We start from the raw sequence: 129,044 nt of genomic DNA, 5'->3' as shown, positions 1-129,044 counted from the left end.
CAGTTGCAGGGAGACCCGGCCGGCCGGCCGTCGGGCGTTCTCTTTCTACGGGCCTGGTGGGCGCACCGCGGAGGCCGTAGGGATGGGGCGGGTTTCTGGGCGGGGCTGGGGGGGGGGTGTCTGCTCTGCGTGCCAGGAACACCGTGTCACCGCTCACCCACTGTTGGTGCGCCGCCAGGAGCAGATATCAGGCGACTGCGTTCACATCAGCTCAGCGATCGGCCAGCCTGGCGGCATCGGTGCCCTTAGCGTTGGCTCGGGGTAGAGGGAGGGGCCCTGCCTGGGCGCCCAGATGACCGCTGCGGCGGCCAACAGGTCCCACAGAGCAGGCTGAGGTTGTAAGGCCACGTCTCCTTCCCGTGCTTCTGTCCTGGGTGGCCAGGGTGCTGTGTCTCCTGCAATTTCCGGAACGCACACGTATGCCTGGCAAGGGCATGGAGAACAATCTTAGAGGTCCCTTGGGTGTTTCAGATGCTGAGGCAACCTGCCACCGACACGGTCTCCTGGCACCCACCCCCCCAAACTGGCCTGTTTTCCCTCAAAATACGAAAGCTTCGCTCTTAGGATGAATGGGGAGCTCTGGCTCCAAGGGAGGTGGGGTTCCCTGTGTGGGCGCGGTGGCCCATTCCCGGGTGGCCCTAGCATTTCAGCCGCCTTACACCTGTCAGTACCCGGGAGAGAATCCTGGTCCCCAGTCTTGTTCCCAGTCTGAGGGGCCACCACTTCGTGTCAGCATCCAGAGAGCCCAGCTGGCGTCTCCCTGTGTCCACAGGCTGGAGGACTCACCTCCCCCTGGGCAGACGGCACCAGGACAGAAGGAGAGGACACAGCCGGGTGGGAAAGGGTCCCCTGCATCCAGGGGTGGGGCAGGGAGCCGGCGCTCCGGGGCAAGAGCATCCCCATCTTACAGATGGAAAACAGCCTCCCAGAGGTAGGGGTCGCCCAGCCAGGAAGTGACAGGGAGGGAGACTGGTCCCGGCCGCTGTGTCCCACACCTGCTGCCCGGAGGCTGCCACGTGCTGGGGGGGGGGGGGGGGAGGTGCGGGGGGGGGCTGCCCCGTCGTCTTCTTCCAGCTCCCAGGGGTGGTGGTTCCAGACCCAGTGCCAGGTCCTCATCGAGACACGGAGGCTGTTACCCACTTTCACCTTCTTCCCGGTCTCATCCTGGGGAAGCGTCGCAAGAAAAGAAAAGGCTCTTCCTCGGATAGGAAAGGGGAAGCGGGGTGGGGGCTGGTGAGAGGTCTGCCGGGGGGGGGGGAGGGGGCTGAAAGACATACTCAATCCTGTAACGTCCTATTTGGAAAGCTAACAAAACCTTTTTGTTTCCAGAAAGTGAAACCCCAGAGAATCTTCTGGGTTGGTGGAGATACTGAGAAAAGAGATGTTCTCTAAAATCAGTGATTCCCACGTAGGTGGGGACTGGCAGGGCTCCCCTCAGGTTCCTCCCCAGAGCATGGCCAGAGCAGGGGCACTCTGGTTTCACATGCCAAGTGCCCCGAGTTCCCGCGGTGACCCAGGTGACCCGGCGATGAGTCTGCGCCCTGGTCCCTGCTGGGTAACAGCTGGGAGCCCTCCTGGGCATTTGCTGGGACTAAGCCAGACAGCACATGACACCAGGTGACATAATCAAGGCTGGGTTGGCACCCCTTCCCGAGGAGGCCCGAGTGAGCCCGCAGCCAAGGGGAGGGGACGTCACTGGGCGCCAGGTGCTGGTGCAGGGGGAGAGGGAGCAGGCAGCCCCGGGGACCTGCGGGGTCCCACAGGCAGAGCCACAGAGGCCAGGCCGCCCACAGCCTCCTTCCTCCGGGGCAGGGTGGGGCCCTGTGGTCTGCGTGTCTCTCTTGGGTTGGGTGGCATGCCTGGAGGGAAGGGCCAAGGCTCTCCGCTTCTGGAAGCCAAGATAAAGTGAGCACTGTGTGACCCCTCCTCGCCACTTGGCAGCTGGGACGGGGTGGGGCACCTAACCGTCGAAGTCCCAAGATTTGGCCTCACACCCAAGTTACCCAGGGCGCCAGAACCTCAATTTCCTAGTCTGCAAAATGGAGACACTAACCCCACTTAGCACGGCTGGGATGAAATGAGCGCGTGGCCCAGGCTGGCCCAGCTGACTTTGCCGCTTGTGTCTGGAGAGACCTGCCCCGGGGGGAAGTAAGAGCAGGGGGTGGGGGGGCCAGGACGAAAGCCCAGGAGGGGGTGTCTCAGAGATCACGCAGGATCAGGGAAGGCGGGCTGGGGAGCAGCTGGTTGCATAGGGGGGCAGGGGCAGGAGGTGGGCGGCGGAGCCCCCCGTGAGCCCCCTGTCGCCTCTGGGGGGCACCTCCTGGGGAGAAGGCCCAAGGGAGCCGGGCCTCTGGCGGGATGGGAAGAAGGGAAGTAGCCTGGGGAGCCTGGCCCGCATGGGGGGGGGGGGGGGGGGAGGCGGTCCCAGGGGGCCTGGCTGGCGTCGGGGAGGGGGGTCAGGGGCCTGCACAAGCCAGGCCGGGCTGCCCGGGGTGCTCAGGCTGAGCTCGCCTAGGCCGACATGTTTTCAGGCCTCTCGCGCACACCATACCATCCCGCCACCTGTAAATAAAGCAGCCTGTGAATCTTTCATGGGCTTGTACTTAAAAATAGATGAGATGAGGCCTCTGGGCCCAATTCCCAGGTCTCTGCAGTGGGCAGGGCCAGGGCCGTGGGGAGGCGGGGAGGGAGGGCGAGGGCTGCCGGCCAGGGCACGTGAGCCTGGGACATGCGGCCCCGGGACTCAGGCACCAATGGGCAAAATCACCATCTGCATGTGGTTTCTGGAGCTCCTGGGTCACAGGCTGGGAGGAGGGTCTGGGAGCCGCGGAGCGGCAGCCAGCAAGACCCTTCTCCTCCCCAGAGGGATTTCTGGCTGGGACGTGAAGGGACAAAAGGGGACAGAGGGAAAGGTGGAGGGGTAGGGGGACACCGCTGGACAGCGCAGGGGAGAGGAGGCCCCACGAGGAGCCAGGGTTGGAGGTCTGGTGTACGGAAGGGCTGGGCCCCCCACGGGGCAGCCCCCACAGCCGTGACACGCGCGTCTGACCCCTGGGCTTGGGTCAGCAGCCCACGTGAAGCTCCACCAGCCTCCAGAGCCTGGGGTCTCAGATGAGTCCTCGCAGGTGGCCTCGCCCAGCCCCCTCCCCGGACACACAGGCACACAGGGACCCAAGAGGGCATCCCCGGGACCCCGGCCAGCAACACGGAGCCCAGAGCCAGGCCCAGGTGGCCCCCGTGGCCCCCAGGTGACTTGGGACCAGCCCTTCCTTCCTCGGTTTCCTGATCTGTGCATCGTGGCCCAGGAGGGGCGCCCGGGGGCCCATGAGGCCGCGTGTGAGACACCAGGCCTGTGGGCATCTCCTCCTCGGACAGGCTGCCTTCTGGTCAGCTCACCCTTGGCCCAGCTGGCATCCAGATTCCATCAGCTGCCCCAGCACACCCCAGGCCGGCCCACACGCTGCCCTCTGCCCTGCCCCGCCCGCTCCTGGCTTTGGCTGCTGGCTGCGGGGCTGCGTCTCGGGGCCAAGGAGCCTTGGAGGAGCACTGGCCCGCTCTGTTGCCCTCTCACTGCTGGGGAGAGAGGAGGCAACGAGCGGTAGAGAAGGGGCGGGGGGCTGGGGGGGGGGCCCTCCATTCTGAAGGCCGGCATCCTGCCTCTGGCACGGGCTGGGGCTCAGTGAGGCAGGTTGCAAGGAGGCCCGAGGGAAGGCCTGGGGGACTGGGAGCGAGAGAGAGGAAAGCTGTGCCCTGCCCACCAGGCCCCGTGCACCCTTTCGGGAAGTATGCTGAATTCCCGCAGCCCTGAAGTCAGGGGTCTGCTCCCCTCCACCAGACTGTGGCCAGGCGGGTGTCTGTCCCCCGAGCCACGCCGGGGGCACCTCGCGCACCCAATCCGGAGACTTAGACTCACCAGTTTGGAGGCGGGGGCCCAGCTCTGCAGAGACCTGGGCCTGAGTTCCACCCAGCGTCACTGGCTGGCGGCTCTTCCCCCTGTGGGCCACCGACGGTCCGGGCCCAGCGGGGCCTGGGAGATGGGGCCTCACCTTCCGTGGGTCCCCCTGCCGGTGCCTCGGTCCCAGAGCCATGTGCCCGAGGTGGCCAGGGCCCCCCGACCTCTGCGCCACACCAGGCCCCCAGCGCCTCAGCCTCTCTGTGCAGCTGTCCCTTCCATCCCCGGGGCTTGAGAGCGGCAGGACCCCGCCCCCCGGCCCCCTACCTCCCCGGTTTTTGGTGAACAAATGAATGAATGAGGCAGTGAGGGGATGACGGGATAGAGGAATCCTCCCTCAGGAGGCCCAGAGGGAGAGCGCGTGTGCTGAGTGGAGCCCGTCAGCTCACGGAATACCAGACGGGGGACAATCGGGGACACTGTCCATAGAAAGACACCAAGGAGCTCTGGAGGTCAGGGCGGCTGGCAGGAGCGGTCGATGTGTGTCTGTGCAGGCAGAGCGGCCAGCACAGCGATGGCCCCGCGGGTATCCAGACCCGAGAACGCAACGGTCGCGGACATGGACCGAGCACCGCTGACCTGCACGCGGGCCTCAGGTACCGCCGTCTGTCCCTCGGCTCTCCAGTTTCTCCGTGGAGACCCCGCCCCACGAGGCTGGGGGGTCGGACCGCTGTCTCTGCCCGCGCAGGCGCACTTGCTCAGATAAGGGGGCGGGGTTCTAGCCCTCGAGGGCTGGAAAGTGAGTCAGAGCCCCTAGCTCCGTCCATGAACCCAGTTAAAGTCCAGGTGGATTCATGGTGTAAATATAACCAAGGAAACTCCTGCGGGAGCACAGGGGCCGTGGTGGAGGCGGAAGCCTGGCCGGTGGAGAGGAATCTGGGTGAAGAGAGAAGCAGACCCCGCTCAGGACCACGCGGCACAGTACGCAGGCCCGGAGAGTGTCAGAACGCTGATTACAGCTGCAGCTGACCTTTCCAGAACAACCGGATCTGGCCTTTGACCGCCAGCCACCGCACACTTTACCACCTGGAGGCCTGGACCAATGAGTCCTGAATCCTGCCGCCTCGAGTGAGAGGCCAGAGAGAGGCAAGGTCCCCCAGTTCAGCCCCACCTCACCCTGCCTGTGCCTGGATGCCAGCCAGGACGACTGCCAACATCCACCTGAGTCACCGCTCAGGGCAGGTGTGGCCTCCCGGTGGCCCATCCGGACACCAGTCACTGAGCTGATGAGCTTGGAACCAGAGCGGCAGCCCCGCCCTGGCTCCCTCTGCTTGCGGGCTGCTGTCGCTGCGGTCCCCGGAGGTAGGGTCGCCAGGTCTAGCAAACAGAAGCACGGGACGCTGTAGGAGTTGGATTTCAGATAAACGGGGACTACTTTCTCAGCCCGAGTATGTCCCGTGTCATATTTGGAACATATCTCTACTAAAAAACGTTGTCTTTCTGAAATTCAGGTCGAACCGTTATCTGGCGACCCCTCCCCCAGACTAGAGCCGCCTCCCCTGCGCCCGCCCCTGGGTTCTCGGGCGTCCTCGGCCTCCGCCCGCCAGCCAGCCGGGCCCCTGCCAAGCGCCGGGCAGCGCTGCCCTCTAGCGGACGGACCCCGGGAGGGCGGAAGCCGGGCGGGAGGCGGGGCCAGGGCCAGGGCCAGGGGAGGAGCCCCGAGAGGCCACGCCCCCGCGGGAAGCAAACGCCCGGGGATCAACCCGAGCCGCCCGCCCGCGCCCCGCCCGCCGCGCCGCCCAGGCTGCAAGCAGGGTGGGTTCTGGCTGGTGCCCGCCCTGGTGGGTGGGTTCCAGCCCCGCGTTGGGCTCTGGGCTGACAGTGCGGGGCCTCCTTGGGATCCTCTCCTTCTCCCTCCCTCTGCCCCCGTCCCCCTCCTTCTCACGTGTGCCCTCTCGGTCTCTCCAAATAAATAACAGATGAGCGAAAAATAAAGAAAAAGTAAAACAAAGAAACCAAAAAGGCAGCGGGTCACCCCCCGGCCGCAGGGGCCCTTCCTTCCCCACTCCCATCCCAACACGACCAGCTCAAAGTCTGCCTGTGTGTTTGGCTTGGGACATGGTTTTGGAAGGCCTGGAATCCTGCCGGTGGGGGGGGGGGGGCGGGGGCTGCAGGGGAGGAAATGTAAGTGAATGCGGAGGTACACTCTCCTTTACAAGGACCGCCGCACCTTGTGTCTGCCCCGAACAGGTCGTAACATCGACACCATTTCCTCGTGGAATAGTGACTCAGAGAACATCTGCCCCCCGCAGCGGCCAAAGGTTGCTGTCCCCCAGGAGGCAGCCCAGGACAGCCTCGGGATCAGAACTGGCTGGGAGGCCAGAGGTCAGTGGCTGGGGGCCAGAGGTTGGGAAATGAGACAGAGGCACAGAGACAGAGAGAGACGGGGCGTCCTGGCCCGGTCTCCTGACTGACTGGTGCCTCGCCTCCTAGATTCCCTTAGATGTCCTCTAGGCCTGCAGTCTGGAGCCCCCTCCTCCAGGGGGCCCTCTGGGACTTCCCCACCAGGTGCACCTCTCCTGCGCACCCGTCTGTCTTAGCCACCGGGCAGGTAGTCCACGGCTGTGTCTTAGCCACCGTGGCAAGTAGTCCACGGCAAGTGCAGGGCCTGGTGGAATTCACACGTGCGTCCTGAGCACCTGCTCATGCCTTCTCGGTGACGGCCGGCACTGAGTTCCAAGAGCAACAGATTACCAAGTAGGTGATGCCGGGGAGTTGTAGCACGAGGTGAGGCGGGAGCACAAGTGAGTTGAATTCATGTTCTCTTGACCTTCCTCGGTGGGAATCCTGTCCCTCTACATCAGGGATGCTGGGAGAGACTGCAGCTGTGCGGGCGGGAGCCAGGGCCCCTGCCCTCGGGGCGGGGGGCGTCTGCCTGCTCGCCAAGCACCTGCCCCGACAGAGCCCAGTTTGTTCCTCAGAGGCGGGGAAGCTCCTGGGAGTCCCGTGAGCTCAGCGGCAGGGGCTCCTGCGTCCAGCAGTGGAGGACGGCGGCCGCCCAAAAAGACGTGTCCACAGCCTCACCCCGGTGCCTGGGAACGGGACCTTATTTGGAAAAAGGGGTCTCTGCCGATGTCTTGAATTACGGATCCTGACATGAGCGGTCACCCTGGATTATCTGGAGGGGGGTCCCTAAAGCCAGTGACCACCATCCTCATAGGAGAGGCACAGAGGACAGATAGGCAGACACAGGGTGAGGCCACGGGACTCGAGCAAGGGGGCCACAGCCCAGGAGAGCCCGGAGACAGCAGGAGCCGAAGGAGGCAGGAAGCACCCTCCCCGAGAGCACCCGAGGGTGAGCACGGCCCTGCCCACACCTGCATTCTGGACGTCCAGCCTCAGAACACTGAGAATAAAGTTCTGCTAAGTTTTTAAAACATTTTTTTTTAATGTTTATTTATTTTTGAGAGAGGGAGAGAGAATGCGGGAGAAGGGGAAGGGCAGAGAGAGGGGGAGACACAGAATCCGAAGCAGGCTCCAGGCTCCGAGCCATCAGCACAGAGCCCGACGCGGGGCTCAAACCCACAGACCGCGAGATCACGACCTGAGCCAAAATCAAGAGTTGGTCGCTCAACGCTCAACGGACAGAGCCCCCCAGGTGCCCCTGAGCAATTCTCCTTAAACTGGAGCTTTGTGCAGGGGCAGCATTGTAGCCAAGGAGGTTTATCCGGGGCACGATTATTGCTAATTGAAGACTTTCCCCGGGGCACCAGGCTGGCTCGGGTCAGTGGAACATCTGACGCTTGACCTCAGGGGCATGAGTTGGAGCCCCTCCGTTGGGCATGGAGCCGACTTTGGAAAACAACGCCTTTTGGATTCTTTGTAACTTGTTTTTCTCTCAAAATATTCTCCCCACGGAAGATGCATCCAATTCCAAAAGTGTCCTGTGTCCTCCACCCCCCAGGAACCCTCTACTCAGGGTCCTCTCGCACCCCAAGATACAGCAGGCTAAGACAGAGAACGGACCCACGGTCAGAGATTCAGGAGAAGCCCGGTGATGCGATTACGGCTGAGGGTCCCTGTGACCTTGTGCCAAAACGTCAGCCAGGCTCAGGGTCCTTCGAAGACTTGACTGGGGCTGGGGGATTCACAGGCCGCCAGCTGCTGCTGGCCGCGGGCAGGACGCCTGGGCTCCGGGCCACACTGACCGCCTGCCTGGCCAGGCTGCTTCAGTGTCCTTACTGCCTGGGTGGCGGCTTCCCCAGGGCGAGGGGTCTGAGACGGCAAGGTATATGCCAACACCCCCACTGTGCCAGGAGGTGGGGTCTCTGGGGGCCCCCTGGGGGCCTGGCCACCACGGCCACATGGGAATAAAACCACGGTGGGAGACACTGAGGTCAGACCCAGGGCAGAACTTTCTTACTGTAGCACCAAACCCTGGAAACTTCCGGGTCTCCGGGTCCCTGCCGCACGCCACAGTCCCTTCACGACTCTCACCGGGGGCTCTACGTGGGGGACGATTCCTTGGCGCCTAATGGATGGCCGACCTGGGTCTCCGAGGGGGTGATCAACCCCTCAGAGCCACTCGCTGTAGGCCCGGAACCTTCTTTCTGATTCCACATCTCAGCCTTCAGCCACCCTCTGATGCCACTGCCCACAGCGTCTTGGGTGCCATGTGTGGTGGTCACAGCCACCAGCCTGCCCCCTGGCTAACTCTGTCCCTCCCTCCGCTCCCCCACCCCACCCCTGCCCACATCCTGACCCCCTGCTGGTCTTGTAGGAGCTTCTCCAGGGATGCAGAGGTCGCCAGGTCCCAGGCAGAGGCAGACTTGGCCCTGGGTGCAGGGAGTGGGGGGTCCAGGGGAGAGCCCGACGTGGATCGGGTGTGGGGGCCAGGGTCTGACGGGGAGTCCCAGCATTCAGGGGGCCCGGTGACCTGTCAGACAGGGAGGGGGGCCTCTGTGAGGTGGGACCCACCCAAAAGGGGTTGCCTGGGCAGGGGAGTGCTGCATGGGAGTCCTGGCAGGGGACAGCGTTCACAAAGCGCGAGGCAGGCATGAACAGGTGCCTTCTGGGACTGCAGGAATGGTGGGCTGAGGGGCGGCTCACAGAATAAGGTCAGTCCTTGGCCCCAGAGGACCGTGCCACCCGGAAGGAGAAGCAGCGGGCTAACCCCCCCCCCCCACCAGGATGGCACCCTCGGAGTTTTCATAGTTAGGGGCCCATGGCGGTGGCCAGGGGGGGCCCTGCCGAGCATTTATCATGGAAAACAGCTGAAGCCTTTGACCTGCAGGTACCGGGCCGAAAGTTAATCATTAAGGAATGGGGCACAGATTCAGCCAGAGGTCCACTCACCCAGCCTTGACGAGGAAGGAGAAGGAGAAAGGTCAGACAACCCTAAACACCCACCAGGAGGCAACGGGTTACGTAAATCAGGGTCCCTTCAGGCAACAGAACATTGCGTCACCCTGGAAATGGTGCGGGGGCCCTGGGCTCTCAGACCCGAGCTTGGTCCGTTCTAACGGAGAAGCGCGTGCCCCAGGGTCCCGGAGGAGGTCTGCCCCAGGACACAGGGGCCGCGGAGGTGCCCCTCGGGAAGTCCAAGGCGCTGGGGAAAACCAGTCTTTCTGGGGCCCAAGGGAAGCCTGTCTTTACCACGACGGTTAGACCATGTCTGTGATGTAGCATCAGAACGAACACACAGCGTTTCGGACTTCACTGCCAACTGCGGGTCCCCGAGAATGGGACTGAGGACTCTGGTTCTACTGAGAGAAGCCGGCCAGGGAGCAGTGGGGGGGGGGGGGGGGGTACGTGCAGGTGAACACAACAGCGGGCGGGGGGGCTGAATCGCACTCCATCCACACGCGCGCGTGCAAACAGCACTCGCGGCTGACACGACAGGCGCTCGCTTCTCCGGGTTCCGGAGGCAGGACGCTGGAGGTCAGGGTCGGCTCCTGGTGAGAACTCCCCGGGCTTGCAGATGGCCGCCTTCTCTGGGTGCGCGCGCACCTGTGGGGAGAGGTGGGGAGACAGAGGGGGGAGGAGAACCGGGGGCACTAACCCCATCACCCCCAGTCCCCTCCCAGCATCACCTGGGGGGTTAGAGCGCAAGCTGTGGAGCTGGGGACAGGACTCGGGCCACAGTAAGGCTTCCCCCCTTTTACGAAAAGCGGTCACGGGTACAGTCGGCTGAAGATGAGCTAACTACACACGGGAGGTTTACACACACACACATACACACGCGCCCCTTAAAAAAGTCCCAGAAAATCACAGGGAAGTTTGCCAAAGTATCCCCCTGTGGCACCCCCAAAATCATCACCGTGGGGACAGCCACAGCCGTGCTTATTCTGGGTCGGTCTGTCGCGCCCACGTGGTTCTCTGCGGGTTCCCGGTGGCCCTCTCTGCCAGAGTCAGGCCGGGAGGCCGGTGCCCCTGCGGGACAGAGCTGGACCCAGGCCCCCGCCCTGGGCTTCTAGCTGCGCCCTGGGCTGGGAGAGAGTCATCCGAGCCAGGGGCCGGGACTTCCTACCTCCCTCGCGCCCCCTTCCTAAGGAATAAAGGCAACTTTCGGTCACTTAAAAATGCGAAATACATACGCGTCATTACAAAGCAGACAGGGGCCGCCTCCTCCTCCCGAGCCCATCCCCCAAGGGGAGGGCGGTTAACCAGCCCGCTTCCGGACACAAACACGCACACGTTAGGCCGGTGCGGCCGCACGCACACCACGGGCTCGCCGCCCACGCGCACGGAGGCACGCACGTCTGTTCGTCGCAAACACGGTATCATTGTACACGGAGCGCTTTGCGATTTGCTTTTGTCGTTGTAGCGGGTTGAGCGGTGCCCCCACGCGGCAGTTATGTCCACCTGGAACCCGAGTGTGACCTTTGTGATCTTGGCAGAGGTGCTCGAGGATCTGGAGGGAGATCGCCCCGGGTCACCTGGACGGGCCCTGCTCCCAGCCGCTGCCCTTGCAAGAGGAGAGGACACCGCGGGGATCGGGCTGGGGCCCGGATAACTCCTGCCCCTGGCCCCCAGCCCCTGCAGACAGAGATGGCCCGCGCCTGGGGAGGTGGCCCTGAGCTCCTGCGGTATCCAAACCATCCTGCCCCGCCCCCCCCAACCTGGAGGGGTCGCCCTGGGGCCCCGAGAACTCCCAAGCTTCCTCCCCTCTCCAGAAGCCCCCCGACACTGAGAAAGTGACCCTCCTCCCTGCGTGCCCGGAGCCCCCACCCCTGCTGGGGAGGTGGCCCCCCAGACGAGCCCCTTCCCCCTCCCTCCCCCCCTTCCCCCCCCCCCTTATCCCAGCGGGAGTGTGCCCTTGGGCCACGCACTGACCGGCCGTTGGTCTGTGCCCCGTCCACGGTGATCCTGGGCCCCCTGGGCTGAAGTTCCACATCCAGAGCCCTCGTCAAGGGCCCTCAGGACCCCATGCCAGCTGAGACCTCCAACCTCACACCTGCTGTGGTGCCTGCGGTTTCATACCTGTCCGTGGCCTCTGGGCCTCTGCATACTCTGTTCCTCTGCTGGAACCGCACTCCTGCCCGGCCGCCCGCGTCCCTCATCCTGGAGGTCCCAGACATCACCCTCCCCGGGCCTGGCCTGGGTCCCCACCACGTGCTGGGCTCCTCATGCTCACCCCTCCCAGAACACCCACCTGAAGGGGACGACGTGGCCCCTGACCTCGGTCCAAAGGTCAGCAGGGCCCAGGGCAGTGGGATGGGTTATCCCTGGAAGGGCAGTCTTCCCCGGAGCCATTTTCCCTGTGACATATTTGCGCTCAAGACTACGGGGTAGCAGCACCCGGGAGTTTTAGTCGGATGTGTGACTATCCAGAGGAAGACGACCTTTCCCAGCCATCTTTGCAGCAAATAAGGTCATGTGACTAAGCTTACAGGCACTTGAACAGAAGTGATAGATTATTTCCAGGTCCTTAAAGGGAGAGGCATGCTTTTCACTTCTTTGCTCTTCCTCCGTGCTGGAGTGTGAAGGTGATGGCTGGAGCTGCGGCAGCCATTTTTGACACACAAGACCGAAACCATGTCTTGAGGACTGCAGCACAGAAGGCAGGAGTTTAAGTTCCTGACAACAGGGGTTCTCAGCCCTTGGATGCTTACCCTCTGAGCACAATATGAGAGGTAAATAAACTTTTCTCCCGATTAAGCCACTTTTATTTCAGGGTCCCTTGGTGAAACCTGTTACGCTTCATGAATTCTTGGGCCTGTGATGTAGACGATGTAACTACTCGGTCTGTGTAGTGAGTTGGATAGTGTCCCCCCAGACTCATATCCACTTGGAACCTCAGAATGTGGCCTATTTGGAAATAGAGTCTTTGAAGGCCAGGTGTGAAGACGCAAAGACAGAGAGGGGACACACAGGGGGACGGCCGCCATGTGACAATGCAGGGGAGAGACGGCAGCGATGCAGCCACAGGCCAAGAAGCACCAAGGATGCGGGAGAAGCAGGAAGGACCCTCCCCCAGAGCCTCCACAGGGATGCCCCCCCCCCCCCCCCCCCCCCCCCCCCCCCCCCCCCCCGGCCTCCGTTTCAGACTTCCGGTCTCCACAGCCGTGGCCGAATGGATTCCTTTGTCTTCAGCGGGCCGTCTGTGATACTTTGTTACAGTAGGCAGTTATGCCCTAGGAAACCAATGTGGTTTGCAGGGTGTTCTGGTGTTTTTTTGCTCTTTTGCAAAATTACAGATTAATGACGCCCCTTCTGGGTGCTGTGGACCGTAGGAATAAATGACAGCTGCTGACCGTGCGGGGCCTCTTGTGCTCGCGCACGGCGGGCGCCTGCTCTCTCGCCCCACCCACCAAAACTCATCTGCCGAAGCAGCTGGCGCTTCCCAGTCGGGCACGGGCCGCCGTTGCCACGGGGATCCATCACGGCGACACCCCGTGTCACCGATGGGATGCAACACACGGGACTTTGCACTGACGCAGACCTGGTCACCGCACACCAGACCCGACTCCTGCCCAGGGCTGGCTCACCGATGGGGGGGTTAGGCGGACACCGCCTGGGCGGGCGACCCTAGCTCCTGGCAAATGACTCCATCAGACTTGGACCCTCCCTCGGGCTATGCATCTCGCCTCCGACCTCACCCCTGGGCTGCTTCTCCAAGCCAAGGAGCTGAGGGGCCGTGGGTTTCGCCTGCAAATCTGCAAGGTGCTTCACACACGGGTGCTTCACAAAGGACGCCCCGTGGCGGGCCGGGGCTCGCGGTGGCTGGGCCCTCCACGCGTCCTGCCGCCCCAGCACGTGGTGTTGCTGACCCTTCCCCAGGGTTCACTTATGAGGATTTCTGACTCCACCTCTGTGCCCTCTTCCGGCCTGAGCACCAGGGCTGCCCCCAGACAGGCACACGTCCGCTTGATCCCCTCCTGGGTAATGACCAGGACGAAAGGGTGGGGGTGGGGCTGCACAGGTCTTCTTCGGATATTCAGTATTCTACCCTGACCCTCCTGAGCAGGATGCTTTGTCTTTCTGCAGAAATTGCTGACCATCTGCTCGCTGCGATTTTCTGGAGCACCAGCCTCCCGGGTGCCGGGGACAGCCGCGCGCTGACTGTGTCTCGCTGGGAGCACTCCACTGCAAAACCACACGGGAGTTCATCTTTTCAACAAATGTGTTCGAACAACTAGATAGCCATGTGCAAAAAAGCCCAACAAAGAAAAATCCCAAAACACAGAACCAAAAACCACACTACTCCCTTGATCTATCTCCTGCACCACGTACAAAAGTTAGCTCTAATGCAATCACTGACGTACATGTAAAACTTAATACAGTAACTCCCCACCCCCCCCCCCCATCCACAGGGGATACATCCCAAGACCCCCCAGTGGATGCGGGTGGTATTGAACCCTACATGCACAGAGCTATGTGAAAGTTTCATTCGTGAATCAGTCGCTGAAACAGAGTAACAGTAACTAAAAGTTGAATGGCTGTAGCAATATGCCATGATAAAGTAACAGGGCCGCGCGCTCTCTGTCACGACATCTCACTGCCCTGAGACTGCCCCTCTCCTGAGGCTCTGGGAGGATGAAGTGCCCACGTGATGGGATGAAGGCAGAGAGGAGATCGGCCAGAAAGAGGGTCACGTGGTTCTGGACCCCGGCAACGGGGGGGGGGGGGGGGCAAGGGGGGGGAAGCAGCAGACACAGCTGTTGCAAAACCTCTAGAAGAAAACCCAGATGTTTGCACTGCTCAGTTAGGCAAAGATTTCTTAGATGTGACAGACGTGAAATGCACAAACCACAGGAGGAAACAATGGGTCACTTGGACTCCATCGACCTCAGGAGCTTGCGCTCTTTTATATTACCTAATTTCCTTTTTTTGGGATCTTGCGCTCTTTGAAAGACACTCAAGGGAAACAGAAGACAAGCCACAGACGGGGAGAAAATCTTTGCAGAGCACCTGTTTGATAATGTCGCGGTAACGATGATACAAAGGACTCTCAAAGCTCAATGACAAGGAAACAACACAGTAAAAAGAAAATGGGGAAAAATACATTTAAAAACATACACGTTTTAGCAGAGAAGCCATACGGGTGGTTAAGAAGCTCGAGAAAAAAAATGTTCGACATCGTCAGTCGACAGGGAAATGCAGGTCCAGCCACAAAGAGACACCGCGGCGCGCTCGCCAGCGCGGCCAGAGCTCCCGCTCCCGCCAGCAGGTGCCGCGAGGACCAGGACCCGGGGCGACGCCCCGCTGACCCCAGCCCGGCGGAGTCCGGGCTCACATCTCTGCCAGCCTCCTCCACGCGGGAAGGGAAAACGCACCCTCTCACAAAACCCAAGGCGACGTTGAAGGCAGCCGGGCCCCCGCCCCTGCCCCCCGCCCCCCACGTCCGCGGGAGCGCCGACCGAGCCCGGCACCGGTGCGGGCGCGCGGCTCCGCGGGCACACGGGCGCTCAGTGAATTTCTGGCTTCTGCCGGCGACAGGCCAGACCCCAAGGCTGTCCCTGCTCTCTTCCGTTTATGGGCCGCGGGGGCGCCGATCAGGGCCGGGGCTGCGGGGGCTCGAAGGGAGGGGGCCCGCTGGTGGGGGCGCTGCGGGGCTGCACGCAGACACCCCGGCGGAGCCGCGCACAGAGAAGGGCGCACTCACCGCGTTCCCTGAAAAATGGAAGAAGCGGGCCAAGGCTCACACTGCGTCCGTCCTCCACCCCTCCTCCAGGCCCGCCGGGTGGCTGGCGCCGGACGCCCCCTCCGCGCCCCCACGCGCCCGACCCCTCCCCAGGGCGCCCTGCCGGCGGCCGGCTCGTCCCTCCGCCCGGCGGGTCCGCCGCAGCTCGCGGTGACGGCTCGCGGTGACAGCCCCGCCGCCAAAGCCCGGGGGTGCGGGGCCGGGGCGGGGCCGCGGGTGCCCCCTCCGCCATCCGCCCCTCCCCCGCTAGCCCCCGCCGCTCCTCCCGCGCCCCCTCCCCTCCCCGCCGCTCCCCGCCGCTCCTCCCCTCCTCCCCCCCGCCCGCGTCTCTCTCCCGGCGCCCCTCCCCTCCTCCTCCCGCGCCCCCGCCCCTGCCCCGCGCCCGCGCCCGCGCCCGCGCCCGCGCCCGCGCTCGCGGCCCCGCCCGGGCCGACCGGCGGAGTGCGCCCTCGCGTGGACGTGGACGCGGGCGCGGGCGCGGGCGCGGGCGCGCGGGGAGGCGGCGGCGGAGGGCGGCCGTTGCGGGCCGGCCCGCGGGGCTGAGGCCGAGCCGAGCCGGGCCCGCGCCCGCGGGGGGCCCACCATGCGGCGGCTGCGGCGCCTGGCGCACCTGGCGCTCTTCTGCCCCTTCTCCAAGGGCCTGCAGGTAGGCGCCCCCCACCCCACCCCACCCCCACCCCGGCCTCCGTGCCGCCCGCGGGCCGGGAGGGCCTGGGGTCGGGACGTCGCGGGCCGGCGGGGGCTGCGGGGTGGCCGCCCCGGCCCGCGGGGCCGCAGAAGCCCCTCCCCCACGGGCGGGACCCCTCCCCCACCCCCCTTCCCAGAGGCCCGGAAACCGCGCCGAGTCCGCGCCGGCCCCTCACTTGGAAGAGGTGAGGTTGGTTTTCCTGTTGTGGAAAACTTGGGACCCGCAGAAACGCCGTCAGAAGGACATAACCTCCCCGTGGGTCGTCTCCCAGCCGGCCCGACCTCAGGGGTGTGCCCTGACCCCACCGTGACCTTGGACGAGTCTCCGTCCCCGCCAGGGGGCCGCTGTCTGCGGGGGAAGCGCAGGCTGCCTTGGGAACCACCGTGGGAAGCCTGTCACCGCTGCTTTGGGTGGTCGGGGCCAGGCCCACCCCCGAGACCGAAATGCACCTGTCCTCCGCAGCCCTGTTCCGAGCAGCCCACACCTCCCTGGCCTCTGCAGGCCGTCCTGGGGCAAGAGGGTCCCTGCCGTGGTGCGCCCTTGGCCTCGGCCTGGCTGTCCTCCCGTCCCCTCCGGGAAGAAGCCTGGGAGTCAGGAAACATTGGGGTTTTGTGTCCGTGGGGGACGCCCTCCCTGCCCACCTGGGCCTCAGGGTGCATCCTGGTCTCCACCCAGCCCTGGGCAAGATGGGAGCTGAGGGGTCTGAGGGCGCACCCCCGGGCCTGGGAAGTGGGGTGTGCCCTCCCCGACCCCCCCCCCACCCCATCCTGAGGGAAGGGCCTTGACCAGGTTGCTGCAGAGGAGGCCCAGAGCTTGACCTAGGTACTGGGACGGTCTGGTTCCCAGGGGTTGGAGCCAGCCCCGCCCACCTGCTATTAAGGGGCCACATTCAGAGCCTCAGTCTCCCTGTCCGTGAAACATCCTTCTGGGCTAGAGGTAAGGGTTGGTGCCATGGTGCGCGTGGGGTACTGGTGCATGGGTGACGTGGCTGTTACTGACCCCTGAGTGATTCTCCTTACTCCCCAAGTGGCTTGATTAGGAACTGAGGCCAGGTGGGATCGGGGAGCTGCATGGGACTCGCCCGAGAGTAAGCCTGTCCTGCCCCAGGGGCTCACTCACTGGTGGGAGACAGGAGGCTTGGAGGGCAGGCACGGCTCCTAGAGGAAGGACCCATCTAACCCATCCAGGACCCAGAGCGTGGGGACCGCATACTGGGAGAGCGTGGAGGGAGTCTGGCAGGGCCGAGGTGCTATCTGTGCTGGGCCCTGCAGGCAGGCTCCTGGGCCCGTGGTCACTCCGTGTGCCTGGGTCCGCCCCAGGTCCCCCCTGAGGCCCAGCGCTGCTCCGGCCTACTCATCAACCTCTGACCCCTGCCGCCAGCCTTCAGGGCCCTCTGGGAGCTGAATGCCCACCCAAGGCCCTGCTCCCGCCACCTCGCGGCATTGTGCGCCGCCGGCCGGAAGTCCTCTGACCTTGTCCTGCCACAGCGACACCCCCCCCAGCTCCCGGCCCCCCATCCACTGTTTCTCTGCTTTCCTGTTTTTCATTTTGAACAAATGTGACGGAAGCAGATGTGGTGGCAGGGACAAGGAGGGCTGAGGCCCAAGCCTTCCTGTTCTTCCCTGGTCCTTGCTGCCCCTCAGCGGCCCCTGGAGCTCCCCGGGGCCCTCCTGCCGCAGCCCCTCCCAGGGCGGGAGCCAGGGAATCGGGAGGTGAGGCCCCCACCCTGTCCTCACTGGAGAGCCGGTGGCCCTGTCTCTCAGCGCCAGCCCCAGGCTTCAGCTAGCCGGGACCCCGGGCTACGAGGACTGGAGCCGCCGCCCTGGGGCACGTAGTGTGGCTGGAGGGAGGTGGGGGGGCACGGGGACCTGAAGCTCTGGGCCCTCCTGCTCTCCTGGCCCCCTGGGTCCCGGCCCTTTCCTCTGGGGTTCACCCCCCCCCCCCGACTGAGACATTGGTAACCCCATCCCCTCAGTTGGCTGCTCTAGGACGGCGGTCTGGGAGGCCTGTGATCTGCCAGGGCGGGGGGTGGGGCTGGGAGGTGGTGTCCCTGGAACCCAGGGGTTTGGGAGCTGGGTGGGACACCGAACCCTCAGCCCACCTGCTTGCGCAAGGGTCTGGGGCCCTCATGTCCTGTGATTCTGCTCATCAGCTGGGGAAACCTGGCAGAGGGGGCTGAACCCCCACAGAAGCTGTCCCCGCCCACCCCAGACATCTGGGACAGGGCCTCTGGCAGTGGGGGCAGGGGCTATTTATCTTACTTATTGTTTACTGTGGGAAAATACACACCATGTGAAGTTTAGCATCTTAACCATTTTTGAGGGCACAGTTCAGGGGCGTCAGGCACATTCACGCGGTCGTGCAGCCGTCCCCCCGTCTGTCCCCAGAACGTGTTCATCCTCCCAGACTGGACTCTGCCCCGTTATACACAGACCCTCCCCTCCCCGCCACGCCTGTGGATCCGACTTCTCCAGGGCCTCCTGTGAGTGGATCCTACAAGACTTGTCCTTCTGTGTGACAGGCTCATCTGAGGACAGTGATCTCAAGGTTCATCCGCGTTGTAGCCTGTGTTGGGATTCCCTGCCTTTTAAAGAGCGGATGACGTTCCACGGTGTGGACGGACCCTGTTTTGTTTCCCCCCTCACCGGTCGGTCGACCCTTGGGTTGTGTCTCTCTTTGGCCCTCGGGACAATGCGGCTGTTCTCGTGGGTGTGCGAGGCCGTGTCCCTTCCAGGCTCCCTGGGTGGGGGCTGCTGAGACCCTGCCCCCTGTGCCAGTGCCCCCCGGCCCCGTCCCCCGTGCTGGCCCTGGCCCAGTTGGAACTGCCCACCGGTCAGAGGACAGGGTGCACGGGTGGTGATTTTCCACCTCGACCTTGTGCAGAGGTTACAACGTTGTCATGAAATGAGGGCAAGATGGGAGAGAATTTGTGAAAAAAGGTCTTCATTCGTCAACGTAGCCTTGCCTACTCTGAAATTTATTTTTGCCTGCCTGCGTGATTTAAAAGTCTGGGAGCTCCGGGCAGCGGCCCCCAGCCCGGAGTGGGTGCACCGAGGGCGGAGGGAGACTGGGAGGAGAGATGTAGGGAGTGCTCCCCGGATGGTGGGCAGCTTTGGAAGCCGGAGCCGGGCAGGGTGCTGGCCCTGGGGGTGGGGGGTGGGGCAGGCCGGGAAGGCCGGGGTCGGCGGAGGGGGAGGTAAACGCACCCCGGATGTGGCGCTTCCTCTCTCCCCCCAGGGCCGGCTCCCGGGCCTCCGGGTCAAGTACGTCTTCCTGCTGTGGCTGGGCATCTTTGTGGGCAGCTGGCTGGTGTACGTGCACTACTCGACCTACGCGGAGCTCTGCCGTGGGCACGTCTGCCAGGTGGTTATCGTAAGTGTCGCCTGGTGGGCTGGTGCGGGGCCGGGGGCAGGGGCGGCATGCCCTGGACCCTCAAGACGCCAGCAGGGTGGACTTTCAGGTGGGCCCGGGAGCGCCGTGCAGAGGCGTCTCTGGCTGGCTGCGGAAGAGACGGGGTGGCGGGGAGGGGGGTACCGCGGGGACGCCACTGCAGGTGTGCAGGACGGCATGGGCTGGCGGCTGGGCGCGTTCACAGAGGTCTGGGGGGAGGACTTTCAGCAGGGAGACTGGAATGGACAGATGTGGGTGGCCTCGAGGGCCCCTCGCTAGGGGAGGCTGTGAGGCATGGTCCTCAGAGCCTCCCGGGGTGGGGAGGGGGGTGGTCACTGCCTGTGGCCTCCGGGAATGTGACGTGTGTGAGCCACTCGTGAGCGTGTACGTTTGTGGGTGTGCGTGGGAGGGGAGGGGCATGACGAGCTTGCGTGTGCTCATACACGTGAAGGCACGCGGACTCGTGTGTGCACACCCAGCTCACGCCCTGCTTCCGTGGACGCTCGGTGACTCGGGCGGGAGGTAGGGGCCGTGCCAGCCCACGGGGCACCGACAAGCCCCAGGCTCTTCTGACCCCCCTCGGCACCCTGCCTGGCCTTCTCCCGGGCAGTCTGGAGCCCCTGGCGAGCGGGTGGCCAGGGTACTGCCGCCCCCTCGATGGGCCTGCAGGACCCACCCTGGAGCATCAGGAACTCGGGGCTCTGCACCTGCCCCACCGCAGCCGGGCGGCCTGGAAGACGAAGGGGGCCTTGTCTCCGGGGGTGGGGGGTGCTGTGTGGGGGCTGAAGCTGGCCACGGGAGGGCTCAGACAGGCCAGCTCTGGCCCAGAGCCCCCAGGGGCCCCAACTGGGAAGGTCCAGACGTGGCAGTGGGGAGGGAGTGGGGGGTCCGGAGGTGGGAGAACCCATGTGATGGGGTTTTCAAGAGTGTTGGTTAAGCACCTCCTCAGGACAGGCCAGCACCGGGCCCCGAGGACACGGTGTCCACACTGGGGGAACGGCTTTCCCATTTCCTGCCTGTTCTCGTTTGCCTCCAGGAACCAGGCCTGAGCTGGGCGCCAGACACAGGGCTCTGCCCTCATGGTCCAGGGGGTCCGGGGACACACGAGGGCAGATGGGGGGGGGGGGGGAGAGGCCCTGCTGTGTGGACAGCTCGGTGGGGCGGGGGAGGGCCAGGATGGGCCCGGGGAACCAGGTGCAGGGCAGGCGACCTGGGGCCCTGGGAGGCCTGTGGTGAGGGTTGTGGAGGGCTGTGGGGGGATGCAGGGTGGCTGGGGTGAGGGTGGTGGGTGGGGCAGGGAGATCGGGCAGGAGCTGAGGGCTGGGGATCTGGCTTAGGGGTGCAGGGAGCAGCCAACTAGAGGGTCAGCTGGTGTTTCTGAGCCTGAGGGTCCGCTGGGGGCCCAGCAGGGGACTGCCCCTCTCCCAACAAGGGGGACTGTAGCTCCTCCCTCCCCCCACCTTCCCCCAGGGTCTCTCGGCTGCTGAGCGCCTGGCCCTCAGTCCATGAGGACGTGTCTGCCTCGTGGGGGTATCTTCTGTCTCGCACAGGCCCCACAGCGTGTGCACGACCACGCGGCAGGGCCACGGGCAGGAGTTCGGGTCGGGTTCTCCGTGGCCTCTGGCTGTCTGGTGGGTACTAGCCTTGAGCCCCTGCCGCGGCCCGTGTGCAGGTGGGAAGCAGGCTGGGAGGCGAGGCGACACGCTGCCCCCTCAGCCTCTGTGGGAGCCCCTCCCCGGGTCCAGAGGGCAGTGCGCCCCCGCCCACCCACCTCCAAGGCCCTGCAGTTCTGTGGGGTTCTGGGGGGGGGGGTCACACCCCTCGTGGCGGAGGGCGTCCCTACGAGGCGGGCGAATGGGATTTTCTTTTCTTTTGCCATCTTGATGACGGCATCGTTTGCGTGGCGCTGCGGCACGGACCCTCCTTCCCGGCTCCCTGAGCTCAGCCACGGCCTCTGGGTTTTGTCCCCGGGCCTGCCCGCCCTCCCCCCCATCCCCCCGCACTTTGGGCGCCTCGCTCTCCTTCCTCCAAGCCTCCAAGCCGGGCTCGGCAAGGGCCTGGGCTCCATGGCAACGGTGATGCACTTCCAGGAATGCACCCCACAAGCTCCGGTGCTCCAGATGGCCGCACCTCCCGCCTCGGGGGGAAGGGCCGCACTCCGTCACCGCTAAGCTTTCCCACCCTCCTCAGGGTCAGCCCAGACCCCCGGGCTTCAGGGGGCCGCAAAGGAGGGGGCCCGACCTGGTTATCGCTGCAAGAGGCTGGCTGGCTGTGGGTCTGGCTGAGCCCCGGGTGACGGACACGGGGAGGAGCCGCGCCAGTGCCCCCAGCTGGCCCCCAGGCTCCCTGTACGCCACCCTCGGGGCAGAGGCGGGGCCCACACCAGGGAGCGGCAGACTCCCAGACCTGGCAGGTGGGGGGGCTGGGTGGCGGGGGGCAGCTCTCAGGCCGCGGTGAGCAGAGGCCCTTGCCAGCTGCTCTGGGCAGTGCCTTGGCCCTCCGCTGAGCCTCAGGTGTGGCCGGAGGCTGCAGGTTGCCGGCTGCAGTGGTGGCGGTGCCCTCCCAGAGGGGGTGTGGCTTGAGAACCAGGGGGCAACCTGGCAGGTGTGGTGGGGCAAGCAGCCCCCCCGGGGTGTCCCACGTGAGTGATGGGGTGAGGACTCGGCCTGGGGAGGGGCCCACCTCCTCAGGCCGCTCCCTGGTGTCCCCACCCACAGTGTGACCAGTACCGCAAGGGCATCATCTCCGGCTCCATCTGCCAGGACTTGTGCAACTTGCACAAGGTGGAGTGGAGGGCCTGCCTCTCCTCCGTTCCCGGCCGGCAGGTAAGCCCAGCGGGGTCGCAGGGTCGGGTGTGGGGCAGGCCCTCGGCTCTCTGTCATCCCCCCCCCCCCCACGGACGTCTGCACAGAGGGCTCCTCTGGCCCCACCCAGGTATACAGCGGGCTGTGGCAGGGCAAGGAAGTGACCATCAAGTGTGGCATCGAGGAGGGCCTCAACTCCAAGGCCGGGTCGGATGCGGCCCCCCGGCAGGAGCTGGTACTGTTTGACAAGCCCACACGGGGCACCTCGATTAAGGAGTTCCGAGAGATGACCCTCAGCTTTCTCAAGGTCAGTTGGCTCCTGTGAGTTGGGTGTGGAGTTGACCCCAGGAATGTGTGCACAGGGCAGGAGGCAGGCTGGGTCGGGGCCGTACCCACCGGACAGGGCTCTGGCTAGACCTCGGCTGCAAGCAGACGCTTGCTCAGGGGGCCACCCCCTGGGTGCAGAGGACCCGTTCCCTGGCCCGGGGCATCTGTGGGGGGAGCAGGGAGCTGTGTGTGCATGGGAGGTGGGGGTGGGGGTGGGTGGGAGCGAGCAGATGAGAAGTCGCCGGCCCAGCACACCTCTCACCTCTGTGCTGAGGTGCCCACTCCCAAGCTCCCTGAGCACCAGTGGAGACCAGAAAGCCCCAGGAACGGCTCCTGGGAAACGAAGGTGTGCCAGTGGCCAGGGAGGGCTCCCAGGAGGTGGCGAGAGGTCTTCCCACATCCCTGGGTCGTCCCCTCCTGCTTGTGTGCGCTTGGACGGGCTCTCCCAAGCTGGCTGATGCACGGGGTCCCGGGGTCTGAACCAAGTAGGTCAAGGCTGGCATCCTGCCAGCTTAGAAACCCACCATGAGGTCAAGCCCGCGGGCCCTGAAATGACTCGGTTTCCCTCTCCCTCGGTCTCCGATGTCAGGCGAACCTGGGGGACCTGCCGTCCCTGCCGGCGCTGGTCGGGCGGGTCCTGCTCATGGCGGACTTCAACAAGGACAGCAGGGTGTCCCTGGCGGAGGCCAAGTCGGTATGGGCCCTGCTGCAGCGGAACGAGTTTCTGCTGCTGCTGTCCCTGCAGGAGGACCACGCCTCCAGGCTGCTGGGCTCCTGTGGGGACCTCTACGTCACCGAGGGCGTCCCACACGGCTCCTGGCGTGGGGCCGCTCTCCCACCCCTCCTGCGCCCGCTGCTGCCCTCCGCCCTGCACACGGCCCTCCAGCAGTGGCTGGGGCCCGCGTGGCCCTGGAGGGCCAAGATCGCCATCGGGCTCCTGGAGTTCGTGGAGGAGCTTTTCCACGGGGCCTACGGGACCTTCTACATGTGCGAGACCACGCTGGCCAACGTGGGCTACACGGCCAAGTACGACTTCAAGATGGCGGACCTGCAGCAGGTGGCGCCCGAGGCCGCCGTGCGCCGCTTCCTGCGGGGCCGCCACTGCGAGCACAGCGCGGACTGCACGTACGGCCGGGACTGCAGGGCCCCCTGCGACAAGCTCATGCGCCAGTGCAAGGGCGACCTCATCCAGCCCAACCTGGCCAAGGTGTGCGAGCTGCTGCGGGACTACCTGCTGCCCGGCGCCCCCGCCGACCTGCGCGAGGAGCTGGGCAAGCAGCTGCGCACCTGCACCACGCTGAGCGGGCTGGCCAGCCAGGTGGAGGCGCACCACTCCCTGGTGCTGAGCCACCTCAAGACCCTGCTCTGGAAGAAGATCTCCAACACCAAGTACTCCTGAGGGGCGACCCCCTCCCGCCCACCAGGGGGCGCCCGGGGCCCTAGCGAGCCACTCCTCCCTCTTCGCCCTGCCGGGCCAGCTCTGCCAAGGAGGCCAGCGCCAGGGCCAGGACCGAGGCGGGGTGGGGGCCTGGCCAGGCGGCCGGTCTGCACAGAAGCCCGGGAAGTGGTGTGGAGCCCTTCCCCCACCCCCCGCCTTCCCAGCTCTCCAGACCCCACGACCAGACAAGAGGGGCTGTCTAGCAGGAGCAGGAGGCTGGGGTGGGGGCGGGGGAGCAGGACGGGAGTACGCGGAGCCTGACCACCAGGGGCTGAAGGACCCTCCCAAGGTTTTGTTACCTTTAAGGACTCGTGATGTAAATAAACAGCTTTTCTGGGAGTGCCCCGGAGTCCCTTACCCTGGACCCTAGACCGGCCGTCAGCCACCTGGGGGCTCAGAGGTAGGGGCTGCGGACGGAAGATGCGTGGCCCCCAGGGTCTAGCTGTGGGAAAAGGCCTCAGCGGGCATTGGGCTGGGGTCTCCTAGAGCCCAGCCACATCCGGGGGTGGGGGGGGGGCAGGAGGAGTGGGGATGGGACCGAGACCGCTGAGGTTATGGCCTGATGGCAACGGTGCTCTGGGAGGAAGCGTGGAGCCCAGCTCTGCACGGTTACTGGCAAGCAGCCCATTTTCTGTTTCCAGACCACCCCTCCTGCGGTGCCGGGCTCACAGAACACACTGGAGGAATTTGGTGGATTTCAGTGAACCCCGACGTGGAAAACCCACTATCTGGGAGAGTCCAGCATTTTCCCTGCCCCTCCCCAAAGAGAAGCTGCAGGAGCCTGGCACCACTCCCCGCCCCCCGGGGTCCCCACTGTTGAGGAGCCCAGGCCTGTGCAAGGAGCTGAGAATCTGCAGGCTGCCACCTGCCCCACAGAAGGAGCAGGAGCCAGCCCCAGGGTGCGAGCAGGTGGCTCCCTCTCTCGTCCTGGGGTCATGGCTTCGAGACCTCTACATGATAATCGGGGACTGACTCTGCGAGCTGGGGTCAGCGCACCTCCCTGTCCCAGGTCACTGGGGACAACTCCCGAGGCCGTGGGCTTTTGCAGGCCGAACTCCAAGGGGTTATTTAAAACCCGGCCTGGGAAGTGACTCAGGAACTTGGGGCGGACACCCCAGCCCACGCCCTTCTCTAAATGTCACCCGGTCAAACCACCAGGTGGCAGCTCAGCAGAGCAAAGCCGCCCCACCCCCATACCCACTGGTGCGTGCGCCCGCCCACCCCGTCGTCACCTCACGGGGCCTCCGCTAATCAAACTGAGGAGAAGCCAAGTCAAGGTGGCTATTCAAGACCGATTTAGTCTCGAGCTTTGCCAACAGAGAAACAGTTTTATTGAAAAATAAAAGCACCGAATCCTTCAGCTTACTTCACCACCGTTTGCCTAAACCTGTTCCCAACTCCAGCCGTCCTCCCGTGTCTTCAGCCTTAGTTCTCAACACCCGTTCCACCTTACGTTGAAATCCCCTCTCCCCGTCCGCACTTTCCTCCCTTGTGTGCAGGGGAAACAGTCCACACGCGGCACAAGCAGCAGTTTAGAATCAAGGACTCCGGGCAGTTCGAAACCTCTGCTCCCCGCGGGACGCAGCGGCCGGGGAGGAAAAATGAGGACCCCAGACACCCGCGCGGGGCGGCCTCCGAGCAGGGGCTCCTCTGAAAGCAGAGGCGAGGCTGCTCTGCCAACAATCACTGCATCAAAAGTGGAGGCCCTGGCCCCCCGGCATATCTTGATCCCTTGTCTGTGCTCTCAATCGCGTCTACTTTTCTTGGATTTTTTGGAATTGGAGGGGGCCCAATGAACAGTTCAACACTCCCCGCCTCGCCCCGCAGACCCACAACACAGGACTGCTTTCCAACACGCCAACACTCTGCACAAGTGTTTCACAAAGCAACGCAAAATACCTTGCTACTTCTCGGCTTTGTATCAGGGAGCCTCACCCTGAGCGGACGGCCTGGATCTCGCCTGGCTGGGCCGGCTGGGCTCTCCGCCTGAAAACAAGGCAGGACAGCTCTCGTCACAACCGCTACCCGAGTGCGGTTTACCCAGACCGCCCCCCTCCACTCGCCAGCGCGCTGGTCTGGAGGATCACGTATAGGGTTCTAGGTGGCACTGCGGCGTCTCCTTGGCAGGACAAAGCCAGGTGTGGCCCTCTGGTGTTCCCCCACCCGCCCTCCGGGCCCACCTCCTGCTCTGCTGTCTCAAGGGTCCTTAGAGCAGGGTGTGGGGGCGCAGGGCTTAGAAGCCCCAGCCACTCGTAGCAGCCGGAGTGCAAAACACACTCGCCCAAAGACCTCCAGAAAGCCCTCCCCAGACAGACCTACAGAACGATCGCTTCCAAGAGGGAGACCCTCTCCTGGTCAGTCCCAGCGGGCCAAAGGCCGGCCACACGCTCGCCTCCATGCGCCCCCCATGACGAGGGTCATCTTATACACGAGAACCCGAAGAGCAAAGCGGCTGGTGCCCTGCTCGGCGTTCCCGGCTAGAAGCCCGGAGACAGGTCTACCTGCGGCGCGTAAACACCGCCCGCGGCAGCTGGCAGGCGTGTTCGGCTACAAACCATTCTTAGTGCCCACGGTTCTGAGCACTGAGCGTAGAAATAGCCGCTTCCTCTTTGCCCCAATGTCACAGGTGCAGCAGAGCAGCTGTGTCTGTGGTGCCGGGAGGCCCGGCATCTGAGGGGCACAGCCACCCTCCCGACCCCCAGCGAGGAGGCGGGGGGGGGGGGGTAACACCTCACCTGCTGGGGCCAGCATCTCCTCTCCACCTCTGTCTGGACGGTGACGGTGTTATTCTGGCCCACGTTCACAGGCTGGCAGTCCCCTTCCTTCCTGGATTAAGGAACAAATACCCTGACCCCCAAAAATCACCGTGTAAAGTTGGCCGCCATTATTACCGTCACCAAATCAGACACCGGCCTCTACCTCTGCGGGACTGTAACAGCCGTCTGGCGAGGCGCGTGGCAGGGAGGCGCTTTTGAGCGGTCTCTCGTCCTGCCTGTCACTCGTGTTTACAACCCCGGCTGCTACGGACGAGGTGATCCTTTTTAACTTTTCTGCGGTCACCTTTAGGAGCCCCAACGGGCAGCCCGCACTGGCGCCTTATGCCAGTGCCCGATGTAGCCGGGGGACCACAGTGCAGCTGGGAGGGCCTTCCTTCCTGAGGGGTTGCTGCCCGCGCCCCTCAAGAGCTACTAACCAATGGACCAGAAAGCCACAAACCAGGGGACGGGCCAGGAAACAGTGCCCTGCAATTCTTAAAACCAGAGAAAGCCAGGATGGCCGGCCTGTGCCACGGTCTCCGCATTGTCAAAACCCTGCAACTTGACCACTCGAGTTTCTGGCCGCGCAGCGCATCCAACTTGCTTCAGGAGGCAGAGCACGCTAACGCTCTGACCCAGAGTCATTTGAAGGTTAGATGGTTAGGGGCCGGTGCTCGGTCTCCCCCAAAGCAAATTTCAGGTGCCTTCATTCTTTTCATCCCCTGGGACGGGGAACCCTCAGCCCTTCAGCAGGTCAGCCTACCTGAAACCCACTCACCTCTTCTGCTCATCCCTGCTGGTCAGCGACCCACGCCCACCTCCTGCTGTCAAAGGCCGGACCGCCTCACCGTCCGAGGCCACCCAAGAGCTGCGACACAACGGAAGGGCTTTCATGTGAGGCTCCAGGGTGCCAGGAAGCACATCTTGGACCCAGCTCCCTGTCCGCTGTCAGGCTATTAATCATCCAGACGTCTGCAGCCAGAACGCTGGGCGTAGACAAGCCTCCCTTCTCTCTGCCGCCGAATGACACAAATGTGACACAAAAGCAGCCACACCTGCAACGCCTCTGGGGGCAGTGAGCTCTGCGCTGGGAACACCAGCAACTCAAGGGTTATTCCCCTGACCGCATGGATGGTGGACTGGCCCCGGTTCAGAAAACCACGCCACACGTCGGGGCGGACTTGTTCCAGCGCCTCCGTGTCGACTCACCTGAGACCCCAGAACGCCCTCCCAGGTGCTCGGTCTCTAGCAAACTCCCTAGAGAAAAAGGAAAGCAGCCTTTGTAAACCTCCGGCAAACCCACAAGGAGCCACTTCTCCTGGGCTGTTCTGCTTGCATTCGGCGTCCAGAGACCCTGCCACCAGGCCTACGCGTGGCCAGGAACCCCCAAAACCCATTTACCGTCCGCCTCCCCGGTCCCCGCCTAACTCGAGTGTGGAAAACTAAGGTCACTGGCTGGCCGCGTATGGAGCCCGGGGACCAGGTCTAGGAATGCCTGTCCCCACCGGGTCCCCGGCTAAGCAGCGGCATTCACACCACCGCGCTTCGGAAGCCGCCTTTCGGCCACACCCGACCAGGGAATGAGGGGCGGCCGACCCGCTTTTTAAAGCAAAAACAACGCGTGGCCAGAGGCGGGAGGCCACTTCCTCCGGGTCTCAACCCGCGAGGGAGGGCGGCGGGCGCTCAGCAAGGTCCGGACCCGCCCGCCGCCTGGCCCGGGGCCCGCCGTCCCGGCACCGGGCGCCCGGGGATCCGGGAACCAGGCCACGCGCACCACGCGGAGAGGACGCCACCGCCCGGAAAGGACGCGCGCACGCGCGGTGCGCCTTTTATAGCACGTACGGCGGCCCGCGAGGGCCAAACCGCGCCGTCCCCAGCACGCCGCCGCAGCGCCCCCTAGCGGAGTCTTCCGGCCTCTGCTGCCGCCTGTCGCTCCCCGGGAGCCGTCCCCAGAGACAGCCAGGCCCCACCGGCTGGAGCTCCCACTCTCTGCCGGCGCCCCCGGCTCGGTCCGCTGCGGGCGGCAGCCCCGGGTCCTCCTCCTGGAGAGTGCGAGCCAGCGAAACGGAGATCCGGTGACCCACGTCCCGTGGGGGGCAGGACTGCAGGAATCGATCTGTGCAAAGCACCTGTCCCGCACCCCGAGAGCGGCCCCGAACCTGGGGCCTCCTCTCTGCGAGGCTAGGCTGAGCCGCTGCCGGGCGGCGGGGGGGGGGCCTCTCAGGAGGATCCCCTGCGGGGAGCTCCGCCTTCACCCCCTCGGCGGGGGTCTCCTGGGCGAGGCCTCTCGCCGAGCGGGGCGGGGTCGCTAGGGCACCAGGCAGCGCCCCTCTGCTTCCTCCTGCACCTGGAAGCTTCTGGGGTCGGGTCGGGAAGGACCCTCCAGGGATTCATTAGCCTCCTGGTGCTTCTCCCCAGCTAACAAGTTGCCGCTAACTGGGGCCGATGGGGCGTGGCCTGTGGAGCCGGGGTCAAGTCAGGGTAAGTTACTGCTGAGGACTGAGCACGGATCCACGAAGAATGCTACCGTGCCCTGGGGGCAGAGTGGGGAGTCCCAGGGTGCCCCCAGACCTGGCCCGCCCCAGGCATGTCCATTTTTGCTGTAAGCTCGGTTTGGCTGTGAGCACTCTGGGCAGCTCTGGGCTGCTTTGGGGACGAAAGTACACCCTCCCCGCTCCCCATTTACCTAACAGCCTTCGGGAGGCTCCGTCCCAGCGGGAGGGACCAGCCAACTCTAGCTGGAGGCCTAACTCTGAGGAAAAGAGGAGTTTCTCATGCTCTGGCCACTCGGACCCAGTGCTCCAGCACCCCGGCCCTGTGCCCAGCCGTCACACTCTGGTCTTCGAAGCAGCAGGCCACGCTGTTGACCTGGGTGACCGTGGCACTGACAGTGGGAGCCAGCTGCCCGTTTCCCTTTTTGTCCCACTGGGACCGGATGGAGCCCAGGTGGTGGCAGGGTGCCACCTTCTCAAACAGCATCTGGGGATCAGGGGGAGTGCCAGCAGGCGTCGCCACATCCCAGAGCTTGGCACCCATGGTCCCCCCAGTTCCAGGGAGGGTCCCTGCTCAGAGCTTGAGCTCAGGAAGCTGAAGACATACCTCAAGAGTAGGGGAAGCCCTGGGTTTGTTCCTGCCCACCGAGAACACCCCACACAGGATGACCGGGACCCCACACTGGCCGAAAGGGAAGCGGCATGTCACTTCCTCCAAGCACCAGAAGGCAGCTCCTACCGCCCGCCTGGAGGGGGCAGGGCCATCCTTGCACCCCCCTCCCCACCAGTCCCCTGCTCAGCGGCACACTTCCTGTGGCAGCTGCACTTGAGGGCTGCGTTTCTGTCTCCCATGTAGTCAGGTTCACATCAACTGCCTGATCGGTGCTGTGGCCTGAGAGCCTCTTGGGCAGATGCGAGGAAGGCGAGCCGTGGAGCCCCCTCTGTCCCCAAACGGGCCAGATCCCATCCAGCTTTATATCTGTTTTGCCTTCTGGAATGGTCACAGCCCATCCGAGCGGATGCATGGGGAGTGTCCTGTCCACAGTCGGAGGATAACCGAGGCCCCAGGGTTAACAACCTTGCCCAGGCCGCATGGTTCGCAACGGTGGAGCCGGGACTGGGACCACGGAATGGCGGGTCTGGGCCGCCGATGCCAGAAGGGGGACTCCCCTGCGTCCCCTTATCCAGCTCAGGTGCTCGCTGCGTCCGGCAGCCTGGCTGGGAGGGGACCCCCGGCGGTGAGGCTTCTCTTCACTCACTCCGGTCTCTGCAGCCCCAGGAAAAGGCTGGAGGGCCTTTGCTGGTGGAGCTGGCTTTGGGCTGGCAGGTCACATCCTGGACACAGACAGTGGGACTTACAGGAGATGACCCCTAGGTCTCCCACTCCGCACGTAGAGACCTCACACCCACTCTACTGTTCAACTGATTTCTCTCCCCAACGTGGACCAGAACCAAGGGTCCCATCACTGTTCCCAGTCCCTTATGTCCACCACTGCTATGATGAACACCCCCAAAACAACACCTTTGAAAAACTGCGCCAGGGTTTCTCTGCTGATCCTGGGACCAGCCCTGCTGGGGGAGGGTCTGACCTGCGGCGTGGATGGGGGCTGCGCTCTGTTGACCCAGAGAGGGGAGCCCATCACACTTCTCGCTGGGGATCGGCTGGGGCCTCTGCTTCCTCACGTTGTCACCTGGGCTGCCGGGCCCCAGACCAGAAACCTGACCCTGTGAAGTAGACCACCCCTGCCTCCCTCGGGTCTCACTTGCCCGATTTCCTCCCTGGGATGCCCCGCATCTCTGAGGCCTGCTCCCATGGGGGCTGCCTCCCCTTGGACTGGGACGGGTCTGGCCTCCATCCCAGGGAGCACACTGGCTTTGGCGCATTATTTGGCCCAGAGGCCTGTGAACCGTTCTGGCCCTGGGTCGTGAGGGATGCGCTCCCCACTGTGGTGTGACCGTCCAGCCTTCTGCATCTCCCCGTTTCTGTTTGGGCCACGGGAGGACCAGCCCTGTCCTCTCTGGCGTCAGGCTGTGGTGTCACGGCACAAACAGGGGTCTCCACCCCGAGACCATTGTCACCGAAGGGGCCTCCATTTTCCCCCCTAATCTTTAATCCATTGTGATTTCAATATCAAATGAGAAAAAGTCTATTTCAAACCACCACAAAGTACAAAAATGAATCTGTCCCATCTGAAAAGTCGGTGCGGACCCAAAGGTATCTCTTGCGAGATTCCACTTGAAGGAAACCTCCAGAGTAGGTAACGGAACACGGAGAGAAAGCAGACTGGGGGTTCCCAGGGGCTGGCGGGGGCACGAATGGGGAGTGAGGGCTCGGGGTACACGGTGACCCTTGGGGACCGAGATATTCTGCAGCAAAATTCTGTGGCGAGGTTCACAGCGTCGTGAGCGTGCCCAGTGCTCAGGAATTGCACAACGTAAAACAAATAAAATTTTTATTGAAGATTAATGTGGATTATAAAGAAACAATGAACAAATAAAGTAACAGCTAAAAAGAAGAGGAGAGAAAGGATAAGGGAGAAGAGGAAGAGACATTCTGGGGGGGGGTCATGGTCAGGGAATGGAACAACAATTAGAAATAGAAGAAACACCCCACGAGAGCCTTCAGGCCCTTCATTTGTGGCTGGCATCCATGTGGGGGCAACGGCAGTGGCAGGGCGGGGCAGCAGTGGGGAGAAGGGCATTGGGAGGGGAGGGAGAAGGGCAGTGGCAGGAACAGAGCTGGGAGCAGAAGCAGGACCCAGCTGACTCTGTTCAGGTGCCCGCTGTCCCCGCACAGGTCCCAGGTCACCTGCTGGCTCTCCGGCCCCTGCAGGAGTCGCCCCAGACTCCACCCCTGCCTGCAGAGCCCCCGAGGCCCCCGATGCCGTTGGGCCGGGCTCTGGAGCCACTCCGGCTTCTGCTCCTGCTCCGGACTCTTGAGAAGGAAACAGAGTGATGGTTGCAGCGGCTCCGAGGCCTCAGGGTGAGAGGAGGGAAGGTTCCCCCCCCCACCCAGCGCCAGCCTCTCCAGGGGGCTTTGAAGACACACAACTCACCCCAGACCCTCCCTGAGAAGCCACAGCCAGGAACCCACACCAGGACCTCTGCCCCCTGCAGGCCACAGCCTGGGGCTCTCTGTCTCTGCTCCTGGCCCCACACCAGCCCCCCGGGGGCTCCTCCCTGGGTGGCCCAGCACCACCTGGGCCCCGAGCATCCCATCCCCCACCCCAGCCTTCTCACCCTCGGGCTCTGGCTCCGGGGGCTCCGGGTCCTGATCCCAGGACCCGTGAACCAGGACCCTGTGGGGGGGCCGGGGTGGTGAAGGAGGCCTTCCCAGGTCATCTCCAGGCTCTGCTTCCCAAGACCTCCCTGCAGCCACTCTCTCCCTCGGTCCAGGGTGGCCCTCTTGGCCAATGGGGCACACGCACAACTCTGTAGGGTAGGTGTATCGGGATTCGGCCAGACGTTTCCCGATTTCATCGGTTGATTTCTGTAAAGACAGTGACCCGCGGCCGTCCCGGAGACATCACAGCCCACCCGGCCATCCTCAGTGTCCTTCCTCCCTCTCCACCTGTGGCTCCCAGATTGGACACAGACCTGAGTGTGCATAGACCTGCGCCTGGGACACAGTGACATCCACCTACAGGGCTCGGGATGAACATCGGGGACAAGAGGGCCACCCCAGCACACCCTGTCCCTCCCAACCAGCCTTGACCGAGTGTGAGCCTGACCTGCCCACCAGGCATCTGACCCCTTCAATAGCCTGCACCTGCTCAGGTGGGCCTTCCACACACGACTCCTCCTTCCACACACACAAACACACAACACACACACACACACACACACACACACACACACACACACGGGGGGACGTGGGGCCTCACAGGTCAGATCAGAGCGGTGTCGGGCTTGACTGGATGTCTCTGGGTCTCCCTGTGTTACCTTTGGGTCCCTGCGAGCTAGAGACCTGAGGCGTCCTGTGCACGACCTGACCCACTGTCTGCAGGGTCGGGAAGCGTCGCGGCCACGGGCTCCCCTGAGCCGGCAGCCGCGGGACACGGGCACACAACAGGAGAACATGTTCGTCAGGCGAAGGTGTCCCAACGAATGAGTCCAGTAGGGCGCTGTCTCCAGAACGTGGGTGCCTGGTGACCCGGGTTCTCAGTTCAATTGGGCTCTGTGACCAGGGAGGTGAGGTCACTTCCTGGGGTCCCCTTACCCGGCTTCCTGCTCCTACAAGAGCCCCTCCCAGGCTGCAAAGGGCTCCCCTCCACCCCATGCCCTGTCCCTACAGTGACACCAACACAGCCCACACACGTCCCCGTGAGGCCTGGTGCGGCTGGTGCCGTGGCTCTGGGGCCACAGAGCTGGGTTCAGACTTGGGTTTTCCTCCCGACCAGTGCTGGCACGGAACACAGGAGAGGGCCGAGTGGAGTCTCCTTGAGGTCATGGCCTCCTGCTCAGCCCAGACCCTGGTGTGTGCCGACCCCTAGGGCACCTGGACCCCAGCTTCCGGCCGGGCTCAGGGACGGACACCAGAATGTGTCCCTGTGTCCTGTAGCTCTACACAACTCACCCTGTCCCTCCCAGTCACCCTTGACCTGGGGTGTGGACATGACCCTCCCATCAGCCTGCTCCTGCTCTGGGTGGCTTCCCCCGCACGTCCCATCCTTACAAACACACACAGCCTCACACACACTCACAGACACAGGGAGGCTCGTGCGACTCACCAGTCGGATCAGGGCCGTGTCAGGCTAGAGCGGCCAGTCCTGGGCCTCCCGGTGTCACCTTTGCGTCCCTCCGGGCACGTGACCAGAGGCTTCGGGGGTGAGACCGGACCCACCGTCTGCAAGTGGGAAAAGGCTCTCCCTGTGGGCTTTCCTGAGACCACAGCCTCGAGATATCAGGACACAGCATGAGAACACGTTGCGCATTCGAAGGTCTCCAACCACGGGAGCTGAGTGGGGTGCTTCTCTAGAATGGGGGTGCCTGTGATACACACGGGGGCATCTTGGGGATCCCCTGGCCATCGGCCTGGCGTGGCTCCCCTCATGGGCATGTTCCCTGGAGACAATGTCCCCGCCCCACACCACTTTTCTCCCCCACCGCCTGTCACCTCCAGGGTCCACTCATCCTTTGACCCCCACGCGGGTGGTTAGTTACTGGCGGGCGGGGGACTGTGTTTCCATGCAATTGCGTGGACCTGTGCCCACTCGGGGATGCCCAGAGGAAAGGACCCCACACGGGATGGGTTCCGTGGTCCTCCAGGATCATAGAGGCTCTCATTCCCTCGAAAACCCCCTGGGAAAGTGAAGCCCTGGCCTAGGAGCCCGAAACCTCCCCCAGCCCCTCTAGGCTCTGCTCACCTGGCGGGTCCTCGGCCAGTCCCTGCCTCTCCTGGCCTCAGTTTCCCGACTGTTCCATGAGCGCTTGGAGGAGGAGCTTTGCGAGTCCGGCCAGAGTGGCCCCTGGCTCCCACCTTTGGGCAGGATGTGGCGCGGGAGCCTTGGGGGCGGGGAGGTGCTCCCCCCAAAGGTCGAGGCAGGTGGAGCCTGCGCAGGTGCACCGGGACCATGGGACTGCGCGCACGGGACCACCTCGCGGCAGGAGCCCACGACACCTGGGGTCGCACGTGTCCGATCTCCACCGCCCGCTCAGTGACCCCCATATCCTCTTAGGCCTGGGCCCACGGCCACTCCACCCAGGCAGGGCGGCTGGACGCAGCGGGTATGGAGACCCGGGGGCAAGAGGGAAACGAGACAGACCCCCACCCTGCTGACCTGGCCCCCACACCCCTCTCCACTGTTCATCCGGGCGCCTGGCTGAGCAGGGGGAGGGGGAGGGGGACACCAGTCTGGGCAGGGAGAGGTCAGGCCGCCTTTCCCTCCTCCCCATCCCCTCCCCGTGCCTTCCCGAGAGCCCCCTCCCCCCACAAGCTCCCCCACTTCGGACACCTTCACCTCCCTGCTTTCATCCCCCACACACCCACCGGCGGTGGGAGCCGCCGACCCCATCTGCAAAAAGAGCACCGAGGTCCCAGAAGCTGGCATAGAGCTTGCGTGTCACAGGACTCTGACGTGGCCCCGCTGTGGGTGTGAGCCCGGGTCGCTCTGACCCGAAGCCTGGGCTTTCGCAGGACCCCGAGGAGGTGACCTCTGAAGCCAGCCTTAGAGATGAGGGTGCTCTGGATGGGAGCCATGGAGCGGGGCGGTGGTAGCAGGGGGCTCGAGGGGCAGGGATGGTGGGCTCCCTGGGGGAGGAAAACACTAGGGAGGGGGGAGGGGAACACCCTGGGGAGGGCATCTGGCCCGGTTCACTCGGGGCTCGGACGTCAGGTAAGGAGTCGGGGGTCACCGCAGCTTGCCAGGCGCAGGGGACGTGACCAGGCAGTGTCGTCAGAGCCAAGGCATCCTAGATGTGGAGGGAGCTCGCGGGCTTGGTATTTGCCCCCAGGCAAGCATGGATTCCCAGGCACCGGCCTGGGAGGATGATGTTGCCTCAGTCTCCTCCTCTGTAGAGCAGAGCAGTTCGTCACCTCCCCCCGGGGCTGGATTCCCCGGCAGGTCCAGAGATGGTCTCCTGTCAGAGGAGTTGTTCAAGTGAGGTCTGTACCCGGAGAGATCTCGTTGAGGGGACCAAGGACGCGCCCCCTGCCAGCTCGGCGGATGCTCTCGTCCAAGCTGCTGATCCTCACGTCCAGGCCGGCACCGGTGATGTGGTGTCGCCTGCCGGCTGGGGGGACAGGGGCAGCGAGGAGCTGTGCTTGTGGACCCTGAGACACAGAGCTCGTGAGGGCCCAAGGCTGCCCCGGGGCATGTGGCGGCTGAGGCTGAGCTGACACCTGATGTCTCTGGGAAGGACCGGGAGGACAGCCTGGGCCCTGGGGTCCCACCTTGTTCCTGCCATGGGAGGGGTCAGTCTGCATCACCCATTGCACAGAGCAGGAGAGTGAGGCCCAGAGAAGGGAAGCAGGTGTTTCTGGGCACAGGGCTGGTCAGCAGAGCGCTGGAAAACCACCTCCGGAGCCCCCGCCAGCCCAGCAGGGACCCCTGAGCCGAGGGCGAGCCTTCCCCTTCTGCCTGGCCACTCATTCTCCCCAGACCTTGACGGTGGCCTGTTCCTTTTGGCCACAGACATTGCTGGCCGAGCAGGAGGGAGTCCAGCTGGTGGACAGGTCTAGCTACAGGACACAGGGACACCTGTGAGCTACCAGGAGCCACATTGTGGTCTCTGTCCCCGAGCCTGCCCGGCAGCTGGGGTCCAGGTGCCCTAGGGGTCGGCACACACCCGGGTCTGGGCTGAGCAGGAGGCCATGACCTCCAGGAGCCTCCACTCGGCCCTCTCCTGGCTCCTGCCCGGTCTCACCTGTCCTCCCGGAGGGGCTCCAGGGCCCGGATCCAGGCCCCCGATGGCTGCTCGGGCTCCAGCCGGGAAAGATGTACGGCCTGTGGAGCAGCTGGACCTCTTGGGGCTGGAGGGAGGGCCGGCCACCGACGGGGCCTCGGCTGGGGAGGGTGCGGGCCTCTTGGGGTGAGGGATGGGCCGATACCCGGTCCCGGGGTCACGGCTCATGTATACAAAGGGCTGAAATCACTGAGTGCCCGGGGGATGGCCAGTTACAGCGGCCCCCTGACGCTTGGTCATCCTGGAGGTGGCCCCAGCCTCCCCGGGCAGCTTGCCACCCTCTGACTGCTCACGGGGCTGCAGCCAGGCACAGGCCGGACCTCTGTCCAACGTCCTGCCAGGAAGACAAGGCGGAAGGAGGAAAGGAGAAGGGGATGGGGCGGACCGACTTCTCGCTGCCCTGCGTCGGCCTCCACTGCTGCCTCCAGGAGCCCTGGCCCGGCCATGCCCCAGGGTCCATGCGCCTGGACCCTGGGTGGAGTCTGCAGTCCAGGCCAGCTGGGTGGGATGGGTGTAGTCACTGGCCATCGTGTCCCCAGATGTCCAACCCACCTGGCCTCGCACCCTGAGGCCTGCCTGGCAGGGGCGGGCATGCTTTTGGGGCTGAGGAGAGGTTCGGTTCCCAGAGCAGTTGGCAGAGGTGGGGACATGGGGGACCAGCCAGGTGGGGAGCGATCGGATTCGTGCACATCACCGGACCGTCTGGATCATCTACAGGTGCTGAGTGCGGGTCCCTGGCCACACCTGGCCTCCGCACGACCCATCCGGCCCTGTGGAGGGAGGCCTGTGTACCCGGGGCACCTCCCCTACACCTACCCCTGGGGGTGAGTCTGGTCCGTGGCGACACTGATGCACTTCCCCGTCTGACCCCCAGGGACAGAGGGACCCTGAGGAGAGGCAAGGACTGGCCCAGGACAAGTGAGGTGTGCAGGGTCCAAGGAACAGGGTGGTCTCCAGTCCTAGGCCAGCCTCTACCCCCCCATGGGGCTCCGCCTGGGAATGAGAGCCCCTGAGATGCTCAGGGGTCCCTATCCACCCCGTCCCTGTGAGGCTGTGACCTCTGGGCATCTCCAGAAAGGCACGTGCACACACACACACACACACACACACACACACACACACACACATTCTGACTGTCCCACTGGAGATCAGAGGGGAGTCCACACTGGGAGGGGGTGGGTAATATGGGGGAAAGAAGAGAAAGGCTGGAAGCAGTGGGGCCATGGGGCAGGGACATCAGGATTCCTGGCAATAGCCCGGGACCCACAGCATAGGGAGGGAGACGTGCCGGCTGAGGGTCAGGGGTCCCCAAGGTGTCCAGGAGGAATGGCAAGAACTAGGGAAGACGGGGTCTGGGGTCCTGTGTCTACCACGCTGGGACCCTGGAGCTAGGAAGTGTGGACGGGGCTACAGCACAGAAGGCCTCAGCTTCCTCCTCCTAAACTGGGCTGCGTAGACAGTGTCCCAAGGGTCCCACAGGCTCATAGATGAGTGTGTGCCCTGAGATCTTCATCCTTGGCCCTCTGTTCTCCCCTCCTGGGAAAATGCTTCCTACCCCTCAAGGTCCTTCAGAGCGGAGGGCAGCCTGGGGGCCTGTAGGACCGAGGACCTGGGTTTGCAGCACGTGGCCAAGCAGTGGACCCTGGTGTGGACACCGAGGTCAAGAGCCTCCTTGTTGGAGCCTCGGGTCCTCATTAGGAAGTGGTTCCCCAGGCAGTGCCCTGGCTGGGGCGAGGAGGCCTCATGAGGGAGCTGAGCGCCGGGCCTGGGGAGGGACACGGGCCACAAGGGAGGCTTCTGAGGGTTGTCACCTGGCCTGGAGCCCACAGGCCCTGCTCCCGGGAGACACACAGAGACAGACAGAGTCCGAGGCAGAGACAGAGAATGGACCCAGGAGAGAGGAAACCAGAAATTCCATGAATCGGCCCAGAAATGACACCCAGTCATCATATTCTAGCCCTTAGAACCCGGTCACACGGGCCGTCCACCCGGGAGGGGACGGGTGACAGAAGCACGTGGGACCAGGAATCGGGAAGGCGGGGAGCCACAGTGGGGACCGCCCAGCATGTAGGCCCAGACCAGGCTCTGGGACCCGAGACCAAATGTAATGGGGCCCGTGGAGTGCATGTCCGGAGGGCACAGGGTCTGAACGAGTTCACCTCCACCTTCCCCCGGGCCTGGAGGGGTGGCTGTACCTGGACCCGGAGCAGACCCAGGCCCGCGTGAGTGTGTTCCGTGCCAGGCCCACCCTTTCCTCATCCTTCCACGATCACGTGTGCCCACGAGCCTCACGGGATAGCAGGCACGGGACGTGTCTACAGGTGGCTCCCTGATGGCGCCCCTACAAGTAGATGCCACAAGGACCCCACTATGCAGACGGGTGACCGGGTACCCCGGGAGACACAATGCAGGGTCCCAGCACTGGTCAGGGGGAAAACCCAGGTCTGAACCCAGCTCTGTGGCCCAAAGCTGCGGCACCGGCTGCACCAGGCCTGGCGGGGACATGTCTGGACTGTGTTGGTGTCACTGTAGGGACAGGGCATGGGGTGGAGGGGAGCCCTTTGCAGCCTGGGAGGGGCTCTTGTGGGAAGAGGAAGCCTGGTAAGGGGACCCCAGGAAGTGACCTCACCTCCCTGGTCACAGAGCCCAATTGAACTGAGAACCCGGGTCACCAGGCACCCACGTTCTGGAGACAGCGCCCGACTGGGCTCATTCGTTGGGACACCTTCGCCTGACGAACATGTTCTCCTGTTGTGTGCCCGTGTCCCATGGCTGCCGGCTCGGGGGAGCCCGCGGCCGCGACGCTTCCCGACCCTGGAGACAGTGGGTCAGGTCGTGCACAGGACGCCTCAGGTCTCTAGCTTGCAGGGACCCAAAGGTAACACAGGGAGACCCAGAGACAGCCAGTCCAGCCCGACACCGCTCTGATCTGACCTGTGCGGCCCCAGGTCCCCTCCCGTGTGTGTGTGTGTGTGTGTGTGTGTGTGCGTGTGGAAGGAGGGGTCGTGTGTGGAGGGCCCACCTGAGCAGGTGCAGGCTGATGAAGGGGTCAGATGCCTGGTGGGTGGGTCATGCTCACACTCAAGGTCAAGGCTGGCTAGGAGGGACAGGGTGTGCTGGGGTGGCCCTCTTGTCCTCAACGTTCATCCCGAGCCCTGTAGGTGGATGTCACTGTGCTCCGGGGGCAGGTCTGTGCACACTCAGGTCTGCGTTCGATCTGAGAGCTGCAGGGGGAGAGGGCGGAAGGACACTGAGGTGGCTGGGCGGGGCTGTGATGTCTGCGGGCCGTCCGCGGGTCACTGTCTTTACAGAAATCAACCGATGAAATCGGGAAACGATTGGCGGAATCCCGATTCACCTGCCCTACAAAGTTGCGCGTGTGCCCCGTCGCCCAGGAGGGCCACGCTGGACCCGTGGAGAGAGTGGCTGCAGTGAGGTTTTGGGAAGCAGGGCCTGGAGTTGGCCTGGGAAGGCCTCCTCCAGCGCCCCGGCCCCGCCGTAAGGTCTTCGTTCACCGGTCCTGGGACCAGTACTTGGAGTCCCCGGAGTCAGAGCCCGAGGGTGAGAAGGTTGGGGGTGGGCGATGGGGGTGCACGGGGCCCGGGTGGTGCGGGGCCACCCTGGGAGGAGCCCCCGGGGGCTGGTGTGGGGCCAGGAGCGGACTGAGAGCCCCGGGCTGCGGACTGCAGGGCGCAGAGGTCCTCGTGTGGGCTCCTGGCCGCGGCTTCTCGGGGAGGCTCCGGGGTGAGTTGTGTCTCTGCAAAGGCCCCTGGAGAGGCCGGCGCGGGGCGGGGGTGGGGGACCTTCCCTCCTCTCACCCTGAGGCCTTGGAGCCGCTGCAACCATCACTCTGTTTTCTTCTCAAGAGTCCGGTGCAGGAGCAGAAGCCGGGTCGGCTCCAGAGCCCGGCCCAAAGGCATCGGGGGCCTCGGCGTCTCTGCAGGCAGGCGTGGTATCTGGAGCGACTCCTGCAGGGGCCGGAGAGCCAGCAGGTGACCTGGGACCTGTGCGGGGACAGCGGGCACCTGAGCAGAGTCAGCTGGGTCCTGCTTCTGCTGGTTCCACTGTTCCCGCTTTTGCTCCCAACACTGCTCCTGCCATCGCCCTTCTCCCCGCCCCTGCCGCTGCCCTTGATCCCACATGGATGTCGGCCAAAAATCAAGGGGTTGAAGACCTATACAGGGTGCTTTTTTTATCTTATTTTACTTTTTGTTTATTATATTTTATTTCAAATTTATTCTCCAATCCCTGACCCCGACCCCCCACCAAAATGTCTCTTCCTCTTCTCCCTTATCCTTTTTCTCTTCTATTTTTTAGCTGTTATGTTATTTGTTCATTAGTTATAATCTATATTAATCTTCAATAAAATGTTTTATTTATTTTACATTGTGCAATTCCTGAGCACTGGGTACGCTCAGAACGCTGTGAACCTCGCCACAGAGTTTTGCTGCAGAATATCTCGATCCCCAGGGTCACCGTGTCCCCAGAGCCCTCACTCCCCTTTCGTGCCCCCTCCAGCCCCTGGGAACCCCCAGTCTGTTTTCTCTCCGTGTTCCATTACCTAGTCTGGAGGTTTCCTTCAAGTGGAATCTCTCAAGAGATACCTTTGGGTCCGCACCGACTTTTCAGACGGGACAGATTCATTTCTGTACTTTGTGGTCGTTGGAAATAGACTTTTTCTCCTTTGATATTGAAATCACAATGGATTAAAGATTAGGGGGGAAAAAGGAGGCCCCTTCGGTGACAATGGTCTCGGGGTGGAGACCCCTGTTTGTGTCGTGACACCACAGCCTGACGCCAGAGAGGACAGGGCTGGTCCTCCCGTGGCCCAAACAGAAACGGGGAGATGCAGACGGCCGGACGGTCACACCACAGAGGGGAGAGCATCCCTCACAACCCAGGGCCAAAAAGGTTCACAGGCCTCTGGGCCAAATAATGCGCCAAAGGCAGTGCGTTCCCCGGGATGGAGGCCAGACCCGTCCCAGTCCAAGGGGAGGCGACCCCCACGGGAGCAGGCGTCAGAGATGCGCGTCGTCCCGGGGAGGGACTCGGGCAAGTGAGACCCGAGGGAGGCAGCGGTGGTTGCCTTCAGAGGGGCAGGTTTCTGGTCTGGGGACTGGCAGCCCAGGTGACAACGTGAGGAAGCAGAGGCCCCAGCCGATCCCCAGCGAGAAGTCCTCGTCCTGCAGGGGACCGGCTGGCCCAATACTGGGAGAGCCCCCAGAGCCCCGGTCGGCCCTTCCCCAGCCCCATGTGGGTCCCCAGGCAGGTTGGTCAGCTCTGCTCCCCTGATTCAGTGGGTAGGGGCCCTCGGCGGGTGGTGGGATCCCCCAGGAGGAGGCACCCCGAGCCCCAGGACGCCAAGATGCACGCCTGCGGGTAGGACAATCCAAAGTCAAGGAGATGGGCTTCCTGACCCAGCTCGTCTTACTAGTGACTCAGGCTGTGCTATTAGCCTCGGTGTCCCCATCCGTGACATGGGGACGTAACGGGCCTTCTAGATGGGTTGGCGCATTCCCTGAGACATGAGGTGGAATCGTGCCCTGGTGTCTGGAGGACATAAAGGGCCACCTGGAAGGCTGTCCCAGAGTCCCCCGGGGCACAGGATTCCGGAAGCCCCTCCTTGGCCCCTGCCCGCTCTCCCCCTTCTGGGAACACTCAGCGTTGTTTGCGGAGGGGGTGAAGATGATCCAGGAGGTCAGCAGGTCCCACGTGGAGGAAGGTCAACGCTGGAGGGACAGAAGGACGTGTCCCGTGCCCCCTTCCAGGGCCCGAGCTGTGACGCCCTCTGACCAGACCTGGTGTGGACCCCGCTTCTGTGGGGCTGGCGGGGGACGAATGGGGAATGAGGGCTCCGGGTACACGGTGACCCTTGGGGACCGAGATATTCTGCAACAATATTCTGTGCCATGGTTCACAGCGTCATGAGCGTGCCCAGTGCTCAGGAATTGCACAACGTAAAATAAATAAATTTTTATTGAAGATTAATGTGGATTTTAAACAAACCATGAACAAATAAGGTACCACCTAAAAGGTAGAGGAGAGAAAGGATCAGGGAGAAGAGGAACAGTCATTCTGGTGGAGGGGTCGGGGACTGGGACTGGAGCAACAATTAGAAATACAAGAAACACCCCTCGAAGGCCTTTGAGCCCTTGATTTGTGGCCGGAATCCACAGGGGAACAAGGGCGGTGGCAGGAACAGTGTCGGGAGCAGAAGCAGGAACCAGCTGACTCTGTTCAGGTGCTTGCTGTCCCAGCACAGGTCCCAGGTCACCTGCTGGCTCTCCAGCCCCTGCAGGAGTCGCCCCAGACTCCACCCCTGCCTGCAGAGACGCCGAGGACCCCGATGCCCTTGGGTCGGGCTCTGGCGCCGCACCGGCTTCTGCTCCTGTCCCGGACTCTTGAGAAGGAAACAGAGTGATGGTTGCAGCGGCTCCGAGGCCTCAGGGTGAGAGGAGGGAAGGTCCCCCCCGCCCCAACCCAGCGCCGGCCTCCCCAGGGGCCTTTGCAGACACACAATTCACGCCAGAGCCTCCCCGAGAAGCCACGGCCAGGAACCCACACCAGGACCTCTGCCCCCTGCAGTCCGCAGCCCTGGGCTCTCAGTCTCTGCTCCTGGCCCCTCACCAGCCCCCGGGCGCTCCTCCCTGGGTGTCCCAGCACCGCCCGGCCCCGAGCATCCCATCCCCCACCCCAGCCTTCTCACCCTCGGGCTCTGGCTCCGGGGGCTCCGGGTCCTGATCCCAGGACCCGTGAACCAAGACCCTGTGGGGGGGCCGGGGCGGTGAAGGAGGCCTTCCCAGGTCATCTCCAGGCTCTGCTTCCCAAGACCTCCCTGCAGCCACTCTCTCCCTCGGTCCAGGATGGCCCTCTTGGCCAACGGGGCACACGCACAACTCTGTAGGTCAGGTGTATCGGGATTCGGCCAGACGTTTCCCGATTTCATCGGTTGATTTCTGTAAAGACAGTGACCCGCGGCCGTCCCGGAGACATCACAGCCCACCCGGCCATCCTCAGTGTCCTTCCGCCCTCTCCACCTGTGGCTCCCAGATTGGACACAGACCTGAGTGTGCATAGACCTGCGCCTGGGACACAGTGACATCCACCTACAGGGCTCGGGATGAACATCGGGGACAAGAGGGCCACCCCAGCACACCCTGTCCCTCCCAACCAGCCTTGATGGGGGTGTGAGCCTGACCTGCCCACCAGGCACTGACCGCTTCATCAGCCTGCACCTGCTCCAGTGGGCCTTCCACACACGACCCCTCCTTCCACACACACAAACACACAACACACACACACACACACACACACACACACACACACACACGGGGGGACGTGGGGCCTCACAGGTCAGATCAGAGTGGTGTCGGGCTGGACTGGCTGTCTCTGGGTCTCCCTGTGTTACCTTTGGGTCCCTGCAAGCTAGAGACCTGAGGCGTCCTGTGCATGACCTGACCCACTGTCTCCAGGGTCGGGAAGCGTCGCCGCCGCGGGCTCCCCTGAGCCGGCAGCCGCGGGACGCGGGCACACAACAGGAGAACATGTTCGTCAGGCAAAGATGTCCTAACGAATGAGCCCAGTCGGGCGCTGTCTCCAGAACGTGGGTGCCTGGTGACCCGGGTTGTGAGTTCAATTGGCTCTGTGACCAGGGAGGTGAGGTCACTTCCTGGGGTCCCCTTACCCGGCTTCCTGCTCCTACAAGAGCCCCTCCCAGGCTGCAAAGGGCTCCCCTCCACCCCATGCCCTGTCCCTACAGTGACACCAACACAGCCCACACACGTCCCCGTGAGGCCTGGTGCGGCTGGTGCCGTGGCTCTGGGGCCACAGAGCTGGGTTCAGACTTGGGTTTTCCTCCCGACCAGTGCTGGCACGGAACACAGGAGAGGGCCGAGTGGAGTCTCCTTGAGGTCATGGCCTCCTGCTCAGCCCAGACCCCGGTGTGTGCCGACCCCTAGGGCACCTGGACCCCAGCTTCCGGCCGGGCTCGGGGACGGACACCAGAATGTGTCCCTGTGTCCTGTAGCTCTACACAACTCACCCTGTCCCTCCCAGTCACCCTTGACCTGGGGTGTGGACATGACCCTCCCATCAGCCTGCTCCTGCTCTGGGTGGCTTCCCCCGCACGTCCCATCCTTACAAACACACACAGCCTCACACACACTCACAGACACAGGGAGGCTCGTGCGACTCACCAGTCGGATCAGGGCCGTGTCAGGCTAGAGCGGCCAGTCCTGGGCCTCCGGGTGTCACCTTTGCGTCCCTCCGGGCACGTGACCAGAGGCTTCGGGGGTGAGACCGGACCCACCGTCTGCAAGTGGGAAAAGGCTCTCCCTGTGGGCTTTCCTGAGACCACAGCCTCGAGATATCAGGACACAGCATGAGAACACATTGCGCATTCGAAGGTCTCCAACCACGGGAGCTGAGTGGGGTGCTTCTCTAGAACGGGGGTGCCTGTGATACACACGCATGGTTCTGGGGCTCAGGAAGGTTGGGGTTCTAGAGTAGTTGGCGGAGGTGGGAACACGGGGGACCAGCCAGGTGGGGAGCGATTGGATTCATGCATGTCAGCGTCACCTCTGGATCATGCACAGGTGTTGAGTGCCGGTCCCTGGGCGTACCTGGCCATGACACAGACCCGGCTGACCCTGGAGAGGGAGGCCTGTGGACCCAGGGCACCTCCCATCCACCTACCCCCGGGGGCGAGCCGTGGCCACGGCCACGCTGATGCACTTCCCCGTCTGACCCTCAGGGACAGGGGGGACACGGAGGTCAGGAGACGCCAGGACTGGCCTAGGACAAGTGAGGTGGGCAGGGTCCAAGGAGCAGGGCTGGTCTCCAATCCTAGGCCAGCCTCTTCCCCCACATGGGTTCTCCCTGGGAATGAGAGCCCCTGAGATGCTCGGGGGTGCCTATCCACCCCATCCGTGTGAGGCTGTGACCTCTGGACATCTCCAGAAAGGCGCACACGCACAGATACACACACACACGCTGACACTGACTGCCCAGCTGGGGATCAGAGGGGAGTCCACACTGGGAGGGGGTGGGTAATACGGGGGAAAGGAGAGAAAGGTTGGAGGCAGTGGGGCCATGGGGCAGGGACATCGGGATTCTTGGCAATAGCCCGGGACCCACAGCATGGGGAGGAGGACATGCCGGCTGAGGGTCAGGGGGTCCCCAAGGTGTCTGGGGGGATTGCCAGGAACTAGGGGAGGACGGGGTCTGGGGTCCTGTGTCCACGACGCTGGGCCCCTGGAGCTAGGAAGTGTGGACGGGGCTAGAGCACAGAAGGACTCAGCTTCCTCCTCCTAAACTGAGCTGCGTCGACAGTGTCCCAAGAGTCCCACAGGCTCATAGATGAGTGTGTGCCCTGAGATCTTCATCCTTGGCCCTCTGTTCTCCCCTCCTGGGAAAATGCTTCCTACTCCCTCAAGGTCCTTCGGAGCGGAGGGCAGCCTGGAGGCCTGTAGGACCGAGGACCTGGGTGTGCAGCACGTGGCCGAGCAGTGGACCCTGGTGTGGGGACCGAGGTCAAGAGCCTCCTTGTTGGAGCCTCGGGTCCTCATTAGGAAGTGGTTCCCCAGGCAGTGCCCTGGCTGAGGCGAGGAGATCTCGTGAGGGACTTGAGCACCGGGCCAGGGGAGGGACACGGGCCACAAGGGAGGGTTCTGAGGGTTGTCACCTGGACCCTGGAGCCCACAGGACCTGCGTCTATGAGACACAAAGAGAGAGACAGAGTCCGAGGCAGAGACAGAGAATGGACCCAGGAGAGAGGAAACCAGAAATTCCACGAATCGGCCCAGAAATCACACCCGGTCATCATATTCTAGCCCTTAGAACCCGGTCACACGGGCCGTCCACCTGGGAGGGGAGGGGGTGACAGAAGCACGTGGGACCAGGAATCGGGAAGGCGGGGAGCCACAGTGGGGACCGCCCAGCACGTAGGCCCAGACCAGGCTCTGGGACCCGAGCCCAAATGTAATGGGGCCCGTGGAGTGCATGTCCGGAGGGCATAGGGTCTGAACGAGTTCACCTCCACCTTCCCTGGGCCTGGGACCCAGGCAGGAGGGGTGGCTGTGCCTGGACCCAGAGAGGACCCAGGCCCGCGTGAGTGTGTTCCGTGCCAGGCCCACCCCTTCTTCGTCCTTCCACGGCCACGTGTGCCCACGAGCCTCATGGGATAGCAGGCACGGGACGTGTCTACAGGTGGCTCCCTGATGGCACCCCTACAAGTAGATGCCACAAGGACCCCACTGTGCAGACGGGTGACCGGGGGCCCCGGGAGGCACAATGCAGGGTCCCAGCACTGTTCAGGGGGAAAACCCAGGTCTGAACCCAGCTCTGTGGCCCAAAGCCGCGGCACCGACCGCACCAGGCCTCGCGGGGACGTGTCTGGGCTGTGTTGGTGTCACTGTAGGGACAGAGCATGGGGTGGAGGGGAGCCCTTTGCAGCTGGGAGGGGCTCTTGTGGGAGGAGGAAGCCGGGTAAGGGGACCCCAGGAAGTGACCTCACCTCCCTGGTAACAGAGCCCAACAGAACTCTGAACCCAGGTCACCAGGCAGCCACATTCTGGAGACAGCGCCCGACTGGGCTCATTCGTTGGGACACCTTCGCCTGACGAACATGTTCTCCTGTTGTGTGCCCGTGTCCCGCGGCTGCCGGCTCAGGGGAGCCCGTGGCCGCGACGCTTCCCGACCCTGCAGACAGTGGGTCAGGTCGTGCACAGGACGCCTCAGGTCTCTAGCTCGCAGGGACCCAAAGGTAACACAGGAGACCCCGAGACAGCCAGTCCAGCCCGACACCGCTCTGATCTGACCTGTGCGGCCCCAGGTCCCCTCCCGTGCGTGTGTATGTGTGTGTGTGCGTGGAAGAGGTGTCGTGTGTGGAGGGCCCACCTGAGCAGGTGCAGGCTGATGAAGGCGTCAGATGCCTGGTGGGTGGGTCAGGCTCACACCCCCGTCATGGCTGGAGGGCAGGGACAGGTTGTGCTGAGGTGGCCCTCTCATCCCCAAGGTTCACCCCGAGCCCTGCTGGTGGATGTCACTGTGTCCTAGGCGCGGGGCTGTGCACACTCAGGTCTGTGTCCGATCTGGGAGCAGCGGGGAGAGAGGGCGGAAGGACAATGAGGATGGCTGGGCGGGGCTGTGACGTCTCCGGGCCGTCCGCGGGTCACTGTCTTTACAGAAATCAACGGATGAAATTGGGAGGCGTCTGTCGGAATCCCGATTCACCTGTCCTACAGAGTTGTTCGTGTGCCCCCTCGCCCGGGAGGGCCACCCTGGACCCAGGGAGAGAGTGGCCACACGGAGGTCTCCGGAAGCAGGGCTGGGAGTTGGCCTGGGAAGGCCTCCTTCACCGCCCTGGCCCCTCCACAGGGTCCTGGTTCACCGGTCCTGGGATCAGGACCCGGAGCCCCCGGAGCCAGAGCCCGAGGGTGAGAAGGCTGGGGTGGGAGATGTGTGTTCACGGGGCCCGGGCGGTGCTGGGCCACCCAGGGAGGAGCCCCCGGGGGCTGGGGTGGGGCCGGGAGCAGAGGCGGAGAGCCCCGGGCTGTGGACTGCAAGGGGGCAGAGGTCCTGGTGTGGGTTCCTGGCCGTGGCTTCTCAGGGAGGCTCTGGGGTGAGTTGTGTGTCACAAAGGCCCCTGGAGAGGCCGTCGCTGGGTGGGGTGGGGGACCTTCCCTCCTCTCACCCTGACGCCTTGGAGCCACTGCAACCATCACTCTGTTTCTTTCTCAAGTGTCCGGGACAGAAGCAGAAGCTGGTGCAGCCCCAGAGCCTGGCCCAACGGCATCGGGGGCCTCGGGGGCTCTGCAGGCAGGGGTGGTGCCTGAAGTGACTCCTGCAGGGGCCGGAGAGCCAGCAGGTGACCTGGGACCTGTGCGGGGACAGCGGGCACCTGAACAGAGTCAGCTGGGTCCTGCTTCTGATCCCAACACTGTTCCTGCCACTGCCCTTCTCCCCGCCCCTGCCCCCGCCCTTGCTCCCACACGGATGCCAGTCACAAATCAAGGGCCTGAAGGCCTACACGGGGTGTTTACTTTATTTTTGTTATATTTTATTTCAAATTTATTCTCCAATCCCTGACCCCGACCTCCCACCAGAATATCTCTTCCTCTTCTCACTTATCCTTTTTCCCTCTACTTTGTAGCTGTTAGTTTATTGGTTCATTAGTTATAATCTATATTAATCTTCAATAAAAATTTTTATTTATTTTACATTGTGCAATTCCTGAGCACTGGGCACGCTCACAACGCTGTGAACCTCGCCAGAGAATTTTGCGGCAGAATATCTCGGTCCCCAAGGGTCACCTTGTACCCGGAGCCCTCACTCCCCATTCGTGCCCCCTCCAGCCCCTGGGAACCCCCAGTCTGCTTTCTCTCCGTGTTCCGTTACCTACTCTGGAGGTTTCCTTCAAGTGGAATCTCGCAAGAGATACCTTTGGGTCCGCACCGACTTTTCAGATGGGACAGATTCATTTCTGTACTTTGTGGTCGTTGGAAATAGACTTTTTCTCCTTTGATATTGAAATCACAATGGATTAAAGATTAGGGGGGAAAAAGGAGGCCCCTTCGGTGACAATGGTCTCGGGGTGGAGACCCCTGTTTGTGCCGTGACACCACAGCCTGACGCCAGAGAGGACAGGGCTGGTCCTCCCGTGGCCCAAACAGAAACGGGGAGATGCAGAAGGCCGGACGGTCACACCACAGAGGGGAGCGCATCCCTCACGACCCAGGGCCAGAACGGTTCACGGGCCTCTGGGCCAAATAATGCTCCAAATCAGTGCGTTCCCCGGGATGGAGGCCAGACCCGTCCCAGTCCAAGGGGAGGCAGCCCCCATGGGAGCAGGCGTCACAGATGCGGGACGTCCGGGGTGGGACTCGGGCAAGTGAGACCCGAGGGATGCAGCGCTGGTCACCTTCAGACGGGCAGGTTTCTGGTCTGGGGACCGGCAGCCCAGGTGACAACGTGAGGAAGCAGAGGCCCCAGCTGATCCCCAGCGAGAAGTCCTCCTCCTGCAGGGGACGGGCTGGCCCAGTACTGGGAGAGCCCACAGAGCCCGGAGTCGGCCTATCCCCAGCCCGATGTGGGGCCCCACGCAGGTTGGTCAGCTCTGCTCCCCTGAGTTCGGGGGGGGGGCCATCGGCCGGTGGTGGGGTTTCCCAGGAAGAGGGACCCTAAGCCCCAGGACGGCAAGATGCAGGCCCGCGGGTAGGACAATCCAAAGTCAAGGAGATGGGCTTCCTGACCCAGCTCGTCTTACTAGTGACTCAGGCTGTGCTATTAGCCTCGGTGTCCCCATCCGTGACATGGGGACGTAACGGGCCTTCTAGATGGGTTGTCGCATTCCCTGAGACATGAGGTGGAATCGTGGCCTGGTGCCTGGAGGACATAAAGGGCCACCTGGAAGGCTGTCCCAGAGTCCCCCGGGGCACAGGATTCCGGAAGTCCCTCCTGGCCCCTGCCCGCTGTCGCCCTTCTGGGAACACTCAGCGTTGTTTGCAGAGGAGGTGGAGACGATCCAGGAGGTCAGCAGGTCCCACGTGGAGGAATGTCAGCGCTGGAGGGACAGAAGGACGTGTCCCGTGCCCCCTGCCAGGGCCCGAGTTGTGACGCCCTCTGACCGGACCTCTGACCTGACCTGGTGTGGACCCCGCTTCTATGGTTTCCCTCCCTCCCTCCTTCCCTTCCTCCTTCCCTAATTCAGCTGGGGAACTCAGGTCCCTGCTGTGTGCTGAGCACCATGACCTCTTCAGGGAGCACGACCCTCCGGGGTCCCCCACGTGGCATCTTCCTTTGCAGGGTCTGAGTCTTCCTGCCCTGTGTCCCCTCTGGCGAGTCTGGGAGGGAGGCCTCTGCCCACGTTCCCGACAAGGAAGCACGAGTCCAGAAGGTCCAGACCACCTGCCCCAGGTCCCAGCCTGTGGAGCCTGAACGGCAAGGCGGCCCCAACCCCCACAGTGGATGAGGGAGGCTGGACCTTCGTCCCTCCCCCCCTTCTCCAAAGTGCAAGGCCTTCTCTCCAGCCCAGGGTGAGCCCGCTGGGCACACAGGGCCCTCCCAACATGCCCTCGTTCACATGTGGGTCTGGGCCCCCTGCCCCCCCCTCAGCTCCTCTGCCGGATGCAGGGGGAGCCCTCTCCTCTCCTGGGTCTGCTCCTGGGGTCCCGGCCTGCTGGTCTCAGAAGAGCTTGCAGATTTGCTCCCCATGACCGCGTGGGTTCAGGGACTGGATGGGGGCTGTGGGTCGAGGCCTGGACTTAGCGAGTGCGGGACGATGGGCTTTGGTAAAAGAATGACCCGCAGGTTCAGCTGGACTCCTGTAGACTGAGCCACCAGACTGCATACCCACTGGTCCCCCCTGAGCGCACAGGACAACAAGGAACAGAGGAGCAGAGACCCGGAGGGACAGGCTTGGCCCAGCGCTCACCTGCCCTTACGGTTTTAAACCTCACCTATATGGGGGCGGGCATATGTTGTCCCGACGGCACCTAAGGCAGAAGCCCTGTGTGGCAAACACAGGACAGAGCTGCTCAGGGCGACACCGGGATGAGGCGTGGGCTCCCCGAACGTCCACGGCCCCCTAGAGGCCCGACCCCCAAGCCCAGAAGCACAGCTTGACGAGCCCATGAGGAACCCATCGCTCCTTTTTATAGCAGGGAACACTGAGGTTTTGTCCAAGGTCACCCAGAACGTCGAGGGCAGAGACCGTGGCAGGTGGCCTGAGACCTGGCATCTGTCCACAGAGACACGTCTCCTGTTGTCGCCCGGTCCCGGTACCGAGGCCCCGCGGGGCGTGACATGGATGTCTGGGTCTACCCTGAGCTTTCCAGAGCCGTCTGCTGGGCTCCCGGGAAAACGCTGGCCCTTGCTCCAGACAGAAGGTTCTGCCCTCCGGTAAGAAAAGGGAGGTGCATGCACTCACTGGGCTAGAGGCCCTGCCTCCACCTGCCCTTGGAGATTAAGGTCCGGGGAGCCCTGTCTTCCTGCTCCTTCCAGGGTTCTAAGACATGCTCGACCACAGAGCCCCTCCCTTGTAGGAGCCATTCCCGGGCCTCCTCCGGGATCTCAGGCGGAGGTCACAGCAAGGGATCCAGCGGGAGGATCTGGGTGGTAGGGAGGTTGAGGACGGAGTTTGGAGGCCAGGGCTCCCAGTCCAGCTTGGCCGCTAACCAGAGAAGGATCCCCAGCCATTCCCCCGGGGGTGCCGCCCCATCCCCTTGGTGATGTCAACCCCTCTCCTGGAGTTACCAGTGGGGAGACCGACCACCAGGAAGTTCTTCCTCATCTGCCCGGAAGAGTCGAGACCAAGTTCACGGACAAATCGAGGGGCTTGTTTCCCTACACACCCAGTTGACAGATGGGAAATCTAAGGACAGGCCAAGGGAACGGAGCTTGCTTCTCCGGGGTAGCTCGGGCATAGCCCCTCCACCGCGGGCCTCACTTGGCTTGGTCCTAAGCTGCTGGACGAGCCCGCTGATCCCAGCGAGACCCCATGGCTGTCACCAGAAGTCCTCAGTGAACCCCTCCCTGCTCCAGTCAGCTCCATGCGAGCAGGAACTAGGTTGGCTCATTGCTCTCAGTCCAAGTCCCCAGAACCTTCCCGCAACGTAGTGGACGTTTACCTTCTCTCGAATAAGCAGATGAATTGATATGCGTAAGGTACTGTCATTGACAGAAACCGCTCCTGTCCTTGTTCCTTTGTGGATGCGTCCATGCCTGCCCTCAGCACCCTGTCTGCTCCCCGCTGTGTGCACGCACCTGGCTCCCAAAAGCGAGCCCCGGACCCCACCCAGGAGGTGGCACGGCCTCTCAGCCACAGCCAGCAAGGGGGAGCGCCGTCCCCATGGCCCTCCTCACCCTAAGAAGACACGTAAGCCATATTCACCAAGGTTTTTAACCTCGGCACACACACACACACACACACACACACACAGAGCGAAGGGTGGGGGCCCTGGAGGACCCGCACACGTATGTCTCCTGCACCTCCCGCCGCCCCTGTGCTTTTGTGGGTTTGCCCTGGTTCTCACGGATCCTCCTCCCGGCTCCCTTGAAGGCGTCAGGTCTCCGCCCGAGTCCCTGGGTCACCCACCCTCCTCTCCTCTTAGGAAGACGTGCAAATGCACACCCTGCCTTTCCTCCCATCTTCCTCTCGCCTCCCAGACTTCGGTCGTCAGATTTGGGAGTCGAGAACACCCCTTGTGTCTTCCCTCACCTGTCCTTCCACCCAGCTCTTCCCAGGCCGGCCCCGAGGCGGTCCTCGGGCTGGATTCGTCTCCTGGGAGGTGGGGGCCTGGGACAGAGGGCAGACGGTGCCGGTGGGGGCAGGAGAGGGCCGTGGTCCACAGGCCGAGTGCCGGCTTGTCTGCCAGGGCCCCCGGGCTGGGTGAGCCCCGCCGGTTCTCCTCTTTCTTCCCGGGAGGCATCCCTGTCCTGAACGGGCCCCAGGGAACCTGAGCGAAGAGACCACTTTGCTTTGAACCGAGGGGCGGAGTGGCAAGGGCCGCAGAGGACGTTGGCCTTGGATGGGGAAAGCGAGGCCGGCCACGCACCGCTGTCCCGTTCAGGTCCCTCTGCCACCTGAGTGCACCTGCAGCCGGAGGGGCTGGTTCCCGGCAGGCTGGCCGCATCCCCCTGGAGCCCCCGGTCCCTCCTGTCTGCCTGAGGACTCTCTCCTGGACACGGGAGCCCGTCACAGCTGTCTCTGGGGACCTCTGTTTCCTCACCTTGTCACCCGGGCGGCCGGTCCCCAGACCAGAAACCTGCCTGTCTGAAGGCGACCACCGCTGCCTCCGTCGGGTTTCACTTGCCCGACTCCCTCCCTGGGACGCCCCACATCTCTGACACCTGGTCCCATGGGGGTCGCCTCCCCTTGGACTGGGACGGGTCTGGCCTCCATCCCGGGGAACGCACTGCCTTTGGCGCATTATTTGGCCCAGAGGCCCGTGAACCGTCTGGCCCTGGGTCGTGAGGGATGCTCTCCCCTCTGTGGTGTGACCGTCCGGCCTTCTGCATCTCCCCGTTTCTGTTTGGGCCACGGGAGAACCAGCCGTGTCCTGTTTGGCTTCAGACTGTGGTGTCACAGCACGCACAGGGGTCTCCACCCCGAGACCATGCCCATTGTCACCGAAGGGGCCTCCATTTTCCCACCTAATCTTTAATCCATTGTGATTTCAATATCAAAGGAGAAAAAGTCTATTTCCAACGACCACAAAGTACAGAAATGAATCTGTCCCGTCTGAAAAGTCGGTGCGGACCCAAAGGTATCTCTTGCGAGATTCCACTTGAAGGAAACCTCCAGAGTAGGTAACGGAACACGGAGAGAAAGCAGAGTAGGGGTTCCCAGGGGCTGGAGGGGGCACGAATGGGGAGTGAGGGCTCCGGGTACACGGTGACCCTTGGGGACCGAGATATTCTACCACAAAATTCTGTGGCGTGGTTCACAGCGTCGTGAGCGTGCCCAGTGCTCAGGAATTGCACAACGTAAACCAAATAAAATTTTTATTGAAGATTAATGTGGATTTTAAACAAACCATGCAAGGCCCAGACTAGAGCCGGCCCCGCATTCGCTCTCGCACCCCCTCCTGACGCGGAGCCGGCGCCCTCGACACGGCGAGACCCCCGGCAGCACCAGCTCCAGAGCCAGACCCGGCTCCCGCCTGCCTCGGCACCGCCTACGAGACATGGCCAGTGCCAGCTCCAGACCGCAGTCTTCCCGTCCTCACCCGGGAAGGCATTCTTTCTCTTTTCCTGGTTTGCTTCTTTGCACGAGTACGTGTATTTATGTCTCAAATGTAATATAAAATCGACTTTCTCGCTTTAATTTTTTGAACGTCTGTTTTTGAGACCGAGAGAGACGCAGAGTGCGAGCGGGGGAGGGGCAGAGAGGGAGGGAGACACAGAATCTGAAACAGGCTCCAGGCTCCACGCTGTCAGCACAGAGCCCGACGCGGGGCTCGAACTCACGAACCGTGAGATCGTGATCCGAGCCGAGGTCGGACGTTTCACCGACTGGGCCACCCAGGTGCCCCTCGACTTTCTCCTTTTAAACATTTAACATGGTAGCCCCTGACCTTAACTACGCCTCCTCTGCCGGGCGCCATCACCACTATCAGGTTCCAGAACATCCGCATCACCCCGAGCAGAAAACCAGTCCCTGCCGAGGGGTCAGGCGCTGGCTCTTGCCGACCCCCCGTGCTCCCCGGCAACCAGCGACGTGGCTCCCGTCACTATTTCTTTACTTACCATTATGAGTTTTTCACACGGGTGGGATCCTACGGCGAGTGGTATTTTGTGTCTGGTTTCTGCCACTTAGTACAACGTCTTCTAGTTCACCTACGTCGGGGGCGCCTGGGAGGCTCAGTTGCTTACACATCAGACTCTCGACTGCAGCTCAGGTCATGATCTCAGGGTCACGAGGTGGAACGCAGAGACGGGCTCTGTGCTGGGCGTGGACCCCGCTTCAGATTCTCTCTCCCTCTCCCTCTGCCCCTCACACTGTGTGTACGTTCTCTCTCTCTGAAGAAACAAACACCGAGTTCATCGCACCGTAGCCCGTATCCACACTTCAGTCCTTTGTGCCCGAGCGAATAAAGGGTTGTTGTGAATGGTGCTGCTGAGAATATTTACGTACAGGCTTTCGTTGGAGCACCTGAACTCGAGTCTTCTGGTCATACGATAGAGAACTTGGGTGAAATGATACCCGTACGCCTAACTCTTCGAGAACGTGCCAACCGTTCTGCTACAGAGGCTCCACCATTTTACGTCTCCCTCAGCTACGTAAGCGGGTTCCGAGTTCTCGAAATCCTCCCCAACAGGTGTGATGTCGGTGTATTCGGTAGAGCCCCTCCTTGTGGGTGTGGGCAGGCGTGTTACTGTGGTGGTACGGTGTCGGGTCGCATTTCCTTTTCTTTGTATATTCCAGAGGCAATACCCTTATCAGATTTATGGTGCGCGAATTTTCCTACCAGTCTTTGGGTTTTCTTTACATTCGTTTGAGACTGTCAGTCATTCACAAAACGTTTTGGCAATGATGAAGTCCCGTGTGTCTCTTTTCTCCTTGGTTGCCTTGCCTCCGGTGCTACATTAGAGACACGACTGCCAAATCCAAGGGAATGAAGATCACCCTCTACGAGCTCCTTATTGATTTCTGGGGCCTTAAGATTTTTGCCTTTGAGATAACGTTTTCCTTATATTTGAGAGAGAGAGCATGAGTGGGCAAGTGGCGGTGGGGGGAGGACAGAGGATCCGAAGCGGGGTCCACGATGATGGCAACGAGCCAGCTACAAGGCTCAAACTCCTGAACTGTGAGGTGTGACCTGGGCTGACGTTGGATGACCCACTCACTGACTGAACCACCCAGGTGCCCCTGGAGATCATTGTTTTCCGTGGTGTCAGGTAATGTTCTGACTTCACGCTTTTCTGTGTGGAATCTGGTTTCCCAACACCGTTTGCGAATACTCCGTTTTTACCGCACGGAACGGTCTTGGCACCCATGTTCATAAACAAGTGACCGTACCCGTACGGATTTATTCATTGATTCCCAGTTGGATTCCATTGATCCATACGTGTTGGACTTCTGCGCCCATAGCTTGGTGAAAGTATCATCATCTCACACAGAATGTTTCTATTCCATGATATTTTGCCCGTGAGGTCATGGCATATATACACATATTTTCCTTCTTCGTGTCCGTTCGAGAACTTTTAAATTATCCATCTTGTGTAGTAGCTCTGACCAAACTTCCTTTACGCTGTTGAAATGGGGTGTTGGAAGAGGGCGTCCTTCCCTTATTCACCATCGTAAGGGGAAAACGGTCAGTGTTTAACCACTGAGAATGACACACATGTGAGTTTTTTCCTAAATACCCTTTGTCATAATGCAATCTCCTATTTCTATTTCATTGGCAGCACTTGTCATGAAAGGTTGTAGATTTTGTCAAAGCTCATCCTGCAACAATGGCTCCTTCTTGAACCGTGTGGGATGAATCACCAGTGAGAGCGTCAGGCTCTGGGGTTGGCTTTGTTGGAAAGCTCTTGGTAGCGCTTCAGTCTCCGCCCTTCTTCCAGGTCTGCTCGCGGTTTCCATTTCTTCTGGAGTCAGTTCTGGTAGTTTGTGTGTGTCTCAGAATTGATACGTTTCCTCTCAGCCAATTTCTTGGTACAAAATTGTTCAGTTTTTGTCTATTCTGTCAATTTTGTAAATCTCTAGAAGAAAGAATGTTGTTTTCACCGATTTTCCTGAGGGCTCCTCTGTTTCCTTTATCGTTATAATTTCTTTCGATCTAATATTTTTAGGTTGCCTTTGATCTCTTTTTCTAGTTACCCAGAGGAACCTTCTACCTGTTGTGGACACCAGCCATCCACAGGGCCACTGTCCAGGTCTGGGTTGTTGGGTAGATAAGCAACCACAGACAGGAGTGGATGAGGCTTCCAGGCAATTTCTACCTCAGCTGGCATCCCAGGCCACCCCCACACTGCAGCTGTGTCCAGGACCCCTCCTTTTGCCAGGCCGGATGCCCAGCATCACGCTGACCTGGCTTCCCTGGACCACTCACAGCCTTAGGTCCCTTCTGCGCTCAGGGAACAAGAAGAGCCATGAAGTGAGGCAGTGTTAGCAGGGGGCTCTGAGGGGCCAGGGATGGTGGGCTCCCTGGGGGAGGAAAACACTAGGGAGGGGGAGGGGAACACCCTGGGGAGGGCATCTGGACCAGTTCTCATGGGGCTCCGGACGTCAGGTAAGGAGTCGGGGTCACCGCAGCTGGCCAGGTGCAGGTGCATGCTGATGCACTTCCCCATCTGATCCTCAGGGACGGGGGGACACGGAGGTCAAGAGAGGCAAGGACTGGCCCAGGACATGCGAGGCGTGCAGGGTCCAAGGAGCAGGGCTGGTCTCCAGTCCTAGGCCAGCCTCTACCCCCACATGGGTTCTCCCTGGGAATGAGAGCCCCTGAGATGCTCGGGGGTGCCTATCCACCCCATCCGTGTGAGGCTGTGACCTCTGGACATCTCCAGAAAGGCGCACACGCACAGATACACACACACACGCTGACACTGACTGCCCAGCTGGGGATCAGAGGGGAGTCCACACTGGGAGGGGGTGGGTAATACGGGGGAAAGGAGAGAAAGGTTGGAGGCAGTGGGGCCATGGGGCAGGGACATCGGGATTCTTGGCAATAGCCCGGGACCCACAGCATGGGGAGGAGGACATGCCGGCTGAGGGTCAGGGGGTCCCCAAGGTGTCCGGGGGGATTGCCAGGAACTAGGGGAGGACGGGGTCTGGGGTCCTGTGTCCACGATGCTGAGCCCATGGAACTAGGAAGTGTGGATTGGGCTACGGCACAGAAGGACTCAGCTTCCTCCTCCTAAACTGGGCTGCGTAGACAGTGTCCCAAGGGTCCCACAGGCTCATAGATGAGTGTGTGCCCTGGGATCTTCATCCCTGGTCCTCTGTTCTCCCCTCCTGAGAAAATGCTTCCTACTCCCTCAAGGTCCTTCTGAGCAGAGGGCAGCCTGGGGGCTTGGAGGACTGAGGACTTGGGTATGCAGCACGTGGCCGAGCAGTGGACCCTGGTGTCGGGACCGAGGTCAAGAGCCTCCTTGTTGGAGCCTTGGGTCCTCATTTGGAAGTGGTTCCCCAGGCAGTGCCCTGGCTGGGGCAAGGAGGCCTCATGAGGGAGCTGAGCACCGGGCCGGGGTAGGGACACGGGCCACAAGGGAGGCTTCTGAAGTCCTCACATCGCCCCTGGAGCCCGCAGGTCCTGCCCCTGTGCCCCCCTAGGGCCAGGGAGGGCTGCTGCCTTGACTACACCCAAACAAGGTGTGTGTTTTGTTGTCTGGTTTCCCTGCCTGGGGCTGTCATGCCAGTGCTGACCACCAGGGGGCAGGCTGTGTCCACTGTGTTCAGTGAAGCCTCTGGAGCGGGAAGGGACGCTCAGGGGTCAAGCTGGGCGTCCCCTGCCCCCAACCCAACATGTACCTCTTACTATTAGTCTGCATGTCCACAGCGTGAGCTGCTCAGAGGGAGGTAGGGACTCTGAGATCCTCTCTGGACGCATTCAGCTCCTGTGCCTCTCACCCTGAGCAGGGGCTGTGTTGGGCCCGGGGGCCGGAGTCAAAGGTCCCGCGAGGTCCCAGCCCTCCAGGAGCTCACAGCCCAGAGGGGGAGGTGGGTCAAGGCACAAGAGCGAATCCGTGTGAAAGGAAAGACCAACACTGTCGGGAAATGAAGTAGGGTGAAGGAGGGTGGCAGGGACCCCTGAGTGGGTCTCACAGGCCTCCAGGGTGGCCCTAATGCTGGGACCCAGAAGGACAAGAGGAGCCAGTCCCGCACACGTTTGCAAGCAGTGTGCTGCGGGGGCGAGCAAAGCTGCAGAGACTCGGAGGCACCGAGGGTTTGTCTGGAGAGGAGCTGAGGAGGAGCCAGTGTGGCCGGAGAGACCTCGGGAGGGAGGAGGGCGGGCCCGGCCCCCAGCCTGGAGGATGGACTGTTGTCTGTGCTGGGGGACACATTCACCTTACTTGGACCACCTCGCACTTTCCGAGTCTCCCGGCTCGGCTCGGCTGGGAGCCTCAGCCCCACGGTCACCCAGGAGGCCAGGGCTGCAGCCTCAGCTTAGGCTCGACTGGGGCAGGGTCCGCCTCCGAGACCGCGACCGGGCACGTGCTCTTGGCAGGATTCGGCTGGCACTGGGGGGTCTCAGGCCTTCTGTGTCTCAGCCCGGACCCTCTGCGGGCTCTTGGCACTGGGCCTCCTGGGGCAGCTCATATTATCTGCTCTTGGTTCGTCAGAGAGAGACACACACACAGACACACACACTGACACAGAGACAGAGGATGGACCCGGGAGAAAAGGAACCCGGAGACACCACAGGCTTTCATGAACCAGCTTGGAAGCGACACCCATCGTTATATTCTCTTCCTCAGAACCGGTCACATGGGCCTTCCACCGGGGAGGGGAGGGGATGTCACGAGGATACAAGAGGCTGTGTCAGTAAAACAGGGCACATGTCAGAGACAGAGACCCTTGTTTGTGCTGTGACACCACAGCCTGACGCCAGCAGGGACACGGCCGGTCCTCCCGTGGCCCAAACAGAAACCGGGAGATGCAGAAGGCCAGACGGTCACACCACAGAGGGGAGAGCATCCCTCACGACCCAGGGCCAGACGGTTCACGGGCCTCTGGGCCAAATAATGCGCCAAAGGCAGTGCGTTCCCCGGGATGGAGGCCAGACCCGTCCCAGTCCAAGGGGAGGCGACCCCCATGGGACCAGGTGTCAGAGATGTGGGGCGTCCCAGGGAGGGAGTCGGGCAAGTGAAACCCGACGGAGGCAGCGGTGGTCGCCTTCAGACAGGCAGGTTTCTGGTCTGGGGACCGGCCGCCCGGGTGACAAGGTGAGGAAACAGAGGTCCCCAGAGACAGCTGTGACGGGCTCCCGTGTCCAGGAGAGAGTCCTCAGGCAGACAGGAGGGACCGGGGGCTCCAGGGGGATGCGGCCAGCCTGCCGGGAACCAGCCCCTCCGGCTGCAGGTGCACTCAGGTGGCAGAGGGACCTGAACGGGACAGCGGTGCGTGGCCGGCCTCGCTTTCCCCATCCAAGGCCAATGTCCTCTGCGGCCCTTGCCACTCCGCCCCTCGGTTCAAAGCAAAGTGGTCTCTTCGCTCAGGTTCCCTGGGGCCCGTTCAGGACAAGGATGCCTCCCGGGAAGAAAGAGGAGAGCCGGCGGGGCTCACCCAGCCCGGGGGCCCTGGCAGACAAGCCGGCACTCGGCCTGTGGACCACGGCCCTCTCCTGCCCCCACCGGCACCGTCTGCCCTCTGTCCCAGGCCCCCACCTCCCAGGAGACGAATCCAGCCCGAGGACCGCCTCGGGGCCGGCCTGGGAAGAGCTGGGTGGAAGGACAGGTGAGGGAAGACACAAGGGGTGTTCTCGACTCCCAAATCTGACGACCGAAGTCTGGGAGGCGAGAGGAAGATGGGAGGAAAGGCAGGGTGTGCATTTGCACGTCTTCCTAAGAGGAGAGGAGGGTGGGTGACCCAGGGACTCGGGCGGAGACCTGACGCCTTCAAGGGAGCCGGGAGGAGGATCCGTGAGAACCAGGGCAAACCCACAAAAGCACAGGGGCGGCGGGAGGTGCAGGAGACATACGTGTGCGGGTCCTCCAGGGCCCCCACCCTTCGCTCTGTGTGTGTGTGTGTGTGTGTGTGTGTGTGCCGAGGTTAAAAACCTTGGTGAATATGGCTTACGTGTCTTCTTAGGGTGAGGAGGGCCATGGGGACGGCGCTCCCCCTTGCTGGCTGTGGCTGAGAGGCCGTGCCACCTCCTGGGTGGGGTCCGGGGCTCGCTTTTGGGAGCCAGGTGCGTGCACACAGCGGGGAGCAGACAGGGTGCTGAGGGCAGGCATGGACGCATCCACAAAGGAACAAGGACAGGAGCGGTTTCTGTCAATGACAGTACCTTACGCATATCAATTCATCTGCTTATTCGAGAGAAGGTAAACGTCCACTACGTTGCGGGAAGGTTCTGGGGACTTGGACTGAGAGCAATGAGCCAACCTAGTTCCTGCTCGCATGGAGCTGACTGGAGCAGGGAGGGGTTCACTGAGGACTTCTGGTGACAGCCATGGGGTCTCGCTGGGATCAGCGGGCTCGTCCAGCAGCTTAGGACCAAGCCAAGTGAGGCCCGCGGTGGAGGGGCTATGCCCGAGCTACCCCGGAGAAGCAAGCTCCGTTCCCTTGGCCTGTCCTTAGATTTCCCATCTGTCAAATGGGCGTGTAGGGAAACAAGCCCCTCGATTTGTCCGTGAACTTGGTCTCGACTCTTCCGGGCAGATGAGGAAGAACTTCCTGGTGGTCGGTCTCCCCACTGGTAACTCCAGGAGAGGGGTTGCCATCACCAAGGGGATGGGGCGGCACGGCCGGGGGAATGGCTAGGGATCCTTCTCTGGTTAGCGGCCAAGCTGGATTGGGAGCCCTGGCCTCCAAACTCCGTCCTCAACCTCCCTACCACCCAGATCCTCCCGCTGGATCCCTTGCTGTGACCTCCGCCTGAGATCCCGGAGGAGGCCCGGGAATGGCTCCTACAAGGGAGGGGCTCTGTGGTCGAGCATGTCTTAGAACCCTGGAAGGAGCAGGAAGACAGGGCTCCCCGGACCTTAATCTCCAAGGGCAGGTGGAGGCAGGGCCTCTAGCCCAGTGAGTGCATTCACCTCCCTTTTCTTACCGGAGGGCAGAACCTTCTGTCTGGAGCAAGGGCCAGCGTTTTCCCGGGAGCCCAGCAGACGGCTCTGGAAAGCTCAGGGTAGACCCAGACATCCATGTCACGCCCCGCGGGGCCTCGGTACCGGGACCGGGCGACAACAGGAGACGTGTCTCTGTGGACAGATGCCAGGTCTCAGGCCACCTGCCACGGTCTCTGCCCTCGACGTTCTGGGTGACCTTGGACAAAACCTCAGTGTTCCCTGCTATAAAAAGGAGCGATGGGTTCCTCATGGGCTCGTCAAGCTGTGCTTCTGGGCTTGGGGGTCGGGCCTCTAGGGGGCCGTGGACGTTCGGGGAGCCCACGCCTCATCCCGGTGTCGCCCTGAGCAGCTCTGTCCTGTGTTTGCCACACAGGGCTTCTGCCTTAGGTGCCGTCGGGACAACATATGCCCGCCCCCATATAGGTGAGGTTTAAAACCGTAAGGGCAGGTGAGCGCTGGGCCAAGCCTGTCCCTCCGGGTCTCTGCTCCTCTGTTCCTTGTTGTCCTGTGCGCTCAGGGGGGACCAGTGGGTATGCAGTCTGGTGGCTCAGTCTACAGGAGTCCAGCTGAACCTGCGGGTCATTCTTTTACCAAAGCCCATCGTCCCGCACTCGCTAAATCCAGGCCTCGACCCACAGCCCCCATCCAGTCCCTGAACCCACGCGGTCATGGGGAGCAAATCTGCAAGCTCTTCTGAGACCAGCAGGCCGGGACCCCAGGAGCAGACCCAGGAGAGGAGAGGGCTCCCCCTGCATCCGGCAGAGGAGCTGAGGGGGGGGCAGGGGGCCCAGACCCACATGTGAACGAGGGCATGTTGGGAGGGCCCTGTGTGCCCAGCGGGCTCACCCTGGGCTGGAGAGAAGGCCTTGCACTTTGGAGAAGGCGGGGAGGGACGAAGGTCCAGCCTCCCTCATCCACTGTGGGGGTTGGGGCCGCCTTGCCGTTCAGGCTCCACAGGCTGGGACCTGGGGCAGGTGGTCTGGACCTTCTGAACTCGTGCTTCCTTGCAGGGACATGTGCAGCGGCCTCCCTCCCGGACTCGCCAGAGGGGACACGGCCAGGAACATTCAGACCCTGCAAAGGAAGATGCCACGTGGGGGACCCCGGAGGGTCGTGCTCACTGGAGAGGTCACGATGCTCAGCACACAGCAGGGACCTGAGTTCCCCAGCTGAATTAGGGAAGGAGGAAGGGAAGGAGGGAGGGAGGGAAACCACAGAAGCGGGGTCCACACCAGGTCAGGTCAGAGGTCCGGTCAGAGGGCGTCACAACTCGGGCCCTGGCAGGGGGCACGGGACACGTCCTTCTGTCCCTCCAGCGCTGACCTTCCTCCACGTGGGACCTGTTGACCTCCTGGATCGTCTCCACCTCCTCTGCAAACAACGCTGAGTGTTCCCAGAAGGGGGACAGCAGGCAGGGGCCAAAGAGGGGCTACCGGAATCCTGTGCCCCGGGGGACTCTGGGACAGCCTTCCAGGTGGCCCTTTATGTCCTCCAGGCACCAGGCCACGATTCCACCTCATGTCTCAGGGAATGCGACAACCCATCTACAAGGCCCGTTACGTCCCCATGTCACAGATGGGGACACCGAGGCTAATAGCACAGCCTGAGTCACTAGTAAGACGAGCTGGGTCAGGAAGCCCATCTCCTTGACTTTGGATTGTCCTACCCGCGGGCCTGCATCTTGCCGTCCTGGGGCTTAGGGTCCCTCTTCCTGGGAAACCCCACCACCGGCCGATGGCCCCCCCCCCCCGAACTCAGGGGAGCAGAGCTGACCAACCTGCGTGGGGCCCCACATCGGGCTGGGGAAAGGCCGACTCCGGGCTCTGTGGGCTCTCCCAGTACTGGACCAGCCGGTCCCCTGCAGAACGAGGACTTCTCGCTGGGGATGGGCTGGGGCCTCTGCTTCCTCACGTTGTCACCTGGGCTGCCGGTCCCCAGACCAGAAACCTGCCCGTCTGAAGGTGACCAGCGCTGCATCCCTCGGGTCTCACTAGCCCGAGTCCCACCCCGGACGTCCCGCATCTCTGACGCCTGCTCCCATGGGGGCTGCCTCCCCTTGGACTGGGACGGGTCTGGCCTGCATCCCCGGGGAACGCACTGATTTGGAGCATTATTTGGCCCAGAGGCCCGTGAACCGTTCTGGCCCTGGGTCGTGAGGGATGCTCTCCCCTCTGTGGTGTGACCGTCCGGCCTTCTGCATCTCCCCGTTTCTGTTTGGTCCACGGGAGGACCAGCCCTGTCCTCTCTGGCGTCAGGCTGTGGAGTCACGGCACAAACAGGGGTCTCCACCCCGAGGCCATTGTCACCGAAGGGGCCTCCTTTTTCCCCCCTAATCTTTAATCCATTGTGATTTCAATATCAAAGGAGAAAAAGTCTATTTCCAACGACCACAAAGTACAGAAATGAATCTGTCCCATCTGAAAAGTCGGTGCGGACCCAAAGGTATCTCTTACAAGATTCCACTTGAAGGAAACCTCCAGACTAGGTAATGGAACACGGAGAGAAAACAGACTGGGGGTTCCCAGGGGCTGGCGGGGGCACGAATGGGGAGTGAGGGCTCCGGGTACAAGGTGACCCTTGGGGACCGAGATATTCTGCCGCAAAATTCTCTGGCGAGGTTCACAGCGTTGTGAGCGTGCCCAGTGCTCAGGAATTGCACAATGTAAAATAAATAAAAATTTTTATTGAAGATTAATATAGATTATAACTAATGAACAAATAAGGTAACAGCTGAAAGTAGAAGGGAAAAAGGATAAGTGAGAAGAGGAAGAGATATTCTGGTGGGAGGTCGGGGTCAGGGATTGGAGAATAAATTTGAAATAAAATATAACAAAAATAAAATAAACACCCCGTGTAGGCCTTCAGGCCCTTGATTTGTGACTGGCATCCGTGTGGGAGCAAGGGCGGGGGCAGGGGCGGGGAGAAGGGCAGTGGCAGGAACAGTGTTGGGATCAGAAGCAGGACCCAGCTGACTCTGTTCAGGTGCCCGCTGTCCCCGCACAGGTCCCAGGTCACCTGCTGGCTCTCCGGCCCCTGCAGGAGTCGCTTCAGGCACCACCCCTGCCTGCAGAGCCCCCGAGGCCCCCGATGCCGTTGGGCCAGGCTCTGGGGCTGCACCAGCTTCTGCTTCTGTCCCGGACACTTGAGAAAGAAACAGAGTGATGGTTGCAGTGGCTCCAAGGCGTCAGGGTGAGAGGAGGGAAGGTCCCCCACCCCACCCAGCGACGGCCTCTCCAGGGGCCTTTGTGACACACAACTCACCCCAGAGCCTCCCTGAGAAGCCACGGCCAGGAACCCACACCAGGACCTCTGCCCCCTTGCAGTCCACAGCCCGGGGCTCTCAGTCTCTGCTCCCGGCCCCACCCCCGCCCCCGGGGGCTCCTCCCTGGGTGGCCCAGCACCACCCGGGCCCCGTGAACACACATCTCCCACCCCAGCCTTCTCACCCTCGGGCTCTGGCTCCGGGGGCTCCGGGTCCTGATCCCAGGACCGGTGAACCAGGACCCTGTGGAGGGGCCAGGGCGGTGAAGGAGGCCTTCCCAGGCCAACTCCCAGCCCTGCTTCCGGAGACCTCCGTGTGGCCACTCTCTCCCTGGGTCCAGGGTGGCCCTCCCGGGCGAGGGGGCACACGAACAACTCTGTAGGACAGGTGAATCGGGATTCCGATAGTCGCCTCCCGATTTCATCCGTTGATTTCTGTAAAGACAGTGACCCGCGGACGGCCCGGAGACATCACAGCCCCGCCCCGCCACCTCATTGTCCTTCCGCCCTCTCTCCCCGCTGCTCCCAGATCGGACACAGACCTGAGTGTGCACAGCCCCGTGCCTGGGACACAGTGACATCCACCAGCAGGGCTCGGGGTGAACCTTGGGGATGAGAGGGCCACCCCAGCACAACCTGTCCCTGCCCTCCAGCCATGACGGGGGTGTGAGCCTGACCCACCCACCAGGCATCTGACCCCTTCATCAGCCTGCACCTGCTCAGGTGGGCCCTCCACACACGACACCTCTTCCACGCACACACACACATACACACGCACGGGAGGGGACGTGGGGCCGCACAGGTCAGATCAGAGCGGTGTCGGGCTGGACTGGATGTCTCTAGGTCTCCCTGTGTTACCTTTGGGTCCCTGCGAGCTAGAGACCTGAGGCGTCCTGTGCACGACCTGACCCACTGTCTGCAGGGTCGGGAAGCGTCGCCGCCGCGGGCTCCCCTGAGCCTGCAGCCGCGGGACACGGGCACACAACAGGAGAACATGTTCGTCAGGCGAAGGTGTCCCAACGAATGAGCCCAGTCGGGCGCTGTCTCCAGAACGTGGGTGCCTGGTGACCTGGGTTCAGAGTTCTGTTGGGCTCTGTTACCAGGGAGGTGAGGTCACTTCCTGGGGTCCCCTTACCCGGCTTCCTGCTCCTACAAGAGCCCCTCCCAGGCTGCAAAGGGCTCCCCTCCACCCCATGCCCTGTCCCTACAGTGACACCAACACAGCCCAGACCCGTCCCCGCGAGGCCTGGTGCGGTCGGTGCCGTGGCTTTAGGGCCACAGCGCTGGGTTCAGACCTGGGTTTTCCTCCTGACCTGTGCTGGGACCCCGCACAGACCCTGTGCCTCCCGTGGCCCCCCGGTCTCCCCGTCTGCACAGTGGGGTCCTTGTGGCATCTACTTGTAGGGGTGCCATCAGGGAGCCACCTGTAGACACGTCCCGTGCCTGCTATCCCATGAGGCTCATGGGCACACGTGGCCGTGGAAGGACGATGAAGGGGTGGGCCTGGCACGGAACACACTCACGCGGGCCTGGGTCCTCTCCGGGCCCAGGCACAGCCACCCCTCCTGCCTGTGTCCCAGGCCCAGGGAAGGTGGAGATAAACTCGTTCAGACCCTGTGCCCACCAGACACGCATGCCAGGGGCTCCATTACATTTGGGCTCGGGTCTCAGTGCCTGGTCTGGGCCTACGTGCTGGGCGGTCCCCACTGTGGCTCCCCGCCTTCCCGATTCCTGGTCCCACGTGCTTCTGTCACCCCCTCCCCTCCCAGGTGGACGGCCCGTGTGACCGGGTTCTAAGGGCTAGAATATGATGACCGGGTGTGATTTCTGGGCCGATTCATGGAATTTCTGGTTTCCTCTCTCCTGGGTCCATTCTCTGTCTCTGCCTCGGACTCTGTCTCTGTGTGTCTCGCAGTAGCAGGGCCTGTGTGCTCCAGGGTCCAGGTGACAACCCTCAGAAGCCTCCCTTGTGGCCCGTGTCCCTCCCCTGGCCCGGTGCTCAGGTCCCTCACGAGACCTCCTCGCCCCAGCCAGGGCACTGCCTGGGGATCCACTTCCTAATGAGGACCCGAGGCTCCAACAAGGAGGCTCTTGACCTCGGTCCCCACACCAGGGTCCACTGCTCGGCCACGTGCTGCACACCCAGGTCCTCGGTCCTACAGGCCTCCAGGCTGCCCTCCGCTCCAAAGGACCTTGAGGGAGTAGGAAGCATTTTCCCAGGAGGGGAGAACAGAGGGCCAAGGATGAAGATCCCAGGGCACACACTCATCTATGAGCCTGTGGGACCCTTGGGACACTGTCTACGCAGCTCAGTTTAGGAGGAGGAAGCTGAGTCCTTCTGTGCTGTAGCCCTGTCCACACTTCCTAGCTCCATGGGCTCAGCGTCGTGGACACAGGACCCCAGACCCCGTCCTCCCCTAGTTCCTGGCAATCCCCCCGGACACCTTGGGGACCCCCTGACCCTCAGCCGGCATGTCCTCCTCCCCATGCTGTGGGTCCCGGGCTATTGCCAAGAATCCCGATGTCCCTGCCCCATGGCCCCACTGCCTCCAACCTTTCTCTCCTTTCCCCCGTATTACCCACCCCCTCCCAGTGTGGACTCCCCTCTGATCCCCAGCTGGGCAGTCAGTGTCAGCGTGTGTGTGTATCTGTGCGTGTGCGCCTTTCTGGAGATGTCCAGAGGTCACAGCCTCACACGGATGGGGTGGATAGGCACCCCCGAGCATCTCAGGGGCTCTCATTCCCAGGGAGAACCCCATGTGGGGGTAGAGGCTGGCCTAGGGTTCGAGAGCAGCCCTGCTCCTTGGACCCTGCACACCTCACTTGTCCTAGGCCAGTCCTGGCCTCTCCTGACCTCCGTGTCCCCCCTGTCCCTGAGGGTCAGACGGGGAAGTGCATCAGCGTGGCCGTGGCCCCGGCTCGCCCCCGGGGGTAGGTGGATGGGAGGTGCCCTGGGTCCACAGGCCTCCCTCTCCAGGGTCAGCCGGGTCTGTGTCATGGCCAGGTACGCCCAGGGACCGGCACTCAGCACCTGTGCATGATCCAGAGGTGACGCTGACATGCATGAATCCAATCGCTCCCCACCTGGCTGGTCCCCCGTGTTCCCACCTCCGCCAACTACCCTGGAACCCCAACCTTCCTGAGCCCCAGAACCATGCGTGTGTATCATAGGCACCCCCGTTCTAGAGAAGCACCCCACTCAGCTCCCGTGGTTGGAGACCTTCGAATGCGCAACGTGTTCTCCCGCTGTGTCCTGATATCTGGAGGCTGTGGTCTCAGGAAAGCCCACAGGGAGAACCTTTTCCCACTTGCAGACGGTGGGTCGGTCTCACCCCCGAAGCCTCTGGTCACGTGCCCGGAGGGACGCAAAGGTGACACCGGGAGGCCCAGGACTGGCCGGTCTAGCCTGACACGGCCCTGATCCGACTGGTGAGTCGCACGAGCCTCCCTGTGTCTGTGAGTGTGTGTGAGGCTGTGTGTGTTTGTAAGGATGGGATGTGCGGGGGAAGCCACCCAGAGCAGGAGCAGGCTGATGGGAGGGTCATGTCCACACCCCAGGTCAAGGGTGACTGGGAGGGACAGGGTGAGCTGTGTAGAGCTACAGGACACAGGGACACATTCTGGTGTCCGTCCCCGAGCCCGGCCGGAAGCTGGGGTCCAGGTGCCCTAGGGGTTGGCATACACCAGGGTCTGGGCTGAACAGGAAGCCATGACCTCAAGGAGACTCCACTCGGCCCTCTCCTGTTTCCGTGCCAGGCCCACCCCTTCCTCATCCTTCCACGGCCACGTGTGCCCACGAGCCTCACGGGATAGCAGGCATGGGACGTGTCTACAGGTGGCTCCCTGATGGTGCCCCTACAAGTAGATGCCACAAGGACCCCACTGTGCAGACGGGGAGACCGGGGGGCCACGGGAGGCACAGGGTCTGTGCGGGGTCCCAGCACAGGTCAGGAGGAAAACCCAGGTCTGAACCCAGCTCTGTGGCCCCAAAGCCGTGGCCCCGGCCGCACCGGGCCTCACGGGGACGTGTCTGGGCTGTGTTGGTGTCACTGTAGGGACAGGGCATGGGGTGGAGGGGAGCCCTTTGCAGCCTGGGAGGGGCTCTTGTGGGAGGAGGAAGCCTGGTAAGGGGTCCCAAGAAGTGACCTCACCTCTCTAGTCACAGAGCCCAATTGAACTCACAACCCGGGTCACCAGGCACCCACGTTCTGGAGACAGTGCCCGACTAGGCTCATTCGTTGGGACACCTTTGCCTGACGAACATGTTCTCCTGTTGTGTGCCCATGTCCCACGGCTGCCGGCTCAGGGGAGCCCGTGGCCGCGACGCTTCCCGACCCTGGAGACAGTGGGTCAGGTCGTGCACAGGACGCCTCAGGTCTCTAGCTCGCAGGGACCCAAAGGTAACACAGGGAGACCCAGAGACAGCCAGTCCAGCCCGACACCGCTCTGATCTGACCTGTGAGGCCCCACGTCCCCGTGTGTGTGTGTGTGTGTGTGTGTGTGTGTGTGTGTGTTGTGTGTTTGTGTGTGTGGAAGGAGGAGTCGTGTGTGGAAGGCCCACCTGAGCAGGTGCAGGCTGATGAAGGGGTCAGTGCCTGGTGGGCAGGTCAGGCTCACACCCCCATCAAGGCTGGTTGGGAGGGACAGGGTGTGCTGGGGTGGCCCTCTTGTCCCCGATGTTCATCCCGAGACCTGTAGGTGGATGTCACTGTGTCCCAGGCGCAGGTCTATGCACACTCAGGTCTGTGTCCAATCTGGGTGCCACAGGTGGAGAGGGAGGAAGGACACTGGGGATGACTGGGCGGGGCTGCGATGTCTCCGGGATGGCCGCGGGTCACTGTCTTTACAGAAATCAACCGATGAAATCGGGAAACGTCTGGCCGAATCCCGATACACCTGCCCTACAGAGTTGTGCGTGTGCCCCGTTGGCCAAGAGGGCCATCCTGGACCGAGGGAGAGAGTGGCTGCAGGGAGGTCTTGGGAAGCAGAGCCTGGAGATGACCTGGGAAGGCCTCCTTCACCGCCCCGGCCCCCCCACAGGGTCTTGGTTCACGGGTCCTGGGATCAGGACCCGGAGCCCCCGGAGCCAGAGCCCGAGGGTGAGAAGGCTGGGGTGGGGGATGGGATGCTCGGGGCCAGGCGGTGCTGGGACACCCAGGGAGGAGCGCCCGGGGGCTGGTGAGGGGCCAGGAGCAGAGACTGAGAGCCCAGGGCTGCGGACTGCAGGGGGCAGAGGTCCTGGTGTGGGTTCCTGGCCGTGGCTTCTCGGGGAGGCTCTGGCGTGAATTGTGTGTCTGCAAAGGCCCCTGGGGAGGCCGGCGCTGGGGGGGGGGGGGGAACCTTCCCTCCTCTCACCCTGAGGCCTCGGAGCCGCTGCAACCATCACTCTGTTTCCTTCTCAAGAGTCCGGGACAGGAGCAGAAGCCGGTGCGGCGCCAGAGCCCGGCCCAACGGCATCGGGGTCCTCGGCGTCTCTGCAGGCAGGGGTGGAGTCTGGGGCGACTCCTGCAGGGGCTGGAGAGCCAGCAGGTGACCTGGGACCTGTGCGGGGACAGCGGGCACCTGAATAGAGTCAGCTGGTTCCTGCTTCTGCTCCCGACACTGTTCCTGCCACCGCCCTTGTTCCCCTGTGGATTCCGGCCACAAATCAAGGGCTCAAAGGCCTTCGAGGGGTGTTTCTTGTATTTCTAATTGTTGCTCCAGTCCCAGTCCCCGACCCCTCCACCAGAATGACTGTTCCTCTTCTCCCTGATCCTTTCCCTCCTCTACCTTTTAGGTGGTACATTATTTGTTCATGGTTTGTTTAAAATCCACATTAATCTTCAATAAAAATTTATTTATTTTACGTTGTGCAATTCCTGAGCACGGGGTACGCTCACGACGCTGTGAACCATGGCACAGAATATTGTTGCAGAATATCTCGGTCCCCAAGGGTCACCGTGTACCCCGAGCCCTCACTCCCCATTCGTGCCCCCGCCAACCCCTGGGAAACCCCAGTCTGCTTTCTTTCCGTATGCCGTTACCTACTCTGGAGGTTTCCTTTAACTGCAATCTCGCAAGAGTTACCTTTGGTTCCGCACCGTGTTTTCAGATGGGACAGATTCATTTTTGTACTTTGTGGTCGTTGGAAATAGACTTTTTCTCCTTTGATATTGAAATCACAATGGATTAAAGATTAGGGGGGAAAAAGGAGGCCCCTTCGGTGACAATGGTCTCGGGGTGGAGACCCCTGTTTGTGTCGTGACACCACAGCCTGACGCCAGAGAGGACAGGGCTGGTCCTCCCGTGGCCCAAACAGAAACGGGGAGATGCAGAAGGCCGGACGGTCACACCACAGAGGGGAGCGCATCCCTCACGACCCAGGGCCAGAACGGTTCATGGGCCTCTGGGCCAAATAATGCTCCAAATCAGTGCGTTCCCCGGGATGGAGGCCAGACCCGTCCCAGTCCAAGGGGAGGCAGCCCCCATGGGAGCAGGCGTCAGAGATGCGGGACGTCCGGGGTGGGACTCGGGCAAGTGAGACCCGAGGGACGCAGCGCTGGTCACCTTCAGACGGGCAGGTTTCTGGTCTGGGGAATGGCAGCCCAGGTGACAATGTGAGGAAGCAGAGGCCCCAGCCGATCCCCAGCGGGAAGTGTGACCGGCACCCCTCTCTGGGACAACAGAGCGCAGCCCCCATCCACGGCCACAGGCGCGGACCCTCCCCCAGCAGGGCTCGTCCCAGGACCAGTGGGGAAACTCTGGTGCAGCGTGTGGGGTGAGGCGGGCGTGGGGTGTGTGTTCTTCCCGAACCAGCTTTCCCCGGGGCGGGGTGCTGGCCACTCAAGTCTCTTCCTCTGCATCCTGTGTCCCCACATCAGAATTTCCAAAGCGCCCCAGCCCTGGAACACGGGCCGTTTGTGAGTTTTCACTCCCAGCTTCCTCAAGGGATCAACCGTGTGCATAAATCTCTCCTTTTTCAGGACACAAGCCGTCAAGTGGAGTTTCTGGGTCAAATTTTATATCATTTGTCAGGTACAAGCCTCGGCTTTCAACCTCCACGGTCTCCTGGGCCACTGAGAGCCTTGCTTGGGAAAACGGGGGTGCAGAGCCCCCGGGACCATGATCTCCAGGAGGGATCGGGCAGGCGAGCTCTGAGTGGAGTGACCAGGGTACCTGGGGTGGCCGGCCCAGCAAGGACCGTCCTGACCCCGGCCCCATACCGGCCCCCACGACGGTGGCAGTTGAAATAGGAGCGGACACTCGTATGGGTAGTTCCACAGCTGGTGCTGGAGCTGCTCTGGCTCGAACGGGGGCTCTAATCCCGGAACTGGCCCCAGGGCTGAAGCTGGAGCCGGCCCCATCTCTGCAGCTGGGGCAAGAGGCGGTGCTGGACCTGGCTCCAGCTCCAGGGAAGGTGCTAGAGCCGCAGGCACGTCCAGAGAGGACCCAGACCTGCTTCTGCAGCCGGATATAGCTCTGGAGCTGAAGCTAGAGCTTCTGCTGTAGACTCTGGCTCTGGCTCTGGCTCTGGCTCCCGAGTGGGTGCTGAAGCGGCTTCAGCTTTGGCCCTGGAACTGCAGCTGGCCGTGCATCCAGTGCGAGCGACACAGCTGGTGCCAGAGTCCCAGGGGGATCCAATCGGGGAACCACTGCGGGAGCTGTCCTTGGTGCTGGAGCTGCTCTGGTCGGAGCTGGCTCTTGGCGCGGCTGCTATGCTGGACCCGGTGCCGGGGGCCCTGCTTGCATCGCCGGTCCTGGATCTGGCCCTCCGGCTGGTGGGGAAACCGGCGGGGGAGCTGGTCGGAGCCCCGGGGTTGGCTCCACCTGCGGAACCGGTGTCCGGGCGGACGCCGACACCAGAGCCGGCGCTGGAGCGGACACGGGCTCCGGCACAGGAGGCGGTGATGGAGCCGGTGCCAGAGCAGGACGTGGCTGGGATGTCGGTGCCGGAGCTGGTTCTTTGTCCGGAGGTGGCCTCGGCTCTGCGTCTACCACTGGTGCCCAAGGCAGCTTTCGCTCTGGAGCTGGCGCAGCAGCTGGCACTCGCGGGGGCTTCTGCTCCGGACCCGGTATGAGAACCATTGCTGTCGCAGGCTCTGGCTCTGAACTCGGCCCTGACTCTAGTTCTGGAGCCGATGCCGGAGCCGATGCTGGAGCCGATGCTGGAGCTGGCTCTTCCTTGCAACCTGGCACCGGCGCTACACGGGGCTCGAGCAGCTTCTCACTCTAACGTGGGCACTGGAGCGACCACCGGGGCTGGCACAGGAGTTGGCGAGAGAGCGGCCGCCGTGTCTGGAGGCAGCGCTACAGCCGGCATCGAGCCAGGGCTGGCTGGTGGGAGAACACCGACCCTGACCTTGGACCTGGCACCGGAGCTAAAGCTGGAGCGGCCTCGATCTCGGCAGTTGAATCAGTGCCGGACCTGGAGTTGACTCGAGCTGGCAAGTGGCTTGGCCCCGGGCTCTGGAGCCGGTTCTGGCTCTGGTTCTGAGCTGGTGACAGAACCGGCTGTGGCAGTGGCTCAGACGCCGAGGCCGGGGCTCAGACTGACTCTGAGACTGGTGCTACGGCGGGCGCTGGCTGGCTCTGCAGGTCTCTCAAGCTCTTGAGCCGGTGCCGGAGCTGGCTCTAGGGTGGGATCTGGCGCTGAAGCCACTTCCGGTGCTGACGGTGGCTCTGGAGACGGTTCCAGCCCTAGAGATGCCTGTAGCTCTAGTCGTGCTGCCGGAAGCGATGAGGACCAGGTCTAGTTCACTCCTGCCTTGTCCATTGCTCTGGAACGTACGTCGGTCCGACCCACACTCCAGAGCTGGCTGGTGCCGGACCTGGCAAGTCGGTTGACGACAGAGCTGCCTCTGTCTCTGCAGCCGGTGATACCGCGGGTGCCTGTGCTGGTTCCAGCCTTTCCGCTGGTCCTGGAGCCGGTGCCGGAGCTGGCTGTGGTTCCGGGGCTCTCACGTGAGCTGATGTTAGAACAACGGCTCTGGACTTGACCCTGGATCAGGTGAGAGAGCCGGCCCGCGCTCCGTACCTGCCGCTCTATCAGCTGCTGGGCTTGTGCCGGAGACGCCTCTAACTCCGGATTCGGTACCGAAGAACTGGCCCTGAAGGCGGTGAGAGCTTTGGAGCTGGGGGTCGAGCCGGCACCGTGGTCGGCACTGGTGCCGCCAGAGGACGAAAATTGGCCACGCGAGCACCTTCCCACGTGCCTTTGCAAAACCAGAAAACGTTCCAGTGCTGCGCAGAGAAGCCCCAGCCCGAGGATCCAACCCAGGGCGTCTTCCTCACCTGTAGACCGTATGCGTGAATATCACATACCTTTCTTTTCTTCCCTTCCTTGTCTTCGTTTTTTTTTTAATTTTTTTTCAACGTTTATTTATTTTTGGGACAGAGAGAGACAGAGCATGAACGGGGGAGGGGCAGAGAGAGAGGGAGACACAGAATCGGAAACAGGCTCCAGGCTCCGAGCCATCAGCCCAGAGCCCGACGCGGGGCTCGAACGCACGGACCGCGAGATCGTGACCTGGCTGAAGTCGGACGCTCACCCGAATGCGCCACCCAGGGGCCCTCCCTTCCTTGTCTTCTTATCGTGTAACATAAGATGCATTAATAACGGGTAACTTCACATCATAGGGTGTAAGTCACAGGATATCAAAGACAAGCGTGAACGTCCCCTGAGAGCTCAGCATCCTCCTCGGGGAGAGGATTTGTATGGTTTGAACTGTACGTGGGACAGCTGTGCCACGTTAGGAGGGAGGATGACTTTCTCACTCTCTTTATTTGGAGCTTAACTTGGAGAACCTCAACTACCACAGCGCGAAACTGCCTTCCCGTTCCCACTTTAAGAGTCTCTGTCACTTGCGGGCCTTAGAGGCCGAGCGCCACGTAGCGTGCAAAGTGCCTCCCCGGTCCAGGCCTCGAGCTGCGTACTGGGCTCTGCAGGCACCTCCTGGGAATGCCGACAAGTGCGAGGCTGATGCTTTCCTGGCTGAGGACACAGGTGACCGCCCAAGCCCTCTTACCTGGAAGAGGCCACATTGTGGGCACAGAGCTGCTGCTCGTGAGACCGGCCAGAAACACCGTCAGCACCCAGACTCCCGGAAGAGAAAAGCGGGCCTCCCGACGCGAGGCCTCGGAAAACAAGCCAGGAACGGTCTTTTCGGAACGTGGACTTCCACAAAGGAAGTCAGTACAGAAGATGCTGTATTCCCGCTGACATGCGTCTCGGGTGAGCAGGGGTTTTTGCCTCCTGGTCATTACCCGTTAGGACACGTGCTTGACATGCTCTGTTTCCCGTACAGTCGTCTCCTTTAATGCTAAATATTCTCACTCTACAGTCGGGACAGAGAAGAGGAAATTATGGCATACGCATGCCAGAGGCAGCCACCACCTGCAAGACTATCATTACCATTTTGATTTCTAGTTGTCCCTTGTGGGGCGTGTCCTCTGAACGGGCCCACCCCCAGGCACACAGCGGCCCGAACGAGGATAACCAGGACCAAAGAGCTCCCATCCAGATCTGATGAGCTTCCAGAGAAGTTCTGTGTGTTTGTGTGAGGGAGAAACACAGAAGAAGAGGGAAAGCGACACGACTTCGTGGCTTTCAATCTGCTGTAAGATCCGATCGCCACTGAGTACAGAAAACCCTTGACAGAATCCAAGACCATTTCGTGATACGAACGCTCAAAGCAGAAACAGAAGGGAACTTCCTGAGCCCTCCTACGGGCCACCTGCGAACAAGCCACAGCTCCCGTCACCCGGAAAGGAGGAAAGACTGGAAGCCTTGGCCCTGAGGTCAGGAGCAAGACGGACGAGGCCCAAGCCCCCGGCAGCAGCCCACGCTGTCCTGGAGGTCTCGGCCGTGTCGACGAGGCAACAAAGGGGGATAACAGAAATCTAGATCGGAGGGAATGAAGGAAAGCCGTCTCTACTTGCAAACAACACGACTGGGTATACAGGAAATCGTACAGAATACACAGAAAAGCTCCCGGAAGTAATAAAATAGTTCAGCAAGGCTGCAGGATACAAGTCAGTACCAAGAAAGAAATTGTACGAGACAGTAAACTGGTGCAGCCAACGCGGAAAGCAGCACGGGAGCTCCTCAAGACATCGAAAATAGAAACACCATGTAACCCGGCAATTCCACTTTCGGGTATTTATAGGAAGGAAACGAAACACTCACGTCAAAAGATATCTTACCCCCGCCTCCCAGCATTTCTTACAGAGTCAAGACGTGGAAGGCACCCAAGCGTCTACGATGGATGGACGGATGAAGAGGATGTGGGAGTGTGCGCACACAGAAACGTACATATCATAGAATACTAGTCAGTCATAGACAAGGAGGAAACCCATTTGTGACAACACAGACGAGGATATTATGCTAAGTGAAATAAGTCTGACAGAGAAAAACAAATATCCTATCTCCTTTATAAGTGGGATCTTAAAAACAGAGCTCAAAGAACTCACAGATCGAGCGATCACCCCGCTGGTTGCCAGAGGCAGGGGCGAAGGGATGAGCGAACCGGGGAAGGTGGTCGAAAGGTACAATCTGCCGGTGATAAAACAAATAAGTCTAGGGACGTGATGTGCAGCGTGGTCACTATAGTTACTACTGCATTGCACGTGTGGAAACAGCAAAGGGGTAAATCTGAAAAGTCTCTGTAACAAGAAAAAATGTGCAACTATGTGTGCAGATGGACGTTAACAGGACCTGCTGTGTCATCACGCGGCCATACACACAGCTACCCGATCATCGAGGTATATACGGAACTGACTGAATGCCACGCGTCAGTTAAACAAAATCAGGGGCGCCTGGGGGGCCCAGTCGGTGAAGCAGCAGACTTGAGCTCAGCTCATGATCTCACAGTTCGTGGGTTCAAGCCCCGCATCGGGCTCTGTGGTGATGGCTCAGAGCTGGAGCTGCTTCGGATTCCGCGTCTCCCTCTCTCTCTGCCCCTCCCCCACTTGCACTCTGTCTTTCTCTCTCTCTCTCAAAAAGAAACAGTACAAGTAGGTGAACTGAAAGACAGCATCACGAAAGCTAGAAGGCACCCTACTGAATGGGACAATGAATCGGCTAAGGACGTATATCCTAAGAGACTTGCATGTGGAATGCATATTAAATCTCACAACTCAATAGGAAGAAACTGCGCATCCAATTTAAAAATGGGAAATGCAGGGGCGCCTGGGTGGCTCAGTTGGTTGAGCGTCCGACTTCGGCCCAGGTCATGATCTCACCGCTCGTGAGTTCGAGCCCCGCGTCGGGCTGTGTGCTGACCGCTCAGAGCCTGGAGCCTGCTTCTGCTTCTGTGTCTCCCTCTCTCTCTGCCCCTAACCCACTCACATTCTGACTCTGTCTCTCTCAAAAATAAATAAACATTAAAAAAAAAATAAGAAAAAATGGGAAATGCAGCTGAGGAGACATTTCTCGAGAAACGATAAACAAGTGACCAACAATGTTCCACATCGTTCTTTAGGATGGAAATCCAATCAAGGCCACAATGAGATACAAGTTCACATCCACCAGGACGGCTGTCATTAAAAAGATAGATACTAAGAAGTGTTGGCAAGGATCCGTAGACGTTGGGGTCCTCCTCCTTTGCTGGCAGAAATATAAAGTGATGCAGCCCTTTGGGAGACAGTCTGGCCATTTTTCAAAACGTAAACACGGAGTATCCTTATGATCCAGGGATGAAAACCTGTGAAAAGCCTGACCGTGAACATTGTCACTCACAGTTGCCCAAAGGTAGAAACACCCCCAATGTCCATCGACTGCTGAGTGGATGCAGAACACGGCCTATCTACACAATAAAAATGATTTGAAGAACATTATTAGGCTTGAGACCGACGGAACTCCCGGTCCATGCCCCACTCATGGTGAACCTTGACGACATCAGCTGCATTAAAGGAGCCTTCGGAAACCAGCACATCTGCGTTATTCTGTGTACAGAAAAGGCCCGACGCAGCCTCCCTAGCTACAGCTGGGCACCTGCTACCAGGTCATTACAGGAAAAATGACCTCAGGTGTGCCCCTGCCCCCAGGCGCCCCGAGGGGGTGGAGGGCAGTGGCGGTGGACGGTGCCCCCCTTGGTGCCGAGGATCCGCCCTCTCACCTGCTGGATGACGGGGGTCCCCGATCCTCCATGGAGGGACGGAGGTCTCCAGCCGGTCCCTTCATACACAAACAAGGACAGTGCAAGACAAAGGCCCGGGGACAGGCAAAGGATCCCCGGTCCCCCGTGGCGGCTGGGCAGTCGAAGGGCACCCAGACCTGCCCCGGCACCGGAAAGTCCTAAGTGGACTCTGGGCACCGGCTGAGCCCCGTGCAAGGGCTGCAAACTGTGGGCGGGCACGGGTCGCCCTGCAACAGGCTGCGCACACCAATTGCGCACGACGAGGCCCCACAGCGGCTGGAGGAACCCTTCCAACACCCCCACGGACATGCACCACGTGGGACCAGGAGGAGCGGAGTCTCTGGGGCGGGGTGCGTGCCCTCCCGGCGGGGTCCCGGGACGCGGCTAAGTGAGGACAGAGGCCCGCGACCTGAGCCCGAGCCTCCCTTCCCCTGCCCCAGGTTGCGTCTCCTCCCCAGCCCTGGTTGGAGGGCCCCAGTCCTGCCCCAGTGTCCCCACCCCCTGCCTCCTGCTACCCTCCAGCCCTGCTGAGAGCCCACACTGCCCCCAGGCTGGGTGAGCGATGTGGTTCCACCTCGGGCCCTCAGGGACAGTTGGGAAACAAGCCAGGAAAGGCGGGCACTGGCCCAGGGCAGCTGTGTGCTCACTCCTCTGTCCCGGCTGTTACTGGCCACGTGACATTCTGGAACGAAAGGTTGGGCCGGTTTCAGGCGGAATACAAAATGTAGACACTGCGGGGAGAGCTGAGACCCAAGAAACACAGCAGGTTTCCGGGGGAGATGTGCGTCCCCCAACATCCCCGCCCCTGCCAGGCGGCCCTGCCGCCCCACACCCTGCACGCCAGCCACGGTGTCTCCCGCCGGGGTGTGGCCGGGGTCCAGCGTCTGCCATGACCCTAATTGTAGAGGACCTTGTTTCAGAAAATCTAGAACAGGGTGTTATGCAGACATCGTGTGTGATACCTTGTTCCAGTTACTGGCATATTTCCTACAGGATGTTAGAAATGAGAAAAAGAACAGCGATGGGCCCGGAGACACCCCATAATCCCACCGCTGACCTCCACCTCCCCTGGCTCCCAGGTGGGTCCTGGGCGTTTGAGTCGGCATCAAACTGGGAAAAGGGTGCTTGGCTTTCCGCAGCATCGCCCTCGGACGCCCCGGTGTCGTGGCTCCGGGGACTGACCGGCTAGAGGTCACCAGCTTAGCCCACACGCGTGTCCAGACGGGCAGGCTGCAGGCCCCGGGCGCTTCTCCCTGCCCCTCCGCATCAGCTCTGTGCTGCCCCTGCCCCTCGCCTGGGGGCCGTGTGGACTCCGCTCCCTCCCGCTACTCCCTCTGCCGCAGGCCGGCGGCCACCACGTCCCTAGCCGGAGAGGGAGGGCCGACGAGAACACCCGCAGGCGACCTATTTCTGGCGTCTATGCCCGGCTCGAGCGGCACCCGCTCCGGTCAGCTCCGTGCGCACACACCCCGTCCCGTTCCCTGCTGGATTCTCAGCCCTCAAACTGTGCCGGGTGAGGAATAACACTTCACATCTCGCTGACTCACTGGGACCGTCCCAGAACCGCATGACGCGGGCCCCGCTGTTTACAGCGACAGATGGTTAAAAATCTTGGTGAATATGGCTTACGTGTCTTCTTAGGGTGAGGAGGGCCATGGGGACGGCGCTCCCCCTTGCTGGCTGTGGCTGAGAGGCCGTGCCACCTCCTGGGTGGGGTCCGGGGCTCGCTTTTGGGAGCCAGGTGCGTGCACACAGCGGGGAGCAGACAGGGTGCTGAGGGCAGGCATGGGCGCATCCACAAAGGAACAAGGACAGAAGCGGTTTCTGTCAATGACAGCACCTTACGCATATCAATTCATCTGCTTATTCGAGAGAAGGTAAACGTCCACTACGTTGCGGGAAGGTTCTGGGGACTTGGACTGAGAGCAATGAGCCAACCTAGTTCCTGCTCGCATGGAGCTGACTGGAGCAGGGAGGGGTTCACTGAGGACTTCTGGTGACAGCCATGGGGTCTCGCTGGGATCAGCGGGCTCGTCCAGCAGCTTAGGACCAAGCCAAGTGAGGCCCGCGGTGGAGGGGCTATGCCCGAGCTACCCCGGAGAAGCAAGCTCCGTTCCCTTGGCCTGTCCTTAGATTTCCCATCTGTCAAATGGGCGTGTAGGGAAACACGCCCCAAGTTTGTCCGTGAACTTGGTCTCGACTCTTCCGGGCAGATGAGGAAGAACTTCCTGGTGGTCGGTCTCCCCACTGGTAACTCCAGGAGAGGGGTTGACATCACCAAGGGGATGGGGCGGCACCCCCAGGGGAATGGCTAGGGATCCTTCTCTGGTTAGCGGCCAAGCTGGACTGGGAGCCCTGGCCTCCAACTCCGTCCTCAACCTCCCTACCACCCAGATCCTCCCGCTTGATCCCTTGCTGTGACCTCCGCCTGAGATCCCGGAGGAGGCCCGGGAATGGCTCCCAGGAAGGAGGAGCTACGTGGTCGAGCATGTCTTAGAACCCTGGAAGGAGCAGGAAGACAGGGCTCCCCGGACCTTAATCTCCAAGGGCAGGTGGAGGCAGGGCCTCTAGCCCAGTGAGTGCATGCACCTCCCTTTTCTTACCGGAGGGCAGAACCTTCTGTCTGGAGCAAGGGCCAGCGTTTTCCCGGGAGCCCAGCAGACGGCTCTGGAAAGCTCAGGGTAGACCCAGACATCCATGTCACGCCCCGCGGGGCCTCGGTACCGGGACCGGGCGACAACAGGAGACGTGTCTCTGTGGACAGATGCCAGGTCTCAGGCCACCTGCCACGGGCTCTGCCCTCGACGTTCTGGGTGACCTTGGACAAAACCTCAGTGTTCCCTGCTATAAAAAGGAGCGATGGGTTCCTCATGGGCTCGTCAAGCTGTGCTTCTGGGCTTGGGGGTCGGGCCTCTAGGGGGCCGTGGACGTTCGGGGAGCCCACGCCTCATCCCGGTGTCACCCTGAGCAGCTCTGTCCTGTGTTTGCCACACAGGGCTTCTGCCTTAGGTGCCGTCGGGACAACATATGCCCGCCCCCATATAGGTGAGGTTTAAAACCGTAAGGGCAGGTGAGCGCTGGGCCAAGCCTGTCCCTCCGGGTCTCTGCTCCTCTGTTCCTTGTTGTCCTGTGCGCTCAGGGGGGACCAGTGGGTATGCAGTCTGGTGGCTCAGTCTACAGGAGTCCAGCTGAACCTGCGGGTCATTCTTTTACCAAAGCCCATCGTCCCGCACTCGCTAAGTCCAGGCCTCGACCCACAGCCCCCATCCAGTCCCTGAACCCACGCGGTCATGGGGAGCAAATCTGCAAGCTCTTCTGAGACCAGCAGGCCGGGACCCCAGGAGCAGACCCAGGGAGAGGAGAGGGCTCCCCCTGCATCCGGCAGAGGAGCTGAGGGGGGGGCAGGGGGCCCAGACCCACATGTGAACGAGGGCATGTTGGGAGGGCCCTGTGTGCCCAGCGGGCTCACCCTGGGCTGGAGAGAAGGCCTTGCACTTTGGAGAAGGCGGGGAGGGACGAAGGTCCAGCCTCCCTCATCCACTGTGGGGGTTGGGGCCGCCTTGCCGTTCAGGCTCCACAGGCTGGGACCTGGGGCAGGTGGTCTGGACCTTCTGAACTCGTGCTTCCTTGTCGGGAACGTGGGCAGAGGCCTCCCTCCCAGACTCGCCAGAGGGGACACGGCCAGGAACATTCAGACCCTGCAAAGGAAGATGCCACGTGGGGAACCCCGGAGGGTCGTGCTCACTGGAGAGGTCACGATGCTCAGCACACAGCAGGGACCTGAGTTCCCCAGCTGAATTAGGGAAGGAGGAAGGGAAGGTGGGAGGGAGGGAAACCATAGAAGCGGGGTCCACACCAGGTCAGGTCAGAGGTCCGGCCAGAGGGCGTCACAACTCGGGCCCTGGCAGGGGGCACGGGACACGTCCTTCTGTCCCTCCAGCACTGACCTTCCTCCACGTGGGACCTGTTGACCTCCTGGTTCGTCTCCACCTCCTCTGCAAACAACGCTGAGTGTTCCCAGAAGGGCGACAGCGGGCAGGGGCCAGGAGGGACTTCCGGAATCCTGTGCCCCGGGGGACTCTGGGACAGCCTTCCAGGTGGCCCTTTATGTCCTCCAGGCACCAGGCCACGATTCCACCTCATGTCTCAGGGAATGCGACAACCCATCTAGAAGGCCCGTTACGTCCCCATGTCACAGATGGGGACACCGAGGCTAATAGCACAGCCTGAGTCACTAGTAAGACGAGCTGGGTCAGGAAGCCCATCTCCTTGACTTTGGATTGTCCTACCCGCGGGCCTGCATCTTGCCGTCCTGGGGCTTGGGGTCCCTCTTCCTGGGAAACCCCACCACCGGCCGATGGCCCCCCCCCCGAACTCAGGGGAGCAGAGCTGACCAACCTGCGTGGGGCCCCACATCGGGCTGGGGAAAGGCTGACTCCGGGTTCTGGGGGCTCTCCTCGTACTGGGCCAGCCGGTCCCCTGCAGGACGAGGACTTCTCGCTGGGGATCAGCTGGGGCCTCTGCTTCCTCACGTTGTCACCTGGGCTGCCGGTCCCCAGACCAGAAACCTGCCCATCTGAAGGTGACCAGCGCTGCCTCCCTCGGGTCTCACTTGCCCGAGTCCCACCCCGGACGTCCCGCATCTCTGACGCCTGCTCCCATGGGGGCTGCCTCCCCTTGGACTGGGACGGGTCTGGCCTCCATCCCCGGGAACGCACTGATTTGGAGCATTATTTGGCCCAGAGGCCCGTGAACCGTTCTGGCCCTGGGTCGTGAGGGATGCTCTCCCCTCTGTGGTGTGACCGTCCGGCCTTCTGCATCTCCCCGTTTCTGTTTGGGCCACGGGAGGACCAGCCCTGTCCTCTCTGGCGTCAGGCTGTGGTGTCACGGCACAAACAGGGGTCTCCACCCCGAGACCATTGTCACCGAAGGGGCCTCCTTTTTTCCCCCTAATCTTTAATCCATTGTGATTTCAATATCAAAGGAGAAAAAGTCTATTACCAACGACCACAAAGTACAGAAATGAATCTGTCCCGTCTGAAAAGTCGGTGCGGACCCAAAGGTATCTCTTGAGAGATTCCACTTGAAGGAAACCTCCAGAATAGGTAACGGAACACGGCGAGAAAGCAGACTGGGGGTACCCAGGGGCTGGCGGGGGCACGAATGGGGAGTGAGGGCTCCGGGTACACGGTGACCCTTGGGGACCGAGATATTCTGCCGCAAATTTCTCTGGCGAGGTTCACAGCGTTGTGAGCGTGCCCAGTGCTCAGGAATTGCACAATGTAAAATAAATAAAAATTTTTATTGAAGATTAATATAGATTATAACTAATGAACAAATAAGGTAACAGCTGAAAAGTAGAAGGGAAAAAGGATAAGGGAGAAGAGGAAGAGATATTCTGGTGGGAGGTCGGGGTCAGGGATTGGAGAATAAATTTGAAATAAAATATAACAAAAATAAAGTAAACACCCCGTGTAGGCCTTCAGGCCCTTGATTTGTGACTGGCATCCGTGTGGGAGCAAGGGCGGGGGCAGGGGCGGGGAGAAGGGCAGTGGCAGGAACAGTGTTGGGATCAGAAGCAGGACCCAGCTGACTCTGTTCAGGTGCCCGCTGTCCCCGCACAGGTCCCAGGTCCCCTGCTGGCTCTCCGGCCCCTGCAGGAGTCGCTTCAGGCACCACCCCTGCCTGCAGAGCCCCCGAGGCCCCCGATGCCGTTGGGCCAGGCTCTGGGGCTGCACCAGCTTCTGCTTCTGTCCCGGACACTTGAGAAAGAAACAGAGTGATGGTTGCAGTGGCTCCAAGGCGTCAGGGTGAGAGGAGGGAAGGTCCCCCACCCCACCCAGCGACGGCCTCTCCAGGGGCCTTTGTGACACACAACTCACCCCAGAGCCTCCCTGAGAAGCCACGGCCAGGAACCCACACCGGGACCTCTGCCCCCTTGCAGTCCACAGCCCGGGGCTCTCCGCCTCTGCTCCCGGCCCCACCCCAGCCCCCGGGGGCTCCTCCCTGGGTGGCCCAGCACCACCCGGGCCCCGTGAACACACATCTCCCACCCCAGCCTTCTCACCCTCGGGCTCTGGCTCCGGGGGCTCCGGGTCCTGATCCCAGGACCGGTGAACCAGGACCCTGTGGAGGGGCCAGGGCGGTGAAGGAGGCCTTCCCAGGCCAACTCCCAGCCCTGCTTCCGGAGACCTCCGTGTGGCCACTCTCTCCCTGGGTCCAGGGTGGCCCTCCCGGGCGAGGGGGCACACGAACAACTCTGTAGGACAGGTGAATCGGGATTCCGACAGTCGCCTCCCGATTTCATCCGTTGATTTCTGTAAAGACAGTGACCCGCGGACGGCCCGGAGACATCACAGCCCCGCCCAGCCATCCTCATTGTCCTTCCGCCCTCTCTCCCCGCTGCTCCCAGATCGGACACAGACCTGAGTGTGCACAGCCCCGTGCCTGGGACACAGTGACATCCACCAGCAGGGCTCGGGGTGAACCTTGGGGATGAGAGGGCCACCTCAGCACAACCTGTCCCTGCCCTCCAGCCATGACGGGGGTGTGAGCCTGACCCACCCACCAGGCATCTGACCCCTTCATCAGCCTGCACCTGCTCAGGTGGGCCCTCCACACACGACACCTCTTCCACGCACACACACACATACACACGCACGGGAGGGGACGTGGGGCCGCACAGGTCAGATCAGAGCGGTGTCGGGCTGCACTGGCTGTCTCGGGGTCTCCTGTGTTACCTTTGGGTCCCTGCGAGCTAGAGACCTGAGGCGTCCTGTGCACGACCTGACCCACTGTCTCCAGGGTCGGGAAGCGTCGCCGCCGCGGGCTCCCTTGAGCCGGCAGCCGCGGGACACGGGCACACAACAGGAGAACATGTTCGTCAGGCGAAGGTGTCCCAACGAATGAGCCCAGTCGGGCGCTGTCTCCAGAACGTGGGTGCCTGGTGACCCGGGTTCTGAGTTCAATTGGGCTCTGTGACCAGAGAGGTGAGGTCACTTCCTGTGGCCCCCTTACCCGGCTTCCTGCTCCTACAAGAGCCCCTCCCAGGCTGCAAAGGGCTCCCCTCCACCCCATGCCCTGTCCCTACAGTGACACCAACACAGCCCACACACGTCCCCTGCGAGGCCTGGTGCGGTCGGTGCCGCAGCTTTAGGGCCACAGCGCTGGGTTCAGACCTGGGTTTTCCTCCTGACCTGTGCTGGGACCCCGCACAGACCCCGTGTCTCCCGTAGCCCCACGGTCTCCCCGGCTGCACAGTGGGGTCCTTGTGGCATCTACTTGTAGGGGTGCCATCAGGGAGCCACCTGTAGACACGTCCCGTGCCTGCCATCCCATGAGGCTCATGGGCACACGTGGCCGTGGAAGGACGAAGAAGGGGTGGGCCTGGCACGGAACACACTCACGCGGGCCTGGGTCCTCTCTGGGTCCAGGCACAGCCACCCCTCCTGCCTGGGTCCCAGGCCCAGGGAAGGTGGAGATAAACTCGTTCAGACCCTGTGCCCACCAGACACGCATGCCAGGGGCTCCATTACATTTGGGCTCGGGTCCCAGAGCCTGGTCTGGGCCTACGTGCTGGGCGGTCCCCACTGTGGCTCCCCGCCTTCCCGATTCCTGGTCCCACGTGCTTCTGTCACCCCCTCCCCTCCCAGGTGGACGGCCCGTGTGACCGGGTTCTAAGGGCTAGAATATGATGACCGGGTGTGATTTCTGGGCCGATTCATGGAATTTCTGGTTTCCTCTCTCCTGGGTCCATTCTCTGTCTCTGCCTCGGACTCTGTCTTGTGTGTCTCGCAGTAGCAGGGCCTGTGTGCTCCAGGGTCCAGGTGACAACCCTCAGAAGCCTCCCTTGTGGCCCGTGTCCCTACCCCGGCCCGGTGCTCAGCTCCCTCATGAGGCCTCCTCGCCCCAGCCAGGGCACTGCCTGGGGAACCACTTCCTAATGAGGACCCAATGCTCCAACAAAGAGGGTCTTGACCTCGGTCCCCACACCAGGGTCCACTGCTCGGCCACGTGCTGCACACCCAGGTCCTCAGTCCTCCAAGCCCCCAGGCTGCCCTCTGCTCAGAAGGACCTTGAGGGAGTAGGAAGCATTTTCCCAGGAGGGGAGAACAGAGGGCCAAGGATGAAGATCCCAGGGCACACACTCATCTATGAGCCTGTGGGACCCTTGGGACACTGTCAACGCAGCCCAGTTTAGGAGGAGGAAGCTGAGTCCTTGTGTGCCGTAGCCCCGTCCACACTTCCTAGTTCCATGGGCTCAGCGTCGTGGACACAGGACCCCAGACCCCGTCCTCCCCTAGTTCCTGGCAATCCCCCCGGACACCTTGGGGACCCCCTGACCCTCAGCCGGCATGTCCTCCTCCCCATGCTGTGGGTCCCGGGCTATTGCCAAGAATCCCGATGTCCCTGCCCCATGGCCCCACTGCCTCCAACCTTTCTCTCCTTTCCCCCATATTACCCACCCCCTCCCAGTGTGGACTCCCCTCTGATCCCCAGCTGGGCAGTCAGTGTCAGCGTGTGTGTGTGTTTCTGTGCGTGTGAGCCTTTCTGGAGATGCCCAGAGGTCACAGCCTCACACGGACGGGCTGGATGGGGAAGCCCGAGCATCTGAGGGGCTCTCATTTCCAGGGGGAATGGCATGTGGGGGTAGAGGCTGGCCTAGGACTGGAGACCAGCCCTGCTCCTTGGACCCTGCACACCTCGCATGTCCTGGGCCAGTCCTTGCCTCTCCTGACCTCCGTGTCCCCCCGTCCCTGAGGATCAGATGGGGAAGTGCATCAGCATGCACCTGCACCTGGCCAGCTGCGGTGACCCCGACTCCTTACCTGACATCCGGAGCCCCATGAGAACTGGTCCAGATGCCCTCCCCAGGGTGTTCCCCTCCCCCTCCCTAGTGTTTTCCTCCCCCAGGGAGCCCACCATTCCTGGCCCCTCAGAGCCCCCTGCTAACACTGCCTCACTTCATGGCTCTTCTTGTTCCCTGAGCGCAGAAGGGACCTAAGGCTGTGAGTGGTCCAGGGAAGCCAGGTCAGCGTGATGCTGGGCATCCGGCCTGGCAAAAGGAGGGGTCCTGGACACAGCTGCAGTGTGGGGGTGGCCTGGGATGCCAGCTGAGGTAGAAATTGCCTGGAAGCCTCATCCACTCCTGTCTGTGGTTGCTTATCTACCCAACAACCCAGACCTGGACAGTGGCCCTGTGGATGGCTGGTGTCCACAACAGGTAGAAGGTTCCTCTGGGTAACTAGAAAAAGAGACCAAAGGCAACCTAAAAATATTAGATCGAAAGAAACTATAACGATAAAGGAAACAGAGGAGCCCTCAGGAAAATCGGTGAAAACAACATTCTTTCTTCTAGAGATTTACAAAATTGACAGAATAGACAAAAACTGAACAGTTTTGTACCAAGAAATTGGCTGAGAGGAAACGTATCAATTCTGAGACACACACAAACTACCAGAACTGACTCCAGAAGAAATGGAAACCGCGAGCAGACCTGGAAGAAGGGCGGAGACTAAAGCGCTACCAAGAGCTTTCCAACAAAGCCAACCCCAGAGCCTGACGCTCTCACTGGTGGTTCGTCCCACACGGTTCAAGAAGGAGCCATTGTTGCAGGATGAGCTTTGACAAAATCTACAACCTTTCATGACAAGTGCTGCCAATGAAATAGAAATAGGAGATTGCATTATGACAAAGGGTATTTAGGAAAAAACTCACATGTGTGTCATTCTCAGTGGTTAAACACTGACCGTTTTCCCCTTACGATGGTGAATAAGGGAAGGACGCCCTCTCCCAACACCCCATTTCAACAGCGTAAAGGAAGTTTGGTCAGAGCTACTACACAAGATGGATAATTTAAAAGTTCTCGAACGGACACGAAGAAGGAAAATATGTGTATATATGCCATGACCTCACGGGCAAAATATCATGGAATAAAAACATTCTGTGTGAGATGATGATACTTTCACCAAGCTATGGGCGCAGAAGTCCAACACGTATGGATCAATGGAATCCAACTGGGAATCAATGAATAAATCCGTACGGGTACGGTCACTTGTTTATGAACATGGGTGCCAAGACCGTTCCGTGCGGTAAAAACGGAGTATTCGCAAACGGTGTTGGGAAACCAGATTCCACACAGAAAAGCGTGAAGTCAGAACATTACCTGACACCACGGAAAACAATGATCTCCAGGGGCACCTGGGTGGTTCAGTCAGTGAGTGGGTCATCCAACGTCAGCCCAGGTCACACCTCACAGTTCAGGAGTTTGAGCCTTGTAGCTGGCTCGTTGCCATCATCGTGGACCCCGCTTCGGATCCTCTGTCCTCCCCCCACCGCCACTTGCCCACTCATGCTCTCTCTCTCTCAAATATAAGGAAAACGTTATCTCAAGGGCAAAAATCTTAACGCCCCAGAAATCAATAAGGAGCTCGTAGAGGGTGATCTTCATTCCCTTGGATTTGGCAGTCGTGTCTCTAATGTAGCACCGGAGGCAAGGCAACCAAGGAGAAAAGAGACACACGGGACTTCATCATTGCCAAAACGTTTTGTGAATGACTGACAGTCTCAAACGAATGTAAAGAAAACCCAAAGACTGGTAGGAAAATTCGCGCACCATAAATCTGATAAGGGTATTGCCTCTGGAATATACAAAGAAAAGGAAATGCGACCCGACACCGTACCACCACAGTAACACGCCTGCCCACACCCACAAGGAGGGGCTCTACCGAATACACCCACATCACACCTGTTGGGGAGGATTTCGAGAACTCGGAACCCGCTTACGTAGCTGAGGGAGACGTAAAATGGTGGAGCCTCTGTAGCAGAACGGTTGGCACGTTCTCGAAGAGTTAGGCGTACGGGTATCATTTCACCCAAGTTCTCTATCGTATGACCAGAAGACTCGAGTTCAGGTGCTCCAACGAAAGCCTGTACGTAAATATTCTCAGCAGCACCATTCACAACAACCCTTTATTCGCTCGGGCACAAAGGACTGAAGTGTGGATACGGGCTACGGTGCGATGAACTCGGTGTTTGTTTCTTCAGAGAGAGAGAACGTACACACAGTGTGAGGGGCAGAGGGAGAGGGAGAGAGAATCTGAAGCGGGGTCCACGCCCAGCACAGAGCCCGTCTCTGCGTTCCACCTCGTGACCCTGAGATCATGACCTGAGCTGCAGTCGAGAGTCTGATGTGTAAGCAAGTGAGCCTCCCAGGCGCCCCCGACGTAGGTGAACTAGAAGACGTTGTACTAAGTGGCAGAAACCAGACACAAAATACCACTCGCCGTAGGATCCCACCCGTGTGAAAAACTCATAATGGTAAGTAAAGAAATAGTGACGGGAGCCACGTCGCTGGTTGCCGGGGAGCACGGGGGGTCGGCAAGAGCCAGCGCCTGACCCCTCGGCGGGGACTGGTTTTCTGCTCGGGGTGATGCGGATGTTCTGGAACCTGATAGTGGTGATGGCGCCCGGCAGAGGAGGCGTAGTTAAGGTCAGGGGCTACCATGTTAAATGTTTAAAAGGAGAAAGTCGAGGGGCACCTGGGTGGCCCAGTCGGTGAAACGTCCGACCTCGGCTCGGATCACGATCTCACGGTTCGTGAGTTCGAGCCCCGCGTCGGGCTCTGTGCTGACAGCGTGGAGCCTGGAGCCTGTTTCAGATTCTGTGTCTCCCTCCCTCTCTGCCCCTCCCCCGCTCGCACTCTGCGTCTCTCTCGGTCTCAAAAACAGACGTTCAAAAAATTAAAGCGAGAAAGTCGATTTTATATTACATTTGAGACATAAATACACGTACTCGTGCAAAGAAGCAAACCAGGAAAAGAGAAAGAATGCCTTCCCGGGTGAGGACGGGGAGACTGCGGTCTGGAGCTGGCACTGGCCATGTCTCGTAGGCGGTGCCGAGGCAGGCGGGAGCCGGGTCTGGCTCTGGAGCTGGTGCTGCCGGGGGTCTCGCCGTGTCGAGGGCGCCGGCTCCGCGTCAGGAGGGGGTGCGAGAGCGAATGCGGGGCCGGCTCTAGTCTGGGCCTTGCGCCGGCTCTGTCTCCGCGAACGTGTCGGAGCGGGTCACGGCCCTGGAGCCGGGAGCCCAGCCGACACCGGGGCGGGTGACAGAGCGTCTCTGTCTCTGGAGTCTCCGGGCAGTGACCTGGGACCTGTGCGGGGACAGCGGGCACCTGAACAGAGTCAGCTGGTTCCTGCTTCTCCTCCCGACACCGTTCCTGCCACCGCCCTTGCTCCCGCGTGGATGCCGGCCACAAATCGAGGGCCCGGAGGCCTTCGAGGGGTGTTTATTGTATTTCGAATTGTTGCTCCAGTCCCAGTCTCCGCCCCCCCACCAGAATGACTCTTCCTCTTTTCCCTTATCCTTTCTCTCCTCTACTTTTTAGCTGTTACTTTATTTGCTCATGGTTTGTTTAAAATCCACATTAATCTTCAATAAAAATTTTATTTGGTTTACGTTGTGCAATTCCTGAGCACTGGGCACGCTCACGACGCTGTGAACCACGCCACAGAATTTTGTGGTAGAATATCTCGGTCCCCAAGGGTCACCGTGTACCCGGAGCCCTCACTCCCCATTCGTGCCCCCTCCAGCCCCTGGGAACCCCCACTCTGCTTTCTCTCCGTGTTCCGTTACCTACTCTGGAGGTTTCCTTCAAGTGGAATCTCTCAAGAGATACCTTTGGGTCCGCACCGACTTTTCAGACGGGACAGATTCATTTCTGTACTTTGTGGTCGTTGGAAATAGACTTTTTCTCCTTTGATATTGAAATCACAATGGATTAAAGATTAGGTGGGAAAATGGAGGCCCCTTCGGTGACAATGGGCATGGTCTCGGGGTGGAGACCCCTGTGCGTGCTGTGACACCACAGTCTGAAGCCAAACACTCAGGTTCCCTGGGGCCCGTTCAGGACAAGGATGCCTCCCGGGAAGAAAGAGGAGAACCCGCGGGGCTCACCCAGCGCGGGGGCCCTAGTAGACAAGCTGGCACTCGGCCTGTGGACCACGGCCCTCTCCTGCCCCCACTGGCACCGTCTGCCCTCTGTCCCCTGACCCCCACCTCCCAGGAGACGAATCCAGCCCGAGGACCGCCTCGGGGCCGGCCTGGGAAGAGCTGGGTGGAAGGACAGGTGAGGGAAGACACAAGGGGTGTTCTCGACTCCCAAATCTGACGACCGAAGTCTGGGAGGCGAGAGGAAGATGGGAAGAAATGCAGGGTGTGCATTTGCACGTCTTCCTAAGAGGAGAGGTGGGTGGGTGACCCAGGGACTCGGGCGGAGACCTGACGCCTTCAAGGGAGCCGGGAGGAGGATCCGAGAGAACCAGGGCAAACCCACAAAAGCACAGGGGCGGCGGGAGGTGCAGGAGACATACGTGTGCGGGTCCTCCAGGGCCCCCGCCCTTCACTCTGTGTGTGTCTGTGTGTGTGTGTGTGTGTGTGTGTGTGTGTGTGTGTGTGTACCGAGGTTAAAAACCTTGGTGAATATGGCTTACGTGTCTTCTTAGGGTGAGGAGGGCCATGGGGACGGCGCTCCCCCTTGCTGGCTGTGGCTGAGAGGCCGTGCCACCTCCTGGGTGGGGTCCGGGGCTCGCTTTTGGGAGCCAGGTGCGTGCACACAGCGGGGAGCAGACAGGGTGCTGAGGGCAGGCATGGACGCATCCACAAAGGAACAAGGACAGGAGCGGTTTCTGTCTGGGCGGTGGGGCAGGGATGTTAGGGTCTTGTGCTTGGATTTGGGGAACTGGGGCTGGCAAGGCACAGCTGTCCCGGTGTCGCCCCCTCAGGGCTCCCGAGTCCATCTGCCCCTGGGGGAGCACCTGCGACCCTCCTCTCTGCCTGAGGGCTCTGTCCTGCCCCAGGGGCGCCTCCTCTCCTGCCAGCCGGGGCCAGCCTGCCACCTGGGAGCGCAGGTACCCCGAATGCCCTGGGGACAGGGCCGGTCCGGGTAGGACACCGTCTCCCAGCGGACTTGAGCACCAGGCCACCACGGTGCTCGCCGTCCTCCTCCGGGCTGCGTGGGTCCAAGTCCTCCCCTGCCAGGGACCACCCTCTGTCCAGGCTCCACACGCTGGCACATGGGGCGGGTGGTCTGGACCTTCTGGACTCGTGCTTCCTTGTCGGGAACGTGGGCAGAGGCCTCCCTCCCAGACTCGCCAGAGGGGACACGGCCAGGAACATTCAGACCCTGCAAAGGAAGATGCCACGTGGGGAACCCTGGAGGGTCGTGCTCACTGGAGAGGTCACGATGCTCAGCACACAGCAGGGACCTGAGTTCCCCAGCTGAATTAGGGAAGGAGGAAGGGAAGGAGGGAGGGAGGGAAACCATAGAAGCGGGGTCCACACCAGGTCAGGTCAGAGGTCCGGTCAGAGGGCGTCACAACTCGGGCCCTGGCAAGGGGCACGGGACACGTCCTTCTGTCCCTCCAGCGCTGACCTTCCTCCACGTGGGACCTGTTGACCTCCTGGATCGTCTCCACCTCCTCTGCAAACAACGCTGAGTGTTCCCAGAAGGGGGACAGCAGGCAGGGGCCAAAGAGGGGCTACCGGAATCCTGTGCCCCGGGGGACTCTGGGACAGCCTTCCAGGTGGCCCTTTATGTCCTCCAGGCACCAGGCCACGATTCCACCTCATGTCTCAGGGAATGTGACAACCCATCTACAAGGCCCGTTACGTCCCCATGTCACAGATGGGGACACCGAGGCTAATAGCACAGCCTGAGTCACTAGTAAGACGAGCTGGGTCAGGAAGCCCATCTCCTTGACTTTGGATTGTCCTACCCGCGGGCCTGCATCTTGCCGTCCTGGGGCTTGGGGTCCCTCTTCTTGGAAAACCCCACCACCTGCCGATGGCTCCCCCCCGAACTCAGGGGAGCAGAGCTGACCAACCTGCGTGGGGCCCCACATCGGGCTGGGGATAGGCCGACTCCGGGCTCTGGGGGCTCTCCCAGTACTGGGCCAGCCCGTCCCCTGCAGGAGGAGGACTTCTCGCTGGGGATCAGCTGGGGCCTCTGCTTCCTCACGTTGTCACCTGGGCTGCCGGTCCCCAGACCAGAAACCTGCCCGTCTAAAGGTGACCAGCGCTGCATCCCTCGGGTCTCACTAGCCCGAGTCCCACCCCGGACGTCCCGCATCTCTGACGCCTGCTCCCATGGGGGCTGCCTCCCCTTGGACTGGGACAGGTCTGGCCTCCATCCCGGGGAACGCACTGCCTTTGGCGCATTATTTGGCCCAGAGACCTGTGAACCTTTCTGGCCCTGGGTCGTGAGGGATGCTCTCCCCTCTGTGGTGTGACCGTCCGGCTGTCTGCATCTCCCGGTTTCTGTTTGGGCCACGGGAGGACCAGCCGTGTCCTCTCTGGCGTCAGGCTGTGAAGTCACGGCACAAACAGGGGTCTCCACCCCGAGACCATTGTCACCGAAGGGGCCTCCTTTTTCCCCCCTAATCTTTAATCCATTGTGATTTCAATATCAAATGAGAAAAAGTCTATTTCCAACGACCACAAAGTACAGAAATGAATCTGTCCCGTCTGAAAAGTCGGTGCGGACCCAAAGGTATCTCTTGAGAGATTCCACTTGAAGGAAACCTCCAGAGTAGGTAACGGAACACGGAGAGAAAACAGACTGGGGGTTCCCAGGGGCTGGCGGGGGCACGAATGGGGAGTGAGGGCTCCGGGTACACGGTGACCCTTGGGGACCGAGATATTCTGCCGCAAAATTCTCTGGCGAGGTTCACAGCGTTGTGAGCGTGCCCAGTGCTCAGGAATTGCACAATGTAAAATAAATAAAAATTTTTATTGAAGATTAATATAGATTATAACTAATGAACCAATAAAGTAACAGCTACAAAGTAGAGGGAAAAAGGATAAGTGAGAAGAGGAAGAGATATTCTGGTGGGAGGTCGGGGTCAGGGATTGGAGAATAAATTTGAAATAAAATATAACAAAAATAAAATAAACACCCCGTGTAGGCCTTCAGGCCCTTGATTTGTGACTGGCATCCGTGTGGGAGCAAGGGCGGGGGCAGGGGCGGGGAGAAGGGCAGTGGCAGGAACAGTGTTGGGATCAGAAGCAGGACCCAGCTGACTCTGTTCAGGTGCCCGCTGTCCCCGCACAGGTCCCAGGTCCCCTGCTGGCTCTCCGGCCCCTGCAGGAGTCGCTTCAGGCACCACCCCTGCCTGCAGAGCCCCCGAGGCCCCCGATGCCGTTGGGCCAGGCTCTGGGGCTGCACCAGCTTCTGCTTCTGTCCCGGACACTTGAGAAAGAAACAGAGTGATGGTTGCAGTGGCTCCAAGGCGTCAGGGTGAGAGGAGGGAAGGTCCCCCACCCCACCCAGCGACGGCCTCTCCAGGGGCCTTTGTGACACACAACTCACCCCAGAGCCTCCCTGAGAAGCCACGGCCAGGAACCCACACCGGGACCTCTGCCCCCTTGCAGTCCACAGCCCGGGGCTCTCCGCCTCTGCTCCCGGCCCCACCCCAGCCCCCGGGGGCTCCTCCCTGGGTGGCCCAGCACCACCCGGGCCCCGTGAACACACATCTCCCACCCCAGCCTTCTCACCCTCGGGCTCTGGCTCCGGGGGCTCCGGGTCCTGATCCCAGGACCGGTGAACCAGGACCCTGTGGAGGGGCCAGGGCGGTGAAGGAGGCCTTCCCAGGCCAACTCCCAGCCCTGCTTCCGGAGACCTCCGTGTGGCCACTCTCTCCCTGGGTCCAGGGTGGCCCTCCCGGGCGAGGGGGCACACGAACAACTCTGTAGGACAGGTGAATCGGGATTCCGACAGTCGCCTCCCGATTTCATCCGTTGATTTCTGTAAAGACAGTGACCCGCGGACGGCCCGGAGACGTCACAGCCCCGCCCAGCCATCCTCATTGTCCTTCTGCCCTCTCTCCCCGCTGCTCCCAGATCGGACACAGACCTGAGTGTGCACAGCCCCGCGCCTAGGACACAGTGACATCCACCAGCAGGGCTCGGGGTGAACCTTGGGGATGAGAGGGCCACCCCAGCACAACCTGTCCCTGCCCTCCAGCCATGACGGGGGTGTGAGCCTGACCCACCCACCAGGCATCTGACCCCTTCATCAGCCTGCACCTGCTCAGGTGGGCCCTCCACACACGACACCTCTTCCACGCACACACACACATACACACGCACGGGAGGGGACGTGGGGCCGCACAGGTCAGATCAGAGCGGTGTCGGGCTGGACTGGATGTCTCTAGGTCTCCCTGTGTTACCTTTGGGTCCCTGCGAGCTAGAGACCTGAGGCGTCCTGTGCACGACCTGACCCACTGTCTGCAGGGTCGGGAAGCGTCGCCGCCGCGGGCTCCCTTGAGCCGGCAGCCGCGGGACACGGGCACACAACAAGAGAACATGTTCGTCAGGCGAAGGTGTCCCAACGAATGAGCCCAGTCGGGCGCTGTCTCCAGAATGTGGGTGCCTGGTGACCCGGGTTCTGAGTTCAATTGGGCTCTGTGACCAGAGAGGTGAGGTCACTTCCTGTGGCCCCCTTACCCGGCTTCCTCCTCCCACAAGAGCCCCTCCCAGGCTGCAAAGGGCTCCCCTCCACCCCATGCCCTGTCCCTACAGTGACACCAACACAGCCCAGACCCGTCCCCGCGAGGCCTGGTGCGGTCGGTGCCGCGGCTTTAGGGCCACAGCGCTGGGTTCAGACCTGGGTTTTCCTCCTGACCAGTGCTGGGACCCCGCACAGACCCCGTGCCTCCCGTGGCCCCCCGGTCTCCCCGTCTGCACAGTGGGGTCCTTGTGGCATCTACTTGTAGGGGTGCCATCAGGGAGCCACCTGTAGACACGTCCCGTGCCTGCTATCCCATGAGGCTCATGGGCACACGTGGCCGTGGAAGGACGAAGAAGGGGTGGGCCTGGCACGGAACACACTCACGCGGGCCTGGGTCCTCTCTGGGTCCAGGCACAGCCACCCCTCCTGCCTGGGTCCCAGGCCCAGGGAAGGGGGAGGTGAACTCGTTCAGACCCTATGCCCTCCGGACATGCACTCCACGGGCCCCATTACATTTGGGCTCCGGTCCCAGAGCCTGGTCTGGGCCTACGTGCTGGGCGGTCCCCACTGTGGCTCCCCGCCTTCCCGATTCCTGGTCCCACGTGCTTCTGTCACCCCCTCCCCTCCCAGGTGGACGGCCCGTGTGACCGGGTTCTAAGGGCTAGAATATGATGACCGGGTGTGATTTCTGGGCCGATTCATGGAATTTCTGGTTTCCTCTCTCCTGGGTCCATTCTCTGTCTCTGCCTCGGACTCTGTCTCTCTCTTTGTGTCTCATAGACGCAGGTCCTGTGGGCTCCAGGGTCCAGGTGACAACCCTCAGAACCCTCCCTTGTGGCCCGTGTCCCTCCCCTGGCCCGGTGCTCAGATCCCTCACGAGGCCTCCTCGCCCCAGCCAGGGCACTGCCTGGGGAACCACTTCCTAATGAGGACCCGAGGCTCCAACAAGGAGGCTCTTGACCTCGGTCCCCACACCAGGGTCCACTGCTCGGCCACGTGCTGCACACCCAGGTCCTCGGTCCTACAGGCCTCCAGGCTGCCCTCCGCTCCGAAGGACCTTGAGGGAGTAGGAAGCATTTTCCCAGGAGGGGAGAACAGAGGGCCAAGGATGAAGATCCCAGGGCACACACTCATCTATGAGCCTGTGGGACCCTTGGGACACTGTCTACGCAGCTCAGTTTAGGAGGAGGAAGCTGAGTCCTTCTGTGCTGTAGCCCTGTCCACACTTCCTAGCTCCATGGGCTCAGCGTCGTGGACACAGGACCCCAGACCCCGTCCTCCCCTAGTTCTTGGCAATCCCCCCAGACACCTTGGGGACCCCCTGACCCTCAGCCGGCATGTCCTCCTCCCCATGCTGTGGGTCCCGGGCTATTGCCAAGAATCCCGATGTCCCTGCCCCATGGCCCCACTGCCTCCAACCTTTCTCTCCTTTCCCCCGTATTACCCACCCCCTCCCAGTGTGGACTCCCCTCTGATCCCCAGCTGGGCAGTCAGTGTCAGCGTGTGTGTGTGTTTCTGTGCGTGTGCGCCTTTCTGGAGATGTCCAGAGGTCACAGCTTCACACAGATGGGGTGGATAGGCACCCCCGAGCATCTCAGGGGCTCTCATTCCCAGGGAGAACCCCATGTGGGGGTAGAGGCTGGCCTAGGGTTCGAGACCAGCCCTGCTCCTTGGACCCTGCCCACCTCACTTGTCCTAGGCCAGTCCTGGCCTCTCCTGACCTCCGTGTCCCCCCTGTCCCTGAGGGTCAGACGGGGAAGTGCATCAGCGTGGCCGGGGCCCCGGCTCGCCCCCGGGGGTAGGTGGATGGGAGGTGCCCCGGGTCCACAGGCCTCCCTCTCCAGGGTCAGCCGGGTCTGTGTCATGGCCAGGTACGCCCAGGGACCGGCACTCAACACCTGTGCATGATCCAGAGGTGACGCTGACATGCATGAATCCAATCGCTCCCCACCTGGCTGGTCCCCCGTGTTCCCACCTCCGCCAACTACCCTGGAACCCCAACCTTCCTGAGCCCCAGAACCATGCGTGTGTATCACAGGCACCCCCGTTCTAGAGAAGCACCCCACTCAGCTCCCGTGGTTGGAGACCTTCGAATGCGCAACGTGTTCTCGTGCTGTGTCCTGATATCTGGAGGCTGTGGTCTCAGGAAAGCCCACAGGGAGAGCCTTTTCCCACTTGCAGACGGTGGGTCCGGTCTCACCCCGAAGCCTCTGGTCACGTGCCCGGAGGGACGCAAAGGTGACACCCCGAGGCCCAGGACTGGCCGCTCTAGCCTGACACGGCCCTGATCCGACTGGTGAGTCGCACGAGCCTCCCTGTGTCTGTGAGTGTGTGTGAGGCTGTGTGTGTTTGTAAGGATGGGACGTGCGGGGGAAGCCACCCAGAGCAGGAGCAGGCTGATGGGAGGGTCATGTCCACACCCCAGGTCAAGGGTGACTGGGAGGGACAGGGTGAGTTGTGTAGAGCTACAGGACACAGGGACACATTCTGGTGTCCGTCCCCGAGCCCGGCCGGAAGCTGGGGTCCAGGTGCCCTAGGGGTCATCACACACCAGGGTCTGGGCTGAGCAGGGGGCCATGACCTCAAGGAGACTCCACTCGGCCCTCTCCTGTGTTCCGTGCCAGGCCCACCCTTTCCTCATCCTTCCACGATCACGTGTGCCCACGAGCCTCACGGGATAGCAGTCACGGGACGTGTCTACAGGTGGCTCCCTGATGGCGCCCCTACAAGTAGATGCCACAAGGACCCCACTGTGCAGACGGGGAGACCGGGGCGCCCCGGGAGGCACGGGGTCTGTGCGGGGTCCCAGCACTGGTCAGGAGGAAAACCCAGGTCTGAACCCAGCTCTGTGGCCCCAAAGCCGCGGCACCAGCCGCACCAGGCCTCGCGGGGACGTGTGTGGGCTGTGTTGGTGTCACTGTAGGGACAGGGCATGGGGTGGAGGGGAGCCCTTTGCGGCCTGGGAGGGGCTCTTGTAGGAGCAGGAAGCCGGGTAAGGGGACCCCAGGAAGTGACCTCACCTCTCTGGTCACAGAGCCCAATTGAACTCACAACCCGGGTCACCAGGCACCCACGTTCTGGAGACAGTGCCCGACTAGGCTCATTCGTTGGGACACTTTTGCCTGACGAACATGTTCTCCTGTTGTGTGCCCATGTCCCGCGGCTGCAGGCTCAGGGGAGCCCGTGGCCGCGACGCTTCCCGACCCTGGAGACAGTGGGTCAGGTCGTGCACAGGACGCCTCAGGTCTCTAGCTCGCAGGGACCCAAAGGTAACACAGGGAGACCCAGAGACAGCCGGTCCAGCCCGACACCGCTCTGATCTGACCTGTGAGGCCCCACGTCCCCCCCCGTGTGTGTGTGTGTGTGTGTGTGTGTGTGTTGTGTGTTTGTGTGTGTGGAAGGAGGAGTCGTGTGTGGAAGGCCCACCTGAGCAGGTGCAGGCTGATGAAGGGGTCAGTGCCTGGTGGGAAGGTCAGGCTCACACCCCCATCAAGGCTGGTTGGGAGGGACAGGGTGTGCTGGGGTGGCCCTCTTGTCCCCGATGTTCATCCCGAGCCCTGTAGGTGGATGTCACTGTGTCCCAGGCGCAGGTCTATGCACACTCAGGTCTGTGTCCAATCTGGGAGCCACAGGTGGAGAGGGCGGAAGGACACTGAGGATGGCCGGGTGGGCTGTGATGTCTCCGGGACGGCCGCGGGTCACTGTCTTTACAGAAATCAACTGATGAAATCGGGAAACGTCTGGCCGAATCCCGATACACCTGCCCTACAGAGTTGTGCGTGTGCCCCGTTGGCCAAGAGGGCCATCCTGGACCGAGGGACAGAGTGGCTGCAGGGAGGTCTTGGGAAGCAGAGCCTGGAGATGACCTGGGAAGGCCTCCTTCACCGCCCCGGCCCCCCCACAGGGTCTTGGTTCACGGGTCCTGGGAACAGGACCTGGAGCCCCCGGAGCCAGAGCCCGAGGGTGAGAAGGCTGGGGTGGGGGATGGGATGCTTGGGCCCGGCGGTGCTGGGACACCCAGGGAGGAGCCCCCGGGGGCTGGTGAGGGGCCAGGAGCAGAGACTGAGAGCCCCGGGCTGCGGACTGCAGGGGGCAGAGGTCCTGGTGTGGGTTCCTGGCCGTGGCTTCTCGGGGAGGCTCTGGCGTGAATTGTGTGTCTGCAAAGGCCCCTGGAGAGGCCGGCGCTGGGTTGGGGGGGGGGGGGACCTTCCCTCCTCTCACCCTGAGGCCTCGGAGCCGCTGCAACCATCACTCTGTTTCCTTCTCAAGAGTCCGGAACAGGAGCAGAAGCCTGTGCGGCGCCAGAGCCCGACCCAAGGGCATCGGGGTCCTCGGCGTCTCTGTAGGCAGGGGTGGAGTCTGGGACGACTCCTGCAGGGGCTGGAGAGCCAGCAGGTGACCTGGGACCTGTGCTGGGACAGCAAGCACCTGAACAGAGTCAGCTGGTTCCTGCTTCTGCTCCCGACACTGTTCCTGCCACCGCCCTTGTTCCCCTGTGGATTCCGGCCACAAATCAAGGGCTCAAAGGCCTTCGAGGGGTGTTTCTTGTATTTCTAATTGTTGCTCCAGTCCCAGTCCCCGACCCCTCCACCAGAATGACTGTTCCTCTTCTCCCTGATCCTTTCCCTCCTCTACCTTTTAGGTGGTACCTTATTTGTTCATGGTTTGTTTAAAATCCACATTAATCTTCAATAAAAATTTATTTATTTTACGTTGTGCAATTCCTGAGCACGGGGTACGCTCACGATTCTGTGAACCATGGCACAGAATATTGTTGCAGAATATCTCGGTCCCCAAGGGTCACCGTGTACCCGGAGCCCTCATTCCCCATTTGTCCCCTGCCAGCCCCACAGAAGCGGGGTCCACACCAGGTCCGGTCAGAGGGCGTCGCAGCTCGGGCCCTGGAAGGGGGCACGGGACATGTCCTTCTGTCCCTCCAGCGTTGACCTTCCTCCACGTGGGACCTGCTGACCTCCTGGATCATCTTCACCCCCTCCGCAAACAACGCTGAGTGTTCCCAGAAGGGGGAGAGCAGGCAGGGGCCAAGGAGGGACTTCCGGAATCCTGTGCCCCGGGGGACTCTGGGACAGCCTTCCAGGTGGCCCTTTATGTCTTCCAGGCACCAGGCCACGATTCCACTTCATGTCTCAGGGAATGCGCCAACCCATCTAGAAGGCCCGTTATGTCCCCATGTCACAGATGGGGACACCGAGGCTAATAGCACAGTCTGGGTCACTAGTAAGACGAACTGGGTCAGGAAGCCCATCTCCTTGACTTTGGATTGTCCTACCCGCGGCCCGCATCTTGGCGTCCTGGGGCTCGGGGTCCCTCTTCCTGGGAAACCCCACCACCTACCGAAGGCCCCCCCCCCGAACTCGGGGAGCAGAGCTGACCAACCTGCCTGGGGCCCCACATGGGGCTGGGGAAGGGCCGACTCTGGGCTCTGGGGGCTCTCCCAGTACTGGGCCAGCCGCTCCCCTGCAGGATAAGGACTTCTCGCTGGGGATCGGCTGGGGCCTCGGCTTCCTCACGTTGTCACCTGGGCTGCCAGTCCCCAGACCAGAAACCTGCCCCTCTGAAGGCGACCACCGCTGCCTCCCTCGGGTCTCACTTGCCCGAGTCCCTCCCTGGGACGCCCCGCATCTCTGACACCTGCTCCCGTGGGGGCTGCCTCCCCTTGGACTGGGACGGGTCTGGCCTCCATCCCTGGGAACGCACTGGTTTGGAGCATTATTTGGCCCAAAGGCCTATGAACCGTTCTGGCCCTGGGTCGTGAGGGATGCTCTCCCCTCTGTGGTGTGACCGTCTGGCCTTCTGCATCTCCCGGTTTCTGTTTGGGCCACGGGAGGACCAGCCGTGTCCTCTCTGGTGTTAGGCTGTGGTGTCACAGCAGAAAAAGCGGTCTCCAAGATTGTCCCCATTTTTACTAAATGGGACCCAGTTTTACATCTAATCTTTAAGCCATAGGGGAATTTCTCTTTCAAATAACAAAAATGTTATTTCATTAAAACAAGGCACGTGTTGTGAGATTCCACTTATAGGAAGCATCCAGGGTAAGGAATGGAACAGGGAGAGAAGGCAGATTAGGGCTTCCCAGGGGCTGGGTGAGGGGATGAACGGGGAGTGAGGGCTCCGGGTACATGGTGTCCCTTGGGGACTGAGATATTCTGCCACGATATTCTGTGGCATGGTTCACAGCGTCGTGAGCGTACCCCGTGCTCAGGAATTGCACAATTTAAAAGAAGTGATTTTATTTAACGTCTAAAGTAGAAAACAGCATAAGACAAAAATAGACAAAACAAACACAAAACAGAAACCATAACAGGGGAGAGGAAGGAGTGTTTGGTGGGGCATCGGGCTCAAAATGTGTATCAGGCATTGTGTAGCAGGGGTAGTTGTATAGCGGAGCTCCCCTGAGGGCCGCTGGGTGCCCAGCTGGCTCCAGGATCTTGCAGGGGCAGGGACGGAGGGGGGCAGGGGCAGGCTGTCCCTGCAGGGCCGCTGGGTGTCCAGCTGGCTCCAGGATCTTGCAGGGGCAGGGACAGAGGGGGGCAGGGGCAGGCTGTCCCTGCAGGGCCGCTGGGTGTCCAGCTGGCTCCAGGATCTTGCAGGGGCAGGGACGGAGGGGGGCAGGGGCAGGCTGTCCCTGCAGGGCCGCTGGGTGTCCAGCTGGCTCCAGGATCTTGCAGGGGCAGGGACGGAGGGGGGCAGGGGCAGGCTGTCCCTGCAGGGCCGCTGGGTGCCCAGCTGGCTCCAGGATCTTGCAGGGGCAGGGACGGAGGGGGGCAGGGGCAGGCTGTCCCTGCAGGGCCGCTGGGTGTCCAGCTGGCTCCAGGATCTTGCAGGGGCAGGGACGGAGGGGGGCAGGGGCAGGCTGTCCCTGCAGGGCCGCTGGGTGTCCAGCTGGCTCCAGGATCTTGCAGGGGCAGGGACGGAGGGGGGCAGGGGCAGGCTGTCCCTGCAGGGCCGCTGGGTGCCCAGCTGGCTCCAGGATCTTGCAGGGGCAGGGACGGAGGGGGGCAGGGGCAGGCTGTCCCTGCAGGGCCGCTGGGTGTCCAGCTGGCTCCAGGATCTTGCAGGGGCAGGGACGGAGGGGGGCAGGGGCAGGCTGTCCCTGCAGGGCTGCTGGGTGTCCAGCTGGCTCCAGGATCTTGCAGGGGCAGGGACGGAGGGGGGCAGGGGCAGGCTGTCCCTGCAGGGCCGCTGGGTGTCCAGCTGGCTCCAGGATCTTGCAGGGGCAGGGACGGAGGGGGGCAGGGGCAGGCTGTCCCTGCAGGGCTGCTGGGTGTCCAGCTGGCTCCAGGATCTTGCAGGGGCAGGGACGGAGGGGGGCAGGGGCAGGCTGTCCCTGCAGGGCCGCTGGGTGTCCAGCTGGCTCCAGGATCTTGCAGGGGCAGGGACGGAGGGGGGCAGGGGCAGGCTGTCCCTGCAGGGCCGCTGGGTGCCCAGCTGGCTCCGGGTCTTCTGCAAGGTCGAGCGCAGAGGTCGGGTCTCCGTTCCCAGTGGGTGGGGCCCTGGCTCGGGTTCTCCTGGAGCCGCAGCAGAAGGCGGGCACCGCCGGGTGCAGGCGGCTCCTGGTCTGGAGGAGGGACTCCTGCTCTTGACGGAAATGCCGCCGGCTCTGGACGCGGCTTCAGTTCCGTTGCTGCTTCTGCAGCTGAATCTCCATCTTCAGATCGGAGAGGATCCGGGGCCGGAACCGCCGCTCGCTCCGGAGATGACGCAAGAGGAGATCAACATGCCTGCCTTCCAGACAGGCGTTTCCGAAGAAAGGAATATCCTGCTGCCTTTTCCAGAAGCTCTTGCCCCGGAACCCACACCTGGACCTCTCCCGGACCGCGGTCCCCCACTGGGTGCTCTGAGGCCGGTCTTAGCTCCTGGTCCCACACCAGCCTCTGGGGGCTCCTCTCTGCCTGGCCCAGCAGCGCCCGGCCCCACACACCCATATGCGCCCACCGCCAGCCTTCCGGCCCTCAGCTCGGCCTCCGTGGCCTCCGGCTCCTCAGGCCGAGTCTGGAGAACGAGGGCTTTGGGGGCGGCCTGGGTGGCATCTGGACAGGATGACTTTCCTGGCCATCTCCAGTCCCTGGATCTAGAAACCCCTCAGTGGCCGCACTCGTCCTGAGCCCACACTGGCCCATGCTGGTGGTTTCGTGCACCTGCCCCTCGGTCGGGAAGAGGGAGTGGGCGTCCCCGCTGACCAGCTTCCTGCCGATCTCCTGAGTTTGCTCTGCAAAGACAGCGACCGGCAGCCAGCCCGGACGCATCACAGCCCTGCCCGGCCATCTTCAACGTTCTGCCTTCACCCCCTGATGCTTCCAGATGGGACACAGACCAGTCTGGGGGCTGACAGAAGTCCTCCGAGTACTGGTCCAGCCAGGTGCCCAGAATGGAAGAGATGGCACTGGAGGGAGGGGGGGCAGGCAGCCGAGTCAGCGGCCCGGCCTTTCCTTCCGCACGGCCCCCTGCGGGTCCTCCATCCAGAGGCCAGGCCCACCTGAGCACCCCCCTCCTCCCTCCCACCACTGGCCGTCCAGGCAGGGGCAGGTCCGGTCAGAAGGCGGGGGCCTGGCCGTCCCCACGGGAGGGAGCCCTCCATCGATGGTGTGGGCACCCCTGCCTTCCTCAGGGAGGCCCGCCCCTCCCCTCTGTCTGTCCGGGGGCCTCGTGGCTACAGTGTTAACTCCAGGACGGCGAGGGCTGCCGTGTCTGCTCCGTCCCTGCCCTGGCCGCACACAGTAGGTGCCGCGTAAGCGTGTGAGGAGGAGGGAACAGACAGCGTCCTCCTGCCCAGCCTGCGTGGGCTCTCATGGCCCCTCGTCCCCAGCTCCTGCACCCATGGCTGCCGTACTGCCTTCGAGGCGCCTGGGGGTCTCCTCTCCCCACAGACACTATTCTCAGGAACACTATTCTCAGTCCGGGCAGCTGGACTCAGGGGACTGACGCGTGAGGTCGATGGCTGACAGGTGGCCCCCACACCTCTGTCCTGGGACCCCGGGTCGGGGCCGGGCAGGAAGGGCTGGGGTGGGCTGTGGGGGGGACCCACTCTCTCAGGGGCCAACCTCAGCCCCCGGCCTCTCTTCTGCTCCCCAGGGCCCAGGACCCCAGCCACGGCTGTCTGACTCCTTTCCTCCTGCAGGAGAGGCCCCCACCCCTCGGCCCTCCAGCAGGAATCACAGCTCGTGTGGGAGCCGTGGCTCTGCCCAGCGCCCCCGCCCCCGCCCTAGATGTCCCCCACCTTGGAGACGGGGGTCCTCCCATCAGCTCCCAAGTCCGCTCACTTTTTCAGTTGGTCCTGGGGTCCGCCGTCCTCGTCAGAATAAGGAAGGATGCATCCGTATCTAGAGGAGGCCGTGAGGGCATCACATCTACCGTACCTGCTATGATGTCTAGGGTTACTGGCTGACTTCTGGACGAGAACGGAAGCCCAGGAGGGTAGAGTCTGGTCTGGGGTGTGCGAAACGTCTAGAAGGGGCTCCGTGCTAAGCCCAGCCAGCACCTTACAGACATCTGAGGGGGTTGGGGACCCCTCCCCGGCCACCCCCAGGATGGGTCCCCCATATGGAATCGAGGGCGAGAGCAGCTTTGCCCCAGGCACGGGACACCCAGGCTGGAGGCAGAGAGGACGCATGGCAGCCCCAGGCAACCCCCTCCACGGGCCGGGCACAGGGTGGGGGACTTGTCCCAACAGTGGGACACGACCCCATGTGGGGGGGTCCTCCTGACACCCAGGGTTCCCACGAGACACCCGAGGCTCAAAAAGGTGCCAGGAGGGGCCGGGGAGCCGCTGTGCTGTGCGGGGGCCGTGCTCACACTTTCTGAGCGGCAGGTCCCGGGCCTCTTGGGTGGTGGCGCTCCTTTGGGAGGTGCGCAGGGAGACGGGGACATAGGAGAGAGCACTGCCCTGGGTCCCCCAGCTGCCTCGGGGTGTCTGCACTGGCCGTCCACACCCTCTGGGTCTCATCCAGGGGCAGGGCTGGATCATTTTCACAACTGGGCTAGGTTTTGGACAAAGGAGGGACAGTTCAAAATACAGTGTAAAAATAATCCTGTCCACGTCCTGAAGTGGCTTCGCTAATCTTACAAACACGTGAAGGGTGACTCCCACCTGGCCAAGGCTGGGGCTGGACGGTGGGGGTGGGGGTAGGGAGGAGCCCAGACTCCTTGGGTGGGGACTATGCCCCCTCAAGGCGCAAGCCATGGGCGGGACCATGGGGAGTCACCTGGTTGGCTTCTGGGCAGGTGGCCTTCCGTGGCAGCCTCCGGGCCTGGTTGTGGAGCCCCCTCTGTACCCACACTCACCCCGAGCTCCTGGCCCTCACTGGTGGCATGGCACTTACCCTCAGCTTGGTCCCAAACCCACCCTGAGCCCGGCTCTCCCAGGCCTTTGCTCTGGTTCCCGTGGTCAGCTCCCTCGAGACCCCCGCTGGTCGGGGCACGGCCCCGTGTCAGGTCCAGTGGGCATGTCAGCCACCGCAGCGGCAGGGGGGAAGGGCTGGGCGCGACCCCTCCTCTCCTGACTCAGGAGCCGGTCCCCCAGCTCTCTCGGCCTCAAGTACACTCACTGTCTCCTTTGGCCGCTCCTGGGCTCTCTTGGGGTTCGTCTCCAGGGTGGCAAACGTGGAGGTACCCTCCTGCCAGGGTCACCTTTGTGTCAGTTTAGAAGCGGCCCTCAATCCCCCACCCCTGCTGTCCTAGAAGCCCGAGCCTTTTCTTTGGGTTCTCATTGCCCTGAAGGTGCCCTGATGATTTGGGTCTGTGTGTCCCCTGAGGCATCCACTCAGGAGGGGGCACCCTGCCTGCCCTGTACCCCCCAGCACTCCCAGTACGGGGAGCATAGCGGTGGCCAGTCATAACTCCTGTTACCCCAAGGGGCGCCTGGGTGGCTCAGTCGGTTGAGCGTCCAACTTCGGCTCAGGCCACGATCTCGTGGTTTGTGGGTTCGAGCCCCAGGTCAGCCTCTGTGCTGGCAGCGTGGAACCTGCTTTGGACCCTCTGCCCCCTCCCTCTCTCTGCCCCTCCTCTGCTCGCGCTCTCCCCCAAAAATAAAGAGTCCAAGAAAACAAAAACAAAAACCCAACTCCTGGTAGCCCTGTTGGTCCTCACTGTACAGGTTCCAGGGGACCCTCAGGGGACAGAGGACGGCAGGGCCAGGCAGGCCGTTGGCGCAGCTCCCGTGGCACGGCGGGGTGGTGACCAGTGCCCTCCATTCAGCCCCTAAACCCGGGACAGAAAAGGGGCCAGGGCCGCCTCCCGTGTCTCTCACGGTCCTGCGCCGACCCAAGCTGCACCACCCCCCCCCCCCCCCCGTGGCCTGCTTCTGGAGGCTGGCATGGGCTCTCTGCCACCGGCAGGCCTCACAGGGGCCCCACACAGGCCCCAGGAAGGCCCTGTTCACCGCATAGTTCTATACAGTGCTCACTTTTGAGGGTCTTGGGTCCCCACAGCTGGCCTCTCTGGAGCTCCAAGGGATGGGGGGGGCCAAGCACTTCTGTCAGAACTCAGCAGGAAGTAGTACTTGCTGGTGAAAGCCCCGGGGGGACCCCTGCACTCACCTTCCCATAAATTGCATTTTCGTACTTCGGGTGGGCAAGTGGGCGCCCCGTTCCCCGCACCTTGTAAATCACGAAGCGTGGCAAACGGAAAACAGCAGGGGCACCCCCACGCACCCCTGCCCCAACCCAGGAAGTGGCCGGGTGGACACCGGGCCCCCTCTTGTTGTCCCCGTGTGCTTCTGCACGACGCGAGCCAGCACAGGCGGCCAGGTGTCCGTGCACACGAGAGCATGTGCGCCGTGGGGCGGCCTCACTGATGGGCGGGTCCCCAGGGGCTGAGCCCTCTCCACCCCCCACATCCACGTGAAGCTTGAGAGTACCGTGAGCTCCGTGGAGCCCACGGCGGTCTGACGGACGCCACGCTGGTGAGCAGAGGCACATAAACCGCACTGTGCAACCCACAGGCCCCAAAGCCGCATCCGTCCAAGTGAAACCTTTATTTCCGTTGGGATCCTGCTGTCTGCTTTGCCCGGCCCGCCCCCTCCCGGATGGGATGCTCTGGGTGGCTGGCCCTGCGGCCTCCGGTTCCAGAACAGCCCCAGAAACCGTGGAGGACGCAGCCCCACCTCGGCACAGTCTGGGAGACGATGAAGGGCGACTCGGTGGGAGGGCCTCCCCGCCACACGAGGGACTGAATTTAGGGTGTGAGCGAGGCTTTCCGGACTCCAGGACGAGCGTGTTTTCCGGACTGCTGGCTGCGGGCCCTCTGTGCACCCACGGGGACCCACGGGTCTCGAGTGGAGCCCCGGGCAGGGGGGGTGGGGGGGGGCGGCTGCCAGGAGCCGTTACTAGCAGCAGGGTCAAGAGGTCAAGTCGAGGTCAAGAGCCACAGGACCCGCTAAGGACTGCGGCCAGGGAAGGCAAGGGGCTGCTGGCTCAGGGACAGGCGTGGCTGCCGCTCTCCTCGGGCAAGGGAGAGGACCCGTCGCCGGGAATGACCTAGGTCCTACGCTCCCAGGGAGGGCGGGTCAGCCGGCCCCCCGCCCGGGGCCCCCGGCCCCTCCTGGCCCTGCAGCCGATACAGGGCCTCCATATGCCTCCGCTTCTGCTTGGCCCGGTTGATGATCGTCTGGAAGAGCCTGCAGAAGAGGTGGACGGACGGGGGAGAGTCGTCGTTGCCGGGGACGGGGTAGGTGATGAGACATGGGTTGCAGTTGGTGTCCACGATGCCCACGGTGGGGATCTGCATCTTGGCTGCGTCTCTCACAGCCACGTGGGGCTCAAAGACGTTGTTGAGCGTGTGCAGGAAGATGATGAGGTCTGGCAGGCGGACCTTGGGTCCCAAGAGGAGCGGGGCGTTGGTCAGCAGGCCGCCCTTGAAGTAGCGGGTGTGGGCGTATTCGCCGCAGTCCCGGGCCGTGGTCTCGATCAGGTGTGAGAACTGCCTGTTGCGGCTCACAAACAAGATGATGCCCTTGCGATAGGCCACGTGGGCCGTGAAATTCAACGCCAGCCGCAGGTGTGCGGCTGTCTGTTCCAGGTCAATGATGTCCTGGTCCAGGCGACTCCCAAAAATGTACGGCTCCATAAACCTGCCGGAGACCCCACAAAGGCGAGGGTGAGCAAAGTCCACGTGGCCGATTCGGTGCCTTCTGGTCTGAATGCCCACCACCCGCCAGGGCCCTCCGTGGAGGACCTTCTGGGGCAACCATCCCCGGGGACGGCGCAGTCTGCAACCCGCAACCACGACGGCAGTGGGGGCCCCTGTCTGGCGAGTGATGGCCGGGAGGCAGTGGGGGTAGGGTGGGGTTCGGGGTGACCAGGACAGGCCTGGGCTACAGCAAGCCTCGGGCAAGTCTCCCCGCACCCACACGCCATCACGCGGGGATGCCACCGGAAGGAAGGCCGCACACACATCTGAACGTGTGAATGCGCCACCGCTGCCTCCCTCGCCAGCCTCTACCCTGTGCCCCTGAGCACACGGTCCAGCGTGGGGGCCAAAGCGGAGTCTGAGAATAGACCCCCGCTCCTCCCCGGGGCTCAGTGGCCCCGTCTGAAAGGGGACGAAACGCGCCAGTGCAAAAAGGGCCTTGGACTCCAAGGACCCCAAGGCAGGAGGGTCCCCGGGCCCTGCAGGCATCACCACACCGGGCCCCCGTGTCTGTCACCTGTGCCGACAGCCTGCTTTGTGCCCCAGGTGCACCCGGGCATCGAAGAGGCTTCTCACGGAAAACAACTCCTTGACGTTGAAGAAGTCAGAGTGCTTGAGGGGCTCGCTGAGGATCCTGTCGTTGAGATCTGGGGTGGGGAGAAGAGGGTGCTGTGGCTCGAGGCCCCCCCTGCTCCCAACCGTGGAAGGGAGGCAACGTGGCCGGGGAGGGGGAGGGCCGGTAATTCCAGCTGACCAAGGTGCCGGAGGCGGAGTCCCTTCCAGGAGACTGGGGCTGCAGCCAGGCTCTGACCCTGGCTTTGCTCCTGGGTAACCCTGGTCAAGTCTATACCCAGAAAGGGGAGGGGCCCAGGCCGGTCCTGGGGGTGCCTCCCAGTCACCAGAGGAAGGTCCCGATCAGGCGTCCAGGGAGGGCTCAGCGGTCCAGAGGGCACCTCCCAAGGGGCCAAGTCACACGGGCCACCATTCGCTCTCCCTCCCCCCACCCGGGGAGGACAGTGGCCTTAGCCCCATCCTCAGATGAGAGCGGATGACAGGGCAGGGCAGCGAGGCACGAGCTCAGGCCACTGTAAGTGCACGTGCGGGTGCACCCAGCGCACGGGGCTGTCCGGGGCAGGAGACGGAGGCAGGCTGCCCCTCCTTCCTTCCTGGGTCCGCACCCCTCTGGGCCTTCACACCTAATGGCAGGGCACTCAGAACTCCTCGTGGCAGACGATTCCAACCCCAAACGGGGGAGGCCAGGCCCGGTCCCCTCAACACCCTAGGCTCGCAGAGGAGCCAACCATACCGATGCTGCCTTCGGGCTCCCTGACGGCGGGGGTCGCAGCGCTGGCCAGGGTCCTGCCGCTCGGCCGGGCCCACCCCGGGGTGGCGCTCTGGAGCAGACGGGGCCGCAGCGGCCCGGCGCAGACACCTGGGGAGAGAGCAGGCTGGTGGCGCGCGCGCCCGGCCGCTGTCCCTGCGGGGGCCTGGGTCCCCGCGCGGCGGGCGCTGCGTGACCCGCAGGCCTGGGAGGCGTCGCGCCGCCCCCCCCGTCCCCACCCCCCGCCCGCACCCCGCGCCCCTGCCCGTGCCCTCCGGCCCGGACCCGTCCCGCCGCGTCCCCAGGGATCCCGCCCGCGCCCTGTGCTCCGCGCCCCCCGGCCCCCGCGCACGCTCACCCGCGCCGAGCAGGCGGGACACGGACGCGGCGGGCGCCATGGCGCGGAGGGCGGACGGGGCAGGGACGAGCTCCGGGAGCGGCGCTCCTTCTGCCGCCGCCGCCGCCGCCGCCAGCGCCCCGGCCGCAGCGCCGCCTGCCGGCCCGGAGGTGCCTCTGCGCGCCCCGCCGCTCGGCCCCGGGTCCGGCCGCGCAGGCCAGCGATGCGTGAGCCCCGGGCCCGACCTCGGCCCGCCGCCCGCCCGGACGCCACGGACACGGGAGGATGGAGCGGCCCGGCGGGGTCGGGGCGAGCGCGGGGTGTAGGGGAGCGCGTCCCCCGGCCCTGTCCCCCCAGCTCGCCGCCTGCACCCCGCACGAGCCGCCGTCCCCGTGGGGGCCCTCCTCACCTCGGGCCAGTCCAGCGCAACCCGTCGCTCTCCCAGGGGGACTCCCATAAGATTAGGCGCATCTGGAGTCTGCATTTAGAGGCCGGGTACGGGGCGGAGGGGACGGGACCCGACGTCCGGGGCCGGGGACACCCAGGCACGCGGTAAAGCGGCGTGCGGAGCTGGAAGCGGGCCTTCTGCGGGTGAAGGCCAAGACCTGGGGTCCCCCGGCCAGTAGGGGAGCGGCTGGGAAGGCCGTGGGCGCGGCGCCTTTAAGGCCCGACCGCCCAGTCAGGTGACCGGGCCGTCGCCTGGCAACGGGAAGCCGCGCGGCCCCCCCCCCGAGCTCTCCCACGGACGCCGCGGAGGTCAGGCTCATGTCCGAGGCGAACCCCCGAGAGTGCGCGGGGGCCGCGGAGCCCCCGGCCCCGGAGGCCCCGGCGCCCGCGCCCCCGCAGAGAACCAGCGACTACTACCGCATAGACGGGGATCTGCCGGTCAGGTTCAACAACCCGGAGTGGTTTCGGGGCTACGGGTGAGGACGGAGTCAGGGGTCACGGGGCACGCGCTGGGTCTGGGTGGCGGCTCCGCTCACTAGGCCCGCACACACGAGTCCGCGGCCTGGCCCCGCGCCATCTGTTGCCACCAAATGGGCGAGAAAGTCCTCCTAAAGCACAAGCGAGGGGCCTGCAGTTGTGCAGGACTGGCCGGGGTGGCCGGGATAAGTCCTACCTCTCCGGGCGGGGAGGCGCCGCCACCGGCACGCCTGAGCTGCTCATGGCTAACCCTGGGACGTTGGTAGCCCCCTGCCCTCCCTCGCCTAGTCTCCCCTGCCATCCCGTGGACGGGGGGCTGTTGTCCTGTCCCAGGACAGAGAACTGGGGTGCAGAAAGGTGGTATCTCTCTCAAGCTCTCGAGGCATGAGACAGAGCTGATGTCCGAACCCAGCCACTCAGTTCAACTCAGGGTCAGCATCAGAGACCGCAGGCGTGTTTTCTCTCAGAGGCTCCGGAGTGGACGACCCCCAACCCCCCCCCCCCCAGCAGGGGTGTGGCGGCTGAGCCGCAGCTCCTGACCTCCCTGCCTGTCCAGGAAGTGACGGCAGGTGCCAAGACCCTGCGAGGGTTGCCTTTAGGGCTTTGGCCCGCCTTGGGGGAGAGTAAGGGCAGAGGTGACAGAGGAGGCGGGGAGGGTGAACCTTTTGGCCAAGGGAGCCCACGCTCATGGTTGCATTGCCTGGGGTGTTCCCGACAGAGCTCCATCAAGCAGATGTTTTAAGGCCGAGGCTTGGGCAGAATTAGAATAAATGCACGGAAAATAGAGTGTGTTTCTCATCTGCCAGGACCAAGGAGCCTGTCTCCGTGTACAGGACCAGTAACCAAGCTTACGGGAGCAGGGCCCCCACCGTGCACGAGATGCCGGTAAGTGGGAAGCACGTGTATGTGGGGGGTGGGGGGCATCCCGAGGAGGAGGCTGCAACCCTGGATTTCTCAAAAGGGCAACACATGGGGGGGGCTGTCCGGAGTGGCCCAAAGTTCCAACATCACAAAGGGGGAGGGGGCACCTCAAATCTTTTTGACACAGGGCCGGGTAGAAATAACTAAGTGAATTTGGCCACGAAGTGTTTTAAAGATGAAAACGGCGCACGTAGACTGGCTTAAGACGTCCCCAAAGGCTGGCTCCTCTTACATAGACCGCCCCCCCCCCCACACCCCAGGTGCCTTCAGGCAGTGAGTTTGGAAGCAAATAAGGGATCGGCTGCTTCCTTTTTGTAATAATGCCTGATGTTAATGAACTCGTGACCTTAAGAGGCAGTGCCGGCGAAAAACCACAGGTTGCAACGGGACAAGGCACATTAGTGGATCTGTGGATCTGGGGATCCGTGTACTTTTGGGCACCCCCCACCCCCTTTTTGAGGTTGACTTCACAGTCTGGAGGTCTAGAACTGCCTTCTAAAACTCCCCTGAAGTCCCTCCTGGGCCCAGGTGAGGGCTCAGATGCACCAGCGTAAGCATCCCCTGGATACCCGGGACAGTAGGGCCACCCATTTTGGGGTGACAGTGTGGTTTTTTTCCTTCAAAATAGTCCTCATTTTAAAAGGTCTGGTTATATCGCTTATTTACGTGTTTTACGTGGGGGATAGAGCTCTTGGGAGATTATTTGTCTAGAAAGTTTCCAGAGGGGCGCCTGGGTGGCTCAGTCGGTGAAGTATTCGACTTTGGCTCAGGTCATGACCTCCTGATTCATGGGTTCAAGCCCCACGTCGGGCTCTGTGTTGACAGCTGGGAGCCTGGAGCCTGCTTTGGATTCTGTGTCTCCCTCTCTCTCTGCCCCCACCCTGCTCGCACTCTGTCTCTCTCTCTCTGTCAAAAATAAACATTTGGGGCGCCTGGGTGGCTCAGTCGGTTGAGGGTCGACTTCGGCTCGGGTCACGGTCTCGTGGTTTGTGAGATCGAGCCCCGCGTCCGGCTCTGTGCTGTCAGCCCGGAGCCCGCTTCGGATCCTGTGTCTCCCTCTCTCTCTGCCCCTTCCCCACTCACGCTCTGCCTCTCTCTCCAAAATAAACATTGGAAAAAAATTGAAAAGAGAAATGATACCGCGAGGAAACCGTTCTCTGCGATACTACAACGGTATCCCGCCGAAGCGGACAACACAAAAAGTGAACGCTGATGAACTGAACGCTGTGGACTTCAGTGACGTGTGGATGTGTGGACGTCGGCTCAGCTGTCAGAAACGTGGCACAGTGACGCTCAGGGCGGCCGTCTGTGCCCTGGGGGGCGCCGTGATGGCTATCTGGGAACTCCGCGCTCCACACTCAATTTCTCTGGAGCCCACAGCCTCTGCCCTGAGAAAAGACAGTCTATTAAAAACATGCACGGAAGCCGTTTCTCTTTGTCCCCGCTTCCTGCCAAGGAGACACAACAGCCAGCGATCTTGACAGGAGGCTAGCTAAAGAACAGCTCACCTGTCCAGGGTGAGCCATCTGGCAGAGCCCCAGGCCCGGGCGCCCCAGGCTCACCCGATGATGCTGTGCTGCTGGGCTAATCCCCACCCTAGCGCCTGCACACGGGAGCTCGGGCTTGTCTGGGTGTGGTCCCCACCGCACCCTCACCCCACTAGGGCAGTGCCCCCTCCGCACCCCTGCACTGGTGGGGCGTGGGCATCAGAAGCGTGTTACAGCTCTACAGGGGGTTCGCATACGCACTCGGGGCTGAAACCCACGCGTGTCGAGTTTGTCTCTTCTCTGCAGAAGAGGAAACTGACATTCAGAGAGGTCCAGATGCATGTCTGGTGGCACGGTTGGTCCGAGCAGAACTGGGGTGGCTTGGGGCCAGGAGTGGCCGTGCTACGCCCAGGTGGCCCGTAGGCAGTCCTTCAGTCCGCGCGTAGCGAGCTATTAGTAAGTGTTCCCAGGCGTCACCTATAAATTGGGATGGTCTGGGGGCTCCCGGGTGGCTCAGCCGCTGATGCTTCCGACTCTCGATCGCGGGACGGAGCCTCGTGTCGGGCTCAGCGCTGAGCCTGCTTGGGATTCTTTCCCACTCCCTCGCCTCCTGAGCGTGTACTCTCTGTCTCTCAAAATAAATCAATAAAATTATAAAAAAAAAAAAAAAAAAAAAGTCAACTGGGACGGCCTGGGCCATTCTGCCCACCCTGACGTCGCTGCTTCCTGGGAGCGGAGACGACATTGTTTCTTACAAATTTCTTGTTCTTCTTCCAGAAATGCCCGATGACCGGCTGCACACCCCATTAATTCTTGTGTCCCCTTGCCACTTCCAGAAAGTATTTTACCCAAATTCGGGCAAGTTTTCCAGACAACTTGCGGCCGGTGGGATGTTCCGGAACAATACTTTCAACGTCTGCGTGGAGAAGAGCGTTGTGACGGGTCCCGACAACTACATCACCTCCTACGACCGCTTCAACTTCCACCCCAGCTACAACGTCAACAGGCCCTCCATCTGCGATTGAGAGGTCAGGGGTCCCCTGACACCGGCAGCAATGACCTGACACATTGTCCCCCGTCTCCCGTAATTTGCCCGATCGTGAAGGTGCAGACTTCACTGCTTTCCCTGAAAATGTTTGCTCTTTACGTTAGGAAAACACGCAGACGGGGCAGTAACGTCCTACGTGTTCGTTTTACTTCTGAGCTGGGAAGGATGTTAGTGGCTTGACTTTCCATGAAAAAAGTCGCAGCATCCTGAATTCTGGACTCACCTGTAATCAGGGGACAGGACTGTGGGCGTCCTGGGACCCAAGTTTTGGCCTGGCACGAGGAAGGCCTGGGTAACCCCCACACCCCTCCCGTGCCCCCCGTGTCTTTCTCAGCAGCCGTTTCACACTCCAGACAGATCCCGGAGTGGGTTTCCTGTTCTAAAGCGCCTTGGTGGAAATCGGGAGGGTGGGATGCCCTGCCTGGAGGGAGGACAGGGGCCGTGCGGGGAAGAAGGGCAGGGACACAGCCCCCTGTCCCTGACGCATGCTGGCCGGCGTGGAGTCCCCGGGAACATCCTGCGGCCACCGAGAGGGGCAGGGCCGGGAGGCCAGATCAGTGGAACGGGCCTGGCCAGCGCCTCTCGCGGTTGGGGGGGGGTGATGTGTCCGTGGGACTTCTCCCTTTGTGTTCACTTCCAAGGTTCAGTAAAACGTTAAGAAAAAACCCAGCAGGCAGGGAATAACGCGTTTTCTGGGTGGGGTAGCAATGACAGTGCGTGCACGTTGATTTCTCTGCAGTCCTCGATCGATTGAGGTTTGCTAGGATTCATGAGGCCTTCAGTGAGGAGAGTTTTCTGTGCCAGTCGATATGTTTCAGACACAGACCTCCCCCTTCCTGTGTGAGAGCAGGACGTGTTCATCATGGGAAATCCGGAAGGCACTCGCTCTAGACAGAGGCCACGGTTACGTTGCACGGATGCTATCTCCTTTACACAAATCGTGGTCCCGTCAGAGTGGGAAGGAATGAAACGCCATGACTGGTTATTTCTTCATTAACACCTTTTTATTATTAATACACAGAAGTTGACATTTTGGCCACAGGCTTAATGTCCCATTTGGAACGGAAATGGTTTCCAGAGAAAGTCGATATTCTTGATAAAAAGATGCGAAGCTGAGCCTGAACCCAGGGTCTGTGCGTTATCTTTCTGAGCCGCAGAAGCAGTGGGCTCTCCAGGCATCAGGCCAAAAATTACTTTCCACGACCCTTCACTAAAAAATACCCAAATCCTGGGGACGCTTCTGTGCTGAGCCTCTGTTGAAATAAACACCAGACAAAGAATGCCTTTTTAACCAGGTTTCTAAACTCCCCAAAAAGAATGAATTCCTCCCTCGGCAGCTATGAAAAGCGGGTTGGGGACTCCGGGGAAGGGCAAAGTTAGCTGGCAAAATAGCCGTTTTTCCTCCTGGTCGGAGCTGGTGAGTGCCACGCTCGGAGAGGCCGCCCCTGTGGCCGGCTGGGGGTGCCAGGGGAGCCGACATCGCCAGACCTGGGCATCCTAACAGGTGCTGGGTGCTTCGACGCGTCACGGCCGATAAACTGCTCTGTCAGAGATGCTAGTGAGGTAAAGCTACACTCTACGTGCATTGTAAGTAGAATAAATGTCTGGGAAGATGGAAACCAGAAATAACTTTGACAGAACATATATGCCCGTCTTCCCGCAAGAGCGGGAGCGTCTCCAGCTCAGGCTCCCGGCGTCCTCGTCCTGGCGCACCCGTCTGCTGGCTTGGGTTCTCGGAGGACCTGGACGTCATCACCTGGGGCGAGTCCCAGGCCTGCCCTACGCGCAGCCCGCCTTGGGTGCGTCTGGGGAGGCGTGGCCGCCGGCAGGGGACCCCGCAACCCTGGCCCCGACGCTGCACGCAAGTCCTACGGGGACTCCGGTGCCTATAAACTTCTCTTTTGGCACGTCTTCCACCAGGAATCTTCATGTGTTGAGGGCAGATGCCGAGCGTTTAGATGGACGGTCTCACGGAAGGCCGCGGGGACGCGCGCGGGCCGGGTGCCCGAATCACGGGAAGGACCTCGTCCCTCCCTGGCCGCGATCCTGACGTCTCTCAAAGTCCTCACTCCGCGTCACAACAGTTAGGGAAGAGGCCAGCCCGGCATTTCTGTGTTTCCTGTGACGTCAGGAAAGCCTGTCTTGACCCACGAGGAGGCCTGGCCGGGTCGGGCTGTTTCCTTCCACCACGAGACGCGACGCAGAGAACGGGGGCGTCACTAGGCCCCCGCTGCTTGGCTGCCGGGTGGGGTGAAGGGCAGCGGCTTCGCACGCTCGAACACGTATTCCCATGTGCATCAGTAACTCTTTGTCTCTCGGTTGCAGTCGGTGAGAACACAGGGTTCCAAACACACAGGAAATGCGTCCACGCTGGGCGGGACGTCTGTCCAGGGCACAGAATGGCAGAAACCCCAAAGACTCTCCAAATAACAGACTATTTCCCGCTCCCGGTCCGCCTTGCCTGGAGCGAGCCGGGTGGTGGCTCGCAGGGTGGGCGGTGGGTCCCTTAAACAGGCCCTGAAATTAGTTCGGAGGGCGGTGGGGGCGGGGAGCAAGGGGGCAATACTTTTCATCTTTTTATATGAGCAGAGAAGGCGCCAGAACTTAAACTTAGGGCCGGATTTCCCGAGGCGAGTGTGTGTCAGCTCCAGAAACCTGCCGAGAATTCAGATGTTGAGCCATAAAAGGAGGGAGTGAGCCTTGGCTGTAGGAGACCCTCCCTCCCCTCCCTCCCTCTCTTCCCACTGTGCCCTTTCTTTCCAGAAAGTACCCTGGAGCACCAGATACCACTTAAAGATCAGGCCTCTCTCCTTCTTTGCATTAAATGAATGAACCTTTGGCCCCAGGCGCACAGACCCCTCCTTCCCCCGGAAGCGAGGCTTGATTTGGGAACACACGGTCCCCCTGCCCGCAGAGATGGGTGCACATTCGGCACCCCGTGCGGCAGCTCCCCGGACACTGCTATTCACGGCTATGGCGTCAGGCCCCGCACACTCACCGTGCCACGGCCCCCTTCCCAGAGATGGTGCGGGGGGGGGGGGACCTCTGGCCTGGGCCCCAGCGTGCGCCAGAGTTGACCTAGGGCACGGGGTCCCTGGGAGGGACCAGCCCAAGCAGGCTTGTGCCTGGTGTGTGTGAGGACAAAACGTGTGTGAACAGCGGTGCCCCACGCAGAATGGGGGTCCGTGTCGCAGAGGCCGCGGGAACCCGGGGGCAGGAAGGAGGCACGCGTGAAGGGGGCCGGGCCTGGAGGAGACAGGGGGCAGGCAGCAGGGGCAGGGGGTACTCCGAGCTAAGTGCACAGGAGGGTCCTCTGGTCACCATCCCGTCCCACAAAGGCCACTCTGGGTAAGATGAGCTGCTTAAGCAGATTTACAAGCAGGGCTGAACTCATTTGCATTAAAAAAAAAAAACCCAGTTCCCATATACAAAACAAGCTGATTTTCGTTTCCAAGTGTTAAAAGCACTTCTTGAGAATCAAATTTGAAGCACGGATCGCACAAACGGTTTCTCCGGGGGGCACCAAAGCGAGTGAAGAGCCGGCCACGGGGCTGGCGGACGGACGGACCCCTGCAGGTGTCGGGCGGGCCGGAGGGCGGGCTGCAGGCTGAGGGCCCACCGGTGCTCCCCGGCCTGTGGGTGCAGAAGGGGCCGCCGCTAAACCCCAGGGTGCACAGCCTGTAGAAAATTCACTTGCACGTCTGACTAGTAAACCCAGCTGCAAAGCAAACCTTGTCCAGGTCCGTCAGCTGAATGCAACAGTGAGTCGTAAAACTCGGGGCCGCAGACAATCAACGTCGTGACCGCTGAGCGTCCACCCCACGCGACAGCAGCCCCTCCTGTCTCCCCGGCAGCCTCTGAGCAGAAGGCATGGAAAGCCACACTCTCCCCCCCACCGCAAGGCGCCGTGGCTTGTGGCGCAGCTCAGACCCACCGCGAGGCCGGGGGCCCTGCCCACCCCCACTCGCAACAGCGCAGGCAACGGCCTGTCGTGCCTCGGGGAGGCGGGCCCTGGGGAAGCCGCCTGGCGCACCTGCTGAGTGCGTGAGTGTGTGTGTGTGAGTGTGTGAGTGAGTGTGCAAGCACGCCCTGGCGAGGCCCCGGTCCCTGGAGGGTGCTGGGCCTCATCCTGGGCTCTCCAGACGTCTGGGCACCACAACAAGGAAAGCGGCCCCGGCCTCGTGCGTTCCCGAGTGCCGACGGGGAGGAGGGCACTCTCAGGTGACGTCACCTTCCCAGACCGTGACTGACGACGACGAGGAATAGTGGCTCCCATACGAAAAGGGCTTTATTGGGCTGTTACAATCACACAGGAATCGAACGGGGCTGGACGTTAAACAACACAGGCTCGGGGGCCGGTCCGTCCGCCCGCTGGCCGTTGTGCTTTGAAATGTTCTCCCGCGGAGGCGGCGACCGCAGCACTCAGAGGACTCGCCCTGGCCTCGCGGGACCGGCGGCCTTCAGGTCACAAGAGCTGTCCAGTAGCTTCCCGACGGAGGCCTCCGGGGGCGCTTCTGGGACGCTCAGGGCGGGCGTCCACCGCTGCCTTCCCGGGCACGGCCAGACCCTTCCGGCGGCCACACTGGCGGTCAGGGTCACCTGAGCCCTGGCTGTGACGGCCAAGCCAAGTGGCCGCTAATCTAAGCCTCGCACGCAGACCACAGAAAGCGGCAGTTAGGAATGCCCTACAAAACCAAACAACAGCATTTTCCAAAAATACTTTTTACAGCACTTTAAATAATTTACAAAAAGGCTACAAAAACCCTATTTTCCAGGACACATCTGTTAAATAACACCACCGCTCCCGGCGGGCCTACCCGTCTACGGGGCTGTGCAGGGGGCCTTCCCGTTCCGGGCCCAGCCTCGCGAGCAGCGGACGCACACAGATGCGCTTCCCAGAAGGACACAGAGCCAGCACGCGTCCTCAGGGCTGGAGGGCTTTGCCCTTGGCCGCCGGGCCGCCGCCCTCCTCTACGGACGTGTCGCTGAGCTCGCTCGAGTCACTGCCCACGGCCTCCCGGGCCTCGTCCTCTCCACCGACGGCCCTCCGCCTGTACCTCAGGTCCAAACCGTCGTCCTCAGAGCCCGAGTTCCTCCTGGCATGCAGGGTGCACGCAGCCTGTGACTTCCGGCTGGGCCAGCGTCCGCCTTCCTTCTTCGTGAGCAGGCGCGAGCCTCCGGACACGGGGCTGCGGCCAGCCGGCGTGTCTCTGAAGGCCGAGAAGGACGGGCCCTGCAGGGGCAGACTCAGGGGCGGGCCAAAGACTCCCGCCTGCTTCCCCCCCCAGGAGACACTCTTCCCGAAGTGGAATAACTGTGTGGACAGCAGTGAGGAGAAGCCCGTGAAGGGCAGGCCTTTCTTGGGGTCCTGGCCCTCCGGCCCCTGGTCTCTCTGGCCCCCGAGGCCCCCTCTCCACACGGCCTCTCTGCCCTCTGGGCTCAGCGCCCACGCGCTCTGCAGCCGACTCTGGTGGGCGAAGTCGGCCCACGGGAGGGCGAGGCCGGTCTGGGGGCTCCCCAGGCCATCCGCTCCCGGCTTGCGAGTCCGCGGGCTCCGGCCCCGTGTGGTCACAGCAAAGGCCGCACCGGGGCTTTCCGTCCGGACGCCAGCTTCGACGTGAGCGGGCGGCGGGCCAAGAGCATGCTCTCTGGCACCCCCGGCCCCTCGCGGGCTCTGATCTCTGTGAGTGCAAACGAGTCTCCGACCGGCAGCCGACCCTCTGGCGGACAGGGCCCCGGCCGTGCCGGTGCGCCTGGCCAGGGCCGCAGGGAGGCAGGCCTGCTCCGCCAGGGGGCCGCTCCTCCCGCCTGGAAGGAAGGCCCTCCCCGTGCCCCCAGGGCCTCCGGCCGGCTGCGGGCCACCCCTGCCCCGCTGGCTCTGTGTGCACACGCCGGGCTGAAGGGCCAGGGCGGGAGTGGACACCTTCTGGCACGGCAGCTCGGGCCTGGGCATGCTCCGTGTGCCCAGGGCGGCGGGGCCCCCTCCTAGGGCCTCTGAACCACTCCCGGACTCCTTGGCCTTTTCGGCCAAAAACCTTCTAATCTCCAGCTCGATGCTGTCATCGCTGTCCACGGAGCTGCTGTCATCGGGCGGGGGTCCGGGGCTGGGGCCTGCACCTTGAAATTCACAGGCCTCTGCGTCACCGCAGAACGAGTTCCCTTCGGGCGCTTTTCTCCTCGACTGGAGGACCGGGGGTGCGTCCGCGGACCCCGTGCCGTCTGCCCGCGTTCTCTCCGCTTCCCTGCAGGAGACGCTCAAAGTTGTTTTCACCTGATTCTCTCTGCTGTCTTTTTTGGGTTTGGAGAGGCAACTCTTCAACAGAGGAGGGCTCCTGTCTTTCCAGTCCTTCTGGCAGCCCCCGAGTTTATCCACGCACTGGGTCTCGGTGGTGCTGAACCTGACCTTCCTCTTGCACGCGGCCCTGGGGTCCTTCCACCTCCTCCTGAGCCTGCGCCTGGACCGAAGCAGGTCCTTGATGGCGGTGTCCAGGTCCTCGTCGCTGTCCAGCGAGCTGCTCTTGTCCTCCGAGCTCCCCTTCCCCCCGGTGCTCCTCACCGTGGCCGCCTTCCCGTGGCCGGGCCACACGCCGCCCCTCACGTCCGGGCCACCGTGCTGCTCGCCCAGCTCCAGCGGCCTGCAGGAGAGGGGCTGGCCCCTGGTCTCGCCCTCCGTCCTGGGGGCCCGGCTGGGCTGCGCGTTCCCGGGGCCGTGGTCTGCGGCCTGGGCCCCCTCCTGCACCGTCTCTCTTGTTTTCTTGGGTGTGGACGGCCGCACAGCGTTGCTGCCTCCCCTGCGTTTCCTTCTGCAGCTCAGTGACAGGCCCAGCGTTTTGGAGACAGGGACCCCGGGGCCAGGCGACGGCGGTGGGCTCTGTGCGGACTGTGGGCAGCTCTCCGTTGTGGCCAGCCAACCCCCCGACTGAGCCTTCAGAGCCAGGAACGTCCGGATCTCCTGCTCGATGCTGTCATTGCTGTCCACGGAGCTGCTGTCCCCGTCGGAGCGGGCAGGCAGGGCTAGGGGGTAGGAGAGCGGGCTGGCAGGCGGGGGGCTCCCGCCGCCCCCCACGGGGGCTGGCAGGATCGTTTTGGAAATGTCCAGGATCGCTTCCGCGCACATCAGCTCGGCGGATGTTTCTGCCCCGCACGGCGGCTGTTCGGCAAGCTCGTCTTCGGCAGCTCTGGGTTCCCTGGGGGGCCTGGAGGGGGGGTCAGGGGCAGGGCCACCTGGGCGGAGGTCCACGGCCTTCGGGGCCGTCGGCTTCTTCCTGCTTGGTGTTTTCCTGTGGGTTTCGGGCAAGGCACTTTTTGTGGAGTGGCTTGTGCCGCGTGCGGGAGGGTCGGGCCCCCTCCCCTCCGCGAAGGGCGCTCTCTGCGGCGGGTCTCCGCTCGCCTCCTTCCTTTTCTCCAGCTGGTACAGCTGGATGGCCTCCTCGATGCCATCGTCACTGCTGGAGCCGGACGCCTCGGGCACCGGGGCCGTGCTCTTGGGTCGCTTCGCCCTCCTTCCGGGGCCCGCGCTCCTCCTGACGGTACCTTTATTCTGGGCCGCTTCTGCAGGCTCCACAGCCGATTTAGACCTGAGGCCTCGGGGCCGCGCGCTCACCCTTGACAGCCTGGGGGGTTTCCGGAAGACAAACTCCCTGCAGGCTCCAGTCACACCCGGTGCATGGTGTGCCCTGACCGCCAGCTCTTTGCTGGACCTAAACGCCGGTCTGGCCGGATTATCGCCGGGGTCTGGTTTTGTGTCCACGGAAACGTCACCTCTTGGGGTCTCGTGTTGTCTCTTCTCGTTCAGAAACTGCTCTATCTCTGCCTGGATGCTCTGCTCGAAGGAGTCATCGCTGCTAACGCTCGCAGGGGAGGCGGAGCCCTGGTCCCGGCCGGCTCGCACGCGGCTGCCAGGGGCGCCCCCTGAGCTGGGTGCCAGCTTCGGGGGACACGGGGCCGTCGGGGCGCTACTCCGGGGAGCCTCTGGTCTGCACCGTCTCCCCCCGTCCGCGGCCCCGGAGGGCTGGGCGGCCCCGCCCTTGGCCTTTAGGTACTCCTGGATGGCTTCTTCGATGTCCCGGTCCACGGAATCGTCGCTGTCCGAATCCAGCACCAGGGGGCCAAAGGCTGCAGCTTCCTCCTCCCTGGAGGGGGCAAAATCGGCAGCAAGCCCACAGGCGGCAAACGCGGGGTTGGCGGCCAGCCTGGCGTCCCGGCCTCTCTCTACCCTCTGGCTTCTCTGCAGGGCAAGCTCATTGCTCATGCCCAGAGCGGCCTCGTGGCTCTGCAGCGTGCTAATGACCATCTGTACTCGGGCACTCACCGAAGCCCTCGCGACGCCCTCGTGCGGCTCTGCGAAGCCCCCGGGAAACCTAAAGCCCCCGGGCGTGCCAAAGGCCTCCCATTTCGACTGGAGAGCAACCACAGGAGGGGCGTTCATGAGAAACATTCTAGCAGGCAGGGAGGGACGTGCGGAAAGGCGACTCTTTATTTCTCTGCCCGTTTCACATCCTGGGAGGAAAGAGGGGGGGTCACCGCAACTCTGCTGGCGCACGTGTCCACGGACAAACGGCACGCCAGGCTGGAGTCCAGAGAGGCGGCTCAGAATCCGGTGCCGGGTGAGCCGGGGGCGCGGTGGGGGAGGTCACTCATGCTTCCTGGGCCTCGGTCCGCACAGCTGCAGGGGGAGGCGTGGAAGGACCCGCCCCCAAGCCATGGGCACCGGGCTCACACCGAGGCCCCCGCAAGCGTCTCTTCCCCGTCCCGCGTTCCTGCTTCGGCCTTCCGTCTTCTCTGCGCGGGAAGCGAGGTGTTATTTGCCGCAAAAGGCTGTCAACAGGTGCCGACGGGATCAGGTGCGCGTATGAGTCTCCGCAGGTTAAAAAGAATGACTGTGTGAGTGTAAGCTCAGGGTGACTTCTTGGATAGTTTCCTTCTCGGTGTGGAAAACAAGCCCCTGAAATAAAAAGTTACGTGCCGTGAGCAATGAAAAAACGAATTCCCCAGGCAGTCTTTAAAGAGCCACAGAGCCTACAGCCTTTTTGTTTAAAAACTGCCAGGCAGTCTCATGGGCTGATATCATTCTCTGCTAATCGGCAGAGAAGCTGTCCCACACGCTGTCACTCGCCCTTTCTCATCCTGCGTGGTTACTCCGGTTCCCGCATCTCGGACCGAGGGTGGCTGCGTCAGCGGAACCGCTGGGCTGGTCCTGGGAACGGTTCTGAGGACCTGTCTGCAAAGCGCCCTTCCGCTAAAGGTCAGGGACCGCTGCAGAGGGGGATGTGACGGGCACCCTAACATGTGACTGGTCATTCCTAACCTGTTTTTCTGATCCCTGATTTCTAACCCCCCCCCCCCGCCCCCAAATTAGAATGCAAAACATCTGTGATGCAAGACAGCTTTGCAGCATTTACAGCAACAGGGAAACTGAGTTCCGTCCCAGGATAGTGCCGGGCACGGCTGTCACCGCCTTTGAACCCCAGTGGACAGACTGGAACCGGCCTGTGTATCTGCTTTGCTTTTAACATGGACCCTTCTCTACCAGGAGCCTCCGTCCCGACGAGCACATCATCTTGTATTTACACACCACAGTCCTTTCCAAGAAAAGCGTGGCCGGCAACCTAGGCACAGACTTGCCCAAACAGGTGCAACTTAACCAGAGGGCACAAGAGCTTCGGAAGCAAGCCGTTCACGATCACGGATTCGTGTGTCCCCAAAGTGAAACTATAACGTAAAAGCATTTATTGCAATCACTTGAAATTCTCAAGGCCAGGTTCGGTGGGATAACGCAGGAGCCAATGTTTGTAAAGCATTTCAGGGATTAGGTCTTCCTCCCCTCCCCCCCTTCCCGTTCCTTTACCGACTTTTAAAATAGACTTTTGACTGCCACAGGGTAAAGAAAATCAGAAACATCTAATTCAGATGCCGAAACTTCAGCTAGTACAGATTTTTTTTTTTTTTTTTAGAAAGAGCATTAATTTAAAGGCTTGAAATTGAATTTTGGAAAAACTTAACCCTGAGACCAAAGACAGTTAATCACAGCTAATTCGCAACTATCCTGGGCTACGGATCTGGTACCAGAGGAAGTACGTGAAACCATCTGCCAGTTCTCAGACCCTGGCATCCCACTGCGGCCCCAAATCTCTCTCGTAACATCACCCTCCCGGAAGGCTCCCGGGGTCACAGACCAGTGGGGACGACAGGGTGGGGAGAGGGCTCTTTCACTGGCTAGGGGAGCCTGTGCCCACCTTGCAGTGGGGGTTATTCCAGCTGCCTCAGCAAAATGACAGAGATCATGAGATGTCCGCGTCGGCCTCGGGCTGTGAAGAGTCTGTATCAAGAATGGTAACTACTTAAGCCGCAAGACAATTTTTAAAAGCGGGCGCAGCAACGAGCCCAAAGGCACTGGGCTGAAGTGATTTCCATACCACTTAGCATAGTGGGGGGAAGGACAGACACTGGTCTCCCCGTGTTCACCGTGTTCCCGTGGTTGCACGGCTGTAGAGAGCTCAGACTCCCAGTGAGGAGGGTTCTGAACTGTCAAATCACCTAGTGCGAGAATGAGGGAAAAAACTCACAGGGAATCTCCAGCGACAGCTTGCGTATTTAAAACAATCAACTACATAAGATGAATCATTCGGAAAAACTCCCCAAAACTATACTTGGAGAGAACTGTGAGCCGAAGCTTTGTCAAATAGCCACCCTGTACCCCGAGAGCCCCAAACCAGGCCTGGAGGGTGGCCAGTGGGGCCACCCAGCCCTGCACCCCAAAGCCACGCGGTGCCAAAGCTGGAAGCGTGTCGGGGGGCGGGGGGGCACCCGGGCATCTCAGTGTGGATGCCAGACCCCAGGGGGGCGCGGAGGACAGAACCTGGCTTATCCCCTGAACAGTCTGGCTCCCTGCACCAAATGCCCCCAAGCACATTTCTCGGCTCACCAGAGTGGTTCAGCTCCTGTCCTTCCCGCTCAGGTGGCAGCTTCCCCTCGTGGGGGAGGAAGGTGAGGGTCAGGGTACCAGGCCCAGAAGGAGGCCCTGGGGGGAGGGGGGGCCCAAGTGGGCGTGGGCCTGCCAGGAGAGGAGGGTCCACAGGGTCGCCACGACCTCTTCTCCCGCGAAGCTTCCGGGCCACCGCCTGTGTCCGGGGGGCGCAGAGGCCGAGACCCTCCCAGCGGGCCCGGCCCCGGGGCGCTCGGCCAGGGGAGCGCGGGCACCTCCCGCGGGGCGGGGCCGGCCTCCGCCCAGGTCTGCGCCGGGGATGCGCTGGCGGCCCGAGGCCCCGCCGAGGCCCCGCGACCCTCCCGGAAGCCGCGGCCGGGCGCGGGGCGCGGGGCGGGGTCGCCTTTCCGCCCGAGGGCCGGGCCCGCGGCCGTGCTCGGGGCGGGGAGCCCGGCCAGGCCGGAAGCGCCCGCCGCGGGGCCTCACCTGCGCGCACCTGGGCCCGCCCGCCGCGCGCCGCCGGCTCCGAGGGCCGCCGGGCCGCCTCGGGGACGCGCTCCCCGACCCAGGCCAGGCGGCAGCCCGGCGCCCGCCCCCCCTCCCCACCCCCCCAACCCCCCCCCCCCCCCCCCGGCCCGGCCGCGCTCGCCCCGCCCTGGCCTCGCCGCCCCCCGGCCCGCCGCGCGCGCGCGCGCGCGCGCCCCGGGGAGCGAGGGAGGGGAGGGGAGGGGGGGAAGGGGAGGGGAGGGGACTGGAGGGCAGGGCGGGGGAGGCGGCGTGCCCGCGCGGGGCCGGGGGGCGGGCGCGCCGGGGGCGGGGCGGGGCGGGGCGGGCGCGGGCGGCGGCAGCGCCCCCTCCCCGGACCTACCGGCGGCCGCGCTCCGGAAGCCGTGCCCGGTGGCTGGGCATCATGGGAATGGCACGGCCGAGTTCCGGGGGAGGCGCGCGGCCCGCCGGACCCCCGCCCGCTAGCGCGCGCCCACCTGCCGGCCGGCTGCGGGGCGCCCCCACCCCCACTCCCGCGCCCCCCGCCCGGCGTCCGGCCGCGCCGCCCGCGCCCCGCCCCGCGCGCCCAGGCTCGCTCCGGCCCGGGGCGCCCCCCGCGCCGGGGAATTCGGGGTGGCTGACGTGTGACCCCCCCCCCCCCCCACGCCCGCCCTGCCGGAGGCGGGGCCGGCGCTGGGGGCCGCCCTGTCCCCGGGGTGCCGGCGCGGGGGGCGCGCTCTCCGTAAACGCTGGAAGGTTGGCAGCCGAAGGGGCGGGCCGGAGGCCGGCGCTCGCTGGCTTCTCCGTCCTGACGTCGGTGCCGTGGTGACCGGCTGCAGCGTTGCTAGAAGTTCCTCCACGAGCGTCCATCGTGTCCCTGGCGCCCGGTCCGCGGCGCGGTCCTCGTCGTCTTCCCGCGCCCGAGCGTGCCCGGAGCCCCGAGGTTGAGCCCGACGTCCGGCCGCCCGGCCCCAGGGCCCCCCAGGCTGCCTGCTCCGGGGCCGGCTTCCTCTCCGGGAAAGCTGCCCAGGCCGCCAGCTGCCTGTACCTTTAGTTTGGGCCGTGGCCTCCTCGCAGTGCGCGTTTACTCCTTCCCCCCAGCTAACAGATCAGGAGCCCCAGGAGGCTGAGGAGAGGCAGATAGGAGCCCACCAGGCACGCGTGGCTCAGTCACTCAGGTCTGGGCGCCTGGGAGTGTGGGCCCTGGGCCTGGCCTCCCGGGTTGGGGTTCTGTGGGGTGGGGTGGGGGGCGCGGCGGAGTGGACACCAGCAGCCCCGTTCCTCCTGCGGGAGCGCGCACGCGCGCTCTCTCACACACACACACACACACACACACACACACACACACAAGGGGTAAAAGGTGTCCCCGGTGGCCTGTTGGGGGAGGGGAGGGGAGCCAGCCCCAAGAGCCCCACAGTTAAGTCAAGTTCTGTTTCTGCGCTCTGCACAGGCCATGGGACCTTGTACCCCTGCGGTTTGGGCTGATGTTTGAGTCCTTGTTCAAGGCCGTTGGTGTTCCAGGTGCTGCTCAGGTGAGGCCGGGGAGGGGGGCGGGTGGAGCCCCGGGAAGGGAAGGAAGACACAGTTACCATCTGTGTGCAGGATCCCCCCTGGCCTCCTTGCCTCTGGGGTGAACTGGGGATCGTTTTCTGTCTAGTAAGTTCCAGCGGGTTGACAGGACGAAAACCAGAGGCTTTTTCTGACAGGGAAGAAGCGGGGGAGGGGGGACATTTCTAGTCTTTACAATCTGGGGAATTCGGGGACCAAGTGTCAATAAACCCATTAAAACATTGTTTAATGCTTCGGTGGGTTGTTTTAATAAGCTTTTTTCTTTTTAAAAAAATTTTTTTTAACGTTTATTCATTTCTGAGAGACAGAGACAGAGAGCGAGCGGGGGAGGGGCAGAGAGAGTGGGAGACACAGAATCGGAAGCAGGCTCCAGGCTCTGAGCTGTCAGCACAGAGCCCAACACGGGGCTCGAACTCACGAACTGTGAGATCTTGACCTGAGCCGAAGTCGGACGCTTAACCGACTGAACCCCCCAGGCGCCCCTCTTCACGGTTTTTAAATGTGCCGTGATGAACATCTTTGGTGACAGAGTGGTCCCCCACCCCTTATCCGTGGGGAGTCCGTTCAGAGACCCGGTGGATGCCTGAAACCAGGGGTGGTACTGATCCCTGCACAGACTGTGTTTTCTCTTATACGTACATACCTGTGACCAATTTAGCTTATGAACTAGGCACAAAAAGAGGGTAACAATAATAACTAATAATAAGCTAAAGCCGTGGTAGCGATATCCTGGAGTGAAGTCACGGGGCTGTGGTGTCCGTCAAAGTATCTTCCTGCCCTGCGCTCGCCCTTCTTGTGATGTTGTCAGAGGGTTGGATGAAGGAGGCGAGTGGCCCAGGCGTGTGGCGCAGCGGGAGGCTGCCGGTGACCTGAGGACCCGTCAGAAGGAGGGTCATCTGCTCCTGGACCCTGGCGACCGTGGGGTAGCTGAGCTGGGGGGCTGCTGTGTAGGAAGTGGCCTGAGTATCTACTCGGGGTGGTTTCCTAGAACAGATGCCTCCGGGCTGGGACAAAGACTACCTTGCATTTTTGCCAGATGCGTTCCAGAGGCATCGGTGATGCTGTGTCCGCCACGGGGGGGGGGGGGGGGGGGGGGCAAATGGCCCTCTGTCTCCTGCTGGCCGCTGGCCACCCTGCACATTCCGTTTCCTCTTGGGCAGGCTTGGGGAACAGGCCTTTTGTTGCTTTGATTTTGATTTCTTTGCTGGCGACGCTGAGCATCTTTTGATGCTGTTACTGGCTGTGTAGAATGTTGCCTGTGTGTGCTCTTGCACATTTTTGTTTTGTTTGGGCTGTGTTTCTTTTTTCTTCTAGAGCTCTTTTACAATAAGGGTTTCAGCCCATGTCTACCCTGTGCTAATGTGCATCACATCGGTTTTTCAGTTTGTCTTTTTACCTTTGGAATTCACTTTTTGTTTGTGAC

General features: G+C 62.3%; 6 protein-coding genes, 3 long non-coding RNA genes, 2 other non-coding genes and 1 pseudogene across 18 annotated transcripts; 5 read left to right on the top strand and 7 right to left on the bottom strand.

Moving 5' to 3' along the window:
• Positions 1-7,579: 7,579 nt before the first annotated feature.
• LOC123593933 lies at positions 7,580-7,705 on the top strand (annotated as a pseudogene).
• A 1,901-nt stretch (positions 7,706-9,606) lies between these two features.
• LOC123592671 lies at positions 9,607-12,394 on the bottom strand. Its single transcript, XR_006709899.1, has 2 exons — positions 11,228-12,394; positions 9,607-10,859 (listed from the first exon to the last, which is right to left on the bottom strand). It is a non-coding gene; the product is annotated as an uncharacterized LOC123592671 (long non-coding RNA).
• A 3,111-nt stretch (positions 12,395-15,505) lies between these two features.
• DIPK1B (divergent protein kinase domain 1B) lies at positions 15,506-24,027 on the top strand. 3 transcript variants are annotated; one of them, XM_045467926.1, is made up of 5 exons: positions 15,506-15,684; positions 18,964-19,098; positions 21,834-21,941; positions 22,051-22,227; positions 22,837-24,027. In XM_045467926.1, the coding sequence occupies exons 1-5, from the start codon at positions 15,622-15,624 to the stop codon at positions 23,644-23,646; spliced, it is 1,293 nt and encodes a 430-aa protein (XP_045323882.1). In that variant the 5' UTR covers positions 15,506-15,621; the 3' UTR covers positions 23,647-24,027. The 3 variants fall into 3 exon arrangements, with proteins under 3 accessions (XP_045323882.1, XP_045323883.1, XP_045323881.1); XM_045467927.1 differs by lacking the exon at positions 15,506-15,684 and adding an exon at positions 16,677-17,438 and having other exon boundaries at positions 22,993-24,027; XM_045467925.1 differs by lacking the exon at positions 15,506-15,684 and adding an exon at positions 16,679-17,438.
• A 966-nt stretch (positions 24,028-24,993) lies between these two features.
• On the bottom strand, positions 24,994-28,246 carry LOC123592654. Of its 5 annotated transcripts, none has more exons than XR_006709889.1 (5): positions 28,038-28,183; positions 27,651-27,698; positions 27,220-27,309; positions 26,421-26,532; positions 24,994-25,671 (listed from the first exon to the last, which is right to left on the bottom strand). XR_006709889.1 is itself a non-coding variant. In XM_045467955.1 (5 exons), the coding sequence occupies exons 1-5, from the start codon at positions 27,836-27,838 to the stop codon at positions 25,135-25,137; spliced, it is 675 nt and encodes a 224-aa protein (XP_045323911.1). In that variant the 5' UTR covers positions 27,839-28,183; the 3' UTR covers positions 24,994-25,134. The 5 variants fall into 5 exon arrangements, 3 of the variants coding, with proteins under 3 accessions (XP_045323911.1, XP_045323912.1, XP_045323914.1); XM_045467955.1 differs by having other exon boundaries at positions 24,994-25,353; positions 25,585-25,671; positions 26,421-26,511; positions 27,651-28,183; XM_045467956.1 differs by having other exon boundaries at positions 24,994-25,335; positions 25,585-25,671; positions 26,421-26,511; positions 27,651-28,183.
• On the bottom strand, positions 26,223-26,356 carry LOC123593912. Its single transcript, XR_006710596.1, has one exon. It is a non-coding gene; the product is annotated as a small nucleolar RNA SNORA43 (small nucleolar RNA).
• On the bottom strand, positions 27,386-27,518 carry LOC123593914. Its single transcript, XR_006710598.1, has one exon. It is a non-coding gene; the product is annotated as a small nucleolar RNA SNORA17 (small nucleolar RNA).
• Positions 28,247-39,712: 11,466 nt separating the features above from the next.
• On the top strand, positions 39,713-40,716 carry LOC123592667. Its single transcript, XR_006709895.1, has 2 exons — positions 39,713-39,898; positions 40,204-40,716. It is a non-coding gene; the product is annotated as an uncharacterized LOC123592667 (long non-coding RNA).
• Positions 40,717-47,546: 6,830 nt separating this feature from the next.
• Positions 47,547-70,682, top strand: LOC123592670. Its single transcript, XR_006709898.1, has 2 exons — positions 47,547-47,772; positions 70,241-70,682. It is a non-coding gene; the product is annotated as an uncharacterized LOC123592670 (long non-coding RNA).
• A 31,788-nt stretch (positions 70,683-102,470) lies between these two features.
• LOC123592408 lies at positions 102,471-107,394 on the bottom strand. Its single transcript, XM_045467336.1, has 4 exons — positions 107,014-107,394; positions 105,272-105,456; positions 104,740-104,835; positions 102,471-103,862 (listed from the first exon to the last, which is right to left on the bottom strand). The coding sequence occupies exons 1-4, from the start codon at positions 107,392-107,394 to the stop codon at positions 103,562-103,564; spliced, it is 963 nt and encodes a 320-aa protein (XP_045323292.1). The 3' UTR covers positions 102,471-103,561.
• A 37-nt stretch (positions 107,395-107,431) lies between these two features.
• Positions 107,432-110,719, bottom strand: MRPS2 (mitochondrial ribosomal protein S2). Its single transcript, XM_045468088.1, has 4 exons — positions 110,284-110,719; positions 109,911-110,036; positions 109,122-109,251; positions 107,432-108,545 (listed from the first exon to the last, which is right to left on the bottom strand). Exons 1-4 carry the CDS (start codon positions 110,717-110,719, stop codon positions 107,960-107,962), a joined length of 1,278 nt encoding a protein of 425 aa, XP_045324044.1. The 3' UTR covers positions 107,432-107,959.
• On the top strand, positions 110,576-114,853 carry PIERCE1 (piercer of microtubule wall 1). Its single transcript, XM_045467337.1, has 3 exons — positions 110,576-111,185; positions 111,993-112,071; positions 114,431-114,853. The coding sequence occupies exons 1-3, from the start codon at positions 111,028-111,030 to the stop codon at positions 114,617-114,619; spliced, it is 426 nt and encodes a 141-aa protein (XP_045323293.1). The 5' UTR covers positions 110,576-111,027; the 3' UTR covers positions 114,620-114,853.
• Positions 114,854-118,905: 4,052 nt separating this feature from the next.
• Positions 118,906-126,548, bottom strand: PPP1R26 (protein phosphatase 1 regulatory subunit 26). Of its 2 annotated transcripts, none has more exons than XM_045467334.1 (2): positions 126,435-126,548; positions 118,906-123,586 (listed from the first exon to the last, which is right to left on the bottom strand). In XM_045467334.1, the coding sequence occupies exon 2, from the start codon at positions 123,077-123,079 to the stop codon at positions 119,567-119,569; it is 3,513 nt and encodes a 1,170-aa protein (XP_045323290.1). In that variant the 5' UTR covers positions 123,080-123,586; positions 126,435-126,548; the 3' UTR covers positions 118,906-119,566. The 2 variants fall into 2 exon arrangements, with proteins under 2 accessions (XP_045323290.1, XP_045323291.1); XM_045467335.1 differs by lacking the exon at positions 126,435-126,548 and adding an exon at positions 126,053-126,182.
• Positions 126,549-129,044: the final 2,496 nt, after the last annotated feature.

This window comes from Leopardus geoffroyi, chromosome D4 (genome assembly GCF_018350155.1).
Source record: "Leopardus geoffroyi isolate Oge1 chromosome D4, O.geoffroyi_Oge1_pat1.0, whole genome shotgun sequence".
NCBI classification, from domain to species: domain Eukaryota; kingdom Metazoa; phylum Chordata; class Mammalia; order Carnivora; family Felidae; genus Leopardus; species Leopardus geoffroyi.
This window is presented reverse-complemented; position numbering and strand designations above follow the sequence as displayed.

What these genes read in the sequence shown, in the direction of transcription:
- DIPK1B (XM_045467925.1), top strand. Translation starts at nt 17,298, where the DNA reads ATGTGGTGGCAGGGACAAGGAGGGCTGAGGCCCAAGCCTTCCTGTTCT. An exon ending in GGGAGCCAGGGAATCGGGAG is followed by an intron (nt 17,439 to 18,963) that starts GTGAGGCCCCCA and finishes CTCTCCCCCCAG; the next exon opens with GGCCGGCTCCCGGGCCTCCG. An exon ending in CCTCCGTTCCCGGCCGGCAG is followed by an intron (nt 21,942 to 22,050) that starts GTAAGCCCAGCG and finishes GGCCCCACCCAG; the next exon opens with GTATACAGCGGGCTGTGGCA.
- LOC123592654 (XM_045467955.1), bottom strand. Translation starts at nt 27,838, where the DNA reads ATGGGTTTTGGGGGTTCCTGGCCACGCGTAGGCCTGGTGGCAGGGTCT. An exon ending in AGCAGGGATGAGCAGAAGAG is followed by an intron (nt 26,512 to 27,219) that starts GTGAGTGGGTTT and finishes TCCTTAATCCAG; the next exon opens with GAAGGAAGGGGACTGCCAGC. An exon ending in CAAAGCCGAGAAGTAGCAAG is followed by an intron (nt 25,354 to 25,584) that starts GTATTTTGCGTT and finishes TTGGCAGAGCAG; the next exon opens with CCTCGCCTCTGCTTTCAGAG.
- LOC123592408 (XM_045467336.1), bottom strand. Translation starts at nt 107,394, where the DNA reads ATGTGCCTCTGCTCACCAGCGTGGCGTCCGTCAGACCGCCGTGGGCTC. An exon ending in AAAATGCAATTTATGGGAAG is followed by an intron (nt 105,457 to 107,013) that starts GTGAGTGCAGGG and finishes TCCAAAACCTAG; the next exon opens with CCCAGTTGTGAAAATGATCC. An exon ending in CCCCAGGACCAACTGAAAAA is followed by an intron (nt 103,863 to 104,739) that starts GTGAGCGGACTT and finishes CCCTCCCTCCAG; the next exon opens with TGCCATCTCTTCCATTCTGG.
- MRPS2 (XM_045468088.1), bottom strand. Translation starts at nt 110,719, where the DNA reads ATGGGAGTCCCCCTGGGAGAGCGACGGGTTGCGCTGGACTGGCCCGAG. An exon ending in GTCCCGCCTGCTCGGCGCGG is followed by an intron (nt 110,037 to 110,283) that starts GTGAGCGTGCGC and finishes CTCTCTCCCCAG; the next exon opens with GTGTCTGCGCCGGGCCGCTG. An exon ending in AAAGCAGGCTGTCGGCACAG is followed by an intron (nt 108,546 to 109,121) that starts GTGACAGACACG and finishes GGTCTCCGGCAG; the next exon opens with GTTTATGGAGCCGTACATTT.
- PIERCE1 (XM_045467337.1), top strand. Translation starts at nt 111,028, where the DNA reads ATGTCCGAGGCGAACCCCCGAGAGTGCGCGGGGGCCGCGGAGCCCCCG. An exon ending in GAGTGGTTTCGGGGCTACGG is followed by an intron (nt 111,186 to 111,992) that starts GTGAGGACGGAG and finishes CTCATCTGCCAG; the next exon opens with GACCAAGGAGCCTGTCTCCG. An exon ending in CCACCGTGCACGAGATGCCG is followed by an intron (nt 112,072 to 114,430) that starts GTAAGTGGGAAG and finishes TGCCACTTCCAG; the next exon opens with AAAGTATTTTACCCAAATTC.
- PPP1R26 (XM_045467334.1), bottom strand. Translation starts at nt 123,079, where the DNA reads ATGTTTCTCATGAACGCCCCTCCTGTGGTTGCTCTCCAGTCGAAATGG.